Source organism: Pleurodeles waltl, chromosome 4_2 (genome assembly GCF_031143425.1).
Source record: "Pleurodeles waltl isolate 20211129_DDA chromosome 4_2, aPleWal1.hap1.20221129, whole genome shotgun sequence".
NCBI classification, from domain to species: Eukaryota; Metazoa; Chordata; class Amphibia; order Caudata; family Salamandridae; genus Pleurodeles; species Pleurodeles waltl.
The window spans coordinates 887,336,103-887,480,281 of record NC_090443.1 but is presented as its reverse complement, the minus strand read 5'-3'; positions in this window follow the sequence as shown (position 1 = coordinate 887,480,281).

Sequence of the window (144,179 nt, the reverse complement as noted above, 5' to 3'; positions counted from 1 at the left end):
TTTCCTCACCTTACAGACTGTGGCAATAACTTCAGGTCAGCAGGCTACAGAACCTTTAAGTCCAGCCTCATTTAATTTTTTTTTATCCAGCCCTAATTAAAAAAAAAAAAAATACCAGGTGTACTGCATTGTACCACAGAACCAAGTAAAATAGCTATTAGTGGGATAACTGCACATGAAAACTGTGTCGCAACTGGCCACAGCCATTTGACAAGAGGACACCAGGGGGGCTGTAAAGCTACAACTGATATTCCTGCAAAAAGTCTAGAGGGTAGGCATCTACTGTAGGAAGTTGGCTCTGTATGCACTATTTCAAAGTAAGGAATAGTATGCACAGAGTCCAAGGGTTCCCCTTAGAGGTAAGATAGTGGCAAAAAGAGATAATACTAATGCTCTATTTTTGTGGTAGTGTGGTCGAGCAGTAGGCTTATCAAAGGAGTAGTGTTAAGCATTTGTTGTACATACACACAGGCAATAAATGAGGAACACACACTCAGAGACAATTCCAGGCCAATAGGTTTTTGTATAGAAAAATATATTTTCTTAGTTTATTTTAAGAACCACAGGTTCAAATTCTACATGTAATACTTTGCATGAAAGGTATTGCAGGTAAGTACTTTAGGAACTTTGAATAATCACAATAGCATATATACTTTTCAAATAAAACACATATAGCTATTTTAAAACTAGACACTGCAATTTTCACAGTTCCTAGGGGAGGTAAGTTATTGTTAGTTCTTGCAGGTAAGTAAACCACCTACGGGGTTCAAATTTGGGTCCAAGGTAGCCCACCGTTGGGGGTTCAGAGCAACCCCAAAGTCACCACACCAGCAGCTCAGGGCCGGTCAGGTGCAGAGTTCAAAGTGGTGCCCAAAACGCATAGGCTTCAATGGAGAAGGGGGTGCCCCGGTTCCAGTCTGCCAGCAGGTAAGTACCCGCGTCTTCAGATGGTAGACCAGGGGGGTTTTGTAGGACACCAGGGGGGACACAAGTCCACACAGAAAGTACACCCTCAGCAGCGCGGGGGCGGCTGGGTGCAGTGTGCAAACAAGCGTCGGTTTTGTAATAGGAATCAATGGGAGACCAAGGGGTCTCTTCAGCGGTGCAGGCAGGCAAGGGGGGGGGGCTCCTCGGGGTAGCCACCACCTGGGCAAGCGAGAGGGCCTCCTGGGGGTCACTCCTGCACTGGAGTTCCGATCCTTCAGGTCCTGGGGGCTGCGGGTGCAGGGTCTTTTCCAGGCGTCGGGATCTTAGAGTCAGGCAGTCGCAGTCAGGGGGAGCCTCAGGATTCCCTCTGCAGGCGTCACTGTGGGGGCTCAGGGGGGACAACTTTGGTTACTCACAGTCTTGGAGTCGCCGGAGGGTCCTCCCTGAAGTGTTGTTTCTCCACCAGTCGAGTCGGGGTCGCCGGGTGCAGGGTTGCAAGTCTCACGCTTCTGGCGGGAAACGCTGTTGCCTTTAAGTTGCTCCTTTGGAAAAAAAGTTGCAGTCTATGGTTGAACAGGACCGCTGTTCTCGGGAGTTTCTTGGTCCTTTTAGAGCAGGGCAGTCCTCTGAGGATTCAGAGGTCGCTGGTCCTGGGGAAAGCATCGCTGGAGCAGTTTTCTTCCGAAGGGGGGAGACAGGCCGGTAGAGCTGGGGCCAAGGCAGTTGGTGTCTCCGTCTTCTCTGCAGGGTTTTTCAGCTCAGCAGTCCTCTTCTTCTTAGGTTGCAGGAATCTGGTTTCCTAGGTTCTGGGGAGCGCTTAAATACTAAATTTAAGGGCGTGTTTAGGTCTGGGGGGTTAGTAGCCAATGGCTACTAGCCCTGAGGGTGGGTACACCCTCTTTGTGCCTCCTCCCAAGGGGAGGGAGTCACATTCCTATCCCTATTGGGGGAATCCTCCATCTGCAAGATGGAGGATTTCTAAAAGTTAGTCACCTCAGCTCAGGACACCTTAGGGGCTGTCCTGACTGGCCAGTGACTCCTCCTTGTTATTCTCATTATTTCCTCTGGCCTTGCCGCCAAAAGTGGGGCCGTGGCCGGAGGGGGCGGGCAACTCCACTAGCTGGAGTGCCCTGTGGTGCTGGAACAAAGGGGGTGAGCCTCACCGCCAGGTGTTACAGCTCCTGCCTGGGGGAGGTGATAGCATCTCCACCCAGTGCAGGCTTTGTTACTAGCCACAGAGTGACAAAGGCACTCTCCACATGTGGCCAGCAACATGTCTCGAGTGTGGCAGGCTGCTAAAACCAGTCAGCCTACACGGGTAGTTGGTTAAGGTTTCAGGGGGCACCTCTAAGGTGCCCTCTGGGGTGTATTTTACAATAAAGTGTACACTGGCATAAGTGTGCATTTATTGTGCTGAGAAGTTTGATACCAAACTTCCCAGTTTTCAGTGTAGCCATTATGGTGCTGTGGAGTTCGTGTTTGACAGACTCCCAGACCATATACTCTTATGGCTACCCTGCACTTACAATGTCTAAGGTTTGGCTTAGACACTGTAGGGGTACAGTGCTCATGCACTGGTGCCCTCACCCATGGTATAGTGCACCCTGCCTTAGGGCTGTAAGGCCTGCTAGAGGGGTGACTTATCTATACTGCATAGGCAGTGTGAGGCTGGCATGGCACCCTGAGGGGAGTGCCATGTCGACTTACTCGTTTTGTCCCCACCAGCACACACAAGCTGGCAAGCAGTGTGTCTGTGCTGAATGAGGGGGTCCCCAGGGTGGTATAAGATATGCTGCAGCCCTTAGAGACCTTCCCTGGCATCAGGGCCCTTGGTACCAGGGGTACCAGTTACAAGGGTCTTACCTGGATGCCAGGGTGTGCCAATTGTGAAAACAAAAGTACAGGTTAGGGAAAGAACACTGGTGCTGGGGCCTGGTTAGCAGGCCTCAGCACACTTTCAAATCAAAACATAGCATCAGCAAAGGCAAAAAGTCAGGGGGTAACCATGCCAAGGAGGCATTTCCTTACATCTACTCTGAAACTACTCAATACTGCCAGCAGTGTCTTGGCTGCTAATTATGTATGCCACCAGCAGTAAGGAAAGCTCTGTTCCATCCTTTACAGTTTTGGAAGCTCCTTTTTAGGGTATTGGTATGGCTATCATGGGACCTTTGGAACCTTCCGGAAAGAGAGACCGGCTCATTCTGGGTATATTGGACTATGCCACCTGGTTCCAGAAGCTTTTCGTATGAGATTCATCACCACCATCTATATGGCAAATGTACTGCTCGCCTAAGCTTGTTAAACCACTCAAGGGACTAGTTTTATCTCATACCTACAACAACAGCGGTCTGATTAAGATCTGATTAAGATCAAGCAAAGCGGAACCCTCATCTTTCAGCGACAGGGTGTGGGTTTGGTGAAGCGTCACAGCCAAATAATTAAAAATGCTCCGCAAGACCATATTCTCCAGACTCCAGACTCAATTTCTACGCTCCCACACGTCAACTTCGATCCGCCAACCTCACCCTCGCCGTCGTCCCCCGAATCCAGCGCAAGACCTGCGGCGGCAGATCCTTCTCCTTCCTCGCCGCCAAGTCCTGGAACTCTCTCCCCACATCTCTACGCCAGACCCAGGACCTCCTCACCTTCAGGAGACTCCTCAAAACCTGGCTCCTGGACCGCTAACTGCAGCACACCTCCACCCCCCCCCCCCCCCTTCCCCCCAGCGCCTCGAAACCCTGACGGGTACATAGCGCGCTTTATAAATATCGTGATTGATTGATTGATTGATATACCCACATGCAAGGACTGTCACCTTTAATCATCTGCATTACGTAGTATGCCACAACTATCAGCTAGTTTTAGCCACTTAGAATTAGTCTTTGGAAGAAAATCTCAAACCATGTTTGTTGAGATGGAAAACTGTCACAGCTCTGTAGAGTAAGCTCCCTGGACTCGAATTCGCCATAGCAAGCTGCAGCTTTTTGACCTTTGTCACAGCACATACAAGGATCATGCATGTGTACTGGGGGTACTTTTTGTGACCAGTATTGCAATCTAGAGCAGGGCTATGTGGTCACAGGGGAACACCAGATGCATCCTTCTTTGGATGAGCATGGCTGCTATCATCTCATTGTGCTGTTATATTTTGACAGTTGTGGCAGCCATCTGATTCCAGTATCACAATAGGGCTTCTTACCTATCGACTGCTAGTGAGAGTGGCCTGCCCACCTCTCCCAGGTTTTTGAATTGGCCTGTCCCCTGGAACTGGGTCCTTTGCCTAGCCATGTGTGATATGGATATCATGTGTGTACTGTTTAGTGTGTACAGAGAATGTGTGTATGAGGCATGAGTGACACAGTTGGCCAGAGCCACACAGGAAAGGAAGGACCAACACAGATGTGAATTGCAGAGTTCCCCCCAAAAATTCAAGGCATCCTTTGTAGTGGGTTGCACCGGGAATAGGAGTGAATGATCTATATTAATTCCTATCTTGCAATGTGAAATTTGCAGTGTATGTGCAGAGATGTTGCTGTCACACATTATATGTTGGAAGCTCTGTCCATCTTGTGAAGACACAAATTCTTCAACATATGTGAACCATCAGTAATGTTGACAGTTAGTATATCGTGTCCAGGCATTTTAAGGAACTACACGTGGACAAAAGTGAGCTTTACAATTCTTTGATATTTCTAATGTTCCACCTAACCTAAGGGTTGGGGGTATAAAACTAAAATATCATAGGTTGGAATCAAGATTTATGAATCAGCTGAATACTAGGGCACTCCTGGGTCTTAAGTCTGATGAGGAATTAACAATATATTTTTGGGATAATATCTCTATAATTTTTTTTCTTTTCACTGTTTTACAAATACAGCATCCGTTATGAGTTTTTAACTTGTTAATAGGAGTGTTGTAATATTTTTTCAGATGCTCAAGCTCAATGCTAACTCATTTCCATTTAAGTAGACATATATTTCTGATGGTCGGCTCATTAAGTTCCTGTTTGCTCTTTGCCAGTGGCCACTATCCTCAGATTTGTTATCTGTGGGTATGTTTAATCACCATTATGGGGTGTGCATACTTGAGATCTATTGTGCGTAAATAACCCTGATGACATTAAACTGCATTTGTTTTGCTGACATTTCTGTCATGTGATGGGATAGTGATTTTTGCACTAGACTCTCCCTCTTTTGCACTCTGTATTGCTAATTTCAGACAAGGTATTTTGTGTCTGCATGTGCACAACCATACAATTGATTGGTGTAGGACGCTGGCTCTGTATATACTATATCAACATGAGATATAGGGGGTCATTACAACATTGGCGGTAAAAGCTGCTTACCGCTGTGCAGAAGACCGCCAACACACCGCCGTGGCCGCGGAATTCCGCCACAGCTATTATGACACACATCTCGGAATCCGCCAAAACTCAGACACCCACACAAGTCCGCCACACCAAAGGTCAGTGATAAACTGGCGAAAACAAATCCTCCACCGTCACGCCAACAGAAACACGCCCATACTATCACGACCCACGAATCCACGCGGCGGTCTTTCAACCGCGGTATTCCATTGGCGGTACACACCACCGCGCTCAAAATACACACACATCTCCAAAACACCGCCACATTGGACAATTCCAAATACACACACCTGATACACATACACACACCACTCCCACACACCCAACACAATATAAAACACACACCCACATCACCCACAAACCCCTACGACCACAAGTCACGACCGAAGGCCAGAGAGACAGAGAGCACAGCAACTAAGAACCCCACCACACAGAGGCACACAACACCATCACCCATACAACATTACACACACACAATACACCACACACCACTACACATTACCACACACATCAACACTGACACCACCCCACACATCACCCAAACCACCCCATGTCACGCCAAAGGCACCCCAGGTTTTCCGAGGAGGAGCTCAGGGTCATGGTGGAGGAAATCCTACGGGTAGAGCCACATCTATTTGGCTCACAGGTGCAGCACACCTCCATAGCAAGGAAGATGGAGCTATGGCGCAGAATAGTCGACAGGGTCAACGCAGTGGGACAGCATCCAAGAAATCGGGAGGACATCAGGAAGAGGTGGAACGACCTACGGGGGAAGGTGCATTCAGTGGTCTCCAGGCACAACATTGCGGTTCAGCGGACTGGCGGCGGACCCCCACCTCCTCCCCCACAACTAACAACATGGGAGGAACAAGTCTTGACCATCATGCATCCAGAGGGCCTTGGAGGAGTCGGTGGAGAAATGGACACTGGTAAGTCAAATCTCAACTATCATATCCCCCACCCTACCTGCATGCTCTCACACACCCCCACCCTCACCCCCTCCCCTATCACTACAACTCCTCACTAATGTACTAATAACACAAACCACACATCCCAACACCAAGCCCTGCATGACACAACTAAGCATGGTCACCCCTCACCAAAGCATGCTCACTGCACATACCCATAACAACCCCCTAACCATCATCACACAAACCCACACACCGGAATGCTTGCACTGGGGTACACGAACACCCACCCATTGCACACCATTACACACACAGATGCAATAATCATGCTCTTATATCCCTGCAGGACCACTAAGGAACGTCACCACACAGGAGGGTCCAGACATCTCCACTCCACCCACAGAAGAGGCCCACAGTGACGACAGCAACTCTCCCCTACTGTATCCTGATGACCAGCCCGGACCATCGTGGGCCTCGGGTCAGTCGGTTCCCCTTGCACAGGCACAGCTCAACACTGACCTTCCACCCTCTGGTAACACCAGCACAGCACCCACCCAGCGGGCCCATACCTCCGTACCCAGTGCACGTCAATCAGCGGTGTCCACCACTACAGGGAACCCAGGAGAACCCACCACCCCAACAACAACAGGGACCTGGGGGCAGTGGTAGTGGGCACACGGTCCAGGGGATGGAGGCGCAGGAACACATGGGAATTGGGAGGGCTGCTGTGCGACAGGGAGCGGACAGGCCAAGGGAACCCACTCTCCACGAGGCCATCTCCTCCATCATGGGAGCATACCACCACTCCCAGGAGACGATGGCAACGGTCCTGGACAAGTTTCAGGAGACCAAGCGCCTGCAGGAGGAACAGTATTTGGGGTTCAGGGAGGAGCTCAGGACCATCAGCTCCACCCTGGGCACCATCGTAGGGTGCTGAAGGACATACAAAAGACCATGAGGGACACCGTGGCACTCCAAGGGGGCCCTGACACTAGCATGGACGATGAACTGCCCACCACCTCCGCCGGCGCTAGTGGACAGGACGCCCGCCACAGGACCACCACACCAGCACCCCACCCCCTGCAGGCGGACAACCACCACGCAAGCGGTCCCTGAGATCCAGGAACAGGACCAAGCAAGATGGCAAGACCCCGCCAGGAAATGAGACCACCCTGATTGTCCTCCCACTGTCCCACTTTGTTACCCTGTCCATACTTAAACTGCCCCAGCTCCACTTCCTATGCCCATATGGGCAGTGCACCTGTGTGACCAATAGACTGGACTCTGCCATGGACATTCCTCCACCGTCCCCCATCACCATTTTACAACCCCCCTCTATTTTTGAGCACTTAAATAAACACCCTTGAACCACAAAACAATCTGGAGTCAGTCGGTGATTTGGTAAATGTGTATTATCAATGACAGTGTCAAAATGCGATCTCAATTGTAAAAGCCAACATACCTATGTCACACATCACAAGTCCTTGAAGGATGCAAGCAGATGACACACGTTGGTAACCAGACCTGTGAAACCGTAATGGAAAGGTACAACTCCGTGACCAAATACTGCTATTAAATAACAGACAGGATAGAGGTGGAAGTGTGAAAGTGAATGTAATGTTAAAAAATAAGATGTTCTCACCTGTGTTTCACTGGAAATATTGCTGTATGACTGACTCCCTGTTGTCTGTCTTCTTCCTCAGCTTCATCCTCATCACTGTCCACAGGCTCCACAGCTGCCACAACACCGCCATCTGGACCATCCTCCTGCAGAAAAGGCACCTGGTGTCGCAAAGCACGATTGTGACGCATAGAGCAGGCGATGATGATCTGGCACACCTTCTTGGGTGAGTAGAATAGGGAACCACCTGTCATATGGAGGCACCTGAACCTGGCCTTCAGGAGGCAGAAGGTGCGTTCGATTACCCTCCTAGTCCGCCCATGGGCCTCATTGTAGCGTTCCTCTGCCCTGGTCCTGGGATTCCTCACTGGGGTCAATAGCCAGGAAAGGTTGGGGTAACCAGAGTCCCCTAATAGCCACACACGGTGCCTCTGGAGTTGACCCATCATATAAGGGATGCTGCTATTCTGCAGGATGTAGACGTCATGCAATGAGCCAGGGAACACAGCATTTACGTGCGAGATGTACTGGTCTGCCAAACATACCATCTGTACATTCATCGAATGATAACTCTTCCGGTTCCTGTACACCTGTTCACTCCTGTGGGGGGGACCAGAGCTACATGGGTCCCATCAATGGCACCTATGATGTTGGGGATATGTCCAAGGGCATAGAAGTCACCTTTCACTGTGGGCAAATCCTCCACCTCAGGAAAAACGATGTATCTCCTTACGTGTTTCAGCAGGGCAGCCAACACTCTGGACAACACGTTGGAAAACATAGGCTGGGACATCCCTGATGCCATGACCACTGTTGTCTGAAAAGACCCACTAGCAAGGAAATGGAGCACTGACAGCACTTGCATGTCAGGGGGGATTCCAGTGGGATGGCGGATTGGTGACATCAGGTCTGGCTCCAACTGGGTACATAGTTCCTGGATAGTGGCACGGTCAAACCTGTAGGTGGTGATTAAATGTCGCTCCTCCATTGTCAACAGGTCCACCAGCGGTCGGTACACCGGAGGATTCCGCCATCTTCTCAAATGTCCCAGCTGACGGTGCCTAGGAAGGACAACAGCGACCACAGAGTCAACAAATTCTTAGGTATGTACCCACAGATACACAGAACACGACACCAAACACAAAACTCTTCCTGTATGTGTGTTGAGTGTAGGCCTAGCTATGTGTGACGCAGTAGTAAATGAAGCCATGTGGGCCCCTGAAATGGTGGCTGCCTGACCTCTAAAATGGGACAATGGGAATGTGAGGTATCTGCGCTGGCGTTGTACATCGTTGTGGTAGGCGGTCGTAGACCGGGGTGCAATGCTGCATTGGTTAACATTGGACCCTATGGGTCCCAGGAGCCAATGACGAAGTGCGCCGGCGGTGATGATGCGCACCGCCGCGGATGTCACCGCCATTTTCTATCTGTTCAATCACTCGATACCTGATCTTCGACAGGAGAGGACCTACACTGCAAGTGCTGCTGTGACCTCGGTCTGGAAGAGACAATGGCTGCTGCGTCTGGGGAAAGGGCCCCTGCCTTCACTGCTCAGGAGTTGGAGAAGCTAGTAGACTGGGTCCTTCCCCAGTACACGCTACTCTACGGTCCTCCAGGCCAACAGGTAAGTACACAGGGAGCACGTTGTATGGGCTATGCCTGGGTGGGGAGGGCTGGTTGTAAGAGGAAATGGGGGCAGAGTGCAGGGAACATGAAGGACTGTGAATGCATGTGCCACATGGCAAGGGTAGGGATGGGGGCCACTCACATCGACGGTGCAGTTGGTAATGACTTCTCTTCTTCCCCTGTGCATGTCATGTAGGTCAGCGCCCACCAGAAGAAGGACATTTGGCGTGCCATCGCCAAGGAAGTCCGGATCCTGGGGGTCCACCAGAGACGGGGCACCCACTGCCGGAAAAGATGGGAGGACATTCGCCGCTGGAGCACGAAGACGGCGGAGGATCAGCTGGGGATGGCCTCCCAACGTGGGAGGGGTGCCCGTCGCACCAATTCCCCCCTGATGTTCAGGATCCTGGCGGTGGCCTACCCGGAGTTGGATGGGCGCTTGAGGGCATCACAGCAGACACAAGGGGGTGAGTACACTCTCATTCTGGGGACTTGGCGCGCAGTTGAGGGGTCTGGGTGTGGGAGGAGGGCTGTGGGTGTACCTAGGCCAGTCAGAAATACGTAGGCTAGGCCCCTCCGTAATGCAGGCCATGTGGCCCTCCCCCCCCCCTCCCCCCCCCCCCCCACCTCAGTAGTGGGCCAAGTACAGGTATAGATGCCCCTGTGGCATCCATGTGTGCAAATGTCCACCATAACCATGTAGGCCATATCCCAGGAATTCCATCTGTAGAGGCCAAGAGCACGGCGTAGTGCAGGGGCTGCTGTGTCTGTATTGTCCGCCAACGGTAGCGGTTAGCCATGCACTCAACCTGTCTTTCTTCTGTCGTCCCCCCCCCTTTCTCTGCTCTCCCTGTTCTTGTGTGCATCAGCATCATCAGGCAGAGGTACAGTGGCACCGGAGCACGAGGGAGCTGCATCCCACATGGCCATGGAGGGCCACACCACGGACTCAGAATGCACCAGTGGGACGGAGGGCGAGGGGAGCTACACGTCGGTCACCGGATCACCAACCAGCGACACAGACTCGTCCGCCGATGGGAGCTCCCTTGTGGTGGCAGCACCATCTGTGCCCCCCACTTCTACAGGTACAGCCGCCACCTCCCCTACCAGCATCGCCCTCCCAGCAGCCCCTCAGCGTTCGCCCCGTGCCCGCTCACCCAGGAGGGTGGGCATCACCTTCGCCCCAGGCACTTCAGCCCCTGCCCCAGTCACCCCTGCTGCCCTCAGTGAGGAGGCCATTGACCTCCTCAGGTCACTCACTGTTGGGCAGTCTACCGTTGTGAATGCCATCCAGGGTGTAGAAAGGGAGTTGCAACACACTAATGCATTCCTGGAGGGCATTCATTCTGGTCAGGCTGCCCATCATCGAACCCTGCAATCTCTGGCCTCCGCACTGATGGCAGCCATTGTCCCTGTCTCTAGCCTTCCCCTTCCAACTTCCTCCACCCAGACCCAATCCCCTGTACCCCAGCCTGTCCCAAGCACACCATCAGACAAGCATGCATACACCTCAACACCCAAAAGTAGCTCAGGCAAACATAAACACCACACAACCCACAGGCACTCACACAAGCATCACCCACATACAGACACAGCAACATCCACTGCCTCCACTGTGTCCCCCTCCTCGTCGTCTCCCTCCTCCCTCCTCCCTCCTCCCTCCCAGTATCGTCTACACTCTCACCTGCATGCACTACATCTACAGGCACTAGGACTCGCACCAGAACACCCAGCACCACACCCCGCTCACCTGCACTCACCACCCCCTCTCCCAGTGTGTCTGTGACCCCCCCCTCCCAAAGTACACAAACGCGGGCACCCACACACCCAACATCCATCCACCTCACGACAGCCTCCAGTACCTGCGCCAAAAACACCTAAAGTGACACCTCCTACAACCACCTCCTCTTCCTCCACTCCCAGACCCCTTCCAGCTACCCATCCCAGTGTTCGTCAGAAACTGTCCCGCTGCAACTTTGACCTCTTTGCCCCCACCCCTCCAATTCATCAGTCCCGTAGTAGCGCCTCAGCCAAAAAGACTCCAGTACCAGTGGTGCGTGTTACAGGTGTGTGGAGTGCACCGGCAACCAGGGCAGGCAGTGTGACACGGAGCCAAGGCACTGCCAGTCCACCCCCTGTAAAGCATCTCAAGTTGGAAAGTGGCCGACGGGACCGGGTGAAGACTCCTGGAGGCAAAACTACTCACAAGGGTCCCAGGGGGATTGCAGAGTCAGCTGTGACTCCTCCAAAGCTGGTGAAGTGCCAGAAGAAGTCTGCACAGCCTCGTGAGAGCAGCACGGCGGAGAAGGGCGGCATCCTCCCCGGCGGACGGGACGCCACCGCCAGCACCGTCGTCACTGGTCAGGAGTCCACCGCCGGAGTCGGTGCCCAGGAGGGCAGAAGTATTGTCACTGGTCAGGAGACCACCGCCGGAGTCAGTGCCCAGGAGGGCAGAAGTATCGTCACTGGTCAGGAGACCACCGCCGGAGTCAGTGCCCAGGAGGGCCCCGGCTGCCACAGCCCCGCTGGGCAATGAGGGACCGTAATGCCACACACCAATGCACAGGTCAGAGACCGCCATTGCAAAGCACCACTGAACAGGGCAAGCACCGCTGAACAGGCCAGAGACCGCCATGGCAAAGCACCACTGAACAGGGCAAGCACCGCTGAACAGGCCAGAGACCGCCATGGCAAAGCACCGCTGAAAAGGGCAAGCACCGCTGAAAAGGCCAGAGACCGCCATGGCAAAGCGCCGCTTAACAGGGCAAGCACCGCTGAACAGGCCAGAGACCGCCATGGCAAAGCACCGCTGAACAGACCAGAGCACCGCTGCAGAAGGAAAACACCGCAACATCAAGCATCGTTATCCCATGTACAGCTGGGACAGTGACGGGACAGGAACTGTCACGGGGAGCCTAATCCAGTCTAGGCACCATTCCCCCTCCAGAACCAGTGGAGAGATCCATCCACTACCTCTGTCCTTCACAGGATGAAGCACTCTGGGCCCCAGTCCCCCTCCAGAACCAGTGGAGACTGTTATCCACTTGAGAGACTGTGGCTTTGCACTCCCCAGGATGGTACAGTGGGCAACCCACCCACTGAAGAGACTTGAGAGACTGTGGCTTTGCACTCCCCAGGATATGGCAGTGGGCAACCCACCCAATGTAGAGACTTGAGAGACTGTGGCTTTGCACTCCCCAGGATATGGCAGTGGGCAACCCACCCACTTGTGGAACTTGAGAGACTGTGGCTTTGCACTCCCCAGGATATGGCAGTGGGCAACCCACCCAATGTAGAGACTTGAGAGACTGTGGCTTTGCACTCCCCAGGATGGTACAGTGGGCAACCCACCCACTTGTGAGACTTGAGAGACTGTGGCTTTGCACTCCCCAGGATACATCAATGGGCATGGAGCCCCGTCGTGGATCTGGCGTGGTGGTGTAATCCGGCTGAGGTGCCCCCCCTTCCCTTCCACCTGAGGTGCCTGTTGTATTTCTATCTGATGCCCCGGCAGTATTCTCTCCGTTTGTGGACAGGTATCTTGTGTGGGCCTTGCCCATGCATTTTTGGCCCAGTGGTGCACGGACATTGATATGTGCATATCTGCACTACTTCTCGTAATGTATATACTTTTGAATGTGTTTATATCTATCTGTATATATTTGGTAACTGTATTTTGATACATTACAATGTTTGAACTGATTTCATTTTGTCTTAGCATTCTTCCGGGGGGGTTGTGGGTTGTTACTGTGATGTTTAGAAATGCATTGGTGTGTGTGTTGTAATGTGCGAGAGTGAGGGTGGGGGTGTTGTTATGTGTCCCCCTGACTTTTGCCGCCCCCCTCTCCTATGTCGTAGGTGCAGTACTCACCGTTGTCTTCACCGCCGCTGGTGTTCGTAGATGAGTAGGAAGACAAGGGCAGGGAGGATTTGTAGTTCCGGCTCCATGGTGTCCTCCTTCCTCGTGGGATGTGTAGAGGTGAGCGTTTTCCCATTGCAAAAGCTGTTTCTGCCGTGTTTTTATCCGCGGGGAATCCGCCCGGGAAAAGGTGGCAGATTGGCGGGTTGTGATACTGTGGGCGGTACATTGTCTTCCGCCTGTCTGTTGGCTGTGACTGCCGTGCTGCGTGTCTGTACCGCCGTGGCGGTCGGAGTGTTAAAGTGGCTGTCTTTGTTGGCCGTTTCCGCCACGGTCATAATTCCCTTTTTTTGTCCGCCGGCCTGTTTGCGGTATTACCGCACCTTTAACACCGTCCGCAAGGGTTGTAATGACCACCATAGTGTGCACAGAGTCCAGGGGTTCCCCAAGAGGATGACAGAGGCAATAATAGATAATACTAATGCTCTATTTGTGGTAGTGTGGTCGAGCAGTTAGGCTTATCAGAGGGTAGTTTTAAGCATTTGTTGTACACACACAAGCAATAAGTGAGAACACACACTCAGGGGGTGATTCTGACTGCGGCGGTCGCCGCCCGCCAAGCGGTTCCCGCCGAAAGACCGCGGCGGTCATTCTGGCTTTCCCACTGGGCTGGCGGGCGACCGCCGAAAGTCCGCCCGCCAGCCCAGCGGGAAACACCCTTCCCACGAGGAAGCCGGCTCAGAATGGAGCCGGCGGAGTGGGAAGGTGCGACGGGTGCAGTTGCACCCGTCGCGAATTTCAGTGTCTGCAAAGCAGACACTGAAATTCTTCGTGGGGCCCTCTTACGGGGGCCCCTGCAGTGCCCATGCCATTGGCATGGGCACTGCAGGGGCCCCCAGGGGCCCCGCGGCACCCCCTACTGCCATCCTGTTCCTGGCGGGAGAACCGCCAGGAACCGGATGGCGGTAGGGGGTGTCAGAATCCCCATGGCGGATTCTCAAGGGCAGCGGGAAGTCGGCGTTACACCGCCGACTTTCCGTTTCTGGCCGCGGCTGAACCGCCGCGGTCAGAATGCCCAGCGGTGCACCGCCAGCCTGTTGGCGGTGCTACCGCCGACCTCCGCCATGGCGGTAATTACCGCCAGGGTCAGAATGACCCCCTCAATGACTTAACTCGAGGCCAATAGGTTTTTAGATAGAAAAATATTATTTTCTTAATTTAGAACCACAAGATTAAAATTGCAGGTAAGTACATTAAATGTAAGGTACTTTGCATAGGTATAGTCAAAAATTTGAACCAAAACAGTAATATACACAGTTTTTCATAAAATGGCAATATGATATTTTAAGTGGACACTGCAAAATTCAACAGTTCCTGGGGGAGGTAAGTGCAGGTTGATTAATACGGTAAGTAAAGCACTTACAAGTTCAGTCTCTGTGGCATAGGTAGCCCACCGTTGGGGGTTCAGGTCAACCCCAAACACCCAGCACCAGCAACACAGGGCCGGGCAGGTGCAGAGGTAAAAGAGAAGCAAAAATAACATGGGCGCCTATGGTTCCGGTCTGCTGGTAGGTAAGTACCCACGTCTTCAGGGAGCAGACCAGGGGTGTTTAGTAGAGCATACAAAACCCTCAGCTGTACAGGGGCAGCCGGCTTCAGGGGCAAACAGGGCCTCGGTTTGTGATAGGATTCAATGGAGGGACCCGGGGGACACTCAGACGTTGCAGGCAGGGCACAGGGGGGCTTCTTGGGCCAGCCACTGACTGGGCAAGGCTGAGGGGCGCCTGCTGGTCACTGCTGCACCAGTGGTTGGTTTCTCCTGGGCCTGGGGGCTGCAGGTGCAGTGCTTCTCCAGGCATCAGATATCGTCGTCCCGGGCAGTCGCAGTCAGGGGGGTCCTCGGGATTTGTCAACATCAGGGCAGTGCGCGCTCTTCGGGCGACTAGAATGCAAAAACCTTGCAATTTCAAGCTAACATAATTTATGCATTGTGCTGATATGCTCTTGTTTAACCTTTTGCATTGCAGAGTTTAATCCTGAAGACTTTTATGTTCATCGTGCATATAAATACTGTTCATATGCAATGTACTGCTACAGGCTTTCAGACTGTGTCAGGGTGTGGTCCCTTTCCAGGGCCTTCTAGAAGCTTTCCCTGCAGCATGCCTGGGTGTGGTTTGTGGGCTGGGCTAAGACTCTATAAAAGGGAGTCAGCCCGGCTCCACGTGCTCACTATTCAGAGGTTCCTGTGCAGAGCAGCAGCATCTTCCTGATCTCCTGTTCCGGAGGCCTACTTTGATCTTCCAGGCTTTGCCCTTTCACTTTGTCGGTGATTCTTGATCAGGGCGGTAAGATGGAGGTCGGGCTGGGCCCCCGATCCCGTTCTCGAAGGCTTTCGAGTTCTTGGGCCTAATTTGCATGATGAAACACTTTGGTTCTTGTGCGTGTGAATGTGCGCTTGGTGTTTAAAAGGCATTTACAACCTGAACATTCGAATCGGCGAGACGCACGATTCATTTCTTGCGCTTCATTTCATGTTATTCATTGTGCGCTACCATTTCCTGGCATTCACATGGTGGCATTCGAATTGGCAAGACGCGCAATTCATTTCTTGTGCTGAATTCATGTTCTTCATTGTTCGGTACCATTTCATGGCACTCACATGGTGCCATTCGAATCGGCAAGACGCGCGATTCATTTCTTGTACTTAATTCATGTTGTTCATTGCGTGCTACCATTTCATGGCATTCACATGGTGGCATTCGAATCGGCAAGACGCGCAATTCATTTCTTGTGCTGAATTCATGATAGTTATTGTGTGTTACCAATTCCTGGCATTTACGTGGTGACATTTGAATCGGCTAGACGCGCGATTTGTTTCTTTTGCTTAATTCATGTCATTCATTGTGCGCAACCATTTTATGGCATATGGAAGTCCACAATGTGCTTAATTCATGTTCCTGCATTCTAAGAAACTAAAGTGCTAAAATTCGAGATGTTATATTGCGTGTGCATAATAAGTCCCTTAAGTACATTTCCTATGGTGTTATAGAATGCATTCAGATTATTTTCTGGTCCTCATGCAAAGACTATGTTTTGAATTTGAAAACGTAATTGTAGAAGGTTCTGATGTTTTCTAATCCATGTGTAACATTTCATTGAGAGGTTCATTTGAACAAGTGTATTAATCCTTCTTGATTCCTTCACAGGTAACCAGATATCTTGAGCCCTAGCTATTTAGTCCATGCTAAGTTATCCATGTTTCTAGTATAACAATGCTTAGAATCAGTCTAGTAATGATTAATGTGATATAATTTTGATATTGTGTGTTTTAACCTTTTTGCTTCTTACAGGTCTCCTTCCCAGCTGTTCCCTTCCTAATCCCCTTTTCTCCACTTGGACTCTCTTAGACTCTGTGATATTCTAATCAGAGTATTGGAGATGTCTTGTGGTGGACATGTTGGGAACGTGCGCAGACCCCGAGGATCTGGTGACTCTGAAAGGATTCCCTTTGTAGGTGTCATTGTGGGGGTGCAGAGAGGTCAGCCCAGGGTGGACATGTCGTCAGAGTAACCTGGGGATCCTCTCTGGGTCATTGGTTTCTCTGGACACGGGCCTGGGGGGTTGGGTGCAGAGTGGTGGGGACTCACACTTCTGAAGTGAGGCAAGAGTCCCTTTAAAGATGGTTTCTTCTTTCTTGGTTGGACAGGTCTGCTGTCCATGGGAGTTATTGATCCTTCTTAGGTACAGGGAAGTCAGCAGAGGTTGCTGGGCCCACAAGATGCATTGCTGGTGAAGGTTCTCTGAAGTTGGAGACAGGCCGGTAGGGCTGGGGCCAAAGCAGTTGTTGTCTTCCTTCTTCTCTGTGGGTTTTTTCAGCTAGGCAGTCTTTCTTCTTCGAGGTCATCAGGAATCTGATTTCCTGGGTTCAGGGTCGCTCCTAAATACTAAATTTAGGGGTATGTTATGGCCGGAGGGCAGTAGCCAATGGCTACTGTCACTGAGGCTGGCTATGCCCTCCTTGTGCCTCCTCCCTTTGGGAAGGGGGACACATCCCTATTGCTATTGGGCTAAATGCTCCAAAACAAGATCGAGGATTTTCCAAGGAGGGGGTCACTTCAGCTCTGGTCACCTTAGGGGTGGACCTGGCTGAGGGGGAGAATCCTTGTTTTCCTCATTATTTCCCTGGACTTGCAGCCAAAAATGGGGTCTGTGTCCAGGGGGCAGGCATCTCCACTAGCTGGAGTGCCCTGGGGCACTGTAACACCAAGCTGGAGCCTTTGAAGCTCACTGTCAGGTGTTACAGTTCCTGCAGGGGGAGGTGTGAAGCACCTCCAGCCAGGACAGGCTTTTTCCGGGTCACAGAGTGCACAAAGGCACTGACCCCATGTGGCCAGAAACTTGTCTGGGAGAGGCAGGCTGGCAGAGACTGGTCAGCCTAGCACTAGCAGTTGGGCTGGTATGCAGGGGGCATCTCTAATTTGTGCATTTCTCAATAAATCCCACACTGGCATCCGTGTGGGTTTATTGTGCTGAGAAGTTTGATACCAAACTTCTCAGTATTCAGTGTAGCCATTATGGAACTGTGGAGTTTGTTTTTGACAAACTCCCAGACCATATACTCTGTATGGCTACCCTGCACTTACAATGTCTGAGACCTGACTTAGACACTGTAGGGGCGTAGTGCTCATGCATATATGCACTCACCTGTGGTATAGTGCACACTGCCTGAGGGCTGTAAGGCCTGTTAGATGGGTGACTTACCAATACCATGGGCAGTGGGTTATGGGCATGGCACTCTGAGGGGAGTGCCATGTTTACTTAGTCTTTTTCTCCCCACCAGCACACACAAGCTGTGAGGCATGTGCTGAGTGAGGGGTCCCCGGGTGGCATAATACGTGCTGCAGCCCTCAGAGACCTTCCCTGGCCACAGGGCCCTTAGTACCATGGGTACCCTTTACAAGGGACTTAACTGGGTGCCAGGGCTGTGCCAATTGTGCACACGAAGGTACAGTTTTAGGGAAAGAACACTGTTGCTGGGAACTGGTTAGCAGGGTCCCAGCCCACTTCCATTCAAAGCTGGCATCAACAAAAGGCAAAATGTTAGTGGATAATCATGCCAACAGTGGCATTTTCCTACACAAACCTCTTTCCCCTTCCACCCCCCAAATGAAAGAGGATTAGACTAACCTTTCCCAAGAGAGTCTTCATTATCTAAGTGGAAGAACCTGGAGAGGAAATCTGCATTGGCATGGGCAGTCCCTGGTCTGTGTTCCACTACAAAGTCCATTCCCTGTAGGGCTATGGACCACCTAAACAGTTTAGGGTTCTCTCCTTTCATCTACATGAGCCATCTGAGTGGTCTGTAGTCAGTTTAAACTATAAAGTGACTACAAAACAAGTATGGTCTCAACTTTTTCAGTTACCAAACCACAGCAAAGGCCTCCCTCTCAATGGCACTCCAATGCTACTCCCTGGGGAGTAACCTCCTGCTAATGAAAGCAACAGGCTGGTCAAGGTCATCATCATTGGTTTGGGACAGGACTGCTCCTATCCCATGTTCAGATGCATCTGTCTGCACAATTAATTGCTAGTACATCCACAGAGCACAGAGCTTCTTTTAGGGTGTCAAAGGCCTTTTGACAGTCTAAGGTCCAGTTAACTTTCTTGGGCATTTTCTTGGAGGTAAGTTCTGTGAGAGGAGTCCCTATGGACCATATCCCTTTACAAACCTCCTGTAGTATCCAGTCAAGTCAAGGAATGCCCTGACTTGAGCCTGGGGTTTTGGAGCTTCCCAGTCCAGAATTGCCTGGTTCTTGGGTTGTAAGGATTGCACTTGGGCTCCGCCTACAAGGTGGCCCAAGTATACAACTGTTCCCTGCCCTATCTGGATGCCTTGATAGAGAGGCCTGCTGCTTGCAGGGCCTGCAAAACTTTCTTCAGGTGGGCCAGTTGGAGCTAAATACAGCAATATCATCTAGATATGCTGCACTAAAAGACTCCAAGCCAGCAAGGACTTGATTCACCAACCTTTGGAAGGTGGCAGGGGCATTCTTTAACCCAAAGGGCATTACAGTAAACTGATCATGCGCATCAGGTGTTGAGTGTCTTGGTGACAGAATTGAGCCCTCTACAGTCCACACAAAACCTCATCCCTCTCTTTCCATCCTTGGTGTGAGGTTTGGGTACCAAGACCACTGGGCTAGCCCAGGGACTGTCAGAGTGCCGTATTACTCCCAACTGCAGGCTCTTGTGGACTTCACCTTTGATACTTTCTTTGACTTGGTCAGACTGTCTGGATATTTTGTTTTTGACAGGTAAACAGTCTCCTGTGTCCACGTCATGGGTACACAGATGTGTCTGACCAGGGGTCAAAGAAAAGAGGTCAGCATTCTGTTGTAGCTCTTGCCTACAGTCAGCTTGCTGTTGTGCACAGAGGGTGTCTGAATAGACAACTCCATCTACTGACCCATCCTTAGGGTCAGTTGAGAAGAGGTCCAGGAGAGGTTCACTCTCTGCTTCTTGATCTTCATCAGTAACCATCAACATGGTTATGTCTGCCCTGTCATTATAGAGCTTGAGGCGGTTAACATGGATCACCCTCTTGGGTGTCCTGCTAGTGCCTAGGTCCACTAGGTAAGCGACCTGGCTCTTTTTCTCTAGCACTGGGTAAGGGCCACTCCATGTGTCCTGGAGGGCCCTGGGAGCCACAGGTTCCAGAACCCAGACTTTCTGCCCTGGTTGGAAATCAACCATTGCAGCATTTGGTCATTTCACAACTTCTGGAGTTGTTGGCTGGCCTCAAGGTTTTTGGATGCCATTTCCATGTACTCAGCCATCCTTGAGCGGAGGCCATCCACATAGTCCACCACACCTTGTTTAGGCTCATAGAGAGGTCTCTCCCAGCCTTCTTTTAAAAGTGCTAGTGGTCCCCTTGCAGGATGGCCAACAGAAGCTCAAAGGGGGAAACCCTACTCCCTTCTGTGGCACCTCTCTGTAGGCGAAAAGCAGGCATGGCAGGAGGACATCCCATCTCCTTTTGGGTTTTTCAGGGAGGCCCATGATCATGCCCTATGATGTCTTGTTAAATCTTTCCACAAGACCATTGGTTTGTGGATGATAAGGTGTGGTGAACTTATAAATCACCCCACACCCTTTCCACATGTTTAAGTTAAGCTGACATGAAGTTGGTACCTCTGTCATAAACCACCTCCTTAGGGACACCCGCTCTGGTAAAGATACCAATTAGGACCTTGGCTACTGCAGGGGCAGTAGTTGACCTAAGGAGAATTGCTTCAGGGTACCTGGTAGCATGATCCACTACTATCAGTATGTATTGGTTCCCTGAGGCTGTGGGAGGTTCAAGTGGACCCACAATGTTGACACCAACCCTTATAAAGGGGAACCCCACCACTGGAAGTGGAATGAGGGGGGCTTTGAATGGCCACCTGTCTTGCCACTTGCTTGACAGGTGACACGGGAGCTGCAAAACTTCCTTACCTTCTGGGACATATTGGGCCAATAGAAATAGTTCACTAATCCATCCCATGTCTTGGTTTGTCCCAAATGCCCAGCTAGGGGAATGTCATGGGCTAAGGTGAGAATGAACTCTCTAAACTCTTGAGGCACTACCACTCTCCTAGTGGCACCAGTTTGGGATCTCTTGCCTCAGGGTAAAGGCGTCCATCCTCCCAGTAGACTCTGTGGGATCCACTGACACTTACTTTTTCCTGCTCAGCTGCTTGCTGTCTCAAGCCTTCAAGAGTGGGACACGTCTTTCGTCCCTGGCACAGCTGTTCCCTTGAGGGTCCCTCTGGGCCCAAGAGCTCTACCTGGTAATACTCCAGCTCCATGGACTCAGTTCCCTCAGGGGATAGGACATCTTCCTGGGAAGAGTGGTCCTGTTTCCGTTGCTGTACAGAGGCTGGTCCCCCAGTCCTCTTACCTTTTCTCTTGTAAGGTTGGGCCATTATTCCAGGCTCCAGCACTTCTTTTTCACCCTGTGCTCTGCTCTGTACCCTTGTCTTAACACACACCAGTTCAGGGATACCCAGCATGCCTGCATGGGTCTTAAGCACTACCTCAGCCCGTGCTGAGGACCTCATCTAGGATTGCAGAAGAGACTACTACCTGTTTCAGGCCAGTAACCGATCCACATTCTAAAGTCACGATTGCCATGGGATGGAATTTAGTTTAATTATCAGCATTGGTGACCAGGATATGTCTGTCCAGCCATATACTGTCCTGGGGAAACCAGTTTGTCTGTCACCATGGTGACACTGGCACCTGTATTCCTCAGGGTGTCTACTTTTGTCCAATTTATCAAGAGCTGCTGCCTGTATTTTTGCATGTTAGACGGCCAGGCAGCTAGCATGGTTATGTTTTGGCCATCCTTGCTAAAAGGATGTGCTCCTTATTGAGACTGCCCTGAATGTTCACAGAGGAACTGGACTCCCCTGTGGAAGAACCAGAATCTCTGACTCTGATTTGTGGAGTCAGGGGTCTTGGAACCCTGGTCTCCCTAGTTAGGGTAGGAGGGGGGGATTTCTTCCTCCTTATCCCCAACTTCTTCCCAATCTCAGGGAAGGTCTTCCCCTGCAATAGGGTGGTCCCTGTTGTATTCTGCCAAGAGCTCCGGGAGCTTGACCTTGGTAGAGTTGGACACAGTTACACATTTTCTTAACTTACAGAGGGACCTTAGCTCTGTCATCCCTAGATGCAGGTAAGGGGTGAGGCTGAGTTCCATCACCATCTCCTCTGAGTTACTCATTATGGGGGTCATTCTGACCCCGGCGGGTGGCGGAAGCCGCCCGCCTGGAGGGAACCGCCGAATGACCGCACCACGGTCAAAAGACCGTGGCGGCCATTCTGGCTTTCCAGCTGGGCCGGCGGGCGACCGCCAGAAGGCCGCCCGCCGGCCCAGCGGGAAACCCCCCTCAACAATGAAGCCGGCTCCGAATGGTCCGGAGTTGTAGGGGTGCGACGGGTGCAGTGGCACCCGTCGCGATTTTCAGTGTCTGCAAAGCAGACACTGAAAATCATTATGGGGCCCTGTTACGGGGCCCCACGACACCCGTTCCCGCCATCCTGTTCCTGGCGGTAAAAACCGCCAGGAACAGGATGGCGGGAAGGGGGTCGGAATCCCCATGGCGGCGCTGCAAGCAGCGCCGCCATGGAGGATTCCCTGGGCCAGGGGTAAACCGGCGGGAAACCGCCGGTTCCCCTTTTTTGACCGCGGCTTTACCGCCGCGGTCAGAATGGCCCAGGAAGCACCTCCAGCCTGTTGGCGGAGCTTCCTCTGCCCTCTGCCCTGGCGGTTTCAAACCGCCAGGGTCAGAATGAGGGCCTATGTCTCTAAAAGTTGGGATTACTTTTTAAGAAACTAAAAACTACTTCTAGTACTTAAATCATAACTTTCACAAAACTTTTAAACTTAAAAAAAAAGATGCTAACAGGGACTTACACAAGGCCCTAGTAGGACTTTTTTTATTATTTGGGAAAATAGTCAAAATTGAAAAATCAATTTTCTAATGATAATTTTGGAATTTAGTCGTGTGATCAGGTATTGGCTGTGTAGTGCAGCAAATGCAAAGTCCTAGACCCCACTGCTGATCCACCAATGTAGGAAGCTGGCTCTGTATATACTATATTAAAATGAGGGATAGACCCTCATTATGACATTGGCGGTAAATCCCACTTACCGCCATGTCAACTACTGCCAAAATAACGCCGCCGGCGGCGGAAAACCGCCAACCATATTATGACACACACACACCAATCCGTCACTATCCAGCCACACACACAAGTTCGCAGCCCAAAGGTCAGTGATAAACTGGCGGTATCCAAACCCACACCGTTCCACCAACAGAACTATGCCCATCACATTATGACCACGAATCACCTCGGCGGACATTCAATGGCGGTAAACCATTCGCGGGACATACCGCCGTGCTCAAAATACACACACTCAAACAAAACTACACTACATTGGACAATTCAAACTACACACACCTGACACCCATACACACACCACACCACTATAAAACACACACCGACAATAGCCACATCCCTTTACGACTAGAAATAACTGCCACCAGAGAGAGATACAGCAAGAGCACCCAAACAACCAGAGCCACAGAACACCATCACCTATACACCATCCATGCACCTTACATCACACACCCTAACACATCACCCCACACACCCTCACCCACACCACTCACACTACACCCATGGCACCACAACGACACCCCAGGTTCTCAGAGGAGGAGTTAAGGGTCATGGTGGAGGAAATCACCCGGGTAGAGCCACATCTATTTGGATCACAGGTGAAGCAGACATCCATTGCTAGGAAAATGGAGCTATGGCGGAGAATCGTGGACCGGGTCAGCGCTGTGGGACAGCACCCCAGAACAAGGGATGACATCAGGAAGAGGTGGAACGACCTACGGGGGAAGGTACGTTCCGTGGCAGCAAGACACCAACTAGCTGTACAGAGGACTGGCAGTGGACCCCCACCTCCTCCACCACAACTAACAACATGGGAGGAGCAAGTCTTGGCAATCCTGCATCCTGAGGGCCTGGCAGGAGTAGGAGGACTGGACTCTAGTAAGTCAAATCACTATTACTATCACCCCTTCTACCTGCATGCCATCACAAACCCCCACCCTTACCCCACTCCCATCACTTCACCACCTCCCACATACCCCACCATCACAACCCACTCATCCCAATACCAAGCCCTGCATGTGACACCAATGCATGGACACCCCTCACAGACCTGCATGGACACCTATCACCACTGCATGCACACTGGAGAGAATCACCTAGCCCACCAAATAGCAACTCACACAAAGGCAAATCTGTCAGGGCAACAACAACCATAGAGGGCAACACACCCATGCACAATATGTCACACGCAGAAACAATAATACTGCATTCACATCCCCACAAGTACCCCAGCCAATATCACAGGAGAAGAGGTGCCAGCAACATCCAGTCCCCGCCAGAAGAGGCCCACAGCGATAACAGCAGCTCTGGTTGCCTGGATGACCAACCTGGCCCATCAGGGATCTCCAGACAGTCGGTTACCCAGGCACACCACCACAGAGCCTCCCCCCTCAGGAAACACCACCACAGCACCCACCCAGTGGGTCCATACCCCTGTCACAGGACATGTTAATCAGCAGTGTGTCCACTACAGGAACCCCAGGCCACCCCACAAACACAGGATGATCAGGGACCTGGGGTCAGTGGCAGTGGGCACACGGTTCAGGGGACAGAGGCACAGAACAACAGGGAAGCTGGGGGGACTGCTGTGCGACAGGGGGAGGACAGGCCCAGGGAACCGACTCTCCAGGAGGCACTCACCGCGATCCTGGGAGCATACCGACGTTCCCAGGATAAGCTGGGCCAGATACTGGACAAGTTGCGGAACATGCGGCTGCTGGAGAGACAGTACCTGGGGATCAGGGAGGACTTGAAGGACATCAACACCACCCTGGTCTCCGTTGCAGGGGGTGCTGGCAGACATGGCCAACATTATGAGGGAGGCAGTGCCACACCACCAGGCCCCTGACACTAGCCAAACCGGCGAACGTCCCTCCACTTCCACTGCCTCTAGTGGACAGGAGGCCCTGCCACAAGACCAACAGGCCACCAGCACCCCTCCACCTGCAGAAGGAGAACCACCCCGCAAATGTTCCCTGTGATCCAGGCAGAAGCCAGAGACTATTGTCAGGACCCCCACCAGAAAATACGTCTCTCCTGATTGTCACCCTTGTGTCCCACTCTGTCATCCTGTCCACCTTCAACTGCCATTGCTCCCCTTCCTATGCCCCCTTGGACAATGCACCTGTGATACAAATAGACTGGACTCTATCCTGGACTTTCCTCCATCATCAACCCAACCCATTCCACTACCCCCTCTACTTCTTAGCACTTAAATCAGTAACCTTTGAAAAAATACAAGTATGGTGTATGTCAAATGATTTAAGTATGTATTCGTTTAACAAGGTTTAAACATTGCAATTCAACTGTACAGTAATGTATACATAGGAAAGACCTGTAGTACACACACTAGGAGCGATAGTGGGGCACAAATATCTGCAAATAGAAATGCCAAAGGGTACAGTGAGTGGCCATAGAAGTGGGAAAAACAGCCTGCCAGTGACAATGTCAAACACAAAACTGTCAAATGTGAAGTCAAACTGTTTTACCTGTGTGTCATTGGAAGTATTGACGGATTATTGCACTTCTGTTGTCCTCATCCTCTGCCTCCTCATCTTCACTGTCCACAGGGTTCACTACTGCCACACGGCCATCTCCAGCCTCCTCCTCCTCCTGCAGAAAAGGCACCTGGCGATGCAAGGTTGTGCAACATACAGCATGCCACGATGATCTGGGAGACCTTCTTGGGTGAGTAGCACAGGGATCCATCTGTTAGATGGAGTCAACGAAACCTGGTCTTCAGGAGGCCAAAGGTCCTCTCTATAATTCTTCTTGTTCGCCCATGTGCCTCATTGTAACGTTCCTCTGCCCTTGTCCTGGGATTCCTCACAGGGGTCAGTAGCCATCAGAGGTTGGGGTAACCAGAGACACCTGCAGATATCGAGGGACAACTGTTATCTACACACTAACCCTTAGGGCACACACAATTCCCATACACCAACATATACTGGGTGGGAACAAGGGCTCACCTATTAGCCACACCCTGTGCCTCTGGAGTTGAGCGATCACATTTGGGATGCTGCTATTCCTCAGGATAAAGGCATCATGCACAGACCCAGGATATTTTGCATTGATGTGGGAGATGTACTGGTCCGTCAGGCACACCATCTGCACATTCATGGAGTGAAAGCTCTTTGATTTCAGAATACCTGTTCATTTCACCGGGGGGGGGGGGCAAATGCAATATGTGTTCCATCAATTGCCCCAATAATGTCGGGGATATGTCCCATTTCATAGAAATCAGCATTCACTGTGGCCAAATCCTCCACCTGGGGGAAAAATGATGTAGCTGCACACGTGTTTAATCAGGGCAGACAACACTCTGGTCAGCACTATTGAGAACATTGGCTGAGACATTCCTGCTACCAAGCCCACTGTCACTTGGAAGGAGCCAGTTGCCAGGAAATGGAGCACTGATAGCACTTGCACAAAAGGGGGGATCTCGGTGGGGTGACGGATAGCAAAAATTAGGTCAGGCTCCAATTGGGCACACTGCTTTGTGATTGTGGCCCTGTCCAGTCTATAGGTGAGGATAATGTACCTGTCCTCCATTGTTGCTAAGTCCACCAGGGGTCTGTACATGGGGGGATGTCTCCACCTTCTATTCATCCGGAGCGGTTGCAATCAATGGGGCAAAATGGTGAGCAGCTGGTCATTATCTCTTAATTCCAAACACTACACTTCAATGCATGTTGTGATTGTAACAGTATTTGGTTGGAGAGGTCCAAATGGTGCATATGTGTACTGTGATGCAGTTAGGAGCCATAGCCTGCACCCCCCCTGAAATGGCTTCCGCCTTTCCTGTTTGGAGGGACAGGTGGAAATGAGGTAATCCCGCTGATGTTGGGTGCCGTTGCGGGAGGCAGTTGAAAACCGCTGTGCAACTCCTCCTTGGTTAACATTGGGCCCTATGGGGTACAGTGGCCAATGGTGATGTACGCCGGCGGTGACGGTATGCACTGCCACGGACGTCACCTCCATTTTCTATCTGTTCACTCACTTGCTACCTGACCTTCAACAGGAGAGGACCTACACTGCATGTGCTGCTGTGACCTGTGTCTGGAACTGACCATGGCTTGTGCGACTGGGGAAAGGGCCCCTGCCTTCACCTTGGCAGAGTTGGAGAGACTGGTGGATGGGGTCTGACCCCAGTCCCGAATGCTGCATGGGCCCCCAGACCAACAGGTGAGTACACCATGAGTACAATGCATGGTGCGTGAATGCATGGAGTGCTGTGTGTGAAGGCCTCATGTAGGGTGTGTGTGGTGGATAGGTCCTGGGCAGCGTGTATGGTGGGCCATGTCTGTGCTAATGGGGATGGGAAGGGTCATGGTGGGCCATGAGTGTAACAGGCAGGAAGGTCGAACTAATACCTTTCCCTGTGTCCATTTACCTGCAGGTCAGCGCCCATCAAAAAAAGGGTATATGGCATGCCATTGCCAAGGACGTGCGGACCCTGGGGTCTACTGCAGGCGGAGCACCCACTGTCGGAAACGGTGGGAGGACCTGAGACGCTGGGCACGGAAGACCGCGGAGGCCCAGTTGGGGTTGGCCTCCCAATGAGGAAGGGGTGCCCGTCTAACCCTGACCCCCCTGATGGCCCGTATACTGGCGGTGGCCTATCTGGAGCTGGATGGGCACTTGGGGGGATCACAGCATCCACAAGGGGGTGAGTACTGTGCCCCAATAAACAACTTGCACCTGGTGGGGTGGTATGTGGGTGTGGGCCCTGTGGGTGCCCCTAGGCCAAGCCTGGTATTGCAGGGTTGGTCCCATGTTGGGCAGGGTTCTGATGTGAAAGTACTCCAACCAAGCTAGTAGGCATCCACTACTGGGCTGGGGTCTGTGGGTCTCAGATATGCTGCAATTGGCATTAGGTGTCCCTATCCATGGCCTGGTGACTAGCATTGTGACTGGTAGTGCATTGCCTAGTGCGTAGGCCTGTTCCCTGTGTGTGAGTGTGTTGTGTACGCCAACGGTCGTGTTGTTGGCGCCATTGACCAAGTGTATCCTTTGTGCCTCCCACCTTTTTGTTTTTTCACCCCTTCCTTATGTGCATTAGCATCATCTGGTGGAGGAACAGAGGTACCGATGACTGAGGGAGCTGTATTCCACAGGACCCAGGATGCCGACGATGAGGGTACCAGTGGAACGAAGGGCGAGGTGAGCACCACGCGGGGACTGGAGGGGACAGTTCGGACACGGATACCTCCTCGAATGGAAGCTCCCTGGTGGTGGCTGACACCTCTGTGCCCACCCCAGCTACAGGTACAGCTGCCACCCCCCGTAACAGCACCGCCCTCCCAGCAGCCCCTCAGCGAGTTTCCCGTCCCCGCTCACCCAGGAGGGTGGGCATCTCCTTCGCCCCAGGCACCTCAGGCCCTGCCCCAGTTAGTCCTGCTGCCCTGAGTGAGGAGGCTATTGACCTTCTGCGATCCATCTCTGTTGGGCAGTCAACCATTGTGAATGCCATCCAGGGGATGGCAGCCCAAATTCAACAGACAAATGCATTCCTAGAGGGCATTCACACTGGCATGGCGGCCCAACATAGGTCAATCCAGGCTCTGGCCTCCTCTCTGATGGCAGCCATTGTCCCTGTTTCTAGCCTCCCCTCTCCAACTTCCTCTACCCAATCCCATTCCCCTCAACCCCAACCTATCCCAAGCACACAGTCAGACGAGCATGCACCCAGGACAACACACGAAAGTGGACATGGCAAACACAAGCACCACACTTCATCCCACATGCACTCACACAAACACCATCCAGAATCAGACATACCAACATCCACTGTCTCCACTGTGGCCCCCTCCTCCTCGTCGTCCACCTCCCTCCCAGTTGCGTCTCCACTCACACCTGCATGCACTACATCCTTATCCACTACCCCCATCACCAGCACACCTAACAGCACACCCCCCTCACTGGCAGTCACCACCCCTACTTCCATGCACACGTCCCCTGTGTCCTCTCCTACTGTGTCTGTGCCCCCTCCTCCCAAAGTACACAAACGCAAGCGCTCAAACACCCGACAGCCATCCACCCACCTGTCCGAGGCTGCAGGGGAAGGGCTGGAGCCTCCCACCCACCACTGCCAGCACCGCCACCAGAACCGCCGCTAGCAGCAGCAGCCCCAGTGGGCAGCTGTCCGATGCTGCAGGGGATGGGCTGGAGCCTCCCCCCACCACTGCCAGCACCGCCGCCAGCACCACCGCCAGCAGCAGCAGCCCCAGTGGATAGCCGTCCAAGGTTGCAGGGGAAGGGCTGGAACCTCCCCCCACCACTGCCAGCACCACCACCTGCACCACCACTGCCACCACTGAGCAGCTGTCACCACTGGCAGACAGTGCGTAGTCCTGAGTCCATGGGCTGTTGTGTGGCCTGGCCCCAGCAAATTCTGTGGGTCTGACACCCAGGTGAGAGACTGTGACCTTGCACTCCCCAAGATCTGCATCACAGGGCACAATACCCCCTCCAGAACCAGTGGAAGAAGCCATCCACTCACCCCATCCTCCCCAGGATATGCAGCTCACTGGGCACAATGCCCCCTCCAGAACCAATGGAAAAAGTCATCCACTTGAGAGACTGTGGTCTTGCACTCCCCAGGATCAAGCACAGGGCATGTAGCCACCTCCAGAGCCAGTGGGCAAATCATCCACTTGAAAGACTGTGGTCTTGCACTCCCCAGGACCAAGCAGTGGGCAAATCATCCACTTGAGAGACTGTGGCCTTGCACTCCCCAGGACCAATCAGTGGGCAAATCACCCACTTGAAAGACTGTGGCCTACCACTCCCCAGGACCAAGCAGTGGACAAGTCACCCACTTGAGAGACTGTGGCCTTCCACTCCGTAGGACAGAGTGATGGGCATGTTGCCCCCTCCAGGACCAGTGGTGTTGTACCATCTTCCGGCTGAGGTGCCCCCCCCATTCCCCGTCCCCCTGAGGTGCCTGTCAATTTTCGACCTGATGCCCCTGCAGTGTTCTCTCTGTGTTGTTGCAGGAGTAAGGTGGGGCCTTGGACTATGTGATGTGGCCCTGTGGCCCATGGACATTGAGGACTGGGCTGTGTCCCAACATTTGTAAATATGTATATACCTTTTGATTTTGATGCACGTATTTATACTATTTGATCCCATTACACTAACCTTAATCAATTCCTTTTGTCCTTGCATTATTCCTGTGGGGTATGGGGTGTATATGTAATGTTATTGCATCTGGTTATGTGTATGGTGGTGGGGGTGTTGCATGTGTGTGTCACTCTTTCCCCCCCTTCCCCTGTGTGCTAGGCAGCAGTATTCACCGTGGTCATCTTCGCCGATGTTGGTGTTCGTAATGGAGCAGAAGGTAGAAGAGCATGGGGAAGAGATGCAACTCTGGCTCCATGGTGACGTGATTCTTCCCTGAGTCTCCACAGGTGAGTCCTTTGACTTCTGAAATCTGTTTCCGCCAGGCTTTTGATGTCATTGGTACCGCCCCGGGAAAGGTGTAGGAGTGGTGTCTCATAATACAGTGGATGGAGCATTGTCTTCCCCCTGGCTGTAGATGGTTACCGCCATGGTGCCTGTTGGTTTCGCCCTGGCGGTCTGTGTGTTAAAGTGTCTGTCTGTCTGAGCGGTTTCCGCCGTGGTCATAATTTCATATTTATTACCGCCGGCCTGTTGGCAGTATTACCACCACTTTATCACCGACCACCAGGGTCGTCATGAGGGCCATAGTGTGCACAGAGTCCAGAGGTTGCTCAAGAGGCTTGACAGAGGCAATAATAGATAATACTAATGATCTATTTGTGGGAGTGTGTTCGAGCAGTTAGGCTTATCAGAGGGTAGTGCTAAGCATTTGTTGTACACACACAGGCAATAAATGAGGAACACACACTCCATGACTTAACTCCAGGCCAATAGTTTTTTATATAGAAAAATATTATTTTCTTAATTTATTTTAGAACCACAAGATTCAAATTGCAGGTAAGTACATTAAACATAAAGTATTTTGCATAGGTTTAGTTAGAACTTTGAACCAAAACAACAACGTACACCGTTTTTCATAAAATGGCAATAAGCTATTTTAAAAGTGGACACTGCAAAATTCAACAGTTCCTGGGAGAGGTAAGTACAGTTAGGTTAATGTGATAAGCAAAGCACCTACAAGTTCAGTCTCTGGGGCATAGGTAGCCCACAGCTGGGGGTTCAAGTCAACCCCACACACCCAGCACCAGCAACACAGGGCCGGTCAGGTGCAGAGGTCAAACAGGAGGCCAAATAACATATTTGCATATGGAGACAGGGGGTGCTTCGGTTCCACTCTGCTGGCAGGTAAGTACCTGCGTCCTCTGGGAGCAGACTAGGGGTGTTTAGGAGAGCACTGGGGGGGTCCCAAGTAGGCACACAAAACACACCCTCAGCGGCACAGGGGCGACTGGGTGCAGTGGGCCAACAGGGCATCGGGTTTGCATTCGATTTAAATGGAGGGACCCGGGGGTCACTCAGACGTTGCAGGCCGGGCACAGGGGGGCTTCTCGGGGCAGCCAACGACTAGGTAAGGGTTAGGGCCACCTGCTGGTCACTGCTGCACCGGTTGTTGGTGCTTCCCGGGCCTGGGGGCTGCTGGTGCAGTGCTTCTTCCAGGAATCGAGTTACTTCGTCCTGTGCAGTTGCGGTCAGGGGTGTCTTCGGGATTCCCTCTGCAGGCATCGTCGTGGGGGTGCAGAGAGGTTAGCCCAGGGTGGACACATTGTCAGAGTCACCTGGGTATCCTCTCTGGGTCATTGGTTTCTCTGGACACAGGCCAGGGGCGTCAGGTGCAGAGTGGTGGGATTTCTTTCTTCTGGAGTGAGGTCCCTTTAAAAAAAAAAAAAAATCTTGCTTGGTTGGATAGGTCCGCTGTCCACAGGAGTTCTTGATCCTTCTTAGGTGCAGGGCAGTCCTCTGAATCGGCAGAGGTCGCTGGTCCCGCAGGATGCATCGCTAGTGCAGGTTCTCTGAAGTTGGAGACAGGCCGGTAGGGCTGGGGCCAAAGCAGTTGTCCTCTTCCCCCTTCTCTGTGGGGCTTTTCAGCTAAGCAGTCCTTCTTTGTAGGTCATCAGGAATCTGATTTCCTTGGTTCAGGGTTGCCCCTAAATACTAAAGTTAGGGCTGGAGGGCAGTAGCCAATGGCTACTGTCCCTGCGGATGGCTACACCTTCCTTGTGCCTCCTCCCTTTGGGGAGGGGGTCACATCCCTATTCCTATAGGGCTAAATCCTCCAAAGCAAGATGGAGGATTTTCTACGGAGGGGGTCACTTCAGCTCTGGTCACCTTAGGGGTGGACCTGGCTGAGAGGGTGACTTCTCCTTGTTTTTCTCATTATCTCCCCAGACTTGCCACCAAAAGTGGGGGCTGTGTCCCAGGGGCGGGTATCTCCACTAGCTGGAGTGCCCTGGGGCACTGGAGCGCTGTAACACCAGGCTTGAGTCCTTGAGGCTCACCGCCAGGTGTTACAGTTCCTGCAGGGAGAGGCGTGAAGCACCTCCACCCAGGACAGGCTTTGTTCCTGGTCACAGAGTGCACAAAGGCATTCACCCCATGTGGCCCGAAACCTGTCTGGAAGTGGCAGGCTGGCAGAGACTGGTCATCCTAGCAATAGCAGTTGGGCATGCATTTCTCAATAAATCCCACACTGGCATCAGTGTGGATTTATTGTGCTGAGAAGGTTGATACAAAACGTCCCAGTATTCAGTGTAGCCATTATGGAACTGTAGAGTTTGTGTTTCACAAACTCCCAGACCATATCCTCAGTATGGCTACCCTGCACTTACAATGTCTAGGAATTGACCTAGGCTCATGGAACTATGCCCTCACCTGTGGTATAGTGTACCCTGCCTTAGGGCTGTAAGGCCTGCTAGAGGGGTGACTTACCTATGCCACAGGCAGTGGGTTGTGGGTATGGCACTCTGAGGGGAGTGCTATGTCGACTTAGTCTTTTTCTCCCTACCAGCACACACAAGCTGTGAGGCAGTGTGCATGTGCTGAGTGAGGGGTCCCCGGGGTGGCATAATACATGCTGCAACCCTTAGAGACCTTCCCTGGCCACAGGGCCCATGGTACCAGGGCTACCTTTTACAAGGGACTTATCTGTGTGCCAGGGCTGTGCCAATTGTGGAGACAAAGGTACAGTTTTAGGGAAAGAACACTGGTTCTCTGGCCTAGTTAGCAAGGTCCCAGCACAATTTCAATCAAAGCTGGCATCAACAAAAGGCAACAAGTTAGGGGGTAACCATGCCAACAGTGGCATTGTCCTACACTCATTGGCTAACATGGGGCTTTATGGAGTAGAGGAACCAATAATGATCAATGCCGGCAGTGACGGTGTTCACTACTGCGGACGTGACGCCATTTTCTTCCATCTACTTCACTTGATTCCAGACTTTCCACAGGAGTACATCTCCACTGCGTGTACTGCTGTGACCTGTGTCTGGTACCTGCCATGGACCATGCTACAGGGGAAAGGGCCCCATCATTCACGTCGGAGGAATTGGAGAGGCTTGTGGATGGGGTCCTACCCCTGTATGGGCAGTTGTATGGGCCTCCAGACCAACAGGTGAGTACATCATGGGTATGTTGCATGCAACATGTCTGCATGTAGATGTATTTGCGTGCTGGCAGTGTGTCATATGGGGGGTATGGCTGGAGGCAATGTTAATGCAGAGGTACAGATCGTGTGTGTGGCAGATGAGGGGCAAATGCACTATGTAGGCCATATGTGTGCCAGGCTGGATTGTCTGGTTCATGATGTCCCTCTGTCTGTGTTTCCTCTGCAGGTCAGCGCCCATCAGAAGAAGTGGTTGTGGTGTTCCATCGCCAAGGATGTGCGGACCCTGGGGGCCCAGAGCCGGCGGAGCACCCACTGCGGGAAACGCTTGGAGGACCTGAGACACTGGGCCTGGAAGACCCCGGAGGCCCAGATGGGGGCGGCCTCCCAAAAAGGGAGGGGTGCCCGTCGGACCCTGACCCCCCCCCCCTAATGGCCCGCATACTGGCAGTGGCCTACCCAGAATTGGATGGGTGCTTGAGGGCACCACAGCAGCCACAAGGGGTGAGTAGAGTGTGTGTGACAACCATCATTTGTTGCCTGGCATATGATTTGGGTGCAGGGTTCTAGTCAGTGGATGCCCCAGTATGCCAGTTTAGACATTGCTGCATGGTCCAGCTTAGGTATTTTGGGTGTAATGCATGTTTTTGATAGCTAGGTACCTGACATTCCATGTCAGACAGGGCTTATTTGGTCCCAGTTGGTGTGTAGATGGCAGTGTTTGGCTCCCACATGCTGTAGTACCTAGCCAGTGGTGTAGTGAAATGTGTGTTTTCACGACTGCCTTTGTGTTGCACCGCTTTGCACCTGGATTAGCTGTCCAGTGTTCACCAGTTACATACTACATTTTGTATTCAGTTTAGCCTTAGATTAATTCTGCCTATTGACTTCATCGTAGCATTAGACACTGCCATGTTAAAGGCTGCCCGTAATTTTCCACATTGTAAACTGTGCATTCTATCTTGTTTTCTTGCTTTTTCTCATCAAGGGCTTTGGTTGATAAGGATGTACTCAGACGGCAGGAAACAACCTTATTTTGACTTCACATCTTGGGATTGTGGCCAAACCCCAAAGTGTTATTTTCAAAGCATACCTAAACTAGCCAGCGTGTTTGAATTGCAAAATGGGGGGGGGGTTCCAGAAAGCTCCTCTTGGTTTTTTAAGATATAAAAAGACCCAGTGCGACAGTGAGAAGGTCAGTGGCCTCAAGCAGGATTCTAGACATCGGATGCCTGATACCTTTCCCGTGAGGGTAGAGATCTCTTTCTCTTTCGCAGCCGAATGTGGTCATTGTCCTGCTGGCATGAGAAAGATGAAGCACCTGACAGGCCCTACGGTGATACATTTTTAATTCATTATTTCCTTTGCATTATAATATAGATACATAAATTTGCTGTGTATATTGCAGTGGAGCTGCCAAAACGTGGAACATTCTTCCCACCGGCCTGCGCCAGACCAAAGACCTCCTTACCTTCAGGAAACTTCTGAAGATCTGGCTGTTTGAGCAGTAGCAGCACCCCCTCCACCTTCTCCCCCTCCCCTCCCTCACGCGTGAGTACTGTGCTTCACAAATTCCTGATTGATTGATCGATTGATTGATTGAGAATCATTTTGGTATGTTTTCATTTCATTACTGTGACTATTTTTAAATGTGTGCTTTCAACATGCTAATCTCCTTTTAGGAACTGTGCGTGCTGAAATAATAAATGTCTTCTTTGGACTAAGAGGTGCATTCCAAAGATTTTTGTCTTTTCGGTCATTAGTGAAAAGCAGAACAAATGGTATGCTAGTGTGTTCCATACTGCCTATTCTTGGCTTCAGTGAGTAATAGTGATGTGTATGCCATCTGTGCTCTTGGTGCTGTGATTGACCCTGTACTCCCTACCCCCCCCCTTTCCTTTTGTCATCCTGTCCATGTGTGCATTAGCATCATCTGGTGAAGGAGCAGGGGCACCGGCGAGTGAGGGAGCTGCAGCCCATGGGACCACGGGAGGCAGAGTCTACCTGTGCCGAGGGGACCAGTGGGACGGAGGGATAGGGGAGCACCATGGGGGGACAGGAGTTGATACAGCTGACTCTGATTCCTCCTCTGATGGGAGCTCGCTGCTGGTGGCGAACGAACCCCTCAGGGACCACCTCAGCTACAGGATCTTCCACCACCCCCTGTACCAGCACTGCCCTCCCAGTATCCCCCACTGAGTTGCCTGTGCCTGCTCACCCAGAAGGGTGGGCCTCTCCTTCACCCCAGGCACCTCAGGCCCTGCCCCAGTCAGCTCTGCGGTCCTCAGTGAAGAGGCTATTGACCTCCTGAGATCCATCTCTGTAGGGCAGTCAGCCATAGTGAATGCCAACCAGGGTGTCTGGCATCCTAGATGCAGCAATGCAATGCCTTCCTTGAGGGCATTCACGGTGGCTTAACAGCCCTACAGAGATCATTTCAGGCTCTGACCTCCTCTCTGACAGCAGCCATTGTCCCTGTTTCTTCCATCCTCCCAACTGCCACGTCCCAGTCCCAGTCTCCTCTACCCAAACCCATCCCACGCACACATTCTGACAAGCATGCACCCAAAACAACAGACAAGACCCGCATAGACAAACACAGACAGCACACTTCAGTCTACAAGCACTCACACAGCCAATCAACAGATGCACAATCAACATCATCCACTGCCTCCACTATCCCCCTCCTCTTCCTCCCTCACAGTCACATCAGCACTCACACCTGCATGCACAGCATCAAAAGTCCCAGAACCTGCCACTTGCATAGCCTTGCTCAGTCACCACAACAGCAACCAGCAGACATGCACCCCACACACCACATGCACAGTCACCACCACCACCATCACCATCTCATGCAGCACACCCACCTCACTTGCAGACACCACCACAACATCCATCTACACATGCTATTTGCCCTCCCCTGCCCTGTCTGCCCCCCTCCAAAGGCACACAAACGCTTGCACTGAGACCGCCAACAGCCATCCACCTCACACATGCACACTGTCCATGCACCTGCACACAAGTCCAGAACACTTCCTCCTCCTACAACCACTCCCTCTACCTCCACTCCCATACCTCCTCCCACAGCCCGCCCCACTAGTCCTAAGAAGCTTTTCCTTTCCCACCTTGACCTCTTCCCTCCCCCTCCCCAATCCTGCCTGTAAGAGAAAAGTCCCACCCCCCCAGCCCAGTATCCCCAGCACCAAATCTAGCCCTGTTACATCCCATAAGACTTCAGCTGCCACTAAGGGGCACATAAGTGGCACTCCAGCCCCAAGCCCACTCCTCCACCCCCAAAACAGAAGGATAAAGAGCCACCCCCTCCCAAACTCAAAGACCCCCCCTCCCAAAGAGAAGCCCCCCCTCATCCCTGCCCGCTGAGGTGCCTGCCTATTTGCAACATGATGCCCCTGCACAGTGAAGTCCCAATGTTGTCAGGAGTCAGGTTGGGCCTTGGACTTTGCCCTGTGGGCATATTCAGACTTTGGAATGGCCAGTGCCTGTGCATGTAAATATGCATTTCTGTATTTGTTTGGATTTTGGCTCTTAATGCTATATTGGCTGTTTATGGGAGGGATAACTGCCATGATCTTTATTTGACGGTCAATAACTCCGGCCTGGCGGTGGTACTATCGCCATCGCCGGGGTGGCGATCACCTGACCGCCAATGTCACAATGACCACCATAATGTCACAAGTGACAAGCAAAGGAGGTTAGCAGACAGGCCGAATTGAAAGACAATTTGGTGTCACATTTTTACACTTTGGAAAAAAACAATGTCCAAATCAACAATAATCATGGTCTTGGTAAAGGTCCCTGATGTCATCAATGGAGATTGAAACCAGCAAGGACTCCACTTCAGTAGGTGATAAATGGATCAAAGGATTAGCAGAGGGATCCATGGAGAGGATGTGTACAGGAACCTCAAACACAGAATGACCTGCAGAGGTGGCACCATCCATTGTGCGAGATGTCGTTGGAGCTAGGAGATTCAGAAGCTGTGGCTCCTAAGATGCCTCGCAAATCAACCTCAGTCTCAAGGGGCATGTCCGTGAATAAACCCTAATCAAGAACATTAACAGATTCTTGTCCACAGGAGGCACAAGCTGCATGGCAACACACACTATTGGTGCACATTCAAAAGTGCACCAAATGTAGTGGAAAACTGACTGCACACACATTCAGACTGGTTAAAATGTCAATGACCAACCATGTTCCAGTTCTTCCAGCAAGGAGGCTCTGAAGTGCTGCATTATGTGATCACGACACAGCTGGGCTGGTGGTAGCTCCATCACTCCTCTTGGCTGAGGGTGGTCAGTTATTGCGTAGAAAATATAGCAGAGCAGTTTACCACCAATGTATGCCAAAGTAATTGGGAATCAGCCAAAGGCGCTCAAAAAGAGTGAATGTATGGCTGAAGGTATGACTCCAAACATGGTCTGGAAGGTGCTGACAAATCCAGAACCAACAGCATTTAAAAAGTGCACAATCCCAGTAGTGCTAGAAGTGTTGAAAATTCTGCTCACCAATGCTCCAAAGTGTCCGGGGAAATTGGTATTTCATAAGGACCTTGCTATCTGGAGATTCTATGTCTCTATGGCCGAAGTCAAGGTTACCTGTTTTTGAAACAATAGTACCTTTATCCTGCTCAGCTTGTCAACATTTACTTTAGAAGTAGCAATGTGGGGCACCAAGTCTGCTACTCTTATCTCATTTGTGGAAGAGGGAATAAAGCATGGCTGCAACAAGTTACCGTTTGGGAAACTGAAATGACAAAAAATTCCGGGTGTCATTCTGCAGCAGCTTTCTCTGTTCAGAAACACATAACTTCTGTTCAAAAGTATCTGAAAGACTGGACGAATCCAAGGGATGGCAGTGCCCTTCAGATGGCATGCCAAGTTTGAAAGGTGGAAATGGGCAGATTTATAACTCCATGTAGTAACCATAACGATAATGGGAATTTCTGCCACAGTAAAAGGCAACTTTTCTAGCTTTTCAATTTTAGGCATGGTGTAACCAGCTTCTTTCTTAGCCATTATCTGTTGCCTGCACAAATTTAAAAATGTAAATAATTCACTATTATTTATGTATTTCCAAGACATGCGGCCATTTTTCAAAATAGACAATGTCCAACCCAATTGCATATTAGAACACAGCTGACTTTGCCCATGTTGTAAAAAGGATTTGTCATTCTGATTGATGTCAATTACAGATAACACAATATTATTTAAGGTGTAAATTCTGTTGGACAAAGAGTTCATGCCATTATCAACAACAGCTAAAGTCTTTTCCACATTTCCCCCTATCTATCTGCCTTAAACATGCAGCAGCTTCCATTTGAGGAAGATTTCATTATATATGGCATACAGGAAACATTTTGAGCGTAGTTTCCTAGGTCCTAACAAGAAATCCTGTGAGTATATGTCCTCAGAAAGGAGACTAAGATGTTGTTTTACAGCTGCTAAGGTGGAAAAGCATAACCATTGTTGGCACAGTTTACCCACATTGTATGTAGTGACAATACCCGAGTGCTTGCCTGAGACACAGCGAGGGTCTGGCCAGCTTGCTTTGAAACCCCTGAGGAATTAACAAAATGTGCCTGGCAACCATTTGTGTCTTTTAGCCACAATAACCACCCACTGGGACTTGAAAATGAGGAATTAAAGATACCATTCTGAACCCAAGCCATGAGTTGATCTTCAGTGACATCTAAAAATGTTTGTCTATTGTGAAATTTAGCTAGTGTGGGGATAGTGGGCACGTTTATCTGTTTTATTTTTGCTAACACCAAACAAGATGTTTGCTGGACAGTTTCATTTAATATATCATTTGTGAAGGGATAAGGTATGCTCTAAACAAAGCTTCCCTACACAATATCTGACACTGTTTTGTTCACCATACACTCTTCACATCAATAGTGTTTTTCTAGTACTCATAACCTTCAACAGCAAGTCCAGAAACAAAGGAATCTGAATAAATAAATTTAGTGTCTGTTAGCAATATTTTCCTCATTTTGGAAGGTGGTAATTTCAAATGATATAACTCAGCATTTCTAGTGTTGTGCCCAGTAAAATATGCAAACTTTTTTTACATATGTTTCGGAGCTTTCCACAGGTAGAGTCAGACAATGTTTCCATTGTGTGTAATTGGAAAGTGATCTGGGCTTATTAGCTTGGTGCAGAAAGTAATGTCCCCAATAGTTAACCAGAACACTTCCCCATAATTAGCTGTGTTCATCTACACATCTTCACTTTCAAATACAGTGTAGTATTCCAGCTCAGAAAGCATAGAATCAACTGTTTTACTATCCCAGTCATCGGAAACAACACCAGGTGTAATAACATCAGTCATAGATATTTTAAACACATATGGAATTTGAATGACCTCAGTAGGATCATATATATCAAAGGGCACTTTATCCCAAACAATCCCATCTGGAATCGGAACTGCTGAAATGTTCAAAACGTCTGTTCGAATTTTGTGGAAAGATGAGTAAGGTGTTAAAACCTCATCCACCGGCTCACTGGCAGAGCATTCAGGAAGATAATGACCATTTGTTAAGAGAAAGAAATCAATGACAAAACCAATCCAAAGTAGAACGGCAAGTAATGTCAACAGTATCCACAGGTAATACCATGGATAAACCATAGTTATTTTTAAGCCATATTACAGCTTACATGTCTTTGATATAGTCTCAGTTGCAAAAGCAGATGAGTCAGAAAAAAAGTCATCAATATCTATGAAATAACCAGAAGCAGTCTGTGCAAACACAGGAGCTGGTGCAGACCTGGTGGATGGATCCACTTGTTGTGGAGGTTCATAGTAGATGATACCATCTGTCAGTGTTGAATTTGAGTAGTGTAGTTCCACATCTTGGATGTGTCTTGTTAGTGAAGTGGTGATTGTAATCAGCAGAAGATCATTCTCCGCCCTCCCCATGCTCGAGGAGGCAATTGTAGTATTGTTGTACACATTGGTGCTTGCAGAAACGTTGTTTACTGCTTGTAGAGGTATGTCCTGTTGGGTAGTAAGAGAGGAGCGGGTATTACCCAATGGACCTCGTGGTCTACTGTGCAGGATCTGCCACATGGTGCAATTTGACATTGCCAATGGAGACGAATCTGCTCTCTTTGGAACCAGGCAGCAGTGGTAGAATGATAGTTCTAGTACCATGTATTCCCAAGACTGGAACCGGTACTCTGTAGGATGGGCCAAATTCCTTCTTTGCAGCAATCTTTTCATGAACCAAATCCCCAACTTTAGGAATCCAGCCTGGAGATGTTGTTGGCAAATCCCTTATTCCCAAGGAGGCAGTACACACAGATGAATTGTCATCTCAAAATTGTTGTAGCTCCTATAAAACAGTGACACGTTCATTCATGTCCAACAGGTGTGTCTGCTGCCACCTCACCAGGACCATCAAGATCTGGGACATACATAGGTATGCCCAATAATACCTCATAAGGGGTTCGACCTCCCAAGGACCTTATGGGCAAATTATTTAATGCTCTCTGGACACCATAAAGGTGATGAAGCAAACTACAACCTGAGCCTAATACTCTTGTTGTTAAGGATTGCTTTAAGTGTTGATTCCTCCTCTCCAAAGCCCAATTACCCTCGAGATGGTAGGGGAGGAGTAATGGAGATCAACACCCTTATGGTGTCCCCGAATGCCATAGACGCAAAAGCAGATCCGTGGTCTGAATGGATTGCTGCAACCACATACTGTACTGTACTGATAAAGACCTACAAATCTATAATAACAGTTTGAGTGTCAGCCGACAGTTGCGGCCATACCCGCAGGAATCTAGAACAGGAATCCACAGCGACTAAGATGTATTTGTATGCACGGTCAGGCTGTAAGGGACCACAATGGTCCAGGTGCACACATTGTAGCAGTCTGTTTGATTCTATGAGGGATGTCTGCGATGGGCATTTAATGGTGGATCCTTTTATTTGTTGGCAAATGCCACAACAAAGGACATATTGCTTGTTTGTTTGTATAGACATAGCCACCAAAAGAATTTTTGCAAAATATAAATTGTGGCTGCCACACCTGCGTGAGCAGAAGCGCACCTTTCTCTAGAAAGCGCGTGGCCAGGCTCTTGCCTTCATCTGATAACTCGTATCCCAGAAATAGGACACTGAGAAAAGCAATCTTTGTTTTCTTGAAATTTGATGTATAGCCCTGGGCAAGGAATCCAAGCACGATCTGATCTACCCTGGCAAGATGAATATCTAGGTCATCATCTGTGAGATAAATATCATCCACATAGGACAATGCCTCAGGATCAATATCATGTAATATTGATGTTACTCGGGCTGAAAACAACCCTGGGCTTTTCCTCTACCCCTGAGGGAAACAACAAAAGCGCTGCTACAAGCCCAATGCACTGAAATTGCTTAGATCCCAACTTTCAGGTGCTAGATTTTGACAGGAAAAACATTGGAACTATCAGAGGTTGTTTTGTATTTTTTGCGCACTATGGGCCAGATGTAGGAAAATTGCAAATTGCGACTTGCAATTTGCGAGTCCTTCCGACTCGCAAATTGCAAGTCGCAATTTGCAATGCAGAACGGTGTCTCAGACACCGTCTGCGAGTCGGTATGGGGTCGCAGAGACCCACCTCATTAATATTAATGAGGTGGGTCACAAATTGCGGCCCCATACCGACTATAGGCACTCGCAAACATGGAGGCCTGCTGTAAAAAAAAAAAAACTTTAGTTTCGGTATTTTTTCAGGGCAGGTAGTGGTCCCTTGGACCACTACCTGCCCTGAAAAAATAGTTTTGGGTCCATTCACAAAGAGGAAGGGGTCCCATGGGGACCCCTTCCAATTTGCGAGTGGGTTACCATCCACTTCAAGTGGATGGTAACTGCGACACCATTTGCGACCGCATATGCGGTCGCAAATGGTATTGCATACCACTCCAAATCACAAATAGGAAGGGAACACCCCTTCCTATTTGCGATTCTGAAATGCATTTTGCGAGTCGGTCTCGACTCGCAATATGCATTTCTGAATAGGAAAATGCTATTTGCGAGTCGCAAACAGCAGTTTTTGCCGTTTGCGACTCGCAAATGCTTTACTACATCTGGCCCCATATTGTTAATCAGTGCTGTGTGCCTTTTTTTAATTCCACAGGTGCGTGTATGACAGTTTAAGTGTCTGTAACCTAAGACTATTCTATATGCGTGGTCTAGTTTTGCAACAGGGAATAATGGGTTGTTCATTGCAGAGACTTGAAGGATACCCAGATTGAAAGATTTCGGCTCACTCCTGAGGAGTACAGGATCATATTTAAGGAGACTCAAAAAACCCAGAGTCAGTCCTGGGTCGTTTATATGGACTTCTCATTGAAGGCATTAGGTGGCTGGTTGTAAGGTAATAATGTGCATGATTATGAAGGGTTTTACAACTCATTGATAAATGAGCATCTGTTGAGTAATTGTGTGCGGGAGAAGTTACTTCAGTACCTGGTAGACCTAGGTCCACATTCTCCTCAAGAGTTGGGGAAGAAGACAGGCCACTGAGTCAAGGCAAGGGTGACCAAAACTTCACGGGTAGGGATTCCACAAAAAGGAGGACAAAAAGCCCCCTGTAGGAAGATGGCCTAGTGTGTGGTGAGAACCTATGGTGTTATCACCTTATACCAGGTCCAGGTATCCCCTATTAGTGAGGTGTAGTCAGTGTCTAGGAAGCCAAGGCTCTCTAGAGGTAGCCGTAGACGAGTAGCTGTGGATGAGCAGCCAAGGCTTATCTAGGAGACATGCAAAGGCCATGCAATACCACTGTAATCACTCAGTACTCACACATAAAAGAAAATACTCAATGTTAAAAAAAATGAAGGTACTTTATTTTGGTGACTGTAGGAGGCAGGCCTGGTTTGTAGTGGGTACCTAAGGTACTTACACCTTATACCAGTTGTCCCTTAAAAGTGAAATGTAGACAGTGTTTAGAAGCCAGACTCTCTAGGGGTAGTATGGAGGAGCAGCCAAAGCCTAACTAGGAGACATGCAAAGTTCATGCACTACCACTGTAGTCACACAGTGCTCACACACATGAAAGAAAATGCTCAGTGTTACAAAAAATAAAGGTACTTTATTTTGGTGACACAAATGCCAAAAGTACTATAGATACTATACTCCCTTAGAAGGTAAGTAATACACAAATTACATACACTAGTATGCAGAAATAGCTGTAAAATCAGTAAGAAAATAGTGAAAATCACAATAGTTAGAAATTGGCCTGGGGGAACACAAACCATGTACTAAGAAAGTGGAATGCGAAAGTCGGTTTCCCACCTAGGCAAGTGTAGTGTGTAGAGGGGTGCTGGGAGTGTTAGAAAACACCAAAGGTAAGTAATAGAACCCACCCCAGAGCCCAGGAAAGAAAGAGTAAATCACAGTAACTTTCCTAGAAAACACAAGAAAGAGGATATTGCAAGAAGCAGAAGAGACTGCAAGACACCAATGATGGATTCCTGGACCTGAAGATCTGTAGAAGAAGGGGACCTAGTCCAATAATCACCAGGGAGAACAGAAGCCCCTGCTAACCCGGATGAAGGTGCAAAAGAAGAACCACCGGTGAAAAACAACAGTCAGTAATGCACCCAAGAAGATGGATGAGGGTTCCTTGTTGGTGCAGATGTTGCACGCCAAATGGATGATTGCAGTCTGGTTTGCTTCGGTGTATTCAGCCAAAAAGCCTTGGCACACGCAAAGGTTGCGGTTAGTGGAAAATGGCACTGCCCGCAACCAGGAGGGACCTGGTCGACTCTACCCAGGAGGGTGAGCCAGAGGGGGCTCTCAGCAACCCAGGGAGCCCTCAGAAGGCAAGGTAGCATGCACAGGAGTCCTACAGCATGGGGGCAAAGAAGGTGCAAAAAGAGGTGCATGCAGCACTACAACAAAGGCTCCTACGCCACCAGAAAACCACGCAGGAAGCTGTGCATCGCAGGAAGGAGTGCTGAGGGCTGGAGCTGCATGCTGCATGAAGAACTTTGTGAAACTATGCCAACAAGCCTTGGCAACTGCAAAATATACAGTGCATGGGGTACTGTCTTGCATGGGAAGGCAAGCTCTTACCTTCACCAAAGTTTGACAGTTGGACGTGAGGACCATCTGGACCACTTCAGTCCACCACCCGTGATGCAGGATCCACACAGCTTGTCAGGAGAAGGGTCCCACACAACCAGTCATCACTGCAGAGAGGTGCCTGTTGAAGCAGGGGAGTGACTCCTTAACTCCAAGGGAAATTCCTTTGTTCTTCTGGTGCAGGCTGAAGCCGGGCTGTCCTCTGAGGATGCACAGCTGGGAAACAGTTGCAGTTGCTGGCAGAAGCTTCTGTTGCAGAAGTCGCCTTTGCTTCTTTGTTGCAGTTTGTAGAGTTTCGGGAGGGTCCAGATGTAGTTTCTTCATTAAGAAGGTGAAGTAAAGGATGGAGAGGATTCCTGCTGGAGTCTTGCAATCCTAATCTGAAGACCCACCCAAGAGACAGATCCTAAATAGCCCTGAAAGGGGTATTGGTCAGCTAAACAGGTAAGCACCTATCAGGGGAGGGCTCTGACGTCACCTGCTGGCACTGGCCACTCAGATGCTCCCAGGCTGCCCTGCCAACTTGTAATCCAAGATGGCAAAACCCAGGGACCCTCTGGAGGAGCTCTGAGCACCACCCCTGGGGCGGTAATGGACAGGGGAGTGGTCACTTCCCTTTCCTGTGTCCAGTTTCACACCAGAGCAGAGATTGGGGGTCCCTGAACCAGTGTAAACTGGTTTATGCAAGGAGGGCACCAAATATGCCCTTAAAAACATCTCCAGTGGCTTGGGGAGGCTACCCCTCCCAAGCCTGTAACACCTATTGCCAAAGGGAGAGGGTGTAACACCCCTCTCCCAAAGGAAAACCTTTGTGCTGCCTTCCTGGAGTTGAGCTGCTCAAGCAACAGGAGGGCAGAAACCTGTCTGAGAGGTGGCAGCAGCTGGGGCTGCCTAGAGAACCTCAGAAGGGCCCCCCAGAGTGCATGGAATCATACATACAATGCTTTCAAAAGCATTGGGGTATGATTCCAACATGTTTAATTCCACACATGCCTATGTACAGAGTTACCATTATGTAGCTGGACATAGGTAGGGACCCATGTCCAGTACACGCGTGAAATGGTGTCCCCGCACTCACGAAGTACGGGAAAATGGTCCTGGAGCTCACATACAGGTACTCTGCACCCTGCCCTCAGGGCTGAAGTGCCTGCTATAGGGGTGACTTATAAGTGACCTGATGCAGTGTAAATGGCAGTAAAGGGTGCATGTACCTTTTCACACAGGCTGCAATGGCAGTCCTGCAGAAGCCTTTGCATGGGATCCCTATGGGTGGGAAACGAAATGCTGCAGCTCATAGAGGTCCCTGGGAACCGCAGTGCCCTGGGTACCTAGGTACCATATACTAGGGACTTATAAGGGGGCACCAGTATGCCAATTGTGGGTGAAATACTGGATTACCAGTAATCCACAACCATAATTTAAGGGAGAGAGCATAAGTACTGCGGTCCTGATTTGCAGGATCCCAGTAGACACAGTCAAACACACTGACAAACAGGCCAAAAATGGGGGTAACCATGCTAGAAAGAGGCCACTTTCCTACAGAGACCCAAATACCAAAAATACCATAGAGACTATACTCCCTTAGGAGGTAAGTAATACACAAATTACTTACACTAGTATGCAGAAACAGGCATAAAAACAAATCACAATAGTTAGAAATGGGCCTGGGGGTAGCACAAGCCCTATGCTAAGAAAGTGGAATGTGAAAGTCGGTCTCCCACCTAGGCAAGTGTATTGTGCAGAGGGGAGCTGGAGTACTAGAAAACTCCAAAGGTAAGTACTGGAACCCACCCCAGTGACCAGGAAAGAAGGAGTAAATCACAGTAACTTTCCCAGGACACACACAGAAATGAAATGAAGGATTATGCAAGAACCAGAAGAGACTGCAAGACACCAACAATGGATTCCTGGACCTGTGGAAGAAGGGGACCAAGTCCAAGAAGCACAGAAGCGTTCAGGGAGAACAGAGCCCTAACTAACCTGGGCGAAGGTGCAAAAGAAGAACTACCAGTGAAGAAGAACAGTCAGTACTTCACCCGAGTCGGGTTCCTGGTTGGTGCAAGTTATGTCCCATGCCGGATGGAGGATTGCAGTCTAGATTGCGTCGCTGGAGTCTGCCAACAAGCCTTGCCACACACAAAGCTCGTAGTTAACGGAAAATGGTCTGCCCGGGACCAGGTGGACTCTACCCAGGTACCCCGAGTCAGAGGGGGCTCTCAGCAACTCAGAGTCCAGAGAAGACCAGGCAATGTGCACAGGAGTCTCATAGCATGGGGACAAAGGAGGTGCAAAAAGTGGCCCATGCTGCACAACAACAAAGGCTCCCACGCCGCCGGAGACCCACTTAGGAAGCTGTGCGTCGCAGGATAGTGCTGGGGGCAGGAGCTACAAGATGCACCAAGAACTTGGAGGAAGGATACCAACGAGCCTTGGCAGCTGCAAAACACGCAGTGCACGGGGTTACTATCTTGCGTGGGGAGGCAAGCTCTTTCCTCCACCAAAGTTGGACAGAGGACCACTGCAGTCCACCACCCGTGATGCAGGATCCACGCAGCTTAGCAAGAGAGGGTGATCCACACAGCCGGTCGCCATTGCAGTCAGTGCCTGCTGAAGCAGGGTAATGACTCCTTCACCCCAAGGGAGATTCCTTCACTCTTCTGGTGCAGGTTGAAGACGAGCTGTCCTCAGAGGATGCACAACTGGGAAACAGTTGCAGTTCCTGGCAGGAGCTAGAGATACAATGTTGCAGAAGGCGTCTTACTTCTTTGTTGTAGTTTGTAGAGTCCCTGTAAGGTCCAGATGCAGTTTCTTCAGTGAGAAGTCGAAGTGAAGGGTGCAGAGGATTCCTGCTGGAGTCTTGCAATCCGAATCTGAAGAACTACCCAAAGGAGAGACCCTAAATAGTCCTGAAAGGGGGATTGGTCACCCAACCAGGTAAGCACCTATCAGGAGGGCTCTGATGTCACCTGCTGGCACTGGCCAGAGTTCCCTCCCAACTTGGAATCCAAGATGGTAAAACCCAGGGTCCCTCTGGAGGAGCTCTAAGTACCACCCCTAGGGTGGTGATGGACAGGGGAGTGGTCACTCCCCTTTCATTTGTCCAGTTTCACGCCAGAGCAGGGACTTGGGGTCCCTAAACCGGTGTAAACTGGATTATACAAGGAGGGCACCAAATGTGCCCTTCAAAGCATTTCCAGTGGCTTGGGGAGGCTACTCCTCCCAAGCCTGTGACACCTATTTTCAAAGGGAGAGGGTTTAACACCCCTCACCCAAAGGAAATCCTTTTTTTGCCTTCCTGGGCTTGAGCTTTTCAAGCAACAGGAGGGCAGAAACCCGTCTGTGAGGTGGCAGCAGCTGGGACTGCCTGGAAAACCTCAAAAGGCTGGAATGGCAATACTGGGGGTCCTCTAAGGAGCCCCCAGACTGCACGGAATCTTACAATCAATGCTTGCAAAAGCCTTGGGGTATGATTCCAACATGTTTCATGCCAAACATGCCTATGTTCGGAGTTACCGTTATGTAGCTGGACATAGGTAGTGCCCTATGTCCAGTACACACGTAAAATGGCGTCCCGCAGTCACGAAGTATGGGAGAATGGTCCTGGAGTTCGTGGGGGCACCTCTGCTAGTACAGGGGTCACATACAGGCACTTTGTACCTTGCCCTCAGGTCTGGACGGCCTGCCATAGGGTTGACTTATAAGTGACCTGGTGCAGTGTAAATGGCAGTGAAAGGGTGTTTGCACCTTTTCACGCAGGCTGCAATGGCAGTACTGCAGAAGACTTTTCATGGGCTCCCTACGGGTGGCAATATATGCTGCAGCCAATAGGGATCCCCTGGAACCACAGTGCCCTGCGTACCTAGGTACCATATACTGGGACTTATAAGAGGGCACCAGTATGACAATTGTGGGTGAAATACTGTGTTAACAGTAAGGAACAACCAATTTTAGAGAAGAGAGATCATAATCACTAGGGTCCTAGTTAGCAGGATTCTAGTGAACACAGTCAAGCACACTGACATCAGGCAGAAAATGGGGGTACCCATGCCAAGAAAGAGGGTACTTTCCTACACTCTGGTATGGACAAAAGGCTGTACTGGTGGAGTTCCAACCAGGGCCACCAGGCAGGTCGCTCCCCCCATCTGCCACACAGCCCCCTGTGGGTTGAACCTCCGTTGCCGCTTTTGCCGCCTGACTACTCGCTCCCTTTTTTCTGTACCCCTGCGCTTGGCTTCTGTGCCACTTCGTTTTTTCATTCTGTGCCCCTGTGTTTTGCTTTCTGTACCCCTGTGCTCTGTTGTCCCTCTCCCGCAGTTTTTTCCCGCAGGTTTTTCCCTGGGTTTTCCCTGGGTTTTTCCCTTGCTGCTGAGCCCCTTCTGCCCTGCCCCCTTCACTCCCATTGGCTGCCCCGCTCCCAGCTGCTCCTCCCTCCCTCTGCCCTCATATGGAGGCCGCGAAGCGGTGGTAGAGAGCGACCTTTGACCCTGCCACCAGGCAGGTCGCTCCCCCCATCTGCTACGCAGCCCCCTGTGGGTTGAACCTCCATTGCCTCATTTGCCGCCTGACTACTCGCTCCCTTTTTTCTGTACCCCTGCGCTTGGCTTCTGTGCCACTTAGTTTTTTCATTCTGTGCCCCTGTGTTTTGCTTTCTGTACCCCTGTGCTCTGTTGTCCCTCTCCCGCCGTCTTTTCCTGCAGGTTTTTCCCGCAGGTTTTTCCCGCAGGTTTTTCCCCAGGTTTTTTCCCTGGGTTTTTCCCCGGGTTTTTCCCTTGCTGCTGAGCCCCTTCTGCCCTGCCCCCTTCACTCCCATTGGCCACCCCGCTCCTACCTCCCAGCTGCTCCTCCCTCCCTCTGCCCTCATATGGAGGCCGTGAAGCGGTGGTAGAGAGCGACCTTTGACCCTGCCACCAGGCAGGTCGCTCCCCCCATCTGCCACGCAGCCCCCTGTGGGTTGAACCTCCATTGCCGCTTTTGCCGCCTGACTACTCGCTCCCTTTTTTCTGTACCCCTGCGATTGGCTTCTGTGCCACTTCGTTTTTTCATTCTGTGCCCCTGTGTTTTGCTTTCTGTACCCCTGTGCTCTGTTGTCCCTCTCCCGCTGTCTTTTCCTGCTGTTTTTTCCCCCGGGTTTTTCCCTGGGTTTTTCCCTGGGTTTTTCCCTTGCTGCTGAGCCCCTGCTACCCCGCCCCCTTCACTCCAATTGGCCGCCCCGCTCCCACCTCCCAGCTGCTCCTCCCTCCCTCTGCCCTCATATGGAGGCCGCGAAGCGTGCGCGCCTAAGGCAAGCCCGTCTGCGCCCGTCCGTGCCTGGACCGCACCCAGCACCAGAACCCCTGGAACCCGCACCCGCGCAACGCCAGACTGCACTACGACGCAAGCACCCTCCACGCACTCAACACCAGACGAGACCACCCCTGCTACCGGGCGACCCTGAAACGCACCCAGGGGCCTTTCACCTGCCAGGACTGCAGATTCACCAGCATCCAACCCTCCTCACCACCAGCCAGAGAACCCAACCACCTCTGCTGCATCCTCCTCAACACCCGGTCTGCTCGCAAGCTCGCCATCGAACTTTGGGACCTCCAAGACTCCACCGCCCCCGACGTCGCCTTCCTGACGGAGACCTGGCTGAACGCCACCTCAGCACCAGACATCGCCATAGCCATCCCACAGGGCTACAAGATCTCCCGCAGAGACCACACCAACGGAGTGGGAGGAGGAATCGCCATCATCCACAAAGACTCCATCAAAATCTCAACGAACACCGATGACACCCTCACCACCGCCGAGCACATGCACTTCCAGATCCACACCGACCCCAACACCACCCTCAGAGGAACTCTCACCTACAGACCTCCCGGACCCCGCCCACAGTTCAGTGACACCATCGCCCACCTCATCAGCACCCACGCCCTCGCTTCCACGGACTACATCCTCCTCGGGGACCTGAACTTCCACCTCGAGAACAACAACGACGCCAACTCCACCGCCCTGATCGACAACCTCGCCAACCTCGGACTCAAACAGCTTTTAACGACACCCACTCACGCCGCTGGGCACACGCTCGACCCCATCTTCTCCGCAAGCCCCCACGTCTCCTTCAACCACACCACCGAACCACACTGGACCGACCACAGATGCGTCCACTTCACCTTCAGAAAACCCACCACACACCACCGCACCCAACAGCTACCACGCCGCTGCTGGGGCAAGGTCACAGAGGACCAACTGACTACCGCCCTCGCCCTGAGACCACCCACCGACCCAGACACTGCCGCGACCAACCTCACACAGTGGATCAATGACTGCGCCAACACCCTCGCCCCTTTCAAGACCTTTACAACCAACCACACCAACAAGAAAGCCGCCTGGTTCACCAAGGTCCTCCGGATCTCCAAGCACACCTGTCGGAAGCTGGAGAAGAAATGGCTCCACGACCGAACACCAGACAACCACACAGCTCTCAAGAGCGCCACCCGCAGACATCACCAACTCATCAGGACCGCCAAGAAGACCGCCTTTAAGGACCGCCTAGACAACAACACACACAACACCAAAGAGCTCTTCAACATCGTGAAAGAACTCTCCATCACCAACGACATCCCGCCATCTCAAGACCTGTACGACTCCCTGGCCACCTTCTTCCACCGCAAGATCACCGACATCCATGACAGCTTCAAGCCCAACCCCCCCGCACCCACCACCGAGTCCACCACCCCTGCGACTACCACTCGCACCAGTCGCCTGACCGTCTGGTCCAGCGTCAGCGACGAAGACACCATCAAAACCATGAACTCCATCCACTCCGGATCCCCATCGGACCCCTGCCCTCACCACGTCTTCAACAAAGCCAGTGCAGCCATCGCGCCCCACCTCCGGAAAACAATCAACTGTTCCTTCGAGACAGCAACCTTCCCAGAAAGCTGGAAGCACGCCGAGATCAACGTCCTTCTGAAGAAGCCGAAGGCGGACCCCAAGGACCTCAAGAACTTCCAGCCCATCTCCCTGCTCCCTTTCCCGGCAAAAGTGACCGAGAAGATTGTCAACAAACAGCTGACCAGCTACCTCGAAGTCAACAACATCCTGGACCCTTCCCAATCGGGTTTTTGCAGTAACCACAGCACCGAGACCGCCCTCATCGCCGCCACTGACGACATCCGGACCCTGATGGACAAAGGAGAAACAGCCGCCCTCATCCTCCTGGACCTATCAGCAGCCTTTGACACGGTCTGCCACCGCCGGTATCCAAGAGAAGGCCCTGGCCTGGACCACATCCTTCCTCTCCGGCAGAACCCAGAGCGTCCGCCTCCCACCCTTCCGCTCCAAAACCACCGAGATCATTTGCGGCGTCCCACAGGGATCCTCCCTCAGCCCGACATTGTTCAATATCTACATGGCCCCCCTCGCCCACCTCGCACGACAATACAACCTCAACATCATCTCCTACGCCGACGACACCCAGCTGATCACATCCCTCACCGAAGATCCCCACACCGCCAAAGCTAACCTCCACCGAGGAATGAAGGCCGTGGCCGACTGGATGAAGGACAGCAGACTGAAGCTGAACTCAGCTAAAAAATGGTGAAAAACCCACTCAGAAAGTATCGTGGGACACGAGTATAAGCATCTTTTCACCTTAGCTCGATCAATATGAACCGATATTTGTATCAGAGGATGCTCTTATCCAATAAGTTTTTGCCTTGAGAAAGCCCTGGCTTACCTGCAATAAGGGGAGAAACACGTGTTGGCTGTTACTTCGAAGAATCTTGGTTGAACATCTATGTGTTAAAGAAGAATTTGCCTCTTTATACAATAAACAACACGTTGAACTTGATTTACGATACTTTCTGAGTGGGTTTTTCACCATTTTTTAGCTTAGTACTATTACATGAGGAGGGTTAGGGCCCAGGCCCTTCGTGATAAACTCCCACAGCTTTATTTAACGGCATTCTTCACAGGAAGTCTAACGTTTGGACCCTTGCACCTGAAGCTGAACTCAGACAAGACGGAGGTCCTCATTCTCGGACCCACCCCATCAGCCTGGGACGACTCTTGGTGGCCCACGTCACTAGGCACAGCCCCGGAACCCACGGACCACGCACGCAACCTGGGGGTCATCCTCGACTCCACTCTCTCCATGACCAGGCAAGTCAACGCTGTCTCCGCGTCCTGCTTCAACACCCTCCGTATGCTCCACAGGATCTTCAAATGGATCCCCCTCGACACGAGAAAAACCGTTACCCAGGCCCTCATCACCAACAGACTCGACTACGGGAACGCCCTCTACTCAGGAATTACAAACAAGCTCGTGAGATGACTCCAACGCATCCAGAACGCCTCGGCCCGACTCATCCTCGATGTCCCCCACCGCAGCCACATCACACTCCACCTGAGAGGCCTGCACTGGCTCCCCGTCAACAAAAGGATCACCTTTAAGCTCCTGATCCACGCACACAAAGCACTGCACAACACCGGACCCACCTACCTCAACAACCGACTCAGCTTCTACACCCCCACCCGAAGCCTCCGCTCAGCCAACCTCGCCGTCGCCACAGTCCCCCGCATCCGAAAAACCACCGCCGGCGGCAGATCCTTCTCCTACCTAGCCGCCAAGACCTGGAACACTCTCCCACCATCCTATGACAGACCCAGGTCCTGCTGGCCTTCAGAAGACTCCTCAAGACCAGGCTCTTCGACCAGTAGCACCTCCCCTCCCCAGCGCCTTGAGACCCTCACGGGTATGTAGCGCGCTTTACAAATGCAGTGATTGATTGATTGAGGGCCGAAGGTATGGGTATTGGAGCCTGTGGCTCCTATCACCCTCCAAGATAAATGGAGTGGATCCTACCTTATTCTAGAGAAAAAAGGAGAAGTCAGCTACTATAGGAAAGTAGCACCTTTCTGACATAGTTACCCCCACTTTTTGCCTGGTGTCAGTGTGTTTAGACTGTAGTACACTGGGATCCTGCTAACCAGAACCCCTGTGTCAGTGTTCTCTCCCCTAAATGGAGTTGGTAAGAAACTGTTACACCCCACAATTGGCATACGAGTGCACCCGTGTAAGTCTCTAGTATATGGTACTTAGGTACCCAGGGCATTGGAACACCAGGGTTCCCCCATGGGCTGCAGCATTCATTGTGCCACCTCTAGGCCCCCATGCAAACTGTGCCTACAGGCTTGGCATTGCAGCCTGTGTGAAATAGTGCATGCACTGTTCACCTCAGATATAAATTTGTCTTATATTATGGTCAGTGCACTCTGACCCTATAAGTCACCCTAAAGGTAGGCAATTCAGCCTAAAGGCAGGGTGCTTGGTTCTCAGTGTAAGGGCACCCCCTGCATGAGCATAGGTGCCCCTACAAACCCCAGCCTCCTTTCCCTGGACTTTGTAAGTGCGGGGAAGCCACCTTAAGATATGTAGTGGACACTGGTCAACACAAGATGCCCAACTACATGTCACCGAACCTAGGCATGTTTGGTATCAAACATGTTGGAATTATGTAATTACACCGATTCCAGTGCTAGTTGCATGATACCATGTACTCTGGGGGTTCCCTAGGGAATCCCCAATATCTGCATGTACAGCCTTGCAGGGTCCCTGTGCCAGCCTGTGATGTTGCAGACCCCAGACACTGTCCTGCCCTCATGCTGCTGAGCCTAACTAGGGCAGAGGAAGGTAGAACACAGGATTTTCTGTAGAGGAGTAGTGTGACCTTCTCTACCTTAGAAATATGTGTCAGTGGGCTGGGTTGGGGGTGCTTCTGAGTGCCACCATACTGTTTTGAAGGACACATTTGTGCCCTTGCTTGCATAAGCCAGTTTTCTCCAGTGCAGGAGCCCCCGGCTCCCGCACTGGTGCAAAACCACACAAAGGACACAAGAGTGACCAGCCCCCGGTCCAACTCCTCCCCTAGGGAGGTACACAGAGCTCTGCCAGGTGGCACTTGATTCTGCCATCTTGGAACTAAGATGAGCAGAGGCCCCTGGGAGCACCTGACTGGTTAGTCCAGCTGGGTGACGTCCATACCACCCCCTAGGTGGGTCCCTGCAGAAAGTGTCCAACCCCCTTCTTGGGTTACTTGAGTGCTCTCCTGAAGATGGGACCCTAAATTCATCTGCAAGACTTCACTTCAAGATCCGTCAGCAAGACTTCAAGATCCATCTGCAAGTATCCTCTGCAAGACACTTTTGCAACCAGAACCGCTCCTGTTCTTTGATGGAACTGAGAGCAACACTGTAACCAGAAGGAGGGCTCCTACTGCTACTTTATTTCCAAGTTCTGCAAGACTTCTGCAACCCCAGTGGCTGTGCATCCTCCAGAGTCACCTGGGCTCTGTCTACACTTAGGAAAGCAAGAAGGAATCTCTCTTGGAGTGAAGGAATCACTCCCTTGCATCCATAGGCATCTCAATGTCAACAACTGCTTTGTGGATCCTGCTGTCCCAGGGACTCTTCAAGGCTCTACCTGTGTTGGTTCTGTGGCTCTCCAGAGGACTGACCTGTCTTCTCTGCAACAGAGAAGTCTGCGGTGAGTGGTGCTGGAGCAGCTTGGCTGAAACACATATGCACCGTGTCTGTTAATCACTCCCAAGGCTTGTTCGCTGTTCAGTCCAAAGACCTCTTAGCTCCAATAAATCTTAGCCTCCAGAACTCTCCAGCTCCAAGAACGACATCCTCTTTGCAACTCCTGAGACGTGGGCATCCCTCTCTACTGGGCTGCTGAGATCTCCCAGCAACTCCCTATCTCTGCTTCCAGAGGGTCCTGCTGGGGACTCCAACGATTCCTACTGGCTCTCCTGCTTGCTGAGGGTTGGCCCTGACCTACCTGCAAAGGTTCAGTAGCCTGAACCTTGCTGGCCTACACAAATCCTGCAATCTGCTGACAATGCTTTCCTGCATTTGCCAAAGCTTGTTGGTGGTCCTGCTGACCACTGACCCTCTGCAATCCAATGACCAGCATGGTACAGCTCACAGATGACTCCAGGGATCTTCCTGCAACACCTGGACTCCACAGCTGCACTTCTTCATCCAGTGTCTAGCAGGAAAGCATGTTCTGGAAGAGTGGAAATTGCACTCCTCCGTCTGGGCACGTCCAGGTGGTCTGGACTCTGTCCCCTTTTTCCGTAGGTCCACTTCTTCAGGAATCCATTCTTGGGCTCCACTGAGCTGGTCCACAGGTCACAACAGCAGCTGGACAACCGAGGACCCTATTGACTTCAACGGGAGGATCCGACATGTCTTCACCACTGTGCACCTGGGCTCCCTGGTGAAGGTACTCACTGTTCTGGGTATCCACTAGTGGGGGCACTATCCAACCTCCCTTGCCCCAACGGGCATCCTCGGTGGTCCTCTGAGAAGGGTCCTCAATCCACGAAATTCCAACTGCAACTTTCCCACATTATCCGATGCACACCTAACTCGGGGTTACACCTCTGCACACGGGCGCCTGGGGAAACTTACTTACTTACCTTAGGTGTTGCTGTGCTTTCCCAGTCCTAAGGGTCCTTAGGTGGTAGTTTGGGCTTGGAGTGTTTCTCATATTCCCCAAAGGGGCACGTTATTATATGCCTGTACATACCTTTTTCTAAATATATTTTTGTATGATCATATCTCCGGTTAGGAGATATACCAAAGTTAGTTCTAGTGTGCGTGTTACAAAAAATATAGAATATTTTTCTAACATTGGTGTGGTTCTTTCCTGTGTGTACATCACCGACTGACTGACCAGTGTGATATTTGCAGCTGCTTTACACCCTCCTGGATAAGCCGTAGCTGCTCTCCACCGCTACCCCTCTGAGAGCTCTGGTTTTCTAGAACCCCGCACAATATCAGTAAGGGTTGCCTGGACTCAACACAGGGTGCCTCACCTATTGGTGTACACCATATACTGAGCCAGCCTCCTACACTTACCTGATAGACTTTAGCTCTTGCAGGACCCCCAGAAGGGTTATCCATATAAACCGCCTTGAACCCTATCACGACAGAGCTGAGAGGACCATGCTCATGGTCACTGATAAGGGACAGGAAGCTGAAATGTGAACCTCTCCCTGATCTCTTCTCCAGCAACCCAAAAGATGGCTCAGTTGAAGGAGTGGTCTTTCAGACACCGTCACTGACTGCAAGCAAGTCTTGCATCAGTATGCTGAGCTCTTCTCCTTGACCCCTGGTCGGACTACCTGGTGTACACACGATGTGGACACTGGGGATAGCTTGCCTGTCAAGAACAAGATCTATTGACAGTCTGAACATGTCAAGGAGAGCATCAAAGCTGAGGTAAGCAAGATGCTGGAATTCAGTCATTGAGGACTCTGAGAGCCCCAGGGCCAGCACAGTTCTTCTAGTCCCCAAGCCTCATTCCTAGGGTGTAAAGAAAGAAATTAGGTTTTGTGTGGACTATAGGGGAATCAATGCTGTGGCCAAAACAGATGCCCACTCAATTCCGAGGGCTGATTGTAGGAGGTTGGCTCAGTTTATGATGTACACCTATGGTATGGCACCCTATACGACTCCAGGCAACCCTTAAATAGTGTTTACGTATCCAGATAGGAAAAGCTCTCTAGGGGTAGCTGTGGTGAGCAGCTGCAGCTTACCTAGGAGGAATGTAAAGCACTTGCAATATCACAATAGTCCGTCAGTAACCGTTAAACAAGAAAGAACCACACCAGGTGTTGCAAAAATAAAGGATTCTTTATTTTAACACTAAGACTATATTAACATTGGTATATCTCCCCTTGGCGATCTCAACACACAAAATATACACTTAGCAACAAGCAGGAAAAGCATAGAAATACATGGGACCCTATGGGTGGGCCAAACCATATACTAAGAAAGTGGTATAAGAAAGGAGGTGCCCAACCAAGGTAAGTGTGTTAGGATCCCATGGGTCGGGGAGTAGGAAATTACCAGAGGTAAGTACTAGAAATACCACAGGCCTTTAAGAGCTTTACCTGCACAGTCAACAAGATCTATCTAGCCTTGAGAGAACTTTTTCTGAATTTCCCTGAACTTAATCCTATACTCTTCAGTTTTGAGCCCAACCCATCAATCAGAGCCGCTTTCAAGATGTCGTAGTTGTCTGCATCCTCTTCTCTTGCTGTTAACAGGTTATCTCTACGTTTGTCTGCAGAGGAGAGCCACAGAATAGCTGCCCTCTGCCTCTAAGTAACCTTCTGGCCTTCACAGACCCTCTCCAAAGCAGACATATAAGGAAGGACTATCCTGCTGAGATTCCTGGAATTAAAGGTGTCTTCCCTGACTCTCCAATGCTGCCACAATGTGAATCTAACCCCAAATAAATGTTTTCCCTTTCCATCTCCAGGGCCTCTCTCTGAAAAGCTAGCTGCTGCTTTTTCAATTTGAGGTTTGCTTTCTCAAGTCTCAGCAAACTGAACCCCCTGCCTAAGGATGGCTCTCCTGAGCTAAAGTGGATGGAACCAGCAGAAGATGCTGAGGCATGGGAAGATGAGGATGAGGAGGAAGCTACTTCTCCTAGAATCCATTTTGACCACCCCAGGGGAAAAAAGTGGGCCTAATGCCACGACCTCCTCAGTACTACCAGTACTACCCCATACAGGCCAAAAGGTTTCTTCTGAATCCTCAAAATCCTGTTCAGTGTGGCCACAGGAAATTCCTGATACCTCCTTGTTCAGCACTGGTGGTCCCCCCTCCTCATCTAACTCTCTCTATCAGGGTTCTGGATATCATCCTGGATGAACATCTGTAAGACATTTAGGCCCTCATTATGGCCCTGGCGGTTGGAGATAAAGTAGCGGTAATACCTCCAACAGGCTGGCTGTAGCTACCACCAAATTATGGCCATGGCGGTGAAATCTCTGAAAGACAGTCAATGTACCACACCGACCTCCAGTGTGGAAAGAGCAGTCACCATGGTGGTAGGCGCCTACAGCCAGGCGGAAGACAAAGTTCCGCCCATCATATTATGACAAAACAATCCGCCATCTTTTTCGGGGCGGTACCAACGCCATCAAAAGCCTGGCTGAAATAGATCACAGAAGTCAAAGGACTCACCATTGGAGACACAGGGAAGAACCACGCCACCCCTGAACCAGAACTAAAAGTCTTTCTGATGATCTTCTACGTCATGCTCCACCACGAACAGCAACACCGGCGAAGATGGCGACGGTGAGTACAGCCGCCTAGCACACAAGGGAGGGGTGGAGGAAAACAAGAGTGACACACACACACACACGCACAACACCCCTTCCCCCACACACACCACACACACAACCAGCTGCACAAGAAAACAATTTGTCCCCGATAATCAGCTGAATAATGCAAGGACAACAGAAATTTACTAAAGTGATTGTAATAAGATCAACATCAAAAATAATAAGTCGATGTGGCAATGCAACAGATAAGTACAAATGTACAAAAAAGGGACACTGCCCAGTCCATAGTTCACAGGGACCACATGGCCACAGGGCAAAGTCCAAGGGACCACTCGATTCCTGCACCAATACGGAGAGAACACTGCAGGGGCATCAGTTGGCAAATGGACAGGCACCTCGGGGGCAGGTACCTCAGCCGGATACAGAAACAAGACCACTGGTTTGGAGGGGGCAGCATGCCCTATGCTTGGTCCTGGGGAGTGCAAGACCACAGTCTTTCAATATGGTGACTACCCCACTGGTTCTGGAGGGGGAAAATGCCCTGTGCTTTGTCCTGGGGAGTGCAAGGCCACAATCTCTCAAGTGGGAGTCTTCACCACTGGTTCTGGAGCGGGCAACATGCCCTGTGCTTTGTCCTGGGGAGTACAAGGCCACAGTCTCTCGTGTGGGTGAATACCCTACTGGTTCTGGAGGGGGGCAACATGCCCTGAGCTTTGTCTTGGGGAGTGCAAGGCCACAGTCTCTCAAGTGGGTGTCTTGACCACTGGTTCTGGAGGGGGCAACATGCCCTGTGCTTTGTCCTGGTGAGTGCAAGGCCACAGTTTGTCGAGTGGGTGAATACCCCGCCGGTTCTGGAGGGGGCAACATGCCCTGTTCTTTGTCCTGGGGAGTGCAAGGCCACAGTCTCTTGAGTGGGTGTCTTGACCACTGGTTCTGGAGGGGGCAACATGCCCTCTGCTTTGTCCTGGGAGTGCAAGGCCACAGTCTCTTGAGTGGGTGTCTTCACCACTGGTTCTGGAGGGGGAAACATGCCCTGTGCTTTGTCCTGGGGAGTGCAAGGCCACAGTCTCTCGAGTGGGTGAATACCCCACTGGTTCTGGAGGGGGCAAAATGCCCTGAGCTTTGTCCTGGGGAGTGCAAGGCCACAGTCTCTTGAGTGGATGTCTTGACCACTTGTTCTGGAGGGGGCAACATGCCCTGTGCTTTGTCCTGGGGAGTGCAAGGCCACAGTCTCTCGAGTGGGTGTCTTGATCACTGGTTCTGGAGGGGGCAACATGCCCTGTGCTTTGTCCTTGGGAGTGCAAGGCCACTGTCTCTCGAGTGGGTGACTTGACCACTGGTTCTGGTCAGACGTTTGGGTACACTGGGTGGGTGCTGTGGTGTTATTTCCTGATGGGGGAGGCTCTTTGGTGGTCTGTGACTGGGCTTGGGTAACCGGCTGTCCAGTAGTCCGTGATGGGCCAGGTCCTCTCCAGTGACATTGGCTGGGGTACCTGTGGGGATGTAAATGATGTATTATGCTTCCCCTCTATGGTTGGTATTGCCCTGCCAGCTTTTACTTGTGTATGTTTGTGTATGATGGGATTGTTTGTTTCCCTATGCTGTGCATGCTTTAGTGATGAGTGTCCATGCAGTGCCGTGAGAGGTGTCCATGCATTGGTACAGCATGCAGGGCCCGGCATTGGGATTAGTGAGTTGTGATGGTGGAGTGTGTGGGATGGAGTGGAGTGATGAGAATGAGCGTGAGGGTATGTGTTGGCATGCAGGTATGGGGGGTGATAATTGTTGAAAGTTGACTTAACAGAATCCAGTCCTCCTCCAACTCCGGCCAAGCCATCAGGATGCAGTATTGCCAAGATTTGCTCCTCCCATGATGTAAGTTGTGGGGAAGGAGGTGGGGGTCCACAGCCAGTCCTTTGGATAGCAAGCTGGTGTCTTGCTGCAATGGAACGTACCTTCCCCCGTAGGTCGTTCCACCTCTTCCTGATGTTGTCCCTTGTTCTGGGGTGCTGTCCCACGGTGTTGACCCTGTCCATGTTTCTCCGCCATAGCTCCATCTTCCTGGCTATTGATATTTGCTGCACCTGTGCTCAAAAACAGCTGTGGCTCTACCCTGACCATTTCCTCCACCTTGACCCTTAACTCCTCCTCAGTGAAACGGGGGTGCCTTTGTGGTGCCATGGATGTTATGTGATGTGTGTTGGTGAGTATGTGTTGGGTAATGTGTTGGGTAATGTGTTGGGGTGTGTAAGGGATGTATAGGTGTATGTGGTGTGTGTGGTAGTTGTCGCAGTGGTCTTGGTGTCAGTCTCGTGCCAATTATTTGTATTCGTAAGGGGTTGTGGATAATGTGAGTGTGTGTTTTATAATGGTGTGGGTGTGGTGTGTGTATGAGTGTCAGGTGTGTGTTGTTTGAATTGTCCAATGTGGTGTTGTTTTGTCTGTGGGTGTCCATTGTGAGCGTGGCGGTATGTACCGCCAATGGTTTACCGCCGTTGAATGCCCGCAGTGGTGATTTGTGGGTCATAATGTGATGTGATGTGATGTGATGGCGTTGTTCTGTTGGCGTAACGGTGTGGGTTTTGATACTGCCACTTTATCACTGACCTTTGGGCTGGCAGATTTGTGTCTGTGACAGCATTCTGTCAGATTGGTGTGTGTGTGTCATAATATGGTGAACGGATATCCACTGCCGCTGCGGTAAGTTGGCGGCTGTCAACGTGGCGGTAAGCGGGATTTACGGCCAGGGTCATAATGAGGGCCATAGATTTGATGCGATTGCTACTGGTCTTAAGTTTCCTAGCTGTACACAGGGACTTAAGTTCCTTGAACTTAAGAACACCATACGTAGATTCCTAAGTCTGGTTAGCTCCCTCAACAAAAGACATGGGGGGTTATTCGAACTTTGGAGGAGTGTTAATCCGTCCCAAAAGTGACGGTAAAGTGACGGATATACCACCAGCCGTATTACGAGTTCCATAGGATATAATGGACTCGTAATACGGCTGGTGGTAAATCGGTCTCTTTTCCGTCACTTTTGGGACAGATTAACACCTCCTCCAAAGTTAGAATAACCCCCATGGTGTTAGAATAGTTTATGTACTGTACCTACCTACCCTAAAATTCTAAACTTTTGGAAAGTTTGGAGAAAGGGCTATGCTAGACCAGTGATTACCTAAGCGAAAAGTTTGGAAGAACCTGAAGTTACTAGCATAGTATGTACGTAACTGTCAGAAGTGACATTTCTTCTTCAAACAGCCAAGTGGTAAAGAAATGCAAGTGTTTTATCCTACACTGCAGCACCAATGTAGAAGGCTGGCTCACGTTTGTTGTGTACACCAGGCAACCCTTAGTGATAGTGTTTAGGTATCCAGGTAGCTAAAGCACTCTAGGGGAAGCTGTGGTGAGCAGATAAAGCTTATCTAGGAGGAGTGTAAAGCACTTGCAATACCACAATAGTCAGTAACTGTTACACAAGAAAGAACCACAATAGGTGTTGCAAAAATAAAGGATTCTTTATTACAACACTAAGACTATACTAACATTGGTGTTTCTCCCCATGGAGATATCAACACACCAAATATACTCTTAGCAACAAGCAGGAAAAGCATAGAAATGCATGGACCCTATGGGTGGGCCAAACCATATACTAAGAAAGGGGTATAAGAATGGAGGTGCCCAACCAAGGTAAGTGTGTTAGGATCCCAGGGGCTAGGATAGTAAGAAATTATCAGAGGTGAGTACTAGAAATCCCACAGGCCTTCTAGAGCTTTAACTGCATAGTCAACAAAATCTACCCAGTCTTGAGAGGACTTTTCGGAATTTCCCTGAACTTAATCCTATACTCTTCAGTTGTGATCCCAAACCCATCAATCAGAGCCTCTTTCAAGACATGGTAGTTATCTGTTTTCTCTTCACTTACTGTTAACGGTTTATCTCTAAACTGAGAGCAACGGGATAGCTGCCCACTGCCTTCTGAACTTCACAGACCCTCTCTAAAGCAGTAATCCACTTATGGATATCATCACCAGACATGTAAGGAGGGACTAACCTTCTGAGATTCCTGCAGACAAAGGTGTCTTCCCAGACCCTGGACGCTCCAATGCTGCCACCATGGGATTCTAACCCCAAATTATTTCTTTCCCTTTCCATCTCTTGGGCTTCTCTCTCAAACCTTTGCTGCTGTTTTTCAACAGGAGTTTTGCTTTCTCAAGTCTCAGCAAACTAAACCCCCCTATCTAAGGATCCCTCTTTTGAGCTAGAGTGGATGGACCGAGCAGAAGATTCTGAGGCATGGGAAGATGAGGAGAAAGCTACTTCTCCTAGAAACCATTTTTGACCACCTCAGGGGAAAAAAGTCCGCCTACTGCTATGACCTCCTTAGTACTACCAGTACTGTCCCCTACAGGCCCAAAGGTTTCTACTGAATCCTAAAAATCCTGTTCAGTGTGGCCAACGTTGGACAAAGGTAACTCCCCTGTCCATCACCACCCCAGGGGTGGTGCCCAGAGCGCCTCCAGAGTGTCCCTGGGTTTTGCCATCTTGGATTCCAAAGTGGTGGGGCACTCTGGGAGCATCTGAGTGGCCAGTGCCAGCAGGTGACGTTAGAGCCCTCCCCTGATAGGTGCTTACCTATGTAGCTAACCAATACCCCTTTCAGGGCTATTTAGGGTCTCTCCTCTGGGTGTTTCCTCAGATTCGGATTGCAAGACACCAGCAGGAATCCTCTGCATCCTTTACTCCACCTTCTACCAATGAAACTGCATCTGGACCCTTCAGGAACTCTAAAAACTGCAACAAAGACGCCTTCTGCAACATTGTATCTTCAGCTCCTGCCAGCAACCTCAACTGTTTCCAGGTTGTGCATCCTGCAAAGACTGCCTGTCTTCAGGCTGCACCAGAAGAATGAAGGAATCTCCTTTGAAGTAAAGGAGTCACTTCCCCGCTTCAGCAGGCACCCCTCTGCAGCGACGACTGGTGGCGTGGGTCCCCTCTTCTGAAGAAGTGCGTGGATCCAGCAACACAGGTGGTGGACTGAAGTTGTCCCAATGGACCTAAGGTCCAGCTGTCCAACTTTGGTGGAGTTAAGAGCTTGCCTCCCCACGCACGACATTACTCCCATGCGCCGCATGATTTGCAGTTGCCAAGGCTTGTGTGCGACCTTCCATGAAGTTCTTTGTGCAAAGCACAGCTCCAGTCCCCAGCACCCCTTCCTGTGATGCACAGCTTCCTGAGTGATTCTCCGGCGGCTTGAGATACCTTTGTGTCGTGCTGCATGGGCCTCCATTTGCACCTTCATGGTCCCCGTGCTGTGCGACTCCTGTGCATGCTGCCGGGTCTTCTGAGGGCTCTCTGAGTTGCTGAGAGCCCCCTACATCTCCCCCTCCTGGCTATAGGCTACCAGGTACCTCCTGGTCCCGGGCAGGGCCATATTCCCCTAACCGCAAGCTTTGCCTGTGCCAAAGCTTGTTGGCAGATTCCAGCGACACAAACCAGACTGCTATCTTCCATTCCGGCGTGCAACATTGTAGGAAAATGCCACTGTTGGCATGGTTACCCCCCACTTTTTGCCTAGTGTTGATGCCAGTTTTGACTGAAAGTGTGTTGGGATCCTGCTAACCAAGCCCCAGCACCAGTGTTCTTTCCCTAAAACTGTACCTTTGTTTCCACAATTGGCACAGCCCTAGCACACAGTTGAGTACCTTGTAAAAGGTACCCCTGGTACCAAGGGCCCTGTGGCCAGGGAAGGACCCTAAAGGGCTACAGCATGTATTATGGCACCCTAGGAGACCCTTCACTCAGTACATGCACACTGCCTTGCAGCTTGTGTGTGCTGGTGGGGAGAAAAGACAAAGTCAACATGGCACTCCCCTCAGAGTGCCATGCCCACAAACCACTGCCTGTGGCACGGGTAATTCACCCCTCTAGCAGGCCTTACAGCCCTAAGGCAGGGTGCACTATACCATAGGTGAGGACATAGCTGCATGAGCACTATGCCCCTACATTGTCTAAGTCAATTCTCAGACACTGTAAGTACAGGGTAGTCATACTGAGTATATAGTCTGGGAGTTTGTCTTTACAAACTCCACAGCACCATAATAGCTACACTGAATACTGGGAAGTTTGGTATCAAACTTCTCAGCACAATAAACCCACACTGATGCCAGTGCGGGATTTATTGAAAAATGCACACAGAGGGCATCTTAGAGATGCCCCCTGTATGTTGACCCAACTGCTAGTGTAAGGCTGACCATTCTATACCAGTTTGCCTCTTCCAGACAAGTTTCTGACCACATGGGGTGAGTGCCTTTGTGCACTCGGGTCAGAAACAAAGCCTGTCCTGGGTGGAGGTGCTTCATACCTCCCCCTGCAGGAACTGTAACACCTAGGCGGTGAGCCTCAAAGGCTCAGGCCTGGTGTTACAGGGCCCCAGGGCACTCCAGCCAGTGGAGATGCTTGCCCCCGGATGAGTCCCCACTTCTGGCAGCAAGTCCAGAGGGATAATGAGAAAAACAAGGAGGGGTCACCCCCTCAGCCAGGATCCCCCCTAAGGTGTCCAGAGCTGAAGTGACCCCCCCCCCTACGTTGAGAAATTCTCCATCTTGCTGTGGAGGATTAGGACCTATGGGGATAGGGATGTGGCCCCCTCCCTATAGGGAGTGGGCACCACAAAGAGGGTGTAACCACCCTCAGGGACAGTAGCCATTGGCTACTGCCCCCTGACCCTAACACACCCCTAAATTTAGTTTTTAGGGGCGACCCTGAACCCAGCTCTTCAGATTCCTGATGACCTCAAGAAAGAAGGACTGCTGAGCTAAAAACCCCGCAGAAAAGAGAAAAGGAGACAACTGACTAGGCCCCAGCTCTACCGGCCCGTCTCCTGCTTCAAAAAGCTGCAAAAGGACCAGCAGTGTGTTATGCAGGACCAGCAACCCCTGAAAAGCCTCCAGGAAACTACCTGCCTCACTGAGGACCAAGAAACTCCCGTGGACAGTAGACCTGTCCAAAAAAAGACAAAGAAACCATCTTTAAAGAGACTCCGACCTCACTCCAGAAGCGAGAGTCCAAACTACTCTGCACCCGATGCCCCTGGCCCGTGTCCAGAGAAACCAGCCAGCCAGAGAGGACCCCAGGTGTCCACCCTGGGCTGACCTCTCCACCCCTCCACAACGACGCCTGCAGTGTGAATCCCAATGATCTCCCTGACCACGACTGCCCAGGTTGAAGAGATCCGACACCTGGAGAAGCACTGCACCCGGAGCCCCCAGCCTCGAGAGAAACCGACCACCGATGCAGAAGTGACCAGCAGGCGGCCCTTCTCCGTGTCCCGTTGGTGGCTTGCTTGAGAAGCCCCCCTGTGCCTTGCCTGCAGCGCCTATGTGAACCCTGGGTCCGGCCATTGAGTTCCATTGGGAACCCAACACCCTGTTTGCACCCTGCACCTTGCCGCCACAGTGCCGCTGAGGGTGCGTGTTTGGTGCCTACTTGGGGCTACTCAGTGTTCCTCTAAACCCCCGGGTCTGCCCTCCAAAAACCCAGGTACTTACCTGCAAGCAGACAATAACCGGAGTACCCCCTGTCTCCATAGGGGCCCACGTTATTTTGGCTCCGGTTTGACCTCTGCACCTAACCGGACCAGTGTTGCTGGTGCTGGGTGTTTGGGGTTATTTTGAACCCCCAACGGTGGGCTACCTATGCCCCGGAGACTGAACCTGTACGTTTATTACTTACCTCAAAAACTTTACTTTACTTACCTCCCCCAGAAACTGTTGAAAATTACAGTGTCAACTTTGAAAATAGCTTTTTGCCATAGTAAAGAAAACTGTGTAAATTGTTGATTCCATTCAAAGTTCTAAGTACTACTATGCAAAGTACCCTTCATTTAATGTACATACCTGCTAAATGAATCTTGTGGTTCTAGAAATAAATTAAGAAAGAATATTTTTCTATATAAAAACCTATTGGTCAGGAGTTAAGTCATTGGGTGCGTGTTTTCACTTATTGCTTGTGTGTGTACAAAAAATGCTTAACACTGCCCTCTGATAAGTCTAACTGCTCGACCACACCACCACAAATAGAGCATTAGTATTATCTATTATCTATTATTGCCTCTGTCAAGCCTCTTAGGGAACCCCTGGACTCTGTGCACACTAAGGCTCTCCTTTTAACTTTGGTGGTAAAAATCGCCTACCGCAGCGGCGGTGGCTGCCGAAAGACCGTCGCCACGACTACCAGCTGTCCTCCATATTATGACCACAACTGGATCTCTGCCCACAAGAATGGTGGAAATCCGGCTATGGTCATGCCAGCGGATGGCGGTAAGGTGGCGCTGCTACCACCAGCAGCGCTATGCCAGTAGGCCGCCGCCAGCTGTGTTATGACCAATAATATGGCCTGGCGGTCTTCTGCTGGCAGTAGCAGCGCCCTGTATCGTCTCCTGCTAGAAGACCCCCTGGATCCAGGTAAGTCGGGTATCCAACAGGGGCCGGGGGCGGGGGGTGTTGTGTGTGGATGTGTGTGCATGTATGTGTGTGCATGTATGTGTGTGCATGAATGCGGGTTTGTGTTGAGTGGTGAATGCGTGTGTGCATGTACGGACGTGTGAGTGCGTGTATGTTGTGAAATGTGAATGGGTGTCTACGTGCGTGTAAGCATGTGGGAATGGGTGTGTGTATGTGTGAAGGGGGTGTGAATGTGGGAGGTGGGGGAGGTTTGGTGGGGTAGGGGGGCTGGGAGGGGTAACTGGAGAAGAAGGGGGGAGACCCCTATCAGTGACTGGGAAGTATGTCCATGATATGGCCTACCACCATGGTTTTCGTGGTGTTACGAACTACACAAAAACCATGGTGGTAGGTGGAGGTCATAATCTCGCAGGCAGAACAATGGCAGCTGCTGGGCTAGAGATGGATATCTCCAGCCCGGCGGCTGTTACCGCCGTGGCAGTTGGAGTGGTACATTAGCAGGTTGGCTTCAGCCAACCCGCCAATGTCATAATATGGCGGTAGGTACCGCCAGCCTGTTGGCGGTACTTTCCGCCACATTATCGCCAACCGCCAGGGTCGTAATGACCCCCTATATCTCATTTTGATATAGTATACACAGATCCAGCTTCCTACATTTGTGGATCAGCAGTGGGGTCTAAGACTTTGCATTTGCTGGACTACTCAGCCACTACCTGATCACACACCTAAATTCCAAAATTGCCTTTAGAAAACTGATTTTTGAATTCTGACTATTTTTCTAAATTTGTAAAAGTCCTGCTAGGACCTTGGTTAAGTCCCTGTTAGCATCTCATTTTAAGTTTAAAAATCTTTTATAAAGTTAGGATTTAGTTACTAGAGATAGTTTTAGTTTTCTTAAAAAGTAATCCCAACTTTAGAGATATAGGTGGTAATTATGAACATGGAGGGAAACACCGCCGTGGTGACGGTGGACAGAAACCCACCATATAATGATGCCAAAAACAGAAACCTCCCAAAATTCTGCTACCTCCAGCCACCGCCAGGGCCCTTGATGGCGGAAAGGCTGCACATCCTACCCCGCCACTGCCAAGCACACAAATCCCCCACCCTCCAAATAATGATGCACAAATCGCCGCAGTAGATAGTGGATGTCGAACGACCATTGGGTTATGGACCACCACGGTCAGTAAGTGGACCCAACAGCAAGAAATGCACACATTGACAAGTTTGAAACCCACACACCTGACACACATCCACAACACTATAAAGCACTCAAATACACACCCCACAATCCTTTGCAATGCCAATAGCATGACAGATATTGACAACACAACCCTCATACACTGAACTCAACATAACACAAGCCACACACCCAACCACACAACAGCACCCTCACCAATAATCCTACAACACACCACCCACAACACACACCATGGCACCCCCAAAGCACCCACGCTTCACAGATAGGGAGCGACGAACAATGGTGGATGAAATACTCAAGGTTGAGTCACAAATCGTTGGGGCACAGGTCCAGCACACATCCTTGCCAGGAATATGGAGTTATGGCACACAATAGTAAATAAGGTCAAGTGGAAAACCATCCACGCACAAGGGATGACATTCGCAAGAGATGGAACGACCTGCGCAGGAAGGTGCGGCGATGGCATCCAGGAACAACATTGTGGTCCAAAAGATGGGGGAGGACCCCCCACCTACACCCCCGAATACACCGACTGGGAGGGAAAGGTACTGGCCATCCTGCACCCTGAGGGCCTCACTGGACTCACTGGAGGACTGAACTAGGGTAAGTCATCTACAATTACGTCATATCCACCACATCTGTAATGCATGTACCACCCCACCCCTCCAACTACTACCAGGACCACCACCCCACTCAGGCCACAATCACTACATCCAGTCACCCTGCATGCCCACAAACCCAACAGGCCCACATGCCTCCCCCTGTGCACAGTGAGGAATATCTTGGCAAGTCACACAGTCCTGGACTGTCACCTTCTGGCAGCCCCACCCAGGACACCCCTACCACCCAGCTACCAACAACAGCTCTCGCCAAACGACCCCCACACCAGTGTCTCCAGCCACAGACTGGCAGACCACGAGTACAGAGGCCAGAGTCCCCACCTACTAACAGGCAGGATGTCGATGGCCCCAGTGCAAGTGGGACTGCCAGATCTGTGCAGGGGACACAGGCACAGGGGGCTAGGCCCAGTGGGAGGGCATCAGTGGCACGGGGGCAAAGGATGGATGCTGCAGCCCAGGAGGTGATCTCTGAGGTCCTGGGTGTAGGAAAGTACCATATTTCTTGGCATGTTACCCCCATTTTTACATGTATGCCAATATGTTTTTGCCTGTCTCACTGGGATCCTTCTAGCCAGGACCCCAGTGCTCATAGTTTGTGGCCTAAATGTGTATGCCTGTGTCATGCCTAACTGTGTCACTGAGGCTCTGCTAATCAGAATCTCAGTGCTCATGCTCTCTCTGCTTTTAAATTTGTCACTATAGGCTAGTGACTACATTTACCAATTCTAATTGGCATACTGGACCCCCCTTATAAGTCCCTGGTATATGGTACCTAGGTACCCAGGGCATTGGGGTTACAGAAGATCCATGTGGGCTGCAGCATTTCTTTTGCCACCCATAGGGAGCTCAGACAAACCGTTACGCAGGACTGCCATTGCAGCCTGTGTGAAATAACGCACTTGTTATTTCATAGCCATTTTCACTGCACTTAAGTAACTTATAAATCACCTAATGTCTAAAGTTCGCTTGCTGAAGGTTAGGTGCAAAGTTACTAAGTGTGATGGCACCCTTGAACCAGCAAAGGTGTTCCCACATAGTTCAGGGCCATTTCCCTGGACTTTGTGAGTGTGGGGACACCATTACGCGGTGAACTACATATAGCTCAATACCTATATGTAGCTTCACAATGGTAACTCTGTATATGGTCATTAAACATGTCTAAGATCATGAATTGTCCCCCCATTCCAAATCTGGTACTGGGGAGCCAATTCCCTGCATCCTGGGTGCTCCACTTTGGACCCCCAGTACTGCCAAACCAGCTCTCTGAGGCTTGCACTGCAGCTACAGCTGCTGCCACCTCACAGACAGGGTTCTGCCCTCCTGGGGTCTGGGCAGCCCAGTCCCAGGAAGGCAGAACAAAGCATTATCTCTAAGAGCAGGGTGTTACACCCTCTCCCTTTGGAAATAGGTGTTACAGGCTGGGGAGGGGTAGCCTCCCCCAGCGCTCTGGAAATGCTTTGAAGGGCACAGATAGTGCCCTCCTTGCATAAGCCAGTCTACACCGGTTTAGGGAACCCCAGTCCCTGCTCTGGCACGAAACTGGACAAAAGAAAGGGGAGTAACCACTCCCCTGTCCATCACCACCCAAGGAGTGGTGCCAGAGCTCCTCCAGTGTGTCTCAGACCTCTGCCATCTTGTTTTCAGAGGTGTGGGGTCACTCTGAAGGCCTCTGAGTGGCCAGTGCCAAAATGTGACATCAGAGACCACCCCTGATAGATCCAGACCTGGGTAGGTAGCCAATCCTCCTCTCAGGGATATTTAGGGTCTCTCCTGTGGGCTTCTCTTCAGATTACAACTTGCAAGAATCCAGCAGGACTCCTCTGCACTTCTCTCTTCGACTTCTGCCAAGGATCAACTGCTGACTGCTCCAGGATGCCTGCAAAACTGCAACAAAGTAGCCAGAAGACTACCAGCGACATTGTAGCGCCTAATCCTGCCGGCTTTCTCAACTGTTTCCAGATGGTGCATGCTCTGGGGGCTGTCTGCCTTCACCCTGCACTGGAAGCCACCAAAATCTCCTGTGGGTCGATGGAATCTTCCCCCTGCTCCAGCAAGCACCAAACTTCAGCTTCACCAGTACTCTCGGTCCCCTCTCATCCTGATGAGCGTGGCCCCTGGAACACAGGTGGTGAACCCAAGTGACCCAGACTGTCCAGAGGTCCAACTGTCCAGATTTAGAGGAGGTAGTCCTTGCCTCCCCTCCCCAGACAGTAATCCTGTGCACCATGTGATCTGCAGCTACAACGGCTTCTGTGCACATGTCCAAGAAATCCTGCATGCACAGATGAGCCTAGGTCCTCAGCACTCCGTCCTGCCATGCTCAGCTCCCTGAGTTGACCTCCGGTGTCGTGGGACCCCTCTTTGCAGTGTTGAGACGACCACTGTGTTCAGTCTTCTTGAACCCATGTTCAAGGACCCTGCGGTTTCTTCCCTCCTTCCAGTGGGCTCTCTACGTTGCTGAGGGCCCCCTCTTACTCCTCTCCTGAGTGGCGATATCCTGGTCCTTCCTGGGCCCGAGCAGCACTCTTTTTCTCCAACTGCAACTCTTGCAGGTAGCAAGGCTTGTTTGCAGTATTTTGCCAAGGAAACAACTCTGCATCCTCCAGCACGCCGTAGGGCATCTTCTGCACAAAGCAGAACCTCCTTCCTCCTTTCGTTGGTGCAAAACCTGCATCTTCTTCCAACCAGAGGCAGCTATTTTACACCTTCATCCGGGGTTTTGTGGGCTCCTGCCCCCCCTGGACACTTTAACGACTCTTGGACTTGGGCCCCTTGCTTTGCAGGTCTTCAGGTCCAGGAATCTGTCTTCAGTGCTTTGCAGTCTGTTGTGGTCCTTGCAAAATCCTTTATCATGAATTTAGTGTGTTTTGGGGGAAATAGTAGTACTTTACTCCTGCTTTCCTGGGTCCTAAGGTGAGGTCTCCTTTACACCTTTAGTGTTTTCTCATACTCCCAGTGACTCCCTACACACTACACTTGCCTAGGGGTGAAGTTGTGGTTTGCATTCCACTTACTTAGTATATGGTTTGTGTTGCCCCTAGGCCTATTGCAGCCTATTGTGTTTTACAGTGTTTGCACTACTTTCTGACTGTTTTGGTTATTTGTGTATATTTTGTGAATGTTACTTACCTCCTAAGGGAGTATATCCACTGAGATATTTTTGGCACATTGTCACTAAAATAAAGTACCTTTATTTTTAGTAACTATAGGCCAGATGTAGCAAAGGTTTTTACCCATTCTTTGGCTGTGGTAAAATTTATTCATACATTTGGCCCTATGAGTATTGTCTTTCTTATGAGTATAGTACCTATATGATATAAGTGGTATTGCAGGAGCTTTGCATGTCTCCTAGTTCAGCTTTGGCTGCTCTGCTATCGCTATCTCTGTCAGCCTAAGCTGCTAGAACACTACTACACTCTACTAATATGGGATAACTGGACCTGGTATAAGGTGTTAGTAACATTTGTACCCACTACAAGCCAGGCCAGCCTCCTACATTCGTGGTGCAGAGGTGGGATAAGTACTTGTAACTGCTTTACCACTTTGTCATTTGTGCTTTTCACAAGAAAACCATATTCCTAATACTTAGAAATATACACAAGTAAACTTAACAGTCTTACTTTCTCTCTAAAAACTTTGTAAGAAGTTTCTAAAAGGTTTGAAAAAGTGTTTCCTCTCTGTTCTTGAAAGCTCAAAACTTTTTCTAGAGAGGCTACTCCCAACTTTGTGAAAACAACTTATGACAATCTTAACTTTAAATGTTTGAGGGGTCTCTGTATAGAAATACGTTTGGGGATTGGTAAGAACCCTACCAAGGATCTCCTTCTTAACCTTCTCCTTGAAAGTGACCAGAATCAGAATGGTCAAACCCAGGATCAGGAGGTACAGGAGGGGGGTACCCAGATAGATTCAGGGATGGGTCCTGAGAACTCTGGGGAGGGTATTTCTAAAGACCTTTCACTTAACAGGCCACCTAGTGAATCTGGTAGTGGGAGGGGGGTCACACAGCAGTAGGACACCTTTCACTCCTAAAGGCCAGGTCACTAGGGTTCAGGCGGTCAGAGAAAGGTCCACTTCTGCACATTCTCACATTTCCTCTGTATCAGAGGTTTCCCAAACCTCCCACCCTGAGGACACCACCCTAGACAGGGAACTCAGAAAGCTGAGGTTGGAAGAGACCGGGTTGAGGCTAAAGCAGCAACAGTTGGCCTTAGATAGGGAATTCCTAGATGTAGAGAGAGAAAAAGACAGAAGTTGGGGTTAGTTCCCCATGGTGGCAGCAACAGCAGCAATCTTGATAGTCATCCTGTTAGAGAAACAGATTCAAGAAACCTACATTAGATTGTCCCCCCATACAAGGAGGGGGATGACATTAACAAGTGGTTTTCTGAACTTGCAAGGGCCTGTATGGTACAGTTGGTCCCTCAAATGCAGTGGACTGCTATAGTGTGGCTACCTTTCACTGGCAAAGGTAGGGGCAGACTCCTTACTGTCAGGGAGAGTGATGCCAACAATTACAAAGTTTTGAAAGATGCACTCTTAGATGGATTTGGCTTAACCACTGAACAATACAGAATAAAGTTCAGAGATACCAGAAAAGAGTCTTCTCAAGACTGGACAGACTTTGTAGAGTGTTCAGTGAAGGCCTTGGAGGGATGGTTACATGGCAGTTATGTGACTGATTATGAAAGCCTATATAATCTAATTTTGAGAGAGCATATCTTGAATAATTGTGTGTCAGAGTTGTTGCATCAATACTTGGTAGACTCAGATCTGACCTCTCCCCAAGAATTGGGAAAGAAGGCAGACAAATTGGTCAGAACAAGGGTGAGCAGAAAAGCTCATACAGTGGGTGACAAGGATGGCAAGTCTCATGACAAGGGTGGGGACAAAGACAAAAAGAATTCTGAGTCTCCATCAGGCCCACAAAAATCCTCTGGGGGAGTTGGGTCCAAATCCTCTTCTCACAATCAAAAGAAGCCATGGTGTTTTTTATGCAAAAGTAAAGGCCATTGGATAAGTGATCCCACCTGCCCAAAGAAAAAAATACCAAGGCTCCCACCACCACAACCCCAACTGTGCCCATAGTAATAGCAGTGGTGGTGGGAAGAACACTAAAAATAGCCAGACAAAGGGTGTTGCTGGGCTCACCACTGGTAATGTAGTGGGGGTTGGTCTAGTTAGGGAGACCACAGAGGATGTTTTAGTCTATGATGGTGGTATTGACTTTGCCACCTTAGTTGCTTGTCCCCTTAATATGGGTAAGTACAAGAAACTACCCCTAATAAATGGTGCTGAGGCCTACCGGGACACAGGAGCCAGTGTCACCTTGGTGCTAGAGAAACTGGTTGTCCCTGAACAACACCTACATGGTCAACAGTACCAAGTCACTGATGCTCATAACAACACTCTTAGCCACCCCATGGCTGTTGTGAATCTCAACTGGGGGGTGGGGGGGAGGGGTTACTGGCCCAAAGAAAGTTGTGGTAGCCACTGATTTACCTGTAGACTGCTTACTAGGAAATGATTGGGAAACATCAGCTTGGGCTCGTGCAGCAATGCTGGGCATTCCAGGGCATATCTTTGCTCTCACAAGGGCTCATGCCCAGAAGCAAAGAAGACAGGGAACTTAGATCCTAGAAAAATGGACCAAGTGCTCCCAAAAGCCAGGGGTAGAAAGGGTAAATCCTTGCCCACTACCCCTCCCTTTCCAGAAGATTCCCCTTTTGAGGAAGAGGAAGAGGAAGAGGAAGAGGAATCCTCTCCCTGTGCAGAACCTACACCAGAGGAGCTGACACTGCTGAGCTTTTGGGTGCAGGAGGGCCTGCTAGGGAAGAGCCGAGTGTGGCACAGCAGACCTGTCCCACACTTGAGGGTCTCAGACAGCAAGCTGTCAAACAGCAAAATGGGGATGTCACTGATACCCACAAAGTCTATTGGGAAGACAGCCTTCTCTATACTGAGACAAGGGACCCTAAACCTGTAGCTGCCAGGAGATTGGTCATCCCATTGCAGTAGAGGGAGTTTCTTCTGACTTTGGCTCATGACTTTCCTTTGGCTGGGTGTAAGGAAATGCCTCCTTGGCATGGTTACCCCCTGACATTTTGTCTTTGCTGATGCTAAGTTTTGATTGAAAGTGTGCTGGGACCCTGCTAACCAGGCCCCAGCACCAGTGTTGGGGACCCCTCACTCAGCACATGCACACTGCCTCACAGCTTGTGTGTGCTGGTGGGGAGAAAAAGATTAAGTCGACAAGGCACTCCCCTCAGAGTGCCATGGCAACCTCACACTGCCTGTGGCATAGGTAAGTCACCCCTCTAGCAGGCCTTGCAGCCCTAAGGCAGGGTGCACTATCTCACAGGTGAGGGCATATGTGCATGAGCACTATGCCCCTGCAGTGTCTAAGCAAAACCTCAGACAATGTAAGTGCAGGATAGCCATAAGAGTATTTGGTCTAGGAGTTGTAGGAGGCTGGACTGGCTTGTAGTGAGTACCAAGGGGTACTTGCACCTTGCACCAGGCCCAGTTATCCCTTATTAGTGTATAGGGTGTCTAGCAGCTTAGGCTGATAGATAATGGTAGCTTAGCAGAGCAGCTTAGGCTGAACTAGGAGACGTGTGAAGCTACTACAGTACCACAAGTGTCACTTGCACAATATCATAAGAAAACACAATACACAGTTATACTAAAAATAAAGGTACTTTATTTTTATGACAATATGCCAAAGTATCTTAGAGTGTACCCTCAGTGAGAGGATAGGAAATATACACAAGATATATATACACAATAGCAAAAATATGCAGTATAGTCTTAGAAAACAGTGCAAACAATGTATAGTTACAATAGGATGCAATGGGGACACATAGGGATAGGGGCAACACAAACCATATACTCCAAAAGTGGAATGCGAACCACGAATGGACCCCAAACCTATGTGACCTTCTAGAGGGTCGCTGGGACTATTAGAAAATAGTGAGAGTTAGAAAATTAGCCCTCCCCAAGACCCTGAAAAGTGAGTGCAAAGTGCACTAAAGTTCCCCTAAGGACAAAGAAGTTGTGTTAGAGGAATAATGCAGGAAAGACACAAACCAGCAATGCAACAACTGTGGATTTCCAATCTAGGGTACCTGTGGAACAAGGGGACCAAGTCCAAAAGTCACAAGCAAGTCGGAGATGGGCATATGCCCAGGAAATGCCAGCTGTGGGTGCAAAGAAGCTTCTACTGGACAGAAGAAGCTGAGGTTTCTGCAGGAACGAAAAGGGCTAGAGACTTCCCCTTTGGTGGACGGATCCCTCTCGCCGTGGAGAGTCGTGCAGAAGTGTTTTCCCGCCGAAAGAATGCCAACAAGCCTTGCTAGCTGCAAATCGTGCGGTTAGCGTTTTTGGACGCTGCTGTGGCCCTGGAGGGACCAGGAGGTCGCAAATTGGACCAGGAGAGAGAAGGGACGTCGAGCAAGACAAGAAGCCCTCTTAGCAGCAAGTAGCACCCCGGAGAAGTGCCAGAAACAGGCACTACGAGGATGCGTGAAACGGTGCTCACCCGAAGTTACACAAAGGAGTCGCCGGAGACCAACTTAGAAAGTCGTGCAATGCAGGTTAGAGTGCCGTGGACCCAGGCTTGGCTGTGCACAAAGGATTTCCGCCGGAAGTGCACAGGGGCCGGAGTAGCTGCAAAAGTCGCGGTTCCCAGCAATGCAGCCCAGCGAGGTGAGGCAAGGACTTACCTCCACCAAACTTGGACTGAAGAGTCACTGGACTGTGGGAGTCACTTGGACAGAGTTGCTGGATTCGAGGGACCTCGCTCGTTGTGCTGAGAGGAGACCCAAGGGACCGGTAATGCAGCTTTTTGGTGCCTGCGGTTGCAGGGGGAAGATTCCGTCGACCCACGGGAGATTTCTTCAGAGCTTCTAGTGCAGAGAGGAGGCAGACTACCCCCACAGCATGCACCACCAGGAAAACAGTCGAGAAGGCGGCAGGATCAGCGTTACAGAGTTGCAGTAGTCGTCTTAGCTACTTTGTTGCAGGTTTGCAGGCTTCCAGCGCGGTCAGCAGTCGATTCCTTGGCAGAAGGTGAAGAGAGAGATGCAGAGGAACTCGGATGAGCTCTTGCATTCGTTATCTAAAGTTTCCCCAGAGACAGAGACCCTAAATAGCCAGAAAAGAGGGTTTGGCTACTTAGGAGAGAGGATAGGCTACTAACACCTGAAGGAGCCTATCAGAAGGAGTCTCTGACATCACCTGGTGGCACTGGCCACTCAGAGCAGTCCAGTGTGCCAGCAGCACCTCTGTTTCCAAGATGGCAGAGGTCTGGAGCACACTGGAGGAGCTCTGGACACCAGGGGAGGTGCAGGTCAGGGGAGTGGTCACTCCCCTTTCCTTTGTCCAGTTTCGCGCCAGAGCAGGGCTAAGGGGTCCCCTGAACCGGTGTAGACTGGCTTATGCAGAATTGGGCACATTTGTGCCCAAGAAAGCATTTCCAGAGGCTGGGGGAGGCTACTCCTCCCCTGCCTTCACACCATTTTCCAAAGGGAGAGGGTGTAACACCCTCTCTCAGAGGAAGTCCTTTGTTCTGCCATCCTGGGACAAGCCTGTCTTGACCCCAGGGGGGCAGAAACCTGTCTGAGGGGTTGGCAGCAGCAGCAGCTGCAGTGAAACCCCAGGAAAGGCAGTGACCTATCTGTAGTACACATGTGTAATGGTGTCCCCGCACTCACAAAGTCCGGGGAATTGGCCCTGAACAATGTGGGGGCACCTTGGCTAGTGCCAGGGTGCCCTCACACTAAGTAACTTTGCACCTAACCTTTACCAGGTAAAGGTTAGACATATAGGTGACTTATAAGTTACTTAAGTGCAGTGTAAAATGGCTGTGAAATAACGTGGACGTTATTTCACTCAGGCTGCAGTGGCAGGCCTGTGTAAGAATTGTCAGAGCTCCCTATGGGTGGCAAAAGAAATGCTGCAGCCCATAGGGATCTCCTGGAACCCCAATACCCTGGGTACCTCAGTACCATATACTAGGGAATTATAAGGGTGTTCCAGTAAGCCAATGTAAATTGGTAAAATTGGTCACTAGCCTGTTAGTGACAATTTTGAAAGAAATGAGAGAGCATAACCACTGAGGTTCTGATTAGCAGAGCCTCAGTGAGACAGTTAGGCACTACACAGGGAACACACACATATAGGCCACAAACTTATGAGCACTGGGGTCCTGACTAGCAGGGTCCCAGTGACACATAACAAACATACTGAAAACATAGGGTTTTCACTATGAGCACTGGGCCCTGGCTAGCAGGATCCCAGTGAGACAGTGAAAACACCCTGGCATACACTCACAAACAGGCCAAAAGTGTGGGTAACAAGGCTAGAAAGAGGCTACTTTCTCACAGGAGTTTGTCAAACACGACCTCCACGGTTCCATAATGGCTACACTGAAATCTGGGAAGTTTGGTATCAAACTTCTCAGTACAATAAATGCACAATGATGCCACTGTGTAATTTATTGTAAGAAGCAGCCAGAGGGCATCTTAGAGATGCCCCCTGAATACCAATCTGACTTCTAGTGTGGGGCTGACTAGTTTCTGCCAGCCTGCCACAACCAGACGAGTTGCTGGCCACATGGGGAGAGTACCTTTGTCACTCTGTGACCAGGAACAAAGCCTGCACTGGGTGGAGGTGCTTCACAACTCCCCCTTCAGGAATGGTAACACCTGGCGGTGAGCCTCAAAGGCTCATCCCCTTTGTTACAGCGCCCCAGGGCATCCCAGCTAGAGGAGATGCCCGCCCCTCTGGCCACTGCCCCCACTTTTGGCGGCATGGCTGGAGGAAATAATTAGAAAAACAAAGAGGAGTCACCCACCAGTCAGGACAGCCCCTAAGGTGCCCTGAGCTGAGGTGACCCCTGCCTTTAGAAATCCTCCATCTTAGTTTTGGAGGATTCTCCCAATAGGATTAGGGATGTACCCACCTCCCCACAGGGAGAAGGCACAAAGAGGGTGTAGCCACCCACCAGGACAGTAGCCATTGGCTACTGCCCTCCCAGACCTAAACACACCCTCAAACCCAGGAAATCAGATTCCTGCAACCTGTACTACAAAGAAGGAATGCTGACCTACAAGCCTGCAGAAACGAAAGACCACGACAACTGCTTTGGCCCCAGCCCCACCGGCCTGTCTCCTGAGTCGAAAACCTGCAACCAGCGACGCATCCAACAGGGACCAGCAACCTCTGAAGCCTCAGAGGACTGCCCTGACCCCCAGGACCAAGAAACTCCTGTGAGCAGCGGCTCTGCTCAACAACAGCAACATCTTTGCAACAAAGAAGCAACTTTTAAAGAACTCACTCTTCCCGCCGGAAGCGTGAGACTTCCCACTCTGCACCTGACGCCCCCTGCTCGAGGTCCAGAGAACCAATACCACAGGGAGGTCTCCCCAGCGACTGCGACCCCGTGAGTGGCCTGAGGCGACCCCCCAGACCCCCCACAGCGACGCCTGCAAAGAGAATCCAGAGGCTCCCCCTGACCACGACTGCCTGTAACAAGGGACCCAACGCCTGGACCAAGCACTGCGCCCGCAGCCCCCAGGACCTGAAGGAACCGAACCTCAGTGCAGAAGTGACCCCTGGGTGACCCTCTGCCTAGCCCAGGTGGTAGCTGTCCCGGGAAGCCCCCCACTGTGCCTGCCTGCACTGCTAGAGTGACCCCCGGGTCCCTCCACTGAAACCTATACAAAATCTGACACCTGCTTTGCACACTGCACCCGGCCACCACTGTGCCGCTGAGGGTGTGTTTTGTGTGCCTACTTGTGTCCCCCCCAGTGCTCTACAAAACCCCCTCGTCTGCCCCACGAGGACGCAGGTAAAACCTGCTGGCAGACTGGAACCGGAGCACCCCTGTTCTCCATAGGCACCTATGTATTTTGAGCTCCTCTTTGACCTCTGCACCTGAATGGCCCTGAGCTGCTGGTGTGGTAACTTTGGGGTTGCCTTGAACCTCCAATGGTGGGCTGCCTAGGCCCAGGAACTGAGACTTGTAAGTGTCTTACTTACCTCACAATCTAACCATTACTTACCTCCCCCAGGAACTGTAGATTTTTGCACTGTGTACACTTTTAAAATAGCTTATTGCCATTTTAACAAAATCTATATATGTTATTGCTCTAATTCAAAGTTCCTAACTTACCTGTGTGGAGTACCTTGCATTTTATGTATTTACTTCGAATCTTGAACTTGTGGTTCTAAAAATAAATTAAGAAAATATATTTTTCTATATAAAGACTATTGGCCTGGAATTAAGTCTTTGAGTGTGTGTTCCTCATGTATTGCCTGTGTGTGTACAACAAATGCTTAACACTACCCTCTGATAAGCCTACTGCTCAACCACACTACCACAAAATAGAGCATTAGAATTATCTAATTTTGCCACTATCTTACCTCTAAGGGGAACCCTTGGACTCTGTGCAGACTATCTCTTACTTTGAGATAGTATATACAGAATCAACTTCCTACACTGGGCATTTGGGCCAAAGTAAAACATGGGACAGGCTTGTTTCACTGGCCTCATATGTCAGAAGACACAAAGGAGTTTTGCCGCTCCTGTGTGACCTGCCAAGCGAGTGGCAAGACTGGTGGCACACCTAAGGCCCCTTTAATTCCACTTCCAGTGGTTGGGGTTGTGAGAAAGTAGCCTCTTTCTAGCCTTGTTACCCCCACTTTGGGCCTGTTTGTGAGTGTATGTCAGGGTGTTTTCACTGTCTCACTGGTATCCTGCTTGCCAGGGCCCAGTGCTCATAGTGAAAACCCTATATTTTCAGTATGTTTGTTATGTGTCACTGGGACCCTGCTAGTCAGGACCCCAATGCTCATAAGTTTGTGGCCTATATGTATGTGTTCCCTGTGTGGTGCCTAACTGTCTCACTGAGGCTCTGCTAACCAGAACCTCAGTGGTTATGCTCTCTCATCTCTTTACAAATTGTCACTAACAGGCTAGTGACCAATTTTACCAATTTACATTGGCTTACTGGAACACCCTTATAATTCCATAGTATATGGTACTGAGGTACCCAGGGTATTGGGGTTCCAGGAGATCCCTATGGGCTGCAGCATTTCTTTTGCCACCCATAGGGAGCTCTGACAATTCTTACACAGGCCTGCCACTGCAGCCTGAGTGAAATAACGCACACGTTATTTCACAGCCATTTTACACTGCACTTAAGTAACTTATAAGTCACCTATATGTCTAACCTTTACCTGGTAAAGGTTAGGTGCAAAGTTACTTAGTGTGAGGGCACCCTGGCACTAGCCAAGGTGCCCCCACATTGTTCAGGGCCAATTCCCCGGACTTTGTGAGTGCGGGGACACCATTACACGCGTGCACTACATATAGGTCACTACCTATATGTAGCTTCACAATGGTAACTCCGAATATGGCCATGTAACATGTCTATGATCATGGAATTGCCCCCTCTATACCATCCTGGCATAGTTGGCACAATCCCATGATCCCAGTGGTCTGTAGCACAGACCCTGGTACTGCCAAACTGCCTATCCTGGGGTTTCACTGCAGCTGCTGCTGCTGCTGCCGCCAACCCCTCAGGCAGGCATCTGCCCTCCTGGGGTCCAGCCAGGCCTGGCCCAGGATGGCAGAACAAAGAACTTCCTCTGAGAGAGGGTATTACACCCTCTCCCTTTGGAAAATGGTGTGAAGGCAGGGGAGGAGTAGCCTCCCCCAGCCTCTGGAAATGCTTTCTTGGGCACAGATGTGCCCAATTCTGCATAAGCCAGTCTACACCGGTTCAGGGGACCCCCTTAGCCCTGCTCTGGCGCAAAACTGGACAAAGGAAAGGGGAGTGACCACTCCCCTGACCTGCACCTCCCCTGGGAGGTGTCCAGAGCTCCTCCAGTGTGCTCCAGACCTCTGCCATCTTGGAAACAGAGGTGCTGCTGGCACACTGGACTGCTCTGAGTGGCCAGTGCCACCAGGTGACGTCAGAGACTCCTTGTGATAGGCTCCTTCAGGTGTTGCTAGCCTATCCTCTCTCCTAGGTAGCCAAACCCTCTTTTCTGGCTATTTAGGGTCTCTGTCTCTGGGGAAACTTTAGATAACGAATGCAAGAGCTCATCCGAGTTCCTCTGCATCTCTCTCTTCACCTTCTGCCAAGGAATCGACTGCTGACCGCGCTGGAAGCCTGCAAAACTGCAACATAGTAGCAAAGACGACTACTGCAACTCTGTAACGCTGATCCTGCCGCCTTCTCGACTGTTTTCCTGGTGGTGCATGCTGTGGGGGTAGTCTGCCTCCTCTCTGCACTAGAAGCTCAGAAGAAATCTCCCGTGGGTCGACGGAATCTTCCCCCTGCAACCGCAGGCACCAAAAAGCTGCATTACCGGTCCCTTGGGTCTCCTCTCAGCACGACGAGCGAGGTCCCTCGAATCCAGCAACTCTGTCCAAGTGACCCCCACAGTCCAGTGACTCTTCAGTCCAAGTTTGGTGGAGGTAAGTCCTTGCCTCACCTCGCTAGACTGCATTGCTGGGAACCGTGACTTTTGCAGCTACTCCGGCCCCTGTGCACTTCCGGCGGAAATCCTTTGTGCACAGCCAAGCCTGGGTCCACGGCACTCTAACCTGCATTGCACGACTTTCTAAGTTGGTCTCCGGCGACGTGGGACTCCTTTGTGTAACTTCGGGTGAGCACCATTTCACGCATCCTCGTAGTGCCTGTTTCTGGCACTTCTCCGAGTGCTACCTGCTGCTAAGAGGGCTCCCTGTCTTGCTCGATGTCCCCTCTACCTCCTGGTCCAATTTGCGACCTCCTGGTCCCTCCTGGGCCACAGCAGCATCCAAAAATGCTAACCGCACGATTTGCAGCTAGCAAGGCTTGTTGGCGTACTTTCGGCGGGAAAACACTTTTGCACGACTCTCCACGGCAAGAGGGATCCGTCCACCAAAGGAGAAGTCTCTAGCCCTTTTCGTTCCTGCAGAAACCTCAGCTTCTTCTGTCCAGTAGAAGCTTCTTTGCACCCACAGCTGGCATTTCCTGGGCATCTGCCCATCTCCAACTTGCTTGTGACTTTTGGACTTGGTCCCCTTGTTCCACAGGTACCCCAGATTGGAAATCCATCGTTGTTGCATTGTTGGTTTGTGTCTTTCCTGCATTATTCCTCTAACACGACTTCTTTGTCCTTAGGGGAACTTTAGTGCACTTTGCACTCACTTTTCAGGGTCTTGGGAGGGTTATTTTTCTAACTCTCACTATTTTCTAATAGTCCCAGCGACCCTCTACAAGGTCACATAGGTTTGGGGTCCATTCGTGGTTCGCATTCCACTTTTGGAGTATATGGTTTGTGTTGCCCCTATCCCTATGTGTCCCCATTGCATCCTATTGTAACTATACATTGTTTGCACTGTTTTCTAAGACTATACTGCATATTTTTGCTATTGTGTATATATATCTTGTGTATATTTCCTATCCTCTCACTGAGGGTACACTCTAAGATACTTTGGCATATTGTCATAAAAATAAAGTACCTTTATTTTTAGTATAACTGTGTATTGTGTTTTCTTATGATATTGTGCATATGACACTAAGTGGTACTGTAGTAGCTTCACACGTCTCCTAGTTCAGCCTAAGCTGCTTTGCTAAGCTACCATTATCTATCAGCCTAAGCTGCTAGACACCCTATACACTAATAAGGGATAACTGGGCCTGGTGCAAGGTGCAAGTCCCCCTTGGTACTCACTAAAAGCCAGTCCAGCCTCCTACATTGGTTGTGCAGCGGTGGGATAAGTGCTTTGAGACTACTTACCACTCTTGTCATTGTACTTTTCATAAGAGAAAAATATACAAAAGAAGTTCAGTGTATATACACATAGCCAAAAAGTTTTGCATTTCCTCTTTTCACTCTTTTCTAAGTGCTGAAAAGTACTTCTAACTTTCTAAAAAGTTCTAAAAAGTTTAAAAAGTTTTTTTTCTCTGTCTTTCTAAAAGCTCTGACAAACTTTTTTTCTCTTTTTCTATCACTTTAACTCTCTCTAAAAATGTCTGGCACAGGCCAAAATGTTGATCTGTCCAAACTTGCATATGATCACCTTAGCTGGAAAGGAGCAAAGGAGTCTCTGCATAGAGAGAGGTTTGAGTGTAGGGAAGAATCCTTCCTTGGAATTGTTACTTAACATGCTTAGAGAACAAGATAAGGCAAGAAGTGCCCCATCTGTTGAAAAAGTAGCTAATGGTTCCCAATCTGATCCAGGGACTCCCCCAGGAAAAGATTCAGGAAAGAAACTTCCTAGCCTGCCCATTACTAGACAGTCTAGCATAGTTGGTAATGATGAAGAGCCACACCATACAAATAGTGTTGTCTCACATCATAGCAAAAGCATTTATTCACACCACAGTGGTACTGATGTTTCTGTTAGCCAAGCTGTTAGGGTGCCCTCTGTAAGGGACAGGTCTCCTTCTGTCCATTCTCACCATACTTCTGTTTCAAGGCATGTCCCTCCCACCCACCCTGATGACAGATTGTTAGAAAGGGAGCTCAATAGATTGAGAGTGGAACAAACCAGACTGAAGCTCAAGAAGCAACAGCTGGATTTGGATAGACAGACTTTAGAAGTAGAGAAGGAGAGACAGAAACTGGGTTTAGAAACCCATGGTGGCAGCAGCAGTATTCCCCATAGTCATCCTGCAAAAGAGCATGATTCCAGGAATCTGCATAAGATAGTTCCCCCTTATAAGGAGGGGGATGACATTAACAAGTCGTTTGCTGCACTTGAGAGGGCCTGTGTTGTACAGGATGTCCCTCAAAGGCAGTGGGCTGCTATCCTATGGCTATCATTTAGTGTAAAAGGTAGGGATAGGCTCCTTACTGTGAAAGAAAGTGATGCCAATAATTTTACAGTTCTTAAGAATGCACTCCTAGATGGTTATGGATTAACCACTGAACAGTACAGGATAAAGTTCAGAGAGACCAAAAAGGAGTCTTCACAAGACTGGGTTGATTTCATTGACCATTCAGTGAAGGCCTTGGAGGGGTGGTTACATGGCAGTAAAGTTACTGATTATGACAGCCTGTATAACTTGATCCTGAGAGAGCATATTCTTAATAATTGTGTGTCTGATTTGTTGCACCAGTACTTGGTGGACTCTGATCTGACCTCTCCCCAAGAATTGGGAAAGAAGGCAGACAAATGGGTCAGAACAAGGGTGAACAGAAAAGTTCATACAGGGGGTGACAAAGATGGCAACAAGAAGAAAGATGGTGAAAAATCTCAAGATAAGCATGGGGACAAGGGTAAAACCAAAGATCCCACTTCAAATCTTAAACACTCTTCAGGGGGTGGGGATAAAACAAATTCTTCCTCTTCTTCTCAACCTACACAATTTAAAAAGCCTTGGTGCTTTGTGTGTAAAAATAGAGGCCATAGGCCAGGGGATAAGTCCTGTCCAGGTAAACCCCCTGAGCCTACCACCACTAATACATCAAGCTCTAGTGCCCCTAGCAGTAGTGGTACTAGTGGTGGGACTGCTGGCAACAGTCAAGTTAAGGGTGTAGTTGGGTTCACTTATGGGTCCATAGTAGAAACTGGGGTAGTCAGTCCCAAGACAGTTTCTGTCACACCTAGTGGCATTGGCCTTGCCACACTGGCTGCTTGTCCCCTTACAATGGATAAGTACAGGCAGACAGTTTCAATAAATGGTACAGGGACACAGGTGCCAGTATCACTTTGGTGACTGAAAACCTAGTGCCTCCTGAACAACACATCATTGGACAACAGTATAAGATTATTGATGTCCATAACTCCACTAAGTTTCTTCCCTTAGCTATAATTCAGTTTAGTTGGGGTGGAGTTACTGGCCCTAAGCAGGTGGTGGTATCACCTAGCTTGCCTGTAGACTGTCTCTTAGGTAATGACCTAGAGGCCTCAGGTTGGGCTGATGTAGAGTTTTATGCCCATGCAGCCATGCTGGGCATCCCTGAGGAATTGTTCCCTCTCATTTCTACTGAAATGAAAAAGCAAAGGAGAGAAGGCCTGAAAACTCAGGATCCCTCTCCATCAACAGGTAAAAAGGGTATCACAGTATCCCTTAACCACCCTACCATTCAGGATACCATTCCTGTGGTGGGAGAAACCTCTCCTGGGGTGGCACCTGTTCCAAGGGAATCATCAGTTGGCAAAACTGTACTCCCTGAGGTAGAAGTACCTCTCTGTGGGATAACTAACATTGGTGACAAAAAGAGCACCATTTTAGTTAACATGGAGCATCCCTCCAACCCTCCCAGAGAAACTTTAGTGCAGAAACTCTGCACTGCCTCACAACACTTAGGACAGCATCCCTGCCCTAGTGTGGAGCTGATAGGACAGCATCCCTGCCCTGCTCCAACCCAAGAGAAACAGCATCCCTGTTCTCTCTTCCAGCCATATGGACAAAGTTTTTGCCCAGCTATGGCTTTTCTGAGACAGCATCCCTGTCTGGCATTTCCATCACTACAAATAGGTTCAGTGGACAATTCCCACTGCTCTAAACTAAAACTTACTGATAGAAACTCTGAAAATATATCTTCACATTGTTGCTTAGCTAAAAAACTTCAAACAGGGTGGTTTACATCCCCACAGGGAAGTAACCATATAGTGGATGATAAAGGGAGTGACCAGTCTATTGCAGAGCTACTCTCTACTTATCACCACTTAGACAATAAAGTCTCAACTGGCCAAGGTTAGCCTTATTGTCCTTCGTTTGGGGGGGGGGGTTGTGTGAGAAAGTAGCCTCTTTCTAGCCTTGTTACCCCCACTTTGGGCCTGTTTGTGAGTGTATGTCAGGGTGTTTTCACTGTCTCCCTGGTATCCTGCTTGCCAGGGTCCAGTGCTCATAGTGAAAACCCTATATTTTCAGTATGTTTGTTATGTGTCACTGGGACCCTGCTAGTCAGGACCCCAGTGCTCATAAGTTTGTGGCCTATATGTATGTGTTCCCTGTGTGGTGCCTAACTGTCTCACTGAGGCTCTGCTAACCAGAACCTCAGTGGTTATGCTCTCTCATCTTTTTACAAATTGTCACTAACAGGCTAGTGACCAATTTTACCAATTTACATTGGCTTACTGGAACACCCTTATAATTCCCTAGTATATGGTACTGAGGTACCCAGGGTATTGGGGTTCCAGGAGATCCCTATGGGCTGCAGCATTTCTTTTGCCACCCATAGGGAGCTCTGACAATTCTTACACAGGCCTGCCACTGCAGCCTGAGTGAAATAACGCACACGTTATTTCACAGCCATTTTACACTGCACTTAAGTAACTTATCAGTCACCTATATGTCTAACCTTTACCTGGTAAAGGTTAGGTGCAAAGTTACTTAGTGTGAGGGCACCCTGGCACTAGCCAAGGTGCCCCACATTGTTCAGGGCCAATTCCCCGGACTTTGTGAGTGCGGGGACACCATAACACGCGTGCACTACATATAGGTCACTACCTATATGTAGCTTCACAATGGTAACTCCGAATATGGCCATGTAACATGTCTATGATCATGGAATTGCCCCCTCTATACCATCCTGGCATAGTTGGCACAATCCCATGATCCCAGTGGTCTGTAGCACAGACCCTGGTACTGCCAAACTGCCTTTCCTGGGGTTTCACTGCAGCTGCTGCTTCTGCCAACCCCTCAGACAGGCATCTGCCCTCCTGGGGTCCAGCCAGGCCTGGCCCAGGATGGCAGAACAAAGAACTTCCTCTGAGAGAGGGTGTTACACCCTCTCCCTTTGGAAAATGGTGTGAAGGCAGGGGAGGAGTAGCCTCCCCCAGCCTCTGGAAATGCTTTCTTGGGCACAGATGTGCCCAATTCTGCATAAGCCAGTCTACACCGGTTCAGGAGACCCCCTTAGCCCTGCTCTGGCGCGAAACTGGACAAAGGAAAGGGGAGTGACCACTCCCCTGACCTGCACCTCCCCTGGGAGGTGTCCAGAGCTCCTCCAGTGTGCTCCAGACCTCTGCCATCTTGGAAACAGAGGTGCTGCTGGCACACTGGACTGCTCTGAGTGGCCAGTGCCACCAGGTGACGTCAGAGACTCCTTGTGATAGGCTCCTTCAGGTGTTGCTAGCCTATCCTCTCTCCTAGGTAGCCAAACCCTCTTTTCTGGCTATTTAGGGTCTCTGTCTCTGGGGAAACTTTAGATAACGAATGCAAGAGCTCATCCGAGTTCCTCTGCATCTCTCTCTTCACCTTCTGCCAAGGAATCGACTGCTGACCGCGCTGGAAGCCTGCAAAACTGCAACATAGTAGCAAAGACGACTACTGCAACTCTGTAACGCTGATCCTGCCGCCTTCTCGACTGTTTTCCTGGTGGTGCATGCTGTGGGGGTAGTCTGCCTCCTCTCTGCACTAGAAGCTCCGAAGAAATCTCCCGTGGGTCGACGGAATCTTCCCCCTGCAACCGCAGGCATCAAAAAGCTGCATTACCGGTCCCTTGGGTCTCCTCTCAGCACAACGAGCGAGGTCCCTCGAATCCAGCAACTCTGTCCAAGTGACCCCCACAGTCCAGTGACTCTTCAGTCCAAGTTTGGTGGAGGTAAGTCCTTGCCTCACCTCGCTAGACTGCATTGCTGGGAACAGCGACTTTTGCAGCTACTCCGGCCCCTGTGCACTTCCGGCGGAAATCCTTTGTGCACAGCCAAGCCTGGGTCCACGGCACTCTAACCTGCATTGCACGACTTTCTAAGTTGGTCTCCGGCGACGTGGGACTCCTTTGTGTAACTTCGGGTGAGCACCGTTTCACGCATCCTTGTAGTGCCTGTTTCTGGCACTTCTCCGGGTGCTACCTGCTGCTAAGAGGGCTACTTGTCTTGCTCAACGTCCCCTCTACCTCCTGGTCCAATTTGCGACCTCCTGGTCCCTCCTGGGCCACAGCAGCATCCAAAAACGCTAACTGCACGATTTGCAGCTAGCAAGGCTTGTTGGCGTTCTTTCGGCGGGAAAACACTTCTGCACGACTCTCCACGGCAAGAGGGATCCGTCCACCAAAGGGGAAGTCTCTAGCCTTTTTTGTTCCTGCAGAAACCTCAGCTTCTTCTGTCCAGTAGAAGCTTCTTTGCACCCACAGCTGGCATTTCCTGGGCATCTGCCCATCTCCGACTTGCTTGTGACTTTTGGACTTGGTCCCCTTGTTCCACAGGTACCCCAGATTGGAAATCCATCATTGTTGCATTGTTGGTTTGTGTCTTTCCTGCATTATTCCTCTAACACGACTTCTTTGTCCTTAGGGGAACTTTAGTGCACTTTGCACTCACTTTTCAGGGTCTTGGGGAGGGTTATTTTTCTAACTCTCACTATTTTCTAATAGTCCCAGCGACCCTCTACAATGTCACATAGGTTTGGGGTCCATTCGTGGTTAGCATTCCACTTTTGGAGTATATGGTTTGTGTTGCCCCTATCCCTATGTGTCCCCATTGCATCCTATTGTAACTATACATTGTTTGCACTGTTTTCTAAGACTATACTGCATATTTTTGCTATTGTGTATATATATCTTGTGTATATTTCCTATCCTCTCACTGAGGGTACACTCTAAGATACTTTGGCATATTGTCATAAAAATAAAGTACCTTTATTTTTAGTATAACTGTGTATTGTGTTTTCTTATGATATTGTGCATATGACACTAAGTGGTACTGTAGTAGCTTCACACGTCTCCTAGTTCAGCCTAAGCTGCTCTGCTAAGCTACCATTATCTCTCAGCCTAAGCTGCTTAACACCCTATACACTAATAAGGGATAACTGGGCCTGGTGCAAGGTGCAAGTACCCCTTGGTACTCACTACAAGCCAGTCCAGCCTCCTACAGGGGTGCCCTTTGAGAGGGTAGGGTTTGACATTGTTGGCCTCCTTGACCCTCCAACAGCTTCTAGAAACAGATTCATCCTAGTAGTAGTAGACCATGCCACTAGGTATTCTGAAGCTATACTCTTAAGGACCATTACAACTCCTGCAGTGGCGAAAGCCCTCCTGGGAATCTTTTCCAGGGTGGGTTTCCCTAAGGAAGTGGTATCAGACAGCGATAGTAACTTCATGTCTGCATATCTCAATGCAATGTGGAATTCATCACTCCTTATCATCCACAGACAAATGGATTGGTTAAGAGATTTAATAAAACTCTCAAAGGCATGATCATGGGACTCCCTGAAAAACTCAGGGGGAGATGGGATGTCCTTTTGCCATGCCTCCTTTTTGCTTATAGGGAGGTACCCCAGAAAGGAGTAGGCTACAGCCCCTTTGAACTCCTCTTTGGACACCCTTTAAGAGGTCCCCTTGCTCTTGTGAAGGAGGGCTGGGAACAACCATTAAAAGCTCCCAAACAAGACATTGTGGACTATGTGCATGGCCTCAAATCAAGGATGGCTGAGTACATGAAAAAGGCCACTAAAAACCTTCAGGCCAGCCAAGAGCTCCAAAAGCAATGGCATGACTAGAAGGCTGTCCTGACACAGTACCAACCAGGACAGAAGGTGTGAGTATTGGAGCCTATGGCACCAAGAGCACTCCAGGACAAATGGAGTGGACCCCATCTTTTGGTGGACCTGGGCACTGCCAGAAGCCCCCTTAGGGTGCTTCATGTCAATTGCCTTAAACCTTACTATGACAGGGCTGACTTATCCCTGCTCATGGACACAGATGAAGGGCAGGAAGAAGAGAGTGACCCTCTCCCTGACCTATTCTCCACCACTGAAGCTGATTGCTTAGTGGAAGGAGTTGTACTGGCAGATTACCTTACTGATGAGCAGAAGGACAACTGCATAAATCTCCTTGGACAATTCCCTGACGTCTTCTCACTTGTTCCAGGAACAACTACCTGGTGTGAGCACACAATTGACACTGGAGACAGTTTACCTGTCAAAAGTAAAAATTATAGACAGCCTGATGATGTCAGAGACTGTATCAAACAAGAGGTACAGAAAATGTTAGACATTGGAGTGATTGAACCCTCTGAAAGCCTCTAGGCCAGCCCTGTGGTGCTTGTCCCCAAACCTCATAGTAAAGAAGGAAAGAAAGAAATGCGGTTTTGTGTGGACTATAGGGGTCTCAATCAAGTATCAAAAACTGCTTCTCACCGTATACCCAGGGCAGATGAGCTAATAGATACACTGGCTTCTGCCAAGTATCTAAGCACTTTTGATTTAACTGAAGGGTATTGGCAGATTAAGTTATCAGAAGATGCAAAACCCAAGACAGCATTTTCAACCATTGGAGGGCATTATCAGTTCACAGTTATGCCCTTTGGATTGAAAAATGCACCTGCCACTTTTCAGAAGTTGGTGAATATATTCCACCAAGGATTGGAAGCCTTTAGTGCAGCATATCTAGATGATATTGCTGTCTTTAGCTCCACCTGGGATGATCACCTGGTCCACCTGTGGAAAGTTTTTGAGGCCCTGCAAAAGGCAGGCCTCACTATCAAGGCCTCACATTGCCGGATAGGGCAGATGAAAGTGGTTTATCTGGGCTACCTGGTAGGTGGGGAACAGATTGCACCACTGCAGGGGAAGATCCAAACCATTATGGAATGGACTCCCCCTACAACTCAGACCCAAGTGTGAGCCTTCCTAGGCCTCACTGGGTACTTCGGGCGGTTCAAGAAGAATTATGGCACTATTGCTGCCCCTCTTAATGACCTCACATCAAAGGAAATACTTAGGTCCGGTATGCCAATTAGAATTGGTAAATGTAGTCATTAGCCTATAGTGACAAATTTAAAGGCCGAGAGAGCATGAGAACTGAGGTTCTGATTAGCAGAGCCTCAGTGACACAGTTAGGCACTACACAGGCATACACATTTAGGCCACAAACTATGAGCACTGGGGTCCTGGCTAGCAGGATCCCAGTGAGACAGGCAAAAACATACTGACATACATGTAAAAATGGGGGTAACATGCCAAGAAAGATGGTACTTTCCTACACAACCCCCCCTAAACGAGGGACAATAAGTCTACCCTTGCCCAGATGACTCTTCAATTCCCAACTGTTTACGGGTAGCCCATAAGCTGTTTGATTGTTTCGAGCGTTCTGCACGCAGGCGCCGGGTGGCTCACGTCGGAGTGCAGCACGGAGTACGAACGCTGCCGCTACTGCCGCCACCGCCACCACCGCCACCGCTACTGCTGCTTTTGGGGGCCAAGGAGAACTCTTGGGTGGCTCACGCTCGGAGCACGGAGCTTGGAGCTCAGAGCTCGGAGCTCGGAACTCACCGCGGAGTGCGACGTTGCCGCGGCCGCGGCTTTTGGAGTAGGAGGAGTCTGTGCACCCCGGCGGTAGTTTGGCATTCTGGCAGGGAGTGTGGGCGACCCCCTCCCTGCAACTTTCCACCGCTGTGTTGTTGTTATTTTCTGTGCGGCACGGTACGGCGTAACCTAGGCGCTAGAGGAGTCAGAAGCCAGAGCCGGAAGGAGTCAGAAGGAGTCCTGCCATCCCCCCTGTGGACCTCCTGTGGCCCCTCCTGAAAAGACGCTGAGCGGGAGAGCAGACCGGGGTGAGACCAGGATAGACCGGGAGAGACCGGGTAGGCAGCTTTCCTGGGGGGGGGGGGGGGGGTTTGGCCTTGGACTTGGACCAGTCGTCGTTGTTGGTGGTCTCTCCTAAAGTCCGAGCAAGGAAGGAACCCAGTAAGGAACCAAGGAGCCAAGGGGAGGGGAGCGGTGAACGGTAACGGTAACCGGAGGATGGTTGGGACAAGAGGAAAAACAAAGAAGGCTAGGGAGGCCAATAAGGCGCTCATTCACCTAGCGGAATTCCAAAGATCAGAGCAGGAGCTCAAAAGTTCACAAGGTCTAGGGTTAGACCAGAACCAGGATCAGGACCAGGACCCCAGAACCATCCAGCAATCCCAGGGGGGACTCGCAAATCTAGGTGAGGACACAGCAGAGGGTGTCCAATTCGGGTCTCCCGCCGACAAAAGCGAGTCCGAGCCAGGAGAAGTGTCAGGTGGGTTATTAGAAGTGGTGACGCTGCCTTGGTTGCCAGCCCATACTGACTCTGATGACATAGGGGGTGCCCTACTGAATGCAGAAGAAACTGTAGGTGAAACTGTAGGGGGCCCTGTAAGTCCTCTGTGCAAGAGACATAAGTATACACCGACGCACCCGGGCCCGGGTGGACCCACGGGAGTAAGGAAAACTAGATCAAAAATAAACACTATTACTAACTATTACAACCAAGTGAACTTGAACTCTGAACAGCCGCAAATGCAAAGTCCTAAAGCCAGTGGCCTCCGATTACAGCCACCGGGGGAAGTGGGTGGCTACAACGTGGGGGGGGGCGAACTGGAGCCATCAGTGACCGGGCTCCAGGACACTCGCCTACTTGGTTTATCGCAATTATTCTGCCCAATGAGTAATCCCCTTGGGGATGGTGAAGTGGAGTTAAATAACTCCCCAAAGTGGAGCAACTTTTCGGGAGAGCAAAGAAAAAGCAACGAATTACCTTATCCTGACCCCCAAAGGGGACTATTAAACTCCGGGAATCTCTCACTAACACTCTCTACACAATGTGCCCAAGCAGAATTCACAGCACTCCAAAATATAATGGGTCCGGAAACAGATTACTCACCATCTAAACAGACCCATAACATCTCAGCGCCACAGCTTCACTGCGGAAGTCAAATTGTTAAAACGATTTTAATGCTGGGCAGACTCAATAGCAGTTCCTTCCGTCTGGAGCTGTCCTCGCTCGACAACTCCGTTATTGGCAACATAGACCCTCAACTTAACAGCATAACATCAGAAGATCTAAACTTCCTGGAAGGTAGTATAATAAAAGGCCACAGAGGAAAGGAAGGTAAGAGTCCAGAAGGTCAGATAACCAACGAGCAAAGTGGAAATAGAGATGACCTCTCATTAGACCAACCAATTCTTAGCATCATGAAAGTTATATGTACAACACTGGGCTCAATTGCAACAACGATTATGGCCCAGTCTCAAAAATTTGACGATCAACTTGAACTGACCAAACAACTTACATCTTCAATACAGTCTATAGATTACAGGATGGCCCTAGTAGAGGGCGTAATCAGGGAAAACCTGTTGCATCAAGCAGTGGCCGATAAAATGGACAAGTTGGACGGACAAGTCTGTGGACCACTGCTGGAAAAATTATTGGAAGTTCCAAAAGTAATCAAAGACATAATCGAAGACTGCAAATATAGCCTTAAAAGCACACAGGGGTGCAATTACGAGCTAGGGAAAACAGAATCAAGTTTAATTGAAAGGCCAACAGACAGAGAAAATAGAGAAAGGCATTCTGGCCCAGGACGAGAGAACTATCCAGATGCAAAAAATCAGACACCTAAGATGGAGAGAACCAACGGAAGTCCTGAATCTGGAATCAAAGTCCCAAACACAGTAGAAAAAAGGCCACCGGGCAAAAGGCTTCAACTAACAGGCAGATGGAAAAACACATGGAAGAAAGCTAGAGGAAAAAAAAAAAAAGCACCAGCAGGAAAGGCTTTAAATATGTTACAACAGATAGGCCTAATAGGAGAAATCAGGAACACAGGTGATGAGATTGCCCAACATCAGTATAGAGATAAAAGCATTAAGTCGGAGAGTTTTGAGAAACCTACTGATAAAGTATTTAACTTTATAAATAAAAATCCTGGATTATTGTGCGACAAAAGTTGCACTCACCATTCCCATATAAACAGTATACCCACTGGCCCCAGGGGACACCAACCATCTGGGCATGACTTAGACAAAGAAAGGTGGTCTGGAAAAGATCCTGGAATAAATCATGGGATAAATGAGGCAAACGAGGTAAATGATCCTCCAGCCAACGAACAACCCAACTGGAGCCCAGGAACATCTAAATCTAGCATTGGTATCGACAAGCACTTCCCAGCTACAAAAACGGAACATTTAGTTCAGGTACATCACTTAAATACAGTAGAAGACCACTACGGAAAATGCCAGCAGCCTCCGAACTCCATTAGTGAGGGGGTAGAACAAGATAACAGCAAAGGCGAAAGTAGAAGGGCAGAGACCCCAGAGTATATACGAAGCGAACAAAGTATAAGAACAACCATGTGCGTGGACAACACAACAGCCCCAGTTCCCGCACCCCGGACAAAGGCAAAAAAATATTGTTCTCAGGGCAGCCCTGGAAATTATAATCTCAGTAACCAGCCTGGGTGGATCACTGATTCGCCTGCACCATCGCGCCCAGCACTGGACCTGGAAACCAATGAAATCAAAGGAAAAAGGGACAATTAGCCTCCAAAAAGGCAACCCTACGAAGAACAAGGGAACAAAGAATTGCAACCGGGGAGGGAAAAAGGCCAGGTAAATCGAACATCTACTAGTCGGGCAGCTACCACTCAAGACAGACAAAACGAGAACACCCATCTCCAAGGAAGACTGTCGCAGGAAGGTGGCGGGCACACTGAGATCCGGCCTGAAACAACTAAAAAGCCTGAAGCCACGATCTTGTTCATGCCTGAGTACTCCTCAAGAGGAAGTCACGACATCCTGAACAGGTCTAACATCTTATTTCTTGTCAATTCCCTGCCAGCCTTACAGAATGTAACAGCTAAAGATCTCCTTTCAGTAAGATTCATACCAAAAAAAGAATTAGAGAACGGGGAATTAACAGAAACAGTCTGGGCCTCTCCTTGGATAGCAGAACAGATCTTAAAAAGCTCAAACACGATGAAGACCTGGGGAATATCCATTGCTACTCCGCAAAAAGAACCATATCCAACAATACTTCTTGAAAAAGCTTCAAACCGAAACATGATGGGTAGGCAAGAGGCAAAAGGCAATTTTGGTTCGATACTTCAGGGAGCAATCAGCTCCAAACAACAACTCCCTGAACGAATAAACTTGAGTAATATGAGGTTCTGCCTGTTGGCTAATTCCCCTAGGAACAGTAGGGGCAATCCCCCACAGTTACAGAATTGCAAAGAGCAATCATTTAGAAGCTCGTAGCAAAAAATGGATAGCTTGAACATAAAAAATAAAATCAGTCCCATATTAAAAATTCTAAGCTGGAACATAGCAGGTTTAAAAAACAAAATGGAAGATAAAGACTGGGTTGAATTTATTAAAAAACAAGACATCAGCTGCTTCCAAGAAACTTGGTCTACTCACGCTATTGACCTAGATGGGTTCTCCACCTTCCACTTACCTGCTATTAAGCAAAAAAAAGGAAGACCCTCGGGAGGTCTGAGTATTTGGATCAGAACTTCATTACTGAGGAACTCCGTAGTAACTCACACTGTACAAAGCAAGGGAATCCAGACGCTCGCAGTCAAATATGAGGAATGGTCACTCGAAATAGTAAATGTGTACTTCCCACCTATCAGCCGGGCCCAAGTTATGCCAGGGGTGCGGCTCCTTAAAGAATATATCCTAAATAAAAGAACCAAGGATCGGAGGAACCCAGTACCAGGTCACACGAACAATCGCTCTCCCCAACCTTGTAAAACCTTTTTATTGATATGTGGTGACTTTAACACTAAACCTCATTCTATTCTCTGGGATGAACAAGTAGCAGAGGAAGATTATGCCTGGAATATCCCAACGCCTCTTGTCCAACGTTGTAATGACTCCAAGAAAGGAGAATTAATCTTTGAAGCATTAATAGAAGGAGGAATCCGCACATTAAATGGGAGAACAAAGTCAGATAAAACCTTTAAATCTACCTTTCGAACTGGAAAAAGGCAAAGCATAATTGACTATATGGCAATAAACATCGAAGCCTGGCATTATGTCATTGATATGGAAATAAGGGACAGAATCGAGAGTGATCACGACCCACTGCTAATGGAGATAGTCCATCCGGACACGAGCCCAGGGAAGGCGGAGTCTCCATTTAACGGAAATAGCCTAACAATAACTATGAGACCAAACAGGAAAAACATATTAAGGTCAAATGAGGATGAACCTTATATGAGTGTACCCAGCCAAACCTGGTTGTCATCACTTAGCACGTTCTTAAATCCATCAGTTAATGACGCTATACCCCTCCTGCATAACTTTAATAATTTGCTATTGCAAAAAAAAAAGGAAAAGATCAAGCATCCTCAAATCAATCCTAAAATGATGGAGGGCTGGTTCGATGAAGAGTGTTTAAAGCTAAAAAAGACCTTATCACAAGCACTGAAGAACCGGCACTTGAATGATTGCAATGAGCAACATTTTCATGGATGTAGGCAACAGTACAAAAAATTGTTAAGATACAAAAGGAAGATATTTCCACATAAACTTTGGAAAACTTTACTGCAAGCAATAACGGCAGGGAATTCCAAAAAGTTTTGGGAGATAGTCAGGTGGGGATGCGAAGGTCCCCCGAAAAACCTAGAACTGAATATCAACCCTCAACTTTGGGTAAAGCATTTTACTGCCTTGTATCAGGAAGTGGCCAAGACAGCACCAGGGACGACCAATAACCCAAACATCCTCACTCAAGGGCTGGCAGGCAGAAATCAAAGATTAAGTAAAGCATTTCCTCTTCAAAAGACCCACGCAGTATCTTCAAATCGGCTTGTTAGATTGGTAAACAGAACCCAGAATGTACTAGTCTCCAACGAATTTTCCAGTACAAATTCCACGCAAGTAGCCCAAGTCATTCCACGTGCAATGAAGTTAATATCGGAATTCAGTGAAAAAGAGATTAAACAAGTTATCCTCCTTCAAAAGCCGCATAAGGCTGCAGGCCCAGATGGTATCCCTTCAGATGCTTACCGCAACCAGCTAACCTTATGGTTACCTGCTCTAGCCCGTCTATTCAACAGTGTTTGGCATTACGAGGTAATCCCTCCTTCTTGGAAGGAATCAATAATTGTTCCAATTCACAAAAAAGGGCCTCGGGACATGGTGAGCAATTATAGACCTATCTCACTGCTTGATAGTGTTGGAAAGATTTTTGCCAAATTGATTCAGTCACGTCTAGACCAATGGCTAGAGGACGGAGATTTAATATCAACACACCAAGCTGGTTTTAGGAGAGGCCAAAGTACAACAGATCAACTTTTTAAGCTAAACATGATCTGTGCTAAATACGCCACCCTTAAAAACTGTCCATTATACCTGGTCTTTGTGGATCTCCAAACAGCCTTCGACAGCGTAAATCGCCAAACATTATGGCAGTTATTGTCGGACATGGGCATACAGGGAAAAATCTTAAGGCTGCTAATTCTATTGCATACAGGAAACACTGCCAGGGTCAGATATACTACAAGAAATGATTATACGGCCGAAATTCCAATTGAGCGAGGTGTAAAACAAGGCTGCGTTTTGGCCGCAACCTTATTTAATTGTTATATAAATAAAGTAAGTCAAGTTTTGAAGGAATTAAATCTGGATGTGCCAAAACTAGCCAATGAAAGTATACCTATCTTGCTCTTTGCTGATGACGCCGTATTACTGGCAAGAACAGAGATAGCAATGCATGGACTACTTAGGGGCTTCAAATCTTTTTGTACCTCAAGGAGCATGGTAATCAATGAGGGGAAAACAAAGTTTATGATTCTCAACCAAAAACAGACGTTGCAATCGACTTTTAGGGCAAATAATAAGCCTTTGGCCCGAGTGGCCACCTATGATTACCTGGGCTGCAGATTAGATGAAAAACAGACATGGAAACCACAAATCTACAAAAGCAGAATTTCCTTGGCCCAACAAGCCGGAGCAGTACTCAGATTTGCAAAAGCTACAGGCAATCACTCCGTGAGCTCTGCACTGCTTGCATACAAAACAAAAGCAAGAGCCGCAGCACTTTACAGCGCAGAGATCTGGGGATTCAGAAAGATTCCATCAATACAAGTAACCGAGAACAAATTCTTACGCCGATTACTTTGTCTAGGTAATGCTACACCAATGAATGCAATAAGAATTGATTTACAGATGGGAAAGGTTGAGGACTACATTGCTCTGGCTCCAGTAAGATACTGGATCCGTATTTGGACAAAAGAGGCTCTCAAACCATTCAGAGACGTACTTAAGGACATCATGAAGTTGCAAAACCATCGGAAACTGCCCTGGTTCAAACATATCTCAACTATCCTGGCTGCTATCGGCCAGGATGACTTTTGGCTCCATCCAGAAAAAATCGGAAGGACTAGTCTAGCTGTTATAAAAAAGGCATATTGGGAGAGAAAGACTGAGACTACGTGCGAGTCATTTAGCCCTTTATTCAAGCGGTATATTTTGTTTAACCAAGAGCTTAAACCAGCAATATTCATAGACTGTATTTATCCGGAGGAAAAAAGGGCTCTCTACTTTAAATTCCGTATGGGCACACTACCAGTGACAGCGGTGGTCAACAGATGGCAATCCGCTCCTCCGGGTAGATTAGAATGCTGTCCATTCCTTCATGGTGGTCCGGAAACACTTTCCCACTTCCTTTTATTATGCCACTTTACGCTCAAACTCCGTAAACTGTACCTTCGTCCACTTTTCAGATCTTACGGAGTTAGGAAGTGCAAGGAGGCGGAAGCGCTATGTATGCGTTCAGATGAGAAATACATTGTGACAAAGGTCTCAACTTATATCTTGGAAGCATGGAAATTACGTCTATCAATGCACCCACAGTTGGCATAGGCACAATAGCCTATGTTATCCCGTAGCTATGTAGCTTGGGAAATCGGTGCAGGGTAGTGTAAAACTGGGTTAGGCCTCGGGCTTTTATTAAATGGTTGGAAGGCACTGCAAGGTCCCAAATGATTCGTTCCAGAATAAGACATTTTAAATATTAGATTTATAACGTTTTTTTAGAATAAGTTAAGTTTTTATGTAAATTATGGTCAAATCAGGTTTTACGATATGTATGGTAAATTGGACACATTTTGGTACATGTTAAATCAAAAATTCAAGCATAGTTTCCTTTTTACTGAGATGTTTTATTCAATGTGATTTTTATTGAGTTTGATGGATTGATATCTATTGTGTGATTATTGTTAAGGCCGGATAGGCTAATAACAATTAAATAAATGGTAAATGGATGACTCTTCATTGTCTAAGTGGAAATATCTGGAGAGTCCATCTGCATTGGAGTGGGTACTCCCAGGTCTATGTTCCACTGTATAGTCCATTCCCTGTAGAGATATGGACCACCTCAACAATTTAGGGTTTTCACCTTTCATTTGTTTTAGCCAAAGTAGAGGTTTGTGGTCTGTCTGAACAATGAAGTGAGTGCCAAACAGGTATGGCCTCAACTTCTTCAGTGCCCAGACCACAGCAAAGGCCTCCCTCTCTATGGCAGACCAACGCTTTTCTCTAGGGGTCAACCTCCTGCTGATAAAAGCAACAGGTTGATCCTGGCCCTCAGAATTGAGTTGTGATAAGACTGCCCCTACCCCTAATTCAGATGCATCAGTTTGGACAATGAATTTTTTGGAGTAACAGGGGCTTTCAGGACCGGTGCAGAGCACATGGCCTGTTTCAGCTCCTCAAAAGCTTTCTGACAGTTAGCTGTCCACAATACCTTTTTAGGCATTTTCTTTGAAGTGAGGTCATTAAGAGGGGCTGCAATGGAGTCATAGTTCTTTATGAACCTCCTGTAATACCCAGTGAGGCCTAAGAAGGCTCTCACCTGGGTCTGGGTTGTAGGGGGAACCCAATCTATGATAGTTTGGATTTTCCCCTGAAGTGGTGCAATCTGTTCTCCACCTACAAGGTGTCCCAGATAAACCACTTCCCCTGCCCTATCTAGAACTTTGAAGCCTTGATAATGAGGCCTGCCTTTTGCAGGGCCTCCAAAACTTTCCACAGGTGGACCAGGTGATCATCCCAGGTGGAGCTAAAGACAGCTATATCATCTAGATATGCTGCACTAAAAGCTTCCAACCCTTGCAGGACTGTATTCACCAACCTCTGAAAAGTGGCAGGTGCATTTTTCAAACCAAAGGGCATTACTGTGAATTGGTAGTGCCCTCCAATAGTCGAAAATGCTGTTTTTGCTTTAGCATCCTCTGATAACTTGATCTGCCAATACCCTGCAGTCAAATCAAAGGTGCTTAGATACTTGGCAGATGCCAGTGTATCTATTAGCTCATCTGCCCTGGGTATAGGGTGAGCATCAGTTTTGGTTACCTGGTTGAGACCTCTGTAGTCTACACAAAATCTAATTTCCCTTTTCCCATCTTTGGAATGATGCTTTGGTACAAGTACCACAGGAGAGGCCCATGGACTTTCAGAGTGCTCAACAACTCCCAGTTCAAGCATTTTGTGAACCTCTTGTTTTATGCAGTCTCTGACATGGTCAGGCTGCCTATAGATCTTACTTTTGACAGGCATGCTGTCTCCAGTATCTATAGTGTGCTCACACCAAGAAGTGGTGCCTGGGACAGTAGAAAAGAGTTCAGAAAACTGACCCAGGAGATTTATGCAGTGGTCTTTCTGCTCAGCAGTAAGACAATCTGCCAGAACTACACCTTCCACTAGAGCATCTTGTTCTGTGGAAGAGAAGAGATCAGGGAGAGGGTCACTCTCTTCTTCCTGTCCTTCATCTGTTGCCATGAGCAGGGTGAGATCAGCCCTGTCATAGTAGGGTTTTAGGCGATTGACATGGAGCACCCTAAGGGGACTCCTGGCAGTGCCTAAGTCAACCAAGGAGGTGACTTCTCCCTTTTTCTCAACAATAATGTGGGGACCACTCCATTTGTCTTGGAGTGCTCTTGGGGCCACAGGCTCCAAGACCCACACCTTCTGTCCTGGTTGGTACTGAATCAGAACAGCCTTCTGGTCATGCCATTGCTTTTGGAGCTCTTGGCTGGCCTGAAGGTTTTTGCTGGCCTTTTTCATATACTCAGCCATTCTGGATCTTAGGCCAAGTACATAGTCCACTATGTCTTGCTTAGGAGCTTTTAAAGGTTGTTCCCAACCCTCCTTTACAAGTGTTAGAGGACCTCTTACAGGGTGCCCAAATAGGAGTTCAAAGGGGCTGAAGCCCACTCCTTTTTGGGGTACCTCCCTGTAAGCAAAAATTAGGCAAGGTAACAGGACATCCCATCTCCTCCTGAGTTTTTCAGGGAGTCCCATTATCATTCCTTTGAGAGTTTTGTTAAACCTCTCAACCAGTCCATTTGTTTGTGGATGATAAGGTGTGGTGAATTTGTATGTTACACCACATTCCTTCCACATGGCCTTCAAGTATGCAGACATAAAGTTGCTACCCCTATCTGATACCACCTCTTTTGGGAAACCCACCATGGAAAAGATTCCCAGGAGGGCCTTTGCCACTGCAGGAGCTGTAGTGGTCCTTAGAGGAATTGCTTCAGGATATCTTGTGGCATGGTCCACTACCACCAAGATAAATCTATTGCCTGAAGCAGTAGGAGGGTCAAGGGGGCCAACTATGTCAACCCCTACCCTTTCAAAGGGAACCCCAACCACAGGTAGTGGAATAAGGGGTGCCTTTGGGGTGCCACCTGTTTTGCCACTGGCTTGACAGGTGACACAGGACTTACAAAATTATTTTGTGTCCTCTGACATTCTAGGCCAATGAAACAAGGGGACAAGCCTATCCCATGTTTTCATCTGCCCCAAATGTCCAGCCAAGGGAATGTCGTGGGCTAGAGTTAGGAGGAACTCTCTGTATTGCAGGGGAATAACCAATCTCCTGGCAGCTCCAGGTTTTGGGTCCCTTGCCTCTGTATACAAGAGGTTGTCCTCCCAGTAAACTCTGTGTGAGTCACTGACATCCCCATTTTGCTGTTTAACAGCTTGCGGTCTTAGACCCTCTAGTGTGGGACAGGTCTGCTGTGCCACACTCAGCTCCTCCCTGGCAGGCCCCCCCCCACCCAAAAGCTCAGCAGTGTCTGCTTCCAGCTCCTCTGGTGAAGGTTCTGCACAGGGGGGAAATTCTTCTTCCTCAGAAGTAGAATCATCTGTAGAGGGAGGGATAGTAGGTAGGGATTTACCTTTACTAACCCTAGCTTTAGGGAGCACTTGGTCCATTGTTCCAGGATCCAAGTCACCCTGTCCTTTTTGCTTTTTGGCCTGAGCCCTGGTTAAAGCAAAGATATGCCCATGAATGCCCAGCATTGCTGCATGAGCCTCCAACTCCACTTCTGCCCAATCTGATGTCTCTAAATTGTTCCCTAGTAGACAGTCTACAGGTAAATCTGAGGCAACCACAACTTTCTTTGGACCAGTAAGCCCCCCCCCCTCCTCAGTTGAGATTCACAACAGCCTTGGGGTGGCTAAGAGTGTTGTTATGAGCATCAGTCACTTGGTACTGGTGACCAAGTAGGTGTTGTTCAGGGTGGACCAGTTTCTCTATTACCATGGTAACACTGGCACCTGTGTCGCTGTAGGCCTGAACCTCAACACCATTTATTAGGGGAAGTTGCTTGTACTTATCCATATTAAGGGGACAAGCAACCAAGGTGGCCTAACACAGCCTCTGTGGTCTCCCTAACAAGACCAACCCCAACTAAATTACCAAAAGTGAGCCCAGCTACTCCCTTAGATTGGCTATTAGTAGGTTTGCTCCCACCACCACTGCTATTACTAGGGGCACTAGGTGTAGCAGTAGGGGTTGTGGTAGTGAGAGGCTTGGTGCTTTTCTTTGGACAACTGGCATCAGTTGTCCAATGGCCTTTTACTTTACATAAATAGCACCATGGTTTCTTTATTTGATTAGAAGAGGATTTGGACCCACCACCCCCACCAGAGTGTTTTTGTGGGCCTGATGAAAACTCATTTTTAGATTTGTCCCCACCCTTGTCTGAAGACTTACCATCATTCTTCTTGCCATCTTTGTCACCCCCTGTATGAACTTTCCTGTTCACTCTTGTTCTGACCCATTTATCTGCCTTCTTTCCCAATTCTTGGGGAGAGGTCAGATCTGAGTCCACTAGATATTGGTGTAACAAATCAGACACACAGTTATTAAGAATATGCTCTCTCAGGATCGGATTATACAGGCTTTCATAGTCAGAAACTTTACTGCCATGTAACCACCCCTCCAAGGCCTTCACTGAATGGTCAACAAAGTCTACCCAGTCTTGTGAAGACTCTTTTTTGGTTTCTCTGAACTTAATCCTGTATTGTTCAGTGGTTAATCCATAACCATCCAAGAGTGCATTCTTTAGAACTGTGAAATTTTTGGCATCACTTTCCTTCACAGTAAGGAGCCTATCCCTGCCCTTTCCACTGAAAGATAGCCATAGGACAGCAGCCCACTGCCTTTGAGGGACCCCCTGTACAACACAGGCCCTCTCAAGTGCAGCAAACCACTTGTTAATGTCATCCCCCTCCTTGTAAGGGGGAACTATCTTATGCAGATTCCTAGAATCATGCTCTTTCACAGGATTACTATCTGTAATACTGCTGCTGCCACCATGGGGTCCTAACCCCAGCCTCTGTCTTTCTTTTTCTAAGTCTAAAGATTCCCTGTCTAGAGCCAGCTGTTGCTGTTTAAGCTTCAGCCTGGACTCTTCCACTCTCAATCTATTGAGCTCCCTTTCTAACATTCTGTCATCAGGGTGGGTGGGTTGGGCATGCTGTGACACAGAAGAATGGTGTGAATGAACAGAGGGAGAATTGTCCCTAACAGTTGGCACTCTAACAACTTGACCTGCAGGAATGACATCCCTAATGTGATGAGAGCTCACATTAGTACCAGTTATGCTAGGTGGTCTGCTGAGGGGCAAGTTGGAAAGAATACCATCTAACATTCTTACTGGGGCTGCCCCAGAATCAGAGTGTGAACCATCTGCTAACTTCTCAACTAATGTGCCAGCTAAGGCCTTATCATTTTCAATGAGCATGTTAATCAAAATTCTCTAGAGGGATTCTTCCCTACCCCTGAACCTCTATCAATGCAGAGACTCCTTACACCTTTCCAGCTAAGGTGGTCATAAGCAGTGCTGGCCAGATCAAGAGTAGGACCTGTACCAGACATGATAGAAAAAGGTTTAAGGGACAGAAAAAGAAATAAAAAGTTTCAGAACTTTTTAAGGAAACAGAAAAAACTTTTTCAAATTTTTAGAAACTTTTTGAAAGTTTAGAGGTACTTTTCATAACTTAGTAAATAGAGTAAGAGAAGAAAAGCAAAACTTTTTGGTTAGGTGTACATACACTGAACTTGTTTTGTATATTATTCTCTTATGAAAAGTACACAATGACAAAGTGGTAAGTAGTTGCAAGTACTTATCCCACCGCTGCACAACCAATGTAGGAGGCTGGCCTGGCTTGTAGTGGGTACCAAGGGGTACTTACACTCTGTACCAGGACCAGTTATCCCTTATTAGTGTAGAAGAGGTGTTTCTAGCAGCTTAGGCTGATAGAAGGTAGCTATGGAGAGCAGCTTGGGCTGAACTAGGAGACATGCAAAGCTCCTACTATACCACTAGTGTCATATGCACAATATCATAAGAAAACACAATACACAGATATACTAAAAATAAAGGTACTTTATTTATATGACAATATGCCAAAGTATCTCAGTGAGTACCCTCAGTATGAGGATGCCAAATATACACAAGATATATGTACACAATACCAAAAATATGCAGTAATAGCAAAAGGAAGTAATACAAGAAATGTAGAATTACAGTAGATTGCAATAGGAGCACATAGGTATAGGGGCAAAACAAACCATATACTCTAGAAGTGGAATGCGAACCACGAATGGACCCCAAACCTATGTGAGCTTGTAGCGGGTCGCTGGGACTGTAAGAAAACAGTGAGGGTTAGAAAAATAGCCCACCCCAAGACCCTGAAAAGTAGGTGTAAAGAGCACCTATATTCCCCAGAGAGCACAGAAGTCGGTGATAGGGGAATTCTGCAAGGAAGACCAACACCAGCAATGCAACAAAGATGGATTTCCGGATGAGAGTACCTGTGGAACAAGGGGACCAAGTCCAAGAGTCGCAACAAAGTCGAGATTGGGCAGACGCCCAGGAATTGCCAGCTGAGGGTGCAAAGAACCTGCCACCGGATGGTAGAAGCTGTGGATTCTGCAAGAACGAAGAGGACTAGGAACTTCCCCTTTAGAGGATGGATGTCCCACGTCGTGAAGAAGCTTGCAGAGGTGTTCCCACGCAGAAAGACCGTAAACAAGCCTTGCTAGTTGCAAGGGTCGCGGTTAGGGTTTTTGGATGCTGCTGTGGCCCAGGAGGGACCGGGATGTCGCCACTTGCATGAGGAGACAGAGGGGGTGCCCAGCAATATAGGGAGCCTTCACAGAAGCAGGCAGCACCTGCAGAAGTGCCGGAACAGGCACTACGAAGAGGAGTGAACCAGAGCTCACCCGAAGTCACAAAAGGAGATCCTACGACGCCGGAGGACAACTCAGGAGGTTGTGCACTGCAGGTTAGAGTGTCGGGGACCCAGGCTTGGCTGTACACAAAGGAAATCCTGGAAGAGTGCACAGGAGCCGGAGCAGCTGCAAATCACGCGGTTCCCAGCAATGCAGTCTAGCGTGGGGAGGCAAGGACTTACCTCCACCAAACTTGGACTGAAGAGTCACTGGACTGTGGGAGTCACTTGGACAGAGTTGCTGAGTTCCAGAGTTCCAGGGACCACGCTCGTCGTGCTGAGAGGGGACCCAGAGGACCGGTGATGCAGTTCTTTGGTGCCTGCGGTTGCAGGGGGAGGATTCCGTCGTCCCACGGGAGATTTCTTCGGAGCTTCTAGTGCAGAGAGGAGGCAGACTACCCCCACAGCATGCACCACCAGGAAAACAGTCGAGAAGGCGCAGGATCAGCGATACAAGGTTGCAGTAGTCGTCTTTGCTACTTTGTTGCGGTTTTGCAGGCTTCCTGAGCAGTCAGCAGTCGATTCCTTGGCAGAAGGTGAAGAGAGAGATGCAGAGGAACTCTGATGAGCTCTTGCATTCGTTATCTAAAGAATTCCCCAAAGCAGAGACCCTAAATGGCCAGAAAAGGAGGTTTGGCTACCTAGGAAGGAGGATAGGCTAGCAACACATGTAAGAGCCTATCAGAAGGAGTCTCTGACGTCACCTGCTGGCACTGGCCACTCAGAGCAGTCCAGTGTGCCAGCAGCACCTCTGTTTCCAAGATGGCAGAGGTCTGGAGCACACTGGAGGAGCTCTGGGCACCTCCCCTGGGAGGTGCAGGGCAGGGGAGTGGTCACTCCCCTTTCCTTTGTCCAGTTTCGCGCCAGAGCAGGGCTGGGGGATCGCTGAACCGGTGTAGACTGGCTTATGCAGAGATGGGCACTATCTGTGCCCATCAAAGCATTTCCAGAGGCTCGGGGAGGCTACTCCTCCCCAGCCCTGACACGTTTTTCCAAAGGGAGAGGGTGTAACACCCTCTCTCTGAGGAAGTCCTTTGTTCTGCCTTCCTGGGCCAAGCCTGGCTGGACCCCAGGAGGACAGAAACCTGTCTGAGGGCTTGGCAGCAGCTGCAGTGAAACCCTGGGAAAGGCAGTTTGGCAGTACCCGGGTCTGTGCTAGAGACTCGGGGGATCATGGAATTGTCTCCCCAATGCCAGAATGGCATTGGTGTGACAATTCCATGATCTTAGACATGTTACATGGCCATGTTCGGAGTTACGATTGTGACGCTATACATAGGTGGTGACATGTATAGTGCACGCGTGTAATGGTGTCCCCTCACTCACAAAGTCCGGGGAATTTGCCCTGAACGATGTGGGGGCACCTTGGCTAGTGCCAGGGTGCCCACACACTAAGGGGGTTATTCTAACTTTGGAGGAGGTGTTAATACGTCCCAAAAGTGACAGAAAGGTGACGGATTTACCACCAGCCGTATTACGAGTCCATTATATCCTATGGAACTCGTAATACGGCTGGTGGTATATCCGTCACTTTACCGTCACTTTTGGGGCGGATTAACACTCCTCCAAAGTTAGAATAACCCCCAAAGTAACTTAGCACCCAACCTTTACCAGGTAAAGGTTAGACATGTAGGTGACTTATAAGTTACTTAAGTGCAGTGGTAAATGGCTGTGAAATAACGTGGACGTTATTTCACCCAGGCTGCAGTGGCAGGCCTGTGTAAGAATTGTCAGAGCTCCCTATGGGTGGCAAAAGAAATGCTGCAGCCCATAGGGATCTCCTGGAACCCCAATACCCTGGGTACCTCAGTACCATATACTAGGGAATTATAAGGGTGCTCCAGTATGCCAATGTGAATTGTTGAAATTGGTCACTAGCCTGTTAGTGACAATTTAGAAAGTAAAGAGAGAGCATAACCACTGTGGTTCTGGTTAGCAGAGCCTCAGTGAGTCAGTTAGTCATCACACAGGGAACACATACAGGGCACACTTATGAGCACTGGGGCCCTGGCTGGCAGGGTCCCAGTGACACATACAACTAAAACAACATATATACAGTGAAATATGGGGGTAACATGCCAGGCAAGATGGTACTTTCCTACACATACCTGGGTAGGTAGCCAATCCTCCTCTCAGGGCTATTTATGGTCTCTCCTGTGGGCTTCTCTTCAGATTACAACTTGCATGAATCCAGCAGGACTCCTCTGCACTTCTCTCTTCGACTTCTGCCAAGGATCGACTGCTGACTGCTCCAGGACACCTGCAAAACTGCAACAAAGTAGCCAGAAGACTGCCAGCGACATTGTAGCGCCTAATCCTGCCGGCTTTCTCAACTGTTTCCTGGTGGTGCATGCACTGGGGGCAGTCTGCCTTCACCCTGCACAGGAAGCCACGAAGAAATCTCCCGTGGGTCGACGGAATCTTCCCCCTGCTCCAGCAGGCACCAAACTTCAGCTTCACCGGTACTCTGGGTCCCCTCTCATCCTGACGAGCATGGCTCCTGGAACATAGGTGGTGGACCCAAGTGACCCAGACTGTCCAGAGGTGCAACTGTCCGAATTTGGAGGAGGTAAGTCCTTGCCTCCCCTCCCCAGACAGTAATCCTGTGCACCATGTGATCTGCAGCTACAAGGGCTTCTGTGCACATTTCCAAGAAATCCTGCATGCACGTCCAAGCCTAGGTCCCCATTACTCCATCCTGTGATGCTCAGCTCCCTGAGTTGACCTCCGGTGTCGTGGGACCCCTCTTTGCAGTGTTGAGATGACCGCCATGTTCAGACTTCTCGAACCCGTGTTCAAGGACTCCTGCGGGTGCTTCCCTCTTTCCAGTCAGCTCTCTACATTGCTGAGGTCCCCCTCTGTCTCCTCTCCTGAGTGACAACATCCTGGTCCTTCTTGGGCCCGGGCAGCACCCTTTTTCTCCAACTGTGACTCTTGCAGGTAAACAAGGAAACAACTCTGCATCCTCCAGCACGCCGTGGGACATCTTCTGCACAAAGCAGAACCTCCTACCTCCTTTCATTGGTACAAAACCAGCATCTTCTTCCAACCAGAGGCAGCCATTTTGCACCTTCATCCAGGGTTTAGTGGGCTCCTGCCCCCATCGGACACTTTAGCGACTCTTGGACTTGGTCCCCTTCCTTTGTAGGTCTTCAAGTCCAGGAATCCGTCTTCAGTGCTTTTCAGTCAGTTGTGGTCCTTGCAAAATCCTTTATCATGACTTTGTGTGTTTTGGGGGAAATAGTAGTACTTTACCCCTGATTTCCTGGCTCCTGGGGTGGGGTCTCCTTTACACCCTTAGTGTTTTCTCACACTCCCAGTGACCCTCTACACACTACAGTTGCCTGGGGTGCATTTGTGGTTCGCATTCCACTTACTTAGTATATGGTTTATGTTGCCCCTAGGCCTATTTCATCCTATTGTGTTTTACAGTGTTTGTACTACTTTCTGACTGTTTTGGTTGTTTGTGTATATTTTGTGTATGTTACTTACCTCCTAAGGGAGTATATCCACTGAGATATTTTTGGCACATTCTCACTAAAATAAAGTACATTATATTTTTATTAACTATGAGTATTGTCTTTCTTATGATATAGTGCCTATATGATATAAGTGGTATTGCAGGAGCTTTGCATGTCTCCTAGTTCAACCTTGGCTGCTCTGCTATAGCTACCTCTATCAGCCTAAGCTGCTAGAACACTACTACACTCTACTAATAAGGGATGACTTGATGTGGTATAAGGTGTAAGTACCATTGGTACCCTCTACAAGCCAGGCCAGCCTCCTACTCTGGGAGCATACCACCATATACAAGATAGGATGGGCCAGATCCTGGCCACCCTGGAAGAGAGTCAAAGGCTGCAGATAGCCCAACATCAAGAGTCCATGGAGCAATGGAAAAAACTTAATGCCACCATGGCCACTATTGCAGGGGTGCTGTGGCACCACTACCTAACCCAGTCTGAGAACGCCACAAACCTGGAAGCCCCTACCACTGCCCAGGACACAGACCAGCCCTCAACATCAGCAGCAGCAACTGGACTAGTGGCAGTGGCAGAGGACACACAGGAGACCAGCACCCCTACCCGTGCAGCCCAGCACCAGACCCTCAAACCGTCCCTCAGACCCAGGTATGGCACAGGAACACAGGCCAAGACCAAGGCCCCCACTAAGAAGTGACTCTGACATGAAATGTCTCCCAAGTGTGCCACTGTGCTACCATCCTCACCCACCAAAAGCAACTTAACAACTTGCAAGGGACATATGGACCTATACCCACTGCCACCAATCGCTGAGCCCATGTACCTAGTATGGACATCCACCATTAGCCCACTCCCTATCACTTTACAGCGCACCAATGCATTTGTGACACCAAATAAAACACATGTACACCAATTCCTATGTCCCCTGTCATTATGTAGAATCAATTGTAAATGTGAATGCATGTGCCAGTCAATTCCATATTCAGACCTTTATTGCAGGAATGGTACCTGTAGGAAAGTACCATCTTGCCTGGCATGTTACCCCCATATTTCACTGTATATATGTTGTTTTAGTTGTATGTGTCACTGGGACCCTGCCAGCCAGGGCCCCAGTGCTCATAAGTGTGCCCTGTATGTGTTACCTGTGTAATAACTAACTGTCTCACTGAGGCTCGGCTACCCATAACCTCAGTGGTTATGCTCTCTCATTTCTTTCCAAATTGTCACTAACAGGCTAGTGACCAATTTCACCAATTTATATTGGCATACTGGAACACCCTTACAATTCCCTAGTATATGGTACTGAGGCACCCAGGGTATTGGGGTTCCAGGAGACCCCTATGGGCTGCAGCATTTCTTGTGCCACCCATAGGGAGATCTGACAATTCTTACACAGGCCTGCCAGTGCAGCCTGAGTGAAATAACGTACACGTTATTTCAGAGCCATTTACCACTGCACTTAAGTAACTTATAAGTCACCTATATGTCTAACCTTTACCTGGTAAAGGTTGGGTGCTAAGTTACTTAGTGTGTGGGCACCCTGGCACTAGCCAAGGTGCCCCCACATTGTTCAGGGCAAATTCCCCGGACTTTGTGAGTGCGGGGACACCATTACACGCGTGCACTATACATATGTCACGACATATGTATAGCGTCACAATGGTAACTCCGAACATGGCCATGTAACATGTCTAAGATCATGGAATTGTCACCCCAATGCCATTCTGGCATTGGGGAGACAATTCCATGATCCCCCGAGTCTCTAGCTCAGACCCGGGTACTGCCAAACTACCTTTCCCGGGGTTTCACTGCAGCTGCTGCTGCTGCCAACCCCTCAGACAGGTTTCTGCCCTCCTGGGGTCCAGCCAGGCTTGGCCCAGGAGGGCAGAACAAAGGACTTCCTCAGAGAGAGGGTGTTACACCCTCTCCCTTTGGAAAAAGGTGTCAGGGCTGGGGAGGAGTAGCCTCCCCCAGCCTCTGGAAATGCTTTGATGGGCACAGATGGTGCCCATCTCTGCATAAGCCAGACTACACTGGTTCAGGGATCCCCCAGCCCTGCTCTGGCGTGAAACTGGACAAAGGAAAAGGGAGTGACCACTCCCCTGCCCTGCACCTCCCCTGGGAGGTGCCCAGAGCTCCTCCAGTGTGCTCCAGACCTCTGCCATCTTGGAAACAGAGGTGCTGCTGGCACACTGGACTGCTCTGAGTGGCCAAGGCCAGCAGGTAACGTCAGAGACTCCTTCTGATAGGCTCCTCCAGGTGTTGCTAGCCTATCTTCTCTCCTAAGTTGCCAAACCTCCTTTTCTGGCTATTTAGGGTCTCTGCTTTGGGGAATTCTTTAGATAACGAATGCAAGAGCTCATCAGAGTTCCTCTGCATCTCTCTCTTCACCTTCTGCCAAGGAATCGACTGATGACCGCGCTGGAAGCCTGCAAAACTGCAACAAAGTAGCAAAGGCGACTACTGCAACCTTGTAACGCTGATCCTGCGCCTTCTCGACTGTTTTCCTGGTGGTGCATGCTGTGGGGGTAGTCTGCCTCCTCTCTGCACTAGAAGCTTCGAAGAAATCTCCAGTGGGTCGACGGAATCTTCCCCCTGCAACCGCAGGCACCAAAGAACTGCATCACCGGTCCTCTGGGTCTCCTCTCAGCACGACGAGCGAGATCCCTTGAACTCAGCAACTCTGTCCAAGTGACTCCCACAGTCCAGTGACTCTTCAGTCCAAGTTTGGTGGAGGTAAGTCCTTGCCTCCCCACTCTAGACTGCATTGCTGGGAACCGCGTGTTTTGCAGCTACTCCGGCTACTGTGCACTCTTCCAGGATTTCCTTTGTGCACAGCCAAGCCTGGGTCCCCGGCACTCTAACCTGCAGTGCACAACCTCCTGAGTTGTCCTCTGGCGTCGTGGGACCCTCTTTCGTGACTTCGGGTGAGCTCCGGTTCACTCCACTTTGTAGTGCCTGTTCCGGCACTTCTGCGGGCGCTGCTTGCTTTTGAGTGGGCTCTTTGTCTTGCTGGACGCCCCCTCTGTCTCCTCACGCAATTGGCGACATCCTGGTTCCTCCTGGCCCACAGCAGCATCCAAAAACCCTAACCACGACCCTTGCAGCTAGCAAGGCTTGTTTGCGGTCTTTCTGCACGGAAACACCTCTGCACGACTCTTCACGACGTGGGACATCCATCCTCCAAAGGGGAAGTTTCTAGCCCTTGTCGTTCTTGCAGAATCCACAGCTTCTACCATCCGGTGGCAGCTTCTTTGCACCCACAGCTGGCATTTCCTGGGCATCTGCCCACTCCCGACTTGATCGTGACTCTTGGACTTGGTCCCCTTGTTCCACAGGTACTCTCGTGAGGAAATCCATTGTTGTTGCATTGCTGGTGTTGGTGTTCCTTGCAGAATTCCCCTATCACGACTTCTGTGCTCTTTGGGGAACTTGGGTGCACTTTGCACCCACTTTTCAGGGTCTTGGGGTGGGCTATTTTTCTAACCCTCACTGTTTTCTTACAGTCCCAGTGACCCTCTACAAGGTCACATAGGTTTGGGGTCCATTCGTGGTTCGCATTCCACTTCTAGAGTATATGGTTTGTGTTGCCCTTATCCCTATGTGCCCCCATTGCATTCCATTGTGACTATACATTGTTTGCACTGTTTTCTATTGCTATTACTGCATATTTTGGTATTGTGTACATATATCTTGTGTATATTTGCTATCCTCATACTGAGGGTACTCACTGAGATACTTTGGCATATTGTCATAAAAATAAAGTACCTTTATTTTTAGTATATCTGTGTATTGTGTTTTCTTATGATATTGTGCATATGACACTAGTGGTACTGTAGGAGCTTCACTCGTCTCCTAGTTCAGCCTAAGCTGCTCTGCTAAGCTACCTTTTCTATCAGCCTAAGCTGCTAGACACGCCTCTACACTAATAAGGGATACCTGGGCCTGGTGCAAGGTGTAAGTACCTCTTGGTACCCACTACAAGCCAGTCCAGCCTCCTACAGTACCCCAAGCACAATATTGTCTCGAGTAAACCGAAATGTACACTATGTATGTTTCCATTGCACCTGCCACCTAATTCTTCAGGTCACAGTGTCAATGACTACAGACCCCACATCCCCAAAAACATAAGTCAGACAGACATTATGCAGTGCAGACGACATCAGTGAACAGTACTCCATAGTCACTGGAAGTATAGTTGGATCAGCTGGTTCCTGGAGTGGATATCTTCCCCCTCTTCATTCTCACCACCACTCTCATCCCCTCTCAGAGGTAGCAGGTCTGAATGTACAGCAATCTCCTCCTCTAGAAGGGTGATAGCTCTCCTCACAGCCACATTGTGCAGCATGCAGTAGGCCACCACTATTCTACACACCTTCTCAGGGCCACAGCACAGGGAACCCCCAGACAGATGGAGACAACGGAATCTAGCCTTTAGGAGACCTATAGTGCGCTCAATCACCCTCCTAGTACGTCCATAGGCCTCATTATAATTCCTCTCTGCATCTGTCCTGGGATTTCACATAGGTGTCAGGAGCCATTACATGTTGGAGTAGCCAGAATCACCTGTAAAGGTGGTTGAAACAAGACTGTAACAAAATGCCATTACTTGCAGACAGCCTGGCTGTCAGTTATGTACTGATCCAGTGTCATACACACTCACCTATGAGCCATCCTCTGTCCCCTTGTAATTGTTCTATCATGTGTGGCACACTGCTGTTCCTCAGGACAAAGGAATCATGAACTGATCTTGGAAACATGGCATTCACATGTGAAAAGTACTGGTCAGCAGTACCCACCAATTGTATGTTCATTGAGTGGAAGTTCTTCCTGTTCTTGTACACCTGTTCATTCACTCTTGGGGGGATGAGGGCTATGTGGGTGCCATCGATGGCACCTATCACATGGGGAATGTTAGCAAAGGCATAAAAGTCAGACTTGATGGCAGGGAGCTAAGCCCTTTGGGGAAACTTGACATATGTCTGCAGGTGTTGTACAAATGCATCTAGGAATTTGGACAGGATGAGGCTAAACATTGGCTGTGAGAACCCTGCACCCATGCCCATTGTCACCTGAAATGAGCCCGTAGCCAAAGAATGTAGTACGGAGAGCACTTGCACTTCAGTAGGGATGGCATGCTGATTCCGATTAGCCGGTCTCCGTACAGGATCCAGTAATCCACATGGGTCAGGGATTGCTGTATGATTGAGTCTGTAGGTGACAATCATGTGACGTCCCACCATGGTATCCAAATCAACAAGAGGTCTGTACACAGATGGGGCCCTCCCTCGCCACATGGGTCTGTACCTATGGGGAGGTGAGAACACATAAGAGGGACCCACATAAACATGCAAAACATGTTGTGTAAGGATAACTGCTGCACAATATGTAGGTTGCACACACACACACACACACACACACTGTATGATGTACTACATTAGGGACATGTATGCAGTGATACCTCTGGACTGATGTGAGGAACAGACACTCATGTGGGCAGGCAACTAAAGGCTGGGATTCATAGGGCCTGAATGGGGCCCCTGACCAGGAAATATTTACGTTGTGCTAGCAAAATGGCAGCCTCCTGCCATCAAGATATGTAGGAGTGGAAGTGACCTCATTCCGCTGGCGGTTGTTGTCATGGCATAAGGAGGTGTTCACTGCTGTGTACCCATTCATTGGTTAACATGGTTGTCACTGAGGAACCAGGGTCTATCATGATCACCACCGCGGAGCGTACGCCATGTTGTCACCCTAATTTCACTTGACTCCCGGATCCCATGCATGGAAGTACTCCTCTGAGTGTGTTGTTGTGTCCTGACTCTGGTTACTCAAATGGCACGAGTCACAGGGGAAAGGGCCCCGGCCTTCACCACGGAGGAGCTGGAAACACTGGTGGACGGGGTCCTACCCCTGTATGCCAAGTTATATGGGCAACCAGAGGAGCAGGTGACTAGGCGGTTGCCTTGCATGGATGTGTGTGATGGTGGGGGATGCCTGTCTGCATGTGTGGTCAATATGTAACTTCACAGGCGTAGAATGTGTGGCAAGTACTGTGATTGAGGTGATCAAATGATTGTGAAACGTCCATCCCATAGGGGACATATAGTCAGCTGTATCATATGGCCATATCCTAAACTCTTCTGTTTTTCTTTTCTGTGTGTCCCATACAGGTCAGCGCCCATCAGAAGAGGGGACTCTGGCAGGCCATGACCAGGGAGGTGCGGACCCTGGGGGTCTACAACCGGCAGAGTACCCACTGCAGGAAGCGGTGGGAGGACCTGCAGCGCTGGGCCAGGAAGACCTGCGAGGCCCATCTGGGGTAGGCCTCCCAAGGAGGAAGGGGTGCCCGTCGGACCCCGACCCCCCCCAATGTGCCGCATTCTGGCAGTGGCATATCTAGATTTGGATGGGCGCTTGAAGGCTGCACAGAGTACCAACACTGTTTCATGCCTCTTTGATGGATGTCTAGGGTGCTGATGTATGTATGCTGTCTGGTGCCAGGAACTCTGACAGGTGTCTACCAGCAGTCCTGCCCCCGATGGGCACGGAGATGATTTGGGCAGGTCTAACAGGTCCTTGTGTCATGTGGGAAATGAGTTGTATGCTGGGGTAGTGTCCACTAGTCAGGGGCATAGTCATTACTATAGTTGTAGGTGCTGCATGTAAGTGTGTAAGCTGGGTAGGAGAGTGTGTGCACCAAGTATGTACATCCATTCAGGTATTTACAGATTTCTCTCATGTTTTGTCTTCCCACCCCTGTGCTCTTGTGTTCTTTGTGTACATCAGCATCATCTGGCCAGGGTGCAGTGGCACCGGCGAGTGGGGATGCAGCAGCCCACGGTTCCAAGGAGGCAGAGTATACAGACGTCAAGGGGACCAGTGGGCTGGAGGCGGTCAAGTATATTGCAAGGAGCAGGACTGGCATTATTTGCAACTCTCTCTTCATGTCTGCTACGGCGTGTTGTGTGTGCCTACGGTAAGTGTGTCCTTTTATTAGGTTAGTTTCCGCCATGTTCTCGTCCCGGAACTGACAGCGGTCTTGTGATTCATTATTTGTTGAGCGGGTGGGGCCTTTCCGTCGGCCTGTGGGCGGCCTCTTCCGTCACTGTTGACACTCCTATGCTGGCAGTGTATGGATTTCACACTGGCTGTTTCTCATGTGCTTCATTATTTGGCGGTCCGGACCGCCAGACTGTTGGTGGTAGTTACCGCCACCGCCGGTGGTGCGGTGTTTACCGCCATGTTCATAATGAGAGCCATAATGAATGGCTCACAGGTTATAGGGATGGAACTCAACCTCACCACTTACCTCCATCAAGGGATGGCAGAGCTAAGGTCACTCTGTAAGCTAAAAAAGATAAAAACTGGTTCCAACCCTACCAAGGTCAAGCTCAGTGACCACCCTACTGAGGAGGAAGACCTCCCCTCAGATGGGGAAGATGTTGGGGATCAGGAGGTAGAACTCCCCCTCCTAACCTAACTAGGGAGACCAGGGTTCCAAGCGCCCTGTCTCCACAGATAATACTCAAAGGATCTGGTTCGTCCACAGGGGAGTCCAGTTCCTCTCTGAACACTGAGGGTGGCCTCAACGAGGAGGACATCCTTTTAGAAAGGATGGACAAAAGATTAGCTTTGGAGAAGCAGCTCCTAGTTATAGAAAGGTAGAGAGCAGAAATAGGCTTAGCACCCATTCGTGGTGGCAGCAACATAAATAGGGTCAGAGAGAATACTGACATCCTAAAAATCCCCAAATGTATTGTCTCAAAATATGAAGAAGGTGATGACATTACCACATGGTTCACAGCTTTTGAGAGGGCTTGTGCAACCAGAAAGTTTAAATATATCTCACTGGGGAGCTCTCCTTTGGGAACTGTTCACTAGTAAGTGTAGGGATAGACTCCTCACTCTCTGGTAAGGATTCAGAATCCTGTGACCTCATGAAGGCTACTCTGATTGAGGGCTGTGGATTCTCAACTGAGGAGTACAGAATTAGGTTCGGGGGGGGCTCACAAAACCTTGAGCTAGTCCTGTGTTTATTTTCTTGACTACTCAGTCAAAACACTAGATGGCTGGATAACTGGCAGTGGAGTGCATGACTATGATGGGCTGTATAATTTATTTATGAAAGAACATCTGTTAAGTAACTGCTTCGATGACAAGTTGCATCAACATCTGGTAGACCTAGGTCCAATTTAGCCACAAGAATTAGGAAAGAAGGCAGACCACTAGGTCAAGACAAGGGTGACCAAGAATTCCACAAGGGGGGACCAAAAGAAAGGGGTCACAAAGTCTCCCCAGGGGAAAGGTGGTGAGACATCCAAGGACAAAACTAAAGAGTTGTTTCAAGGGCCCCAAAAACCTTCTCAGGAGGGTGGGCCTGAGCCTCTTCTCAGTCCACACATGGGTATAAGGGTAAAAACTTTGATCTCAAGAAGGCCTGGTGTCACACCTGTAGACAGCATGGACACCAAACTGAAGACAAGCCCGGTCCCAAGAAAAGTCCCACTAATTCTACTCCAGTTAGCACTGGAATAGCCAGTCTCCAGGTGGGATCAACAGTGTGCCCAGAGCACATCTGGGTTCACACTGAGGCTACTTTAGTCTCTGAGGGTGGGGTGGATATACCGCACTAGCTGCCTGGCCACCTAACATGTAAAAATACAGGCAGAATCTCTTAATAAATGGGACAAAAGTAGAAGCCCTGAGGGATACAGGTGCCAGTGTCACCATGGTGACTGAGAAACTAGTTTCCCCAGGACAGTATTTTATTGGACAAACATATCCAGTTACCAATGCTGACAATGAAACTAAAGTCCATCCCATGGCTATGGTGACTTTAGAATGGGGAGGGGTTACTGGCCTAAAACAGGTGGTGGTCTCTTCTGCAATCCCAGTAGAATGTTTGCTAGGGAATAATTTGGAGTCCTTAGCATGGGCTGAGGTAGAACTCAAACCCCATGCAGCCATGCTGGGTATCCCTGAACTGGTGTGTGTAAAAACAAGAGCACAGAGTAGATCACAGGGTGAAAAATAAGTATTGGACCCTGGAATAATGGCCCAACCTTCCAAGAGAAAAGGTAAGAAGACTGGAGGACCAGCCTCTGTACAGCAAAAGAAACAGGACCTCTATTCCCAGGAAGATGCCCTACCCCCTGAGGGAACTGAGTCCATGGAGCTGGAACCTTACCAGGTGGAGCTCTTGGGCCCAGGGGATCCTCAAGGGAACAGCTGTGCCTCAGACAAACGACTTGTCTCACTCTTGAAGGCCTGAGACAGCAAGATGCTGAATAGGACAAGGGAGATGCCAGTTGCTCCCACAAGGTCTATTGGGAGGATGGACTCCTTTACACTGTGGCAAGAGATCCCAAACCTGGTGCCACTAGGAGAGCGCCTCAGGGGGTTTAGAGACTTTATCCTCACATTGGCCCATGACATCCCCTCAGCTGGGGATTTGGGACAGACCAAGACATGGGACAGATTAGTGAACCATTTCCATTGGCCCAATATGTCAAGGAACGTAAAGGAGTTTTGTAGATCCTCTATCACCTGGGAAGACAGGTGGCCATGCAAAGCCCCCCATTCCACTTGCAGTGGTAGGGGTCCCCTTTGAAAGAGTTGGTGAGGACATTGTGGGTCCACTAGAACCTCCCACAGCCTCAGGGAACCAATACATACTGTTAGTAGTGGATCATACTACCAGATACCCTGAAGCAATTCCCCTTGAGGTTGACTACTGCCCCTGCAGTAGCCAAGGGCCTAATAGGTATTTTTTACCAGAGTGGGTTTACATAAGGAGGTGGTTTCTGACAGAGGTACCAACATCATGTCAGCTTACATCAAACACATGTGGAATGAGTGTGGAGTGATTTATAAGTTCACCACACCATATCATCCACAAACCAATGGCCTTGTTGAAAGGTTTAACAAGACATTGAAGGGCATGATCATGGGCCTCCCTGAAAAACTCAAAAGGAGATGGGATGTCCTCCTGCCATGGTTGCTTTTCGCCTCCAGAGAGGTGCCACAGAAGGGAGTAGGGTTTTCCCCCTTTGAGCTTCTGTTTGGCCATCCTGTAAGAGGACCACTGGCACTTGTTAGAGAAGGCTGGGAGAGACTTCTCCATGAGCCTAAACAAGATGTGGTGGACTATGTGCTTGGCCTCCGCACAAGGATGGCTGAGTACATTGAAAAGGCATCCAAAAACCTTGAGGCAAGCTAACAACAACTCCAGAGGTTGTAGTATGACCAAACGACTGTAATGGTGGAATTCCAACCAGGGCAGAAAGTCTGGGTTCTGGAGCCTGTGGCTTCCAGGGCACTTCAGGACAGATGGAGTGGGCCTTACCCAGTGCTTCAGAAAAAGGGTCAGGTCACTTACGCGCTGGATCTGGGCACTAGCAGGACAGCCAAGAGGGTGATCCATGCTAACAGCCTGAAACTCTATAATGATAGAGTTGACATAACCATGTTAGTGGTTACTGATGAGTATCAGAAGGCAGAGAGTGAACCTCTCGCTGACCTCCTCTCAACTGACCCTAAAGATGGGACAGTAGATAGAGTTGTCTATTCAGACACCCTCTCTGCCCAACAGCAGGCTGACTGCAGGCAAGTCCTGCAGCAGTATGCTGAGCTCTTCTCTTTGACCCCTGGTCAGAAACACCTGTGTACCCATGATGTGGACACAGGAGACAGTCAAAAACAAAATATTCAAACAGCCTGACCAAGTCAAAGAGAGCATCAAAGTGGAAATCCACAAGATGCTGGAGTTAGGGGTAATAGAGCACTCGGACAGTCCCTGGGCTAGCCCAGTGGCCTTAATCCCCAAACCTCATACCAAAGATGGAAAGAGAGAAATTAGGTTTTGTGTGGACTACAGAGGACTCAGTTTTGTTACTAAGACAGATGCTCACCCCTTACCCAGAGCAGATGAACTTATTGACAAACTAGTTACAGCCAAATTCTTAAGTACTTTTGACTTAACTGCAGGGTACTGGCAAATTAAGATGGCACCTGGAGCCAAAGAGAAAATAGCATTCTCAACACCTGGTGGGCATTATCAGTTCACTGTTATGCCCTTTGGCTTAAAGAATGCCACCTTCCAAAGGTTGGTGAATCAAGTCCTTGCTGGTTTGGAGTCCTTTAGTGCAGCACATCTAGATGATATTGCTGTCTTTAGTTCCAACTGACAGGGTCACCTGGTCCACCTGGGGAAGGTTTTGCAGGCCCTCTATCAAAGCATCTAAATGCCAGATAGGGCAGGGCAAAGTGGTTTACCTGGGCCACCTTCTAAGTGGAGGTCAAGTGCAACCTTTACAACCCAAGATCCATATAATTCTGGACTGTGAGGCTCCAAAAACCCAGGGCAGGGCTTGACTGGGTATTACAGGAGGTTTGTGAAGGGATATGGGTCAATTGTGACTACCCTCACAGAATTATCCTCTAAGAAAATGCCCAAGAAGGGAAACTAGACCCTAGACTTTTTACACCCTAAAAGAAGCAATGTGCTCAGCACCAGTTCTAAAAGCTCCAGATTATTCTAAGCAATTCATTGTGCAGGCAGCTGCCTCTGAAAATGGGATAGGAGTTCTATTCCAAACCAATGATGATGGCCTTGACCAGCCTGTTGCTTTCATTAGCCGGAGGTTCCTCCCCAAAGAGCAGCGTTGGAGTGCCATTGAGAGGGAGGCCTTTGCTGTGGTTTGGTCCCCGAAAAAGCTGAGGCCATACTTGTTTGGCACTCACTTTATTGTTCAAACTGACCACAGACCTCTCAGATGGCTCATGCAAACGAAAAGAGAGAACCCTAAACTTTTGAGGTAGTCCATATCTCTACAGGGAATGGACTGTGTAGTGGAACACGACCTGAGACTGCCCATGCCAATGCAGATGGCCTTTCAGTCCTTTAGTGCAGCATATCTAGATGATATTGCTGTATTTAGCTCCAACTGGCAGGATCACCTGGTCCACCTGAAGAAGGGTGTGCAGGCCCTGCAAGCAGCAGGCCTCTCTATTAAGGCATCCAAGTGCCAGATAGGGCAGGGAACAGTTGTATACTTGGGACACTTTGTAGGTGGAGCCCAAGTGCAAACCTTACAACCCAAGATCCAGACAATTCTGGACTGGGAATCTCCAAAACCCCAGGCTCAAGTCAGGGCATTCCTTGGCTTGACTGGATACTACAGGAGTTTTGTGAAGGGATATGGTCCACAGTGACTCCCCTCACAAAACCTACCTCCAAGAAAATGCCCAAGAAAGTTAACTGGACCTTAGACTGTCAAAAGGTCTTTGGCACCCTAAAAGAAGCTCTGTGGATGTACTAGCAATTAATTGTGCAGACAGATGCCTCTGAACATGGGATAGGAGCAGTCCTGCCCCAAACCAATGACAATGACCTTGACCAGCCTGTTGCTTCCATTAGCAGGAGGTTACTCCCCAGGGAGTAGCGGAGTGCCATTGAGAGGGAGGCCTTTGCTGTGGTTTGGTCACTGAAAAAGTTGAGACCATACTTGTTTGGTAGTCACTTTATAGTTTAAACTGACCACTGACCTCTTAGATGGCTCATGCAGATGAAAGGAGAGAACCCTAAACTGTTGAGGTGGTCCATATCCCCTACAGGGAATGGACTTTGTACTGGAACACAGACCTGGGACTGCCCATGCCAATGCAGATGGCCTCTCGAGGTTCTTCCACTTAGACAATGAAGACTCTCTTCGGAAAGGTTAGTCTCATCCTCTTTCGTATGGGAGCAGGGTGTGTAGGAAAATGCCACTGTTGGCATGGTTACCCCCCCCTTCTTTTTGCCTAGCGTTGATGCCAACTTTGATTGAAAGTGTGCTGGGACCCTGCTAACCAGGCCCCAGCACCAGTGTTCTTTCCCTAAAACTGTACCTTTGTTTCCACAATTGGCACAGCACTGGCACACAGTTAAGTACGTTGTAAAAGGTACCCCTGGTACCAAGGACCCTGTGGCCAGGGAAAGTCCATAAAGGGCTGCAGCATGTATTATGCCACCCTAGGGGACCCCTCACTCAGTACATGCACACTGCCTTGCAGCTTCTGTGTGTTAGTGGGGAGAAAAGACAAAGTCTACATGGCACGCCCCTGAGAGTGCCATGCCCACAAAGCACTGCCTGTTGCATAGGTAAGTCATCCCTCTAGCGGGCCTTACAGCCCTAAGGCAGAGTGCACTATACCACAGGTGAGGGCATAACTGCATGGGCATGATGCCCCTACAGTGTCTAAGTCAATTCTTAGACATTGTAAGTACAGGGTAGCCATACTGAGTATATGGTCTGGAAGTTTGTCATTACGAACTCCACAGCACCATAATGGCTACACTGAATACTGGGAAGTTTGGTATCAAACTTCTCAGCACAATAAACCCACGCTGATGCCAGAGTGGGATTTGTTGAAAAATGCACAAAGAGGGCATCTTAGAGATGCCTCCTGTATGTTAACCCAACTGCTAGTGTAAGGCTGACCAGTCTATGACAGCCTGCCACTTCCAGACATGTTTCTAACCACATGGGGTGAGTGCCTTTGTGCATTCTGTGGTCAGAAACAAAGCCTGGGGTGGAGGTCCCCTCCAGGAACTGTAATACCTGGCGGTGAGCCTCAAAGGCTCAGGCCTGGTGTTACAGTGCCCCAGGGCACTCCAGCCAGTGGAGATGCCTGTCCCCCAGACGAGCCCCCACTTTTGGCAGCAAGTCTAGAGGGATAATGAGAAAAATTAGGAGGGGTCACCCCCTCAGCCAGGACCACCCCTAAGGTGTCCAGAGCTGAAGTGACCCCCACCTTGAGAAATCCTCCATCTTGCTGGGGAGGATTAGGATCAATAGGGATAGGGATGTGCCCCCCCTCCCCACAATGAGGGTGTAGCCACCCGTCGGGGACACTAGCCAGAGGCTACTGTCCCCTGACCCTAACACACCCCTAAATTTAGTATTTAGGGGCGACCCAGAACCCAGCGCTTCAGATTCCTGATGACCTCAAGAAAGAAGAAGGACTGCTGAGCTGAAACCCCTGCAGAGAAGAGAAGGAGATAACAACTGACTCGGCCCCAGCCCTACCGGCCCGTCTCCTGCTTCAAAAAGTTGCAAAAGAAGAAGCAACGTGTTCAGCAGGACCAGAGACCCCTGAAAAGCCTTGAGTGGACTGTCTGCCTCACGGAGGACCAAGAAACTCCTCTGGACAGCGGACCTGAAAGGGACTCCCACTTCACTCCAGAAGCGTGAGTCCAAGCTACTCTGCACCTGACGCCCCTGGCCCATGCCTAGAGGAACCCACAAGCCAGAGAGGACCCCCAGGCAATTCCAACCAAGTGTCCACCCTGGGCTGACCTCTCCACCCCACCACGAGGATGCCTGCAGAGTGAATCCTGAGGATCCCCCGGACTACGACTGCCTGGGACGAAGATATCCGACGCCTGGAGAAGCACTGTACCTGCAGCCCACAGCCTAGAGAGAAACCTATCACTGGTGCAGAAGTCACCAGCAGGCGGCCCTCCTCTTTTTCCAGTCGGTAGCTTGCCCAGGAGGGCTTGCCCCTGTGCCTTGCCTGCAGCGCCTACGTGACCCCCAGGTCCTCCCATTGAGTGCCTTAGGGAACCAGATGCCCTGTTTATACCCTGCACCTGGCCACCCCAGTGCCACAGAGGGTGCGTGTTTGGTGCCTACTTGGGGCCCCGTGCTCCTTTAAATCCCCCTGGTCTGCCATCCGACAATGCAGGTACTTACCTGCAAGCAGACCGGAGTACCCCCTTTCTTGATAGGGGCCCACATTATTTTGGCTCCTGTTTGACCTCTGCACCTAACCGGCCCTGTGTTGCTGGTGCTGGGTGTTTGGGGTTATCTTGAACTCCCAATGGCGGGCTACCTATGGCCCGGAGACTGAACCCATAAGTTTGTTACTTACCTCAAAAACTGTACTTTACTTACCTCCCTCAGGAACTGTTGAAAATTGCAGTGTTCACTTTTAAAATAGTTTGTTGTCATTTTAAAGAAAACTGTGTACATTGTTGATTCCATTCATAGTTTTAAGTGTAACTATGCAAAGTACCTTTCATTTAATGTACTTACCTGCTAAATGAATCTTGTGGTTCTATAAATAAATTAAGAAAGAATATTTTTCTATATAAAAACCTATTGGTCAGGAGTTAAGTCATTGAGGTGGTCATTACAACATTGGCGGTAAAAGCCACTTACCGCCGTGCAGAAGACCGCTATCACCGCCGCGGCCGGGGAATTCCACTACATTTAATTATGACCCACATCTCGAAATCCGACAAAATTCAGACACCCACACAAGTCCGCCACACCAAAGGTCAGTGATAAACTGGCGATAACAAAACCTCCACTGTCACGCCAACAGAAATACGCCCTTGCTATCACGACCCACGAATCCATGCGGCGGTCTTTCAACCGCGGTATTCCATTGGCGGTACACACCGCCGCGCTCAAAATACACACACACATACAAAACACCGCCACATTGGACAATTTGAAATACACACACACCTGACCCTGACTATTCTTCTTCTACACACCTGATACACATAAACACACCACTCCCACACACCCATTACAATATAAAACACACACCCACATCACCCACAAACCCCCACGACAAATATTTTCTGAAAGAAGGCCAGAGACAGACACCACCATCCACAAACTAGCATCCACAGGCACTCAACACCATCACCCACACAGCTTCCACGCACCTCACACAACACACCACTACATATCACCACACTTATCACCACACATTCCACCCCACACATCACCTACACCACCCCATGGCACGGCAAGGACACCCCAGGTTCTCGGAGGAGGAGCTCAGGGTCATGGTGGAGGAAATCGTCCGGGTAGAGCCACAGCTATTTGGAGCACAGGTGCAGCACACCTCAATTGCAAGGAAGATGGAGCTATGGCGGTGAATAGTTGACAGGGTCAACGCAGTGGGACAGCACCCAAGAAATAGGGACGACATCAGGAAGAGGTGGAACGACCTAAGGGGGAAGGTGTGTTCCGTGGTCTCAAGACACCACATTGCGGTTCAGCGGACTGGCGGCAGACCCCCACCTCCTCACCCACAACTAACAACATGGGAGGAGCAGGTCTTGGCGATTCTGCATCCTGAGGGCCTCGCAGGAGTCGGTGGAGGAATGGACTCTGGTAAGTCAAACCTTTAACTATTATATCCCCCACCCTACCTGCATGCTATCCAGACCCCCACCCTCGCCCCCTCCCCTATCACTCCAACTCCTAACAAATGTACTAATAACACAAACCACACATCCCAACACCAAGCCCTGCATGCAGCAACAAAGCATGGACACCCATCACTAAAGCATGCCCCTGCACATACCCATAACACCCCCCAAAACCATCATCACACAAGCCTCCACACAGGAATGCTAGCACTGGGGTACACGGTCACCCACCCATTGCACACCATGACACACACACAGATGCAATAATAATGTTTTTACACCCCTGCAGGACCCCTACCCAATGTCACCAGACAGGAGGGTCCAGACATCTCCACCCCGCCCACAGTGATGACAGCAGCTCTGTCCAACTGGATCTAGATGAGCAGCCCGGACCATCGTGGGCCTCGGGACAGTCGGTTCCCCTCACACAGGCACAGCCCACCACAGACCTTCCACCCTCTGGTAACACCTGCACAGCACCCACCCAGCGGGCCCATACCTCTGTCCCCAGGACACGTTAATCAGCTGAGTGTCCACCACTACAGGGAACCCAGGATAACCCACCACCAGAACAACAACAGGGACCTGGGGGCAGTGGCAGTGGGCACACGGTCCAGGGGATGGAGGCACAGGAACACAGGGGAACTGGGAGGGCTGCCGTGCGACAGGGGGCAGACAGGCCAAGGGAACCCACTCTCAACGAGGCCCTCTCCTCCATCATGGGAGCATACCACCACTCCCAGGAGACGATGGCAACGGTCCTGGCCAAGTTTCAGGAGACCCAGTGCATGCAGGAAGAACAGTATTTGGGGTTCAGGGAGGAACTCAGAACCATCAGCTCCGCCCTGGGCACCATCGTCGGGGTGCTGAAGGAAATACTTAACACCAGGAGGGACACTGTGGCACTCCAAGGGGCCCCTGACACTAGCATGGACGATGAACTGCCCACCACCTCCGCCGGTGCTAGTGGACAGGAGGCACAGCCACAGGACCACCACACCAGCCCCCCACCCCTTGCAGACGGAGAACTACCACGCAAGCGGTCCCTGAGAAACAGGAACAAGACAGAGCACGATGCCAAGACCCCTGCCAAGAAATGAGACCACCCTGATTGTCAACCCACTGTCCCACTTTGTAACCCTGTCCATATTGGAACTGCCCCAGCTCCACTTCCTATGCCCATATGGGCAATGCACCTGTGAGACTAATAGACTGGACTCTGCCATGGACATTCCTCCACCATCACCCCTCACCATTTTGCAACCCCCCTCCAATATTGAGCACTTCAATAAACACCCTTGAAGCACAAAACAATCTGGAGTCAGTCTGTGATTTCGAAAATGTGTATTAGCAATGACAGTGACAAAATGCCGTTTCAAATGTAATGTCAACATACCTATGTCACACATCTCAAGTCCATGAGGAATCTAAGCAGATGACATACGTTGGAAACCACACCTGTGAAACCGTAAGGGAAATGTACAACTCAGTGACCATATACTGGTTGAAATCGACAGACAGGATAGAGGTAGAAGTGTGAAAGTACTTGTAGTAGGCAGGAATGTTTTCTCACCTGTGTGTCTCTGGAAATATTGCTGGATAACTGAGTCCCTGTTGTCAATGTCTTCTTCCTCTGCTTCCTCCTCATCACTGTCCACAGGCTCCACAGCTGCCACAACACCACCATCTGGACCATCCTCCTGCAGAAAAGGCACCTGTTGTCGCAAAGCCAAGTTGTGAAGCATACAGCAGGCCACGATGATCTGGCACACCTTCTTTGGAGAGTAGAATAGGGAACCACCTGTCATATGGAGGCACCTGAACCTGACCTTCAGGAGGCCGAAGGTGCGTTCGATCACCCTCCTATTCTGCCCAGTGGCCTCATTGTAGCGTTCCTCTGCCCTGGGATTCCTCACTGGGGTCAGTAGCCATGACAGGTTGGGGTAACCAGAGTCCCCTAATAGCCACACCCGGTGCCTCTGGAGTTGACCCATCACATAAGGGATGCTGCTATTCCGCAGGATGTAGGCATCATGCACAGAGCCAGGGAACATAGCATTTACCTGGGAGATGTACTGGTCTGCCAAACACTCCATCTGTACATTCATGGAATGATAACTCTTCCGGTTCCTGTACACCTGTTCACTCCAGTGCGGGGGGACCAGAGCTACATGGGTCCCATCAATGGCACCTATGATGTTGGGGATATGTCCAAGGGCATAGAAGTCACCTTTAACTGTAGGCAAGTCCTCTACCTGAGGGAAAACGATGTAGCTCTGCATGTGTTTCAGAAGGGCAGACAACACTCTGGACAATACGTTGGAAAACATAGGCTGGGACATCCCTGATGCGATGGCCACTGTTGTTTGAAATGACCCACTTGCTAGGAAATGGAGCACTGATAGCACCTGCACTTGAGGGGGGATTCCTGTGGTGGTGAATTGCTGACATCAGGTCAGGCTCCAACTGGGCACACAGTTCCTGGATTGTGGCATGGTCAAACCTGTAGGTGATGATCAAACTTCTTTCCTCCATTGTCGACAGGTCCACCAGCGGTCGGTACACCGGAGGATTCCGCCATCTCCTCACATGTCCCAGCGGACGGTGCCTAGGAAGGACAACAGCGGCCACAGAGTCAAACAACTCAGAGGTATGTACCCACAGTCTACACAGAGCACCATTCATACACAATACCTGGCCTGTATGTGTGTTGTGAGACTAGGCCTAGGTATGTGTGACGCAGTTGGTAATTAGGCCATGTGGGCCCCTGAAATGGTGGCTGCCTGACCTCTACACTGGGACAGTGGGATGTGAGGTAACTGCGCTGGCGTTGTACACTGTCGCGGTAGGCGGTCGAAGACCACGGCGCAATGCTGCATTGGTTAACATTGGACCCTGTGGGTCCCAGGAGCCAATGACGATGTACGCCGGCGGTGATGATATGCACCACTGGGGACGTGACCGCCATTTTCTAGCTGTTTGATCACTCAATACCTGATCTTCGACAGGAGAGGACCTGCACTGCAAGTGCTGCTGTGACCTCGGTCTGGAAGAGATAATGGCTCGTGCGTCTGGGGAAAGGGCCCCTGCCTTCACTGCAGAGGAGTTGGAGAAGCTCGTGGACGGGGTCCTCCCACAGTACACGCTACTCTACGGTCCTCCAGACCAACAGGTAAGTACACAGGGAGCACGTTGTATGGGCTATGCCTGTGTGGAGAGGGCTGGTTGTAAGAATGAAGGGGGCACAGTTCTGCGTGTATGAAGGGCTGTGAATGCATGTGCCACATGGCAAGGGTAGGGATGTGGGCCAGTCACTTAGACGGTGCAGTTGTTAATGACTACTCTTCTTCCCCTGTACATGTCATGTAGGTCAGCGCCCACCAGAAGAAGGATATTTGGCGTACCATCGCCAAGGATGTCCGGACCCTGGGGGTCCACCACAGACAGAGCACCCTGTGAGAAAGTAGCCTCTTTCTAGCCTTGTTACCCCCACTTTTGGCCTGTTTGTGAGTATATGTCAGGGTGTTTTCACTTTCCCACTGGGATCCTGCTAGCCAGGACCCAGTGCTCATAGTGAAAACCCTATGTTTTCAGTATGTTTGTTATGTGTCACTGGGACCCTGCTAGCCAGGACCCCAGTGCTCATAAGTTTGTGGCCTATATGTGTGTGTTCCCTGTGTGATGCCTAACTGTCTCACTGAGGCTCTGCTAACCAGAACCTCAGTGGTTATGCTCTCTCTTTACAAATTGTCACTAACAGGCTAGTGACCAATTTCACCAATTCACATTGGCATACTGGAACACCCTTATAATTCCCTAGTATATGGTACTGAGGTACCCAAGGTATTGGGGTTCCAGGAGATCCCTATGGGCTGCAGCATTTCTTTTGCCACCCATAGGGAGCTCTGACAATTCTTACACAGGCCTGCCACTGCAGCCTGAGTTAAATAACGTCCACGTTATTTCACAGCCATTTACCACTGCACTTAAGTAACTTATAAGTCACCTATATGTCTAACCTTTACCTGGTAAAGGTTGGGTGCTAAGTTACTTAGTGTGTGGGCACCCTGGCACTAGCCAAGGTGCCCCCACATCGTTCAGGGCAAATTCCCCAGACTTTGTGAGTGCGGGGACACCATTACACGCGTGCACTATACATAGGTCACTACCTATGTATAGCGTCACAATGGTAACTCCGAACATGGCCATGTAACATGTCTAAGATCATGGAATTGTCACCCCAATGCCATCCTGGCATTGGGGAGACAATTCCATGATCCCCCGAGTCTCTAGCACAGACCCGGGTACTGCCAAACTGCCTTTCCCGGGGTTTCACTGCAGCTGCTGCTGCTGCCAAGCCCTCAGACAGGTTTCTGCCCTCCTGGGGTCCAGCCAGGCTTGGTCCAGGAAGGCAGAACAAAGGACTTCCTCAGAGAGAGGGTGCTACACCCTCTCCCTTTGGGAAAAGGTGTCAGGGCTGGCGAGGAGTAGCCTCCCCCAGCCTCTGGAAATGTTTTGATGGGCACAGATGGGTGCCCCTCTCTGCATAAGCCAGTCTACACCGGTTCAGAGATCCCCCAGCCCTGCTCTGGCGCGAAACTGGACAAAGGAAAGGGGAGTGACCACTCCCCTGACCTGCACCTCCCAGGGGAGGTGCCCAGAGCTCCTCCAGTGTGCTCCAGACCTCTGCCATCTTGGAAACAGAGGTGCTGCTGGCACACTGGACTGCTCTGAGTTGCCAGTGCCAGCAGGTGATGTCAGAGACTCCTCCTGATAGGCTCTTACCTGTGTTGCTAGCCTATCCTCCTTCCTAGGTAGCCAAACCTCCTTTTCTGGCTATTTAGGGTCTCTGCTTTGGGGAATTCTTCAGATAACGAATGTAAGAGCTCATCAGAGTTCCTCTGCATCTCTCTCTTCACCTTCTGCCAAGGAATCGACCGCTGACTGCTCTGGACGCCTGCAAAACCGCAAAAAAGTAGCAAAGACAACTACTGCAACCTTGTATCGCTGATCCTGCCGCCTTCTCGACTGTTTTCCTGGTGGTGCATGCTGTGGGGGTAGTCTGCCTCCTCTCTTCACTTGAAGCTCTGTAGAAATCTCCTGTGGGTCGACGGAATCTTCCCCCTGCAACCGCAGGCAAGAAAAGACTGCATCACCGGTCCTCTGGGTCCCCTCTCAGCACGACGAGCGTGGTCCCTGGAACTCAGCAACTCTGTCCAAGTGACTCCCACAGTCCAGTGACTCTTCAGTCCAAGTTTGGTGGAAGTAAGTCCTTGCCTCACCACGCTAGACTGCATTGCTGGGTACCGCGTGATTTGCAGCTGCTCCGGCTCCTGTGCACTCTTCCAGGATTTCCTTTGTGCACAGCCAAGCCTGGGTCCCCGACACTCTAACCTGCAGTGCACAACCTCCTGAGTTGTCCTCTGGCGTCGTGGGATCTTCTTTTGTGACTTCGGGTGAGCTCCGGTTCACTCTTCTTTGTAGTGCCTGTTCCGGCACTTCTGCGGGTGCTGCCTGCTTCTGTGAGGGCTCCCTATCTTGCTGGGCACCCCCTCTGTCTCCTCACACAATTGGCGACATCCTGGTCCCTCCTGGGCCACAGCAGTATCCAAAAACCCTAACCGTGACCCATGCAGCTAGCAAGGCTTGTTTGCGGTCTTTCTGCGTCTTTGCAAGCTTCTTCACGACGTGGGACATCCATCCTCCAAAGGGGAAGTTCCTAGTCCTCTTCGTTCTTGCAGAATCCACAGCTTCTACCATCCGGTGGCAGCTTCTTTGCATCCTCAGCTGGCATTTCCTGGGCATCTGCCCAATCTCGACTTTGTCGCGACACTTGGACTTGGTCCCCTTGTTCCACAGGTACATTCGTCTGGAAATCCACCTTTGTTGCATTGCTGGTGTTGGTCTTCCTTGCAGAATTCCCCTATCACGACTTCTGTGCTCTTTGGGGAACTTAGGTGCACTTTACACCTAATTTTCAGGGTCTTGGGGTGGGCTATTTTACGAACCCTCACTGTTTTCTTACAGTCCCAGCGACCCTCTACAAGCTCACATAGGTTTGGGGTCCATTCGTGGTTCGCATTCCACTTTTGGAGTATATGGTTTGTGTTGCCCCTATACCTATGTGCTCCCATTGCAATCTATTGTGACTGTACATTGCTTGCATTACTTCCTTTTGCTATTACTGCATATTTTTGGTATTGTGTACATATATCTTGTGTATATTTGCTATCCTCATGCTGAGGGTACTCACTGAGATACTTTTGGCATATTGTCATAAAAATAAAGTACCTTTATTTTTAGTATCTCTGTGTATTGTGTTTTCTTATGATATTGTGCATATGACACCAGTGGTATAGTGGGAGCTTTGCATGTCTCCTAGTTCAGCCTAAGCTGCCCTGCTAAGCTACCCTTTTCTATCAGCCTAAGCTGCTAGAACACCTCTTCTACACTAATAAGGGATACCTGGACCTGGTGCAGAGTGTAAGTACCCCTTGGTACTCACTACAAACCAGGCCAGCCTCCTACACACCCACTGCCGGAAAAGATGGAAGGACATTCGCCGCTGGAGCAAGAAGACTGCGGAGGCTCAGCTGGGGATGGCCTCCCAACGTGGGAGGGGTGCCCATCGAAACATGACCCCCCCCTAATGTTCCGGATCCTGGCGGTGGCCTACCCTGAGTTGGATGGGCGCTTGAGGGCATCACAGCAGACACAAGGGGGTGAGTACAACATCATTCTGCGGACCTTGCGCGCAGTGAAGGTGTCTGGGTGGGGGAGGAGGGCTGTGGGTTTCCCTAGGCCAGGGCGAGATCCGTAGGCTAGGCCCGTCCGTAATGCAGGCCATGTGGCACCCCACCCCACCTCTGTAGAGTGCCAAGTACAGCTATTCATGCCCCTGTGTCATCTGTGTGTGCAGATGTCGTCCATAGCCTGGTAGGCCATTTCCCAGGAATTGCATCTGTAGAGCCCAACAGCGCGACGTAGTGCAGGGGGCTGCTGTGTCTGTATTGTCTGCAAACGGTAGCGGTAAGCCCTGCACTCAACATGTCTTTCTTCTGTCCCCCCCCCCCCCTTTTTTGTGGTCTCCCTGTTCTTGTGTGCATCAGCATCATCAGGCGGAGGTACAGTGGCACCGGACCACGAGGGAGGTGCATCCCACATGGCCATGGAGGGCCACACCACGGACTCAGAATACACCAGTGGGACGGAGGGCGAGGGGAGCACCACGGCGGTCACAGGATGTGCAACCAGCGACATGGACTCTTCCTCCGATGGGAGCTCCCTTGTGGTGGTGGCAAAATCTGTGTCCCCCACTTCTACAGGTACAGCCGCCACCCCCTCTACCAGCACCGCCCTCCCAGCAGCCCCTCAGCCTTCGCCCCGTGCCCGCTCACCCAGGAGGGAGGGCATCACCTTTGCCCCAGGCACCTCAGCCCCCGCCCCTGTCACCTCTGCTGCCCTCAGTGAGGAGGCCATTGACCTCCTCAGGTCCCTCACTGTTGGGCAGTCTACCATTTTGAATGCCATCCAGGGTGTAGAAAGGGAATTGCAACACACAAATGCATTCCTGGAGGGCATTCATTCTGGTCAGGGTGCCCTTCATCGAACCCTGCAAACTCTGGCCTCAGCACTGATGGCAGCTATTGTCCCTGTGTCTAACCTCCCCCCTCCAACTTCCTCCACCCAGACCCAATCCCCTGTACCCCAGCCTATCCCAAGCACACCACCAGACCAGCCTGCACACACCTCACCACACAAGGTAAGCTCAGGCAAACATAAGCACCACACATCCCACAGGCACTCACGCAAGCATCACACACACACAGACACACCAACATCCACTGCCTCCACTGTGTCCCCCTCCTCCTCGTCTCCCTCCTCCCTCCCAGTCTCGTCTACACTCACACCTGCATGCACTACCACTACAGCCACTACGTCCCGCACCAGCACACCCACCACCACACCCCGCTCACGTGCACTCACCACCCCCACTACCTTTTCCACGTCCCCTGTGTCCTCTCCCAGTGTGTCTGTGACGCCCCCTCCCAAGATACACAAACGCAGGCACACACCCACCCAACAGCCATCCACCTCACGACAGCCTCCAGCCCATGCACCTGCACCCAAATCCACAAAAGTTACACCTCCTACAACCACCACCTCTTCCTCCACTCCCAAACCCCCTCCAGCTACCTGTCCCAGTGTGTCCAAACAACTTTTCCTGTCCACCCTTATCCTATTTCCCACACCCCCCCTCCAACTCATAGGTCCCGTACTAGCATCTCAGCCAAAAAATATCCGGGACCAGTGGTGCCTGTTGTTACAGGTATGTGGAGTGCACTGGCCACCAGGCCAGCCAGTGTGGCACGGAGCCAGAGCACAGCCAGTCCCCCCCCGCACCCCCCTGTGAAGCACCAGAAGTTGGGCAGTGCCCGGCGGGAGAGGGGGAAGACTCCAGCCAGCAAAGCCACTCACAAGGGTCCCGGGGGGAGTGTCGACTCAGCTGTGACTCCTCCCAAGGTGGGGAAGGGCCAGAAGAAATCTTCAAAGTCTGGGAGGAGCAGCACGGCAGAGAAGACCGCCATCATCCCCGCTGCCCAGGAGGCCAGCCCCATCGTCACTGGCCAGGAGGCCACCGCCAGAGTCGCTGCCCAGGAGGCCAGCCCTATCGTCACTGGCCAGGAGGGCCCTGCAAGCCACAGCCTAGCTGACCCATGAAGGACCGCCAGCCACAGCCCTGCTGGGCAATGAAGGACCACCCTGGCAAGCACCGCTGAACAGGTGTGAGAAAGTAGCCTCTTTCTAGCCTTGTTACCCCCACTTTTGGCCTGTTTGTGAGTGTATGTCAGGGTGTTTTCACTGTCTCACTGGGATCCTGCTAGCCAGGGCCCGGTGCTCATAGTGAAAACCCTATGTTTTCAGTATGTTTGTTATGTGTCACTGGGACCCTGCTAGCCAGGACCCCAGTGCTCATAAGTTTGTGACCTATATGTATGTGTTCCCTGTGTGATGCCTAACTGTCTCACTGAGGCTCTGCTAACCAGAACCTCAGTGGTTATGCTCTCTCTTTCCAAATTGTCACTAACAGGCTAGTGACCAAATTTCACCAATTCATATTGGCATACTGGAACACCCTTCTAATTCCCTAGTATATGGTACTGAGGTACCCAGGGTATTGGGGTTCCAGGAGATCCCTATGGGCTGCAGCATTTCTTTTGCCACCCATAGGGAGCTCTGACAATTCTTACACAGGCCTGCCATTGCAGCCTGAGTGAAATAACGTCCATGTTATTTCACAGCCATTTACCACTGCACGTAAGTAACTTATAAGTCACCTATATGTCTAACCTTTACCTGGTAAAGGTTGGGTGCTAAGTTACTTAGTGTGTGGGCACCCTGGCACTATCCAAGGTGCCCCCACATTGTTCAGGGCAAATTCCCCGGACTTTGTGAGTGCGGGGACACCATTACACATGTGCACTATACATATGTCACCACATATGTATAGTGTCACAATGGTAACTCTGAACATGGCCATGTAACATGTCTAAGATCATGGAATTGTCACCCCAATGCCATTCTGGCATTGAGGAGACAATTCCATGATCCCCCGAGTCTCTAGCATAGACCCGGGTACTGCCAAACAACCTTTCCCGGGGTTTCACTGCAGCTGCTGCTGCTGCTAACCCCTCAGACAGGTTTCTGCCCTCCTGGGGTCCAGCCAGGCTTGGCCCAGGAAGGCAGAACAAAGGACTTCCTCAGAGAGAGAGTGTTACACCCTCTCCCTTTGGAAAAAGGTGTCAGGGCTGGGGAGGAGTAGCCTCCCCCAGCCTCTGGAAATGCTTTGATGGGCACAGATGGTGCCCATCTCTGCATAAGCCAGTCTACACCGGTTCAGGGATCCCCCAGCCCTGCTCTGGCGCGAAACTGGACAAATGAAAGGGGATTGACCACTCCCCTGACCTGCACCTCCCCTGGGAGGTGCCCAGAGCTCCTCCAGTGTGCTCCAGACCTCTGCCATCTTGGAAACATAGGTGCTGCTGGCACACTGGACTGCTCTGAGTGGCCAGTGCCAGCAGGTGACGTCAGAGACTACTTCTGATAGGCTCTTACCTGTGTTGCTAGCCTATCCTCCTTCCTAAGTAGCCAAACCTCCTTTTCTGGCTATTTATGGTCTCTGCTTTGGGGGATTCTTTAGATAACGCCAAGGACTGCTGAACAAGGCAAAGACCGCCATGGAATGCACCGCTGAACAGGTCTGACACTGGCAACTCAAGCACCGCTGAACAGGCCAGGGACCGCTGAACAGGGCAAAGACTGCCATGGAATGCACCGCTGAACAGGTCTGACACTGGCAACTCAAGCACCGCTGAACAGGCCAGGGACCGCTGAACAGGGCAAAGACCGCCATGGAATGCACAGCTGAACAGGTCTGACACTGGCAACTCAAGCACTGCTGAACAGGCCTGGGACCGCTGAACAGGGCAAAGACCGCCATGAAATGCACCGCTAGCCCATTTGCGGCAGGGGCAGTGACGCAACTGGGACCATCACAGGGTGTGTGCTGCACTCTGGGCATCAGTCCCCCTCCAGAACCAGTGGAGAACAGAATCCACTCCATCTGTCCTTGGCAGGATGAAGCACTCTGGGCACAAAGCCCCCTCCAGAACCAGTGGAGAACAGAATCCACTCCGTCTGTCCTTGGCAGGATGAAGCACTCTGGGCACAAAGCCCCCTCCAGAACCAGTGGAGACTGTTATCCACTTGAGAGACTGTGGCTTTGCACTCCCCAGGTTTGAACAGTGGGCAAACCACCCACTGTAGAGACTTGAGAGACTGTGGCTTTGCACTCCCCAGGATAAAGCAGTGGGCAAACCACCCACTGTAGAGACTTGAGAGACTGTGGCTTTGCACTCCACCAGGATTGAACAGTGGGCAAACCACCCACTGTAGAGACTTGAGAGACTGTGGCTTTGCACTCCCCAGGATTGAACAGTGGGCAACCCACCCACTGGAGAGACTTGAGAGACTGTGGCTTTGCACTTCCCAGGATACATCAATGGGCATGGAGCCCCCTCGTGGATCTGGCGTGGTGCACTCAGCCGGCTGAGGTCCCCCCCCCCCCCCCCTTCCCTTCCCCCTGAGGTGCCTGTTGTATTTCGATCTGATGCCCCTGCAGTGTTCTCTCCATTTGGATCGGTTATCTTGGGTGGGCCTCGCCCATGCATTTTGGGCCCAGTGGTCCACGGACTATGAATGGTGCAATACCTGCACTACTAATCGTGGTGTATATTTTGTTTATTGTGTATATATATCTGTATATATATATTTGCTTACTGTATTTTGATATATTACAATGGTTCAACTCATTTCCTTTTGTCTTTGCATTCTTCGGGGGGGGTTGGGGGGGTGTTACTGTAATGTATAGATATGCATTGGTGTGTGTGTTGTAGTGGGTGAGGGTCGGGGTGGGGGTTGGGATGTTGGTTGTCTGTGTCCCTGTGTTTTTGCCTCCCCCCTCCCCTATGTCGTAGGTACAGTACTCACCGTGGTCTTCGCCGCTGGCGTTAATGATCCTCGTATAGGAGCAGGAAGACTATCGCAGGGAGAATATGGAGATCCGGCTCCATGGTGCCCTCCTTCCTCATGGAGTGTGTAGAGGTGAGCGTTTTCCCTTCGAAATTCCTGTTTCCGCCATGTTTTTATCTGCGGTGAATCCGCCCCGGAAAAGGTGGCGGATTGGTAGGTTGTGATACTGTGGGTGGTACATTGTCCTCCGCCTGTCTGTTGGCGGTGACCGCTGCGCTGTTTGTCTGTACCGCCATGGCGGTCGGAGTGTTAAAGTGGCTGTCTTTGTTGGCGGTTTCCGCCACGATCATAACTCCAATTTTTTTACCGCCGGCCTGTTGGCGGTCTTACCGCCACTTTAACACCATCCACCAGGGTTGTAATGACCCCCTGAGTGTGTGTTTTAACTTATTGTTTGTGTGTGTACAACAAATGCTTAACACTACCCTCTGATAAACCTAACTGCCACAGATAGAACATTAGCATTATTTATTATTGCCTCTGTCAAGCCTCATGGGGAACTCTTGGACTCTGTGCACACTATGGCCCTCATTATAACATTGGCGGTAAAAAATGCCTACCGCGACGGCCACCAAAAGATTGTTGTCGCAGCTACCAGCGCTCTGCCATATTACGACCACAGATGGATTTCTGCCACAAGAAAGGTGGAAATCCAGCTGTGGCAATACCGGTGGATTGTGATAAGGTGGCGCTGCTACCACCAGCAGCGCTACGCCAGTAGACCCCCGCCTGCCATATTATGACAAAAAATACAGTCTTTTGGCGTTCTGCTGGAAGGTGCTGCTGGCTGTAGCAGCGCCCCATCCCTTCTCCTGCCAGAGGACCCTCTGGTTCCAGGTAAGTCGGGATGTAAGGTGTAAGTACCTTTGGTTCCCATTACAAACCAGGCCAGACTCCTACAGGACACAAAAGAGTTCTCTCACTCTTGTGTCACTTGCTAAGCCAGTGGTAAAACTGGTGGCACCCCAAAGGCCCTTTGATCCCACTGCCTGTGAAAGGATAGGAATTGATATAGATAGCCCCCTTGACCCTCCGACTGCTTCTCGCAATAGGTTTATCTTGGTGGTAGTGGCCCATGCCACTAGATATCCAGAAGCAATTCCTCTAAGGACCACTACAGCTCCTGCAGTGGCAAAGGCCCTCCTGGGAATATTTTCCAGGGTGGGCTTCCCTAAAGAGGTAGTATCAGACAGAGGCATTAACTTCATGTCTGCATACTTGAAGGCAATGTGGAAAGAGTGTGGTGTAACTTATAAATTCACCACACCTTACCTTGGTCAGACAAATGGGTTGGTTGAGAGGTTTAATAAAACTCTCAAAGGTGTGATCATGGGACTATCTGAAAAGCTCAGAAGAAGATGGGATGTCCTATTGCCATGCCTCCTTTTTGGCTAAATGGAGGTATACCCCAGAAGATAGTGGGCTACAGCCCATTTGAATTTCTTTTGGTCACCCTACTAGGGGTACATTTGCACTTGTGAAGGAGGGGTGGGAGCAACCCTTGAAGCCCCCCAAACAAGATATAGTGGACTATGTACTTGGCCTAAGATCTAGAATGGATAGATTATATGAAAAATGCCACCAAAACCCTTCAGGCAAGCCAAGAGTTACAAAAACAATGGCATGACCAGAAGGCTGTCCTGGCTGAGTACCACCCAGGACAGAAGGTGTGGGCACTGGAGCTTGTGGCACCAAGAGCACTCCAGGACAAATGGAGTGGCCCACATCTGATAGTGGAGAAAAAGGGTGAGTGAGGTCACTTATTTAGTGGACCTAGGCACTCCCAGAAGTCCTCTAAAAGTACTTCTTGTGAACCGCCTGAAACCCTACTATGATAGGGCAGACTTAACCCTACTCGTGGCCACTGATGAGGGACAGGAAGAAGAGAGTGACCCTCTCCCTGATCTCTTTTCCACCATTCCAGCTAAAGGCTCAGTGGAAGTAGTAGTTCTTGCAGACTACCTTTTAGGAGAGCAAAAGGAGGATTGCAGGAACTGCTTAGGCCAGTTTTCTGTGCTGTTCTCTCCGACACCTGGTCAGATCACTTGGTGTGAACACACCATGACACTGGAAACAGTTTACCTGTCAAAGGTAAGATTTACAGACAGCTTGACCGTGTCAGGGACTGCAATAAATCAGAAACTGTTGGATTTAGGGGTGATTGAGCACTCAGTTAGCCCCTGGGCCAACCCAGTGGTGCTAGTAACCAAGCCTCATTCTCAGAATGGTAAAAGAGAGATGAGGTTTTGTGTAGATTATAGAGGGCTCAATACAGTCACAAAGACTGATGCTCACCCTATACCCAGGACAGATGAGCTGATGGATACACTGGCAGCTGCCAAGTATCTAAACACTTTTGACTTGACTGCAGGGTATTGGTAGGTCAGGCTATCAAAAGATGCAAAACCTACAACTGCATTCTCTACCATTGGAGGGCATTATCAATTTACAGTTATGTCTTTTTCTTTGAAGAATGCACCTGCCACTTTCCAGAGGCTAGTGAATACAGTCCTCCAAGGTCTGGAAGCTTTCAGTGCAGCATATCTAGATGATATTGCTGTATTCAGCTCCACCTGGGATGACCACCTGGTCCACCTTTGAAAAGTATTGGAGGCCCTGCAAACGGCCTCACTATAAAGGCTTCAAAGTACCAGATAGGGCAGGGGAAGGTGGTTTATCTGGTACACCTAGTTGGTGGGGAACAGATTGAACCACTACAGGGGAAGATCCAGACTATTTAGACTAGTCTCCACCTACTACACAGACCCAGGTCAGAGCCTTTCTTGGTCTCACTGGGTAGTACAGGAGGTTTATTAAAAATGATGGCTCCAATGTGGCCCCTCCTAATGACCTCACTTCGAAGAAAATGCCCAAGAAGGTATTAGGGACAGCCAGCTCTCAGAAAGGTTTTGAGGAGCTTTAGCAGGCTATGTGCACTGCACCTGTTCTGAAAAGCCCAAACTATTCCAAGAAGTTTATTGTCCAGACAGATGCTTCAGAGGTAGGGGTTGGGGCAGTGCTATCACAACTGAATTCAGAGGGCCAGGATCAACCTGTTGCTTTTATTGGGAGAAGGCTGACCCCTAGAGAAAAGCATTGATCAGCCACAGAGAGGGAGGCCTTTGCTGTGGTCTGGGCACTGAAAAAGCTAAGACCCTACTTATTTGGGACTCACTTCATAGTCCGGACAGACTATAAACGTCTCTTATGGTTAAAACAAATGAAAGATGAAAACCCTAAATTGTTGAGGTGGTCCATTTCCCGACAGGGTATGGACTTTGCAGTGGAACAGAGACCTGGGAGTTACCACTCCAATGCAGATGGACTCTCCAGATATTTCCACTTAGACAATGAAGACTGATCTGGGCAAGGTTAGCCTTATTGTCCTTCATTTAGGGGGGGTTGTATAGGAAAGTACCCTCTTTTTGGCATATTACCCCCAATTTCTGCCTCAAGTCAGTGTGTTTGACTGAGTCACTGGAGTCCTGCTAACCAGGACCCCAGGGCTTATGCTCTCTCTCCTCTCAAATTTGTCAGTAAATACTGATAACCTAGTATTTCATCCCAAATTGGCATACTGGCCCCCCCTTAAAAGTGCCTAGTATATGGTACTTAGGTACCCAGGGCACTGGGGCTCCAGGAGATCCCTATGGGCTGCAACATTACTTTTGCCATCCATAGGGAGCACATGCAAAGGCTTCTACAGGACGCAGCCTGTGTGAAATGGTGCATGCACCATTTCAGAGCCATTTACACTGCACCAGGAAACTTATAAGTCACCTATATGTCAGGCCTTCCAACCCTAAAGGCTGGTTGCAAAGTACCTCTGCATTAGCAGAGGTGTCCCCATGTCATATTTTTTATGTGTGCACTGGACATAGGTCAATACCTATGTCCAGCTTCACAATGGTAACTCCGAATATGGCCATGTAAGGTGTCTAACATCTGGGAATTGTACCCCAATACTGATTCTAGTATTGGTTTTACAATTCCATGCACTCTAAAGGCTCCACAGTGGACCCCAAGTACTACCATACCAGCCTTCTGAGGTTTTCCAGGCAGCCCAGCTGCACCCACCTCACAGACAGGTTTCTGCCCTCCTGATGCTTGAGCAGCTCAAGCCCAGGAAGGCAGAACAAAGCATTTCCTTTGGGAGAGGGTTGTTACACCCTCTCCCTTTGGAAATAGGTGTTACAGGCATGGGAGGGGTAGCCTCCCAGACCCTCTGGAAATGCTTAGAAGGGAACAGATGGTGCCCTCCTTGCATAATCCAGTCTACACCAGTTCAGGGACCCCCAGTCCATGCTCTTGCATGAAACTGGACAAAGGAAAGGGGAGTGACTACTTCCCTGGCCATTACTACCCCAGTGGTGGTGCCCCGAACTCCTCCAGAGTGTCCCTGGGTTTTGCCATCTTGGATTCCAAGGTGGTGGGGCACTCTTGGAGCATCTGAGTGGCCAGTGCCAGCAGGTGACGTCATAGCCCTTCCCTGATAGGAGCTTCCCTGTGTAGTTGACCAATCCCCCTTTCAGGGCTATTTAGGGTCTCTCCTCTGGGTGTTTCCTCAGATTCGGAATGCAAGACTCCAGCAGGAATCCCTTGCATCCTTTACTTCATCTTCTACCGATGATATTGCATCTGGACCCTCCAGGAACTCTACAAACTGCAACAAAGAAGCAAAGATGACTTCTGCAACATTGTATCTTCAGCTCCTGCCAGCAACTGCAACTGTATCCAGGTCATTCATCCTACGAGGACTGTCTGTCTTCAGCCTGCACCAAAGGAAGCGACGGAATCTCCCTTTAAGTGAAGAGGTCACTTTCCTGCTTCAGCAGGCACCCCTCTGCAGTGACGACTGGTTGCATGGGTCCCCACTCCTGATGAAGTGCGTGGATCCTGCAACATGGGTGGTGGATTGAAGTGGGCCTGATGGTCCCAAGGTCCAGCTGTCCAACTTTTGTGAAGGTACGAGCCTGCCTCCCCACCCAAGACAGTACCCCCATGCACTGTGTTGTTTGCAGTTGCCAAGGCTTGTGTGTGACCTTCCAAGAGGTTCTTAGTGCACAACACAGTTCAGACCCCCAGCACTCCTTCCTGCGACGCATGGCTTCCTGAGTGGTTCTCTGGTGGCTTGGAATCCCTGTGTGTCATGTAGAGTGGGCTTTCATTTGCACCTTCTTTATCCTCATGCTGTGGGACTCCTCTGTGCACTGCCTAGTCTTCTGAGGGCTCTCTGAGTTGGTGAGAGCCCCCTCTGTCTACCCCTCCCGGGTAGAGACCACCAGGCCCTTCATGGTCCCGGGCAGCGTCATTTACCGCTAACCATGTGCTTTGCGTGTGCCACGGCTTGTTGGCGAAACCCTGCGACGCAAACCAGACTTCAATCATCCATCCGGCGTGGGATATCATCTGCACTAACCGTGAACCCACATCCATCTTCTTGGGTGCAGTACTGACAGTTGTTCTTCACCAGTGGTTCTTCTTTTGCACCTTCATCCAGGTTAGCAGGGGCTCCTGTTAACCCTGGAATCTTCAGTGCTTCTTGGACTTTGTCCCCTTCTTCCACAGGTCTTCAGGTCCAGGAATCTGTCATTGGTGTCCTGCAGTCTCTTCGGGTTCTTGCATAATCTTCTATCACATGTTTTTGTGTGTTCTAGGAAACTTACTGTGATTTACTCCTGCTTTCCTGGGCTCTGGGGTGGGTTCTATTACTTACCTTTGGTGTATTCTTACACTCCCAGCGCCTCTCTACACACTACATTTGTCTAGGTGGGAAACCGACATTCGCAATCCACTATTTTAGTATATGGGTTGTATTCCCCCAGGCCCATCTCTAATTATTGTGATTTTCACTATTTGCATTGTTTTCTAACTGTTTATACAGCGTTGCAGCGCCGGCCTGGCGAGGAGCATTTCCCGATGATGATGCTTGTCATCCATTGTGATGCTTGAGGGCTCCTGCTCCTGTGACTCCAGGTCCCATAGGCCATTATAGAATATGTGGAACAGTGTACCTTTATTTGCAACACTATTATTGGGAGACTGTACACTGGACCATTTAATCTCCCGGTCCCTCCCCCCTTATATTTAGATTGATATACAGCTATTACTGCATTCTATTATATATACTGTGTATATTACTTACCTTCTAAGGGAATATAGACCCTCATTACGACCCTGTCAGTCGGTGATAAAGTGGTGGTAATAGCGCCAACAGGCTGGCGGTAAATACCACCAAATTATGACCATGGCAGTGATATCTCCGATAGACAGCCAATGTACTACACCGACTACCAGGGCGGAAACAACAGGCACCACGGCGGTAGCCGCTTACAGCCAGGCGGAAGACAAAGTACCGCCCACCATATGAAGACCCTGCAATCTGCCACCTTTTCCGGGGCGGAACCAACGCCATCAAAAGCCTAGCGGAAGCAGAGCACAAAAGTCAAAGGACTCCCCATTGGAGACACAAGAAAGAACCACGCCACCATGGAACCAGAACTGCAAGTTTTCCCAATGATCTTCTACGTTATGCTCCACC